The 144179-nt window shown below is 44.6% G+C and overlaps 1 protein-coding gene across 7 annotated transcripts; it reads left to right on the top strand.

Moving 5' to 3' along the window:
* The first annotated feature begins 35590 nt into the window (after nucleotides 1-35590).
* GATA6 (GATA binding protein 6) lies at nucleotides 35591-131458 on the top strand. 7 transcript variants are annotated; one of them, XM_069468183.1, is made up of 9 exons: nucleotides 35591-35676; nucleotides 83193-83237; nucleotides 94699-94867; nucleotides 103359-104520; nucleotides 108951-109117; nucleotides 112886-113011; nucleotides 113827-113914; nucleotides 114010-114113; nucleotides 129568-130872. In XM_069468183.1, the coding sequence occupies exons 2-9, from the start codon at nucleotides 83203-83205 to the stop codon at nucleotides 129733-129735; spliced, it is 2019 nt and encodes a 672-aa protein (XP_069324284.1). In that variant the 5' UTR covers nucleotides 35591-35676; nucleotides 83193-83202; the 3' UTR covers nucleotides 129736-130872. The 7 variants fall into 7 exon arrangements, with proteins under 7 accessions (XP_069324284.1, XP_069324287.1, XP_069324290.1 ...); XM_069468189.1 differs by lacking the exon at nucleotides 83193-83237 and adding an exon at nucleotides 75785-75887 and having other exon boundaries at nucleotides 35612-35676; XM_069468184.1 differs by lacking the exons at nucleotides 35591-35676; nucleotides 83193-83237 and adding an exon at nucleotides 37415-37464.
* The last annotated feature ends 12721 nt before the right edge of the window (nucleotides 131459-144179 follow it).

Below are 144179 nucleotides of genomic sequence, written 5' to 3'. Positions count from 1 at the left end.
TACCTAAGAAATTTATGCCTAATCCAAGATCACAAAGATTTTCTCCTAGGTTTTCTTTTAGACATTTGGTAGTTTTAGGTTTTAAGTTTAGGTTTGTGATCCTTTTCAAGTTAATTTTTGTATTTGGTGCAAGGTATGGGTCAAGGTTCATTTAAAAACTTTTTTTTTCATATGGTTATTCAATTGTTCAGCACTGTCAGTTGAAACACGATGGCATCCTAAAACTTCTACTACTTACTAAATCAGTAAAGAATGTGAATTATTTCTGTGGGAGTCTGGGAGGGGATGAGGCCTGGAGATGGCTGCTCAGAGCCTCTTGCTCCACAGAAGTTGTCCTGAGAGGCTGCCCCACGCCTCCTGCTAAATGGTGCCCACCGGAGGCTGCTGAGAGAAAGGACCCCGCCACGCACCTTTCAGGGACTCAAGGTTTAGCTCATTAAAGATGGCACCTGAAAGTGAAAGGATTCAGTGATGTCATCAGGGCTGATTGGGAACCAACCACTTTGGCATCCTTATTGACGAGTTATCTCAGTGCCACTTTGGGGACCTGGGAATGAGCATTTGCAGCTCTTTTTTGTGGAAGTTATGGTTGAAGGTTTCGATGGGACTGGGACCCTCTCGCATGTGATGGAGATCTCAGGTGTAAGCACTCACCAGTGCCCACCAGGTTCCATCATCTCTACATCAGACGCCAAACCACTCCTCCTTTTTTCAGATGAAGGCTCTGAGGCGGAGAGAGGCTGAGATGCTCGCTCAAGGTGGTGCAGCAAGTCACTCTCCCTGGCCCCAGTGTTGTTTCCTGCAGGCTTGAATGTCCACCTGCCTCCCTGGTTTTCCCTGAATATGACTCTCTGCTCTTCAAATTCATTATGTCCAAATCGGAATTCATTCTGCCTCCTGCCCTTCATCCCCCTCCCCACCTCGAACTACTTTTCCTCTTGGATCTCCTCTCTTGTAATATTTCACATGCAGCCCAGCTGCCCACGCCAGGAGCCAGGGGAGCATCTCAGCGTGCCCCTCTCCTGCACCTCCCAGGTCAGATCTGTCCCTGAGCTCTCCTGTGTCCTCCTTCCAAATACCTCTTCCATCTGTGCCTTGCCTTCTGTCCTCTCCTGGTGCTCTCTCAGTTCAGAAAGTGCACGTCTATTACCTGGACGTTTGAATTGTCCTCTCAGCTGGTCTACCTTCTCCCAAATTGTCTTTTACTAAGCTATTGCCTGCATGGCTGCCAAAGTGATCTTTCCAGAATACGGTCTTGGTAATGTCACTCCTCAGCTTGACACTCTTCAGAGGCTCCACGTTGCCTTCCAGATAAAAGTCAGACTCCGCGGCTTGGCACTCAGTGTCCGAGTTGGCTTGGGCCACATGCACCTTTGCCCTTTGTACTTTAGCAATAAAGAGCTCTTATTATGTGTCTGGCTTTTTCTCCTCTGTGGCAGGAACCTCACTGTTACAGTTTGTTTACACACCTGCCTTCCTCACTAGATGGGGAGGCACTTGAGGGCAGGGACCGTGTCTTGCACAGGGTCTGGCACGATAAAGTCAGGACAGTCATTCACTGGATAAACATTTCTTGAGTATCTGTCATCATGTGTCAGATATCTAGCATACATTAAAATGTCATGTTGTCCCTTTGCCAGCGTCTCTTAATAATTTTATTTTATTATTTATTATTTTTATTTTTATTTTAGAGACAGGATCTTGCTAGGTTGCCTGGGCTAGAGTGCAGTGGCATCATCATAGCTCGCTGCAACCTCAAACTCCTGGGCTCAAGCAGTCCTCCCACCTCAGCCTCCCAAGTAGCTGGGACTACAGGTGCGTGCCAACACGCCTGGCAAAGTTTTAAATTTTTGTAGAGACAGAGTCTTGCTATGTTGTTCAGGCTGGTCTAGAACTCCTGGCCTCAAGCGATCCTCCTGTCTTGGCCTCCCAAAGTGCTGGGATTATAGGCATGAGTCACCATGGCTGGCCTCTTAATAATTCTAGGGTGAAGATTAGGAGTGCCGCATTTTAGGACAGCACTGAATGCTGACCACTTCCCAAAGTGAAGAGTGGCTGTAAATGAAAATGCTGGCATCTCAAAGGCCCACGTGAGAATAATCCTATTTCACTTGTCCATTTTGCTCTTGGAACATGATAGATCAAGTGACAAGACTTTGGGGGTGGGGTCTTTTAGGTTCCTGTGGGCGAAGGATAAAGAGATTGGTGGTGAGAAGAAAAGAGTGTCCAAAACAGAACCCGTGGCTTTGCCACCATCTCCCCAACCCATCCCGCTGCTTCACCTGTGGACCCCTTGTCAGTTAATGGTGTCACAGGGCGGCCAGTCTCCTCTGGCTTTGTCCCTCACACCCCAAGGGCCAGTCTCACAACTTTTATGAATTCCTGAGAGTGTCCCCTTGACTTCGGGGGTTCTGCCTTTATCTTTGCTGTGTATGTGTGTATGTGTGTGTGTGCGTGTGTATGCTTGCATGTGTGTGTGAGAGGGTGTTTTTAGCCTCCTTGATCCTGCTCAAATGTTTTCTAATCCATGGAATTTTCCCACCTCCTCTAGGAAGAATTAGTCCCTTGTCACTGCACCTCGTTTAGACAATTCCCATCATTGAATTATTTGTCTTTGTGCTTCCTTGTGTGGACTGTGGGTTCCCACAGCGCAGGGGCTATGTGTTCGTCTTCTTGCTAGGTGCCCCCCATCCCAGCACAGCGCTTGGCACCGAATATGCCTTAATCGATATATAAATGTTAGTGTTAAAGCCACTCATTCCATTCATTCCTTCGGCCACTTCCAGGCTGGTATCCATTGTTCCTGCTGTCCCTCCCAACCAGGGCAAGAACTCTACAGACAGAAGCCACTCCCATCCTGTGCCAGGAAAAGTCTTATCCCTCCTTGCTTGCCATCAAGACCCCCACGTTCCTTCCTGAACAGGAAGGTTGTTTCTTCTTCCCCTTCCCTTCTTTAGAATACCCTTGTCTCTTTGTCTATTCAGATTTCCCCTGTGTAGAATCTGGTGCGCTCTGGAGGGGTGCTCATTTGGAGCATCATCGAAACTTTCCAAGATAAGTCTCCCAATAGCGTCCAAGGCTATGGTTTCCACATTAGGAAAAAATCTCATTGGCTACATCCTTTCTACAGCAATACCATCTGTTCCTCAAAAGTGGGTGAGCAGTCATTGGAAGAAGAGGTTGGAGAAAATCTGGGGGAGAATGAAGCTAAGTTGAGAAGCAGGAGAAAAGGAGATGCTAAGGCCACATGTAGGGAGAACTGGGCAGTGCTGGCCGCCCAGAGGACACCAGGGCTGAGATTCAGTAGCTTCTCCTGGAGGTCCCAGTCCTGCTTGTCATCATCAGTTCCCATCTACCCCAATTTTGTTAATCCTGCTGTCCCATTTCTCAGGATAGCACCTTCCCTTTGCCCCTTGCCACTGTCTCCTACATCCTGCCTGTCATCCATTCTGCATTTTTCTTCTTCAGAATATCTCCAAGACCCACCTTTCTTTTTCACTTCCATCGCTTTCCCTCCCAGAGGCTGATCTCTCTCCTCTGCAGTCGGTTCTGTGTACAGTCCTGCGTGGGCCGGTCTTCCCAACATGCCCCTTTAGTGATGCCCCTCCTTGGTTAGGGAGGTGGGAGCAACTTTAAGACCCTGCAGGGAATGCTTCGTCCTCATTCTGGGTTTTATTCCTCTTTCTACACTAAAATAAATCCTTCAATGCAATTTATGGAGCTGTCTCCAGCCTCAGGCGGCCTCTTCCTGACCCTGCATCCCCCCCATGGGCAGAGATCCCCTCTTCTCTCCGCTTCACCTGCGTGTGCCGTCCATGGAAGGAGCTGCTCCGACCCATGCTGATGTCTCTCCTTTGCTTGCATAGTGAACGTACCTGCCCTTGCTGAGAACATCACCATTCTCTCGCAGGTTAAAACACCAACCAAACACCTTTGCAAAATTCACAGAGCCATGTAATCTGTCACATGCATTGCAAAAAACAAAATACCACAAAGCTAAAGCAAATTTCTAAGTGCAGGGATAGTTTTGCATAGGGTTGTTTTCAAATGACCCCATGGACGTTAGTTTTGTCCCCCCCCCCGGTTTGCTGCTGCTGCGGGTGGGGGTGTCTTTGAGTCTTTCACAGAGTGTCACTTGGGGCTGGGCTCACTGGGGGTGGGGAGTGATGCTCACTAAACACATATTAGTTGGTTTATTGAGTTAGTAATTTGGTCTTTGACAAACATTTATTTACTGCCTACAGAGAAAACTCAAGTAGACTTTTACTTCTCTGCCCAATCTATACCGAAATTCGCTGAGAGCCACCTAACGCCTGAAAGAGGACTTTGACAAACGAAAGCAACCTGGGAACAGGTTTCGCTGCCTTCAGCTCACCTTGAGCGCTAGCCAAGCCCAGCGTGCTGGGAACGTGCACCGAAAGCACACTTGCTGCGTGCTGTTTGTTCAGCAAGAGCCTTCCTGAAGCAGGCCCTGTTGGTGAGAACTTGGCCTTACAAAGTCAACAGAAGGCTTCTGGCTGATTCTCCAGGACACTATGCTGCCGATGCCCTTAACGCAGACCCAGAACTTCCTGTCCCCTGGGTTAGCAATGTCCCAGCACAGGGAGTCCTGCTTGGCCTCTCCCTCTCGTAGGCCTATAGTCAGGGCTTGGTGTTAACCGTAGGGACTTCCTTAAGGGAAGGCGTTTGTGAACCCAGTGCTATGAGCAACCCCTTCCAGCTGCTGCATTGGGGCTGGGTCTCACCCCTCTGGGGCTGTGGCTCCCTGGGGTCAAACCCAGAGGCCACAGAGACAAGTGGACAAGTGGACTCTGAGGGTGAAAGGTGGCTACTGAGGCAAACTAAGGGACCAGTGGGAATATTTATTGGCAACAGAAATGCAAATGTACCTTCAGCTCAGGTGTTAAAGCCTAGTCAATGATTTACATATTTTTATTATTTACCTAGTAAAAATTCTCTAAAAAGAGAGAGAGGAGCTTGATTTCCCCCCGAAATTTTAGAGTCCGTTCGGTGTTTTTGTGGCCATGTGGGTACTTCCGGGACCTCTGGCTTCAGGGCTGAGCTCAGGGCAGGGCAATCCCGTGAGAGGCCTAAACCTTGCTGGCCTTGGCCGGGAGAGAGTCTGCTTAAAGCAGAAAGGACCAAGCCTCAGGGAGGTTGCAGCCCAACAAGGTAATTCTCCCAGCCTCCAGATGACAAAGGTTGCATTTACACCTGGCCAGGAGGTTTAATCATCTACCATTTCCAAACACAGCAGGCTAACAACCGGCTGGCTGAAAACCATAAATTAAAAAAAAATCACCAACAAGAGACAGCATGAGAAGGAGGGAAGAAGTGGGTCAGTGTCCTTGCTCTAGAGAGTAGGGGGCTCTCAGTGAGGACCTCGGGTGGGGGGGCCTTGGGTGGGGGCCATGGGTGAGGGAGCCGGGTGAGGGCCATTTAATGGGGGCCCTGGGTAAAGGACCATGGGTGAGAACCCAGGTGAGGGGACCTTTAATGGGGGCCCTGGGTTGGGGGCCCTGGACGAGGGACCCTTGCTGAGAGGCTGAGTTCGGTGTGCCCCAGGGAAGCATGGACAGCCCGGTTGCCACGAGCCTCATGAAAAAACGGCCCCCTGCGGACCTGGGCTGCCTTTCTCACGGTGGCTGTGAGGAAAGAAGCCTCTGCCATAAAGATCTTCCCTTGGGGACTTGCAGAGGGGACGGAGCCCTGTGACTGGTTCTTTTGTACCATTGCACTCTTGTTAGAGGAGGCCAAGCTGTCTTTTTGCCACCAAGTCAGACAGGCTGGCATAGGAGCATGTTCCCCACCTCGTGTCAAACTCCCTGGGTTCAAATCTCAGCTCTATCACTTACCTGTGGCTTTGGGCAAACAGCCTGAGCTCTCTATGCCTGCGGTTCCCAAACTCTGGTCCTCAGACCAGTCCCTGTCTGAGGCCTGTTAGGGATGGGGCTGCAGACCTCCACCGCCCGCCTCCCCAGAAAAACTGTCTTCTATGAAACTTAGGAAGCGGGGTGGGGGTGGGGAGGAGGGTCCTGCACAGCAGGAGGGGAGTGGCAGGTGAGCAAGGGAAGCTTCATCTGCATTTACAGCCGCTCCCCATCGCTCGCATCACCCCATAAGCTCCCCCTTCACCGCCTTGTCCATGGCAAAATTGTCTTCCATGTACTCAGTCCCTGGTGCCAAAAAGATTGGGGGCCACTGCCTATGCCTTGGTTTTCCCATCTATAAAATGGGGATGGTAATAATTCTTGCCTTATAGAATATTGTCAGGGTTAAATGAGATAATGTGTTGTTGTTACTTTACTGGAAAATGCAATTCAGAGGACCAATGGATAACTATGGCTGTAGGTTGATGGTGTCTGAGCTCGATGTATGTGACCCAAAATGGTGATGAAGTTATGTGTAGGAAGGGCTTGGAGGTGCTGGTGTCTGCAGGGCAGTGGCTGTGTGTTCATTTTTCACACATTGATCTGATGACACTGCAAAAGCCATAGAACCCCATCCACAAATAGGGTCTTCACAAGGAAGCTTTTATTGCAGAGGAAAAATCAACCTTTTAGGTGATTAGCAATAAATATTATCCAATGTCTGCTGTATGCAAGACACTGGTCAGTGCAAGAGACATAGCAGAATTGGATCCAGGCCCTCCTCCCTCAATAAATTTACCACCTTGATAGGGGGACGAGACATACATGTAAATAGATAACTAACAACTCAAGATAACGTATGTCAAATGCCAAATGAGTTGTATTAGAAAACAAATGTATTTGTGTCTTATCTCTTCTGCTCACCCCCCGAAGACAGAAACCACATCTGTCTTGCTCAGGATGAGCCTTCTGCTCACATCTGCATTCTTGCTAGACTCGCTACACTTACCATGGCCCAGGCACCATTCTTAGTTCTGTGCAGGCATTACCCTCTTTAAGCTTATAACGTAGGCTATAATGTACATACTGTTACCAATCCATTTTCAAGATGGGAAAAGTGGGGGACAGAGAAATGAAAAACCTGTCACCACTATGCAATGTTGGGCACATGCTGGGAACTCTTTCCCCTGCTGCCTTCTCCAGAGCCTAGTGCTATGCCTGGCACAGGGGGTGGGAAAATGCACTTATTGGGGGCCACCACCATTCCAGACTCTGTGAGGCACTGTACGTGGACTAGTTCACTTCATCATCACAAATGCCATTGAGGTAGGTGTCATGAGGTTCCTATGACAAGAGGAAGGGGGCTGAGAGAGACCCAGGACATACACAGGTTGCAGGCTGACAGGGACGCTGCTTGAATGAATTCACAAACCAATGGACTGACCTGGACTGGGACAGGTTTGGGGTTCGGAAGACTGTGGTGCTGAAGGTCTTTTCTAAGAAGCAGTGTGTCCACTGGATTCTGGAGGAATCAGATTTGGATAAGCAGGAAATGTGGGAGAGAGATGGAAATGGGTTGGGAAGCCTACACAGGAGCCTTGGCAGTGAGCTCACACCAGCAGGCTGGCTGGAGCAATGATCTGTGCAAACAGGCAGTGGCTGGAACAATGAGAAAAGTAGATTGGGGACAGATAATCAAAGGCCTTAAGTACCAGACAAAGGAGGGGAGACGCTGAAGGAATAGACTCCATGGAAACAAGCTGGCCCCATCTTGAGTGCTTAATGTTTCGGGCTCTTTAGCTGAGTCCAAACATTTGATAAGCCTGGTATGGCCTTTAATTTCTTCATGCTACAGTTATAATGAATTACATAACACCTTTAATCAATGCCGCTGGAAAATTACACAAAACATTTGTAACCATATGGCATGGGAAAGTTTAAAAGCCTTGCAGAAAAATGCCAACGTCTTCTCTCGCTCCCTCCCATCTTTTGTACTTCTGAGTTTAAGGAACACCCTGAAGGTGCACTGCCTTATCACTGAGGGAACAGAGCAGGCAGTGGACCAAGGCACGGCCTTGTTGTAATCCAACAGGGGAGCTTGATGCGGCTGAACCGCTCATGTCAGTGCCAGGTGCCCTGGTACGCCGGATCTACAGCTGCCTGTACCACCGCCGCTGGTTTGGGTTTCTGGCTGTGTGTGTGACCTCTGACCTACCTTCCTACCACTCTGCTTTTTGTTTTTCCACCTGTGGAAAGGAGGATCATAACGGTTCTACTTCCTTTGCTCACCTGGGTATGGTGATGAATACGGTGCTGTTTGCTGAGGGCCAGTGGGAACCTAGACATCACATGAGCACCTGTGTTCTGACTCTGGGTGGCACCCAGATGGTGGTGGTTTCTCTGTTTGCTCTCGTTACAAAGGCAGGAGCTCATTCAACACCCAGACCCCTCACTTGGTCCTATTGTAATGAAGCCAGGATTCGGGATGGAGGTGGGAGGACGACGGTGTGTGGCAGAGGAAATAAGGCCACCAAGACTGTTGCTTGTTTTTTGTTGGTGTTTCATATTTTGTTTGCTGTGCTTGCTGGACATTTGGAAATTTTTAAAAATTTTTGTAACTTCGGTATCTTGCAACCTATACTTCAATTAAAAGTATATAAATTTTGCCAAAGTTAAAAGTTGGAAGATAAAGGCACTGGTATTTAGTGCTCTAACTTGATGTCCAGCTCTTCTAGTAGGTAACTCTTTTTTTTGTTCATTCATTTTGGGAAAACACACACTGGCTTTTTTCTTTTAAGGAGAAAACACAAAAATAGGTCCTTAAACTACTAAAAAGTATTTGTTAAAAAGTTCTTTGTAGCTATTGTAAAATCTTCTCTCATTTGTTCTAAAGCTTCAAAAAAGCCAAATCTGGTGCATACACAGTGTTCATTGTGGGTTGTGGGGAACTTAGGAGGGAGGAGCGGACCCCTCAGGAAACATGTTTGGGATTTTCCTCAAAACTCCGTGCATTTTCCAAATGGATGTTTGAAAACCTTTGATTAGGCGAGCCAGCCCTCTTGTTTTCCTGTCCTCTATCAAGATTCAAAGTAAGCTGGCCACCCACTGATACGAATCTGTAAATAGACTAAATCCTCCCTTTGAACACGCTGGTCCCTAACTTGCTATCTTATGAAAATGTTTGGGAGATGACAACATCAGAGGGCTCAGCGGAGACTAGCGCGTCTGCCCTTTGCTAGGGGGACTTGGGAGGCTGCAGGTCTTTGGAGAGGAGAGGGATGGCCAGGGAGTTAGAGGACAGAAAAGCCGCCTGCAGGGAATCCAGCTGCCTGGCCCCCGCCTGTGGCTCTGTGTGAGTGCTGGGCTGGGAGCGCTGATTCCCCGGATCCGCACTGCTTCTCCATTTAGCCTCCTGCTTTGCGGTCGGCGGGGGAAATGTGGAGCACAGAGTTTTTAGAAATATGTGTTTTCATTGTCTCATTTCTAAAGCCTGATCTTTTCTTCTGCTTCCTTCTCTCACCTTCTAGTATTCTATTAATTCTAGTATTCTATTTTCTCTCGTTTCTTTATTTTGCTTTTTTCTTTAAATGAATCCTTTCTGCTTTTATCTTCTTTAATTTTTCTAATGTCATCTCCTTTTTGTCTATTTCCTAATTTTAAGTTTTTCCCTGTTTCTTTTCATTCTACTATTAACCTTCCTCCCTCCTGTGTCCATTTCTGTCTTGCTGCTCTCCCCAGGGGCTGTAAGAGAACTTGAACTTGAACCCCAGCTCAGCCAGAAGCATCAATTATACTCTATATCACATTTCTTTAAAATAAAGCTTGCCAGGGGCAGGCACGGTGGCTCATGCCTGTAATCCCAGAGCTTTGGGAGGCTGAGGTGGGAGGATCACTTGAGGCCAGGAGTTTGAGACCAGCCTGGGCAACATAGCAAGACCCTATCTCTACAAAAATTAAAAGACAGCCAAATACATTGATGCACGCCTGTAGTCCCAGCTACTCGGGAGGCTGAGGCAGGAGGATCTCTTGAGCCCAGAAGTTTGAGGTTGCAGTGAGCTATGATCACACCACTATACTAATTCACATTACACTGTGAATTTAATACCTGCTAATCCAATAGAGGAACTGTCTTTCCAGTCATGGGGAAGGGGGTAAGGAGCAAAAGAACCACATTGTGACAGGGAGTTGGTGAGGAGGTTGTATTGGGGAGATAAATGAGCAATCGCCTTCCCTTCCCCAGTTCAGGCTGATGTGCATTCTCTTTACTCTCCCCAAAGTCGCTAAGTGAGAAGTGAAGCTTTAGAAGCAGTTGCAAAGATGCCACAGTTGCAGAAAACTAGTGAAATAACCAGGTTGGGGGCATGAGAGTCTAGAGAAAAGAGGAGACCTAAGCTAAGAACTGTCTGCATGTTGTTTCGCATCCAACCTTCAGCACCTCTGAGGCCCACACCAATTCCCCGTCTGCCTCCGTCCTTGGATCAGTGTTTCCAGGACAGCAAGAGCTTCTGCAGAGTGGTGAAGGCCTCTGGAGTGAGACTGGGTTTGAATTCCAGCAAAATAACCTCTTTGGGGCTCAGTTACCTCAACTGAAAATAGTGGTACCCATTGCTAAACTGGATGATCCAAGTCAAATGCTTGGCACTGGGTCTGATGCTAATCAGTGCTCAAGCTGTTGTCATTGTCCTTACCCACTTTCCTTACTCATTAATTGTCCGGAGCCACAAAAAGAGTTAATGGAGAGCTACACGTGCACATATGCCTCCTTCCTCCACGGAGAGCCAAGAAACTCAAACCACTCACCAACACACGGCAAGTGCCCTGCTACCCAGACCCAAGCCCCACCTAACTTTACCCCTTCATAGTAAGCCAGAAAACATTTTTTAATTAATTAATTAATTAATTCATTTTTAGAGATGGGGTCTCACTCTGTCACTCAGGCTGGAGTTCATGGGTGTGATGGTAGCTCACTGTAACCTCAAACTTCTGGGCTCAAGTGATCCTCCTGCCTCAGCCTCCTGAGTAGCTGGGTCTATAGGTGTGAGCTACCACACCTGGATAATTTTTTTATTTTTCATTTTCATTTTTTGTAGAGATGGGGTGTCACTGTGCTGCCAAGGCTGGTTTCAAACTCCTGGCCTCAAGTGACCCTCCCACCGAGACCTCCCAGAGTGCTGGGATAATAGGTGTGAGCCATGCCTGGGCCCAGGAAATCACTTTAAAGGAAGGTGAGAAAAAGTCTTTTACTGTGATGATAAACGTTTTTCCCTTATATAATATCAGCTACCCACTGCTGTGTAATAAATCAACCCAAAATGTAGTGGCCTAAAAGAGCACCACTTTTATTTACTCTGTGGGTCAGCCATTTGGGTTGGGCTCAGCTGAACAGTTCTGCGGGTCTTGTCGGGGTCTGTTGGTAGGACTATTGACCACTCAAGCACATACCGGCTGGGACAAGGGGTCTTAGATGGCTTTACGCGCATGTCTGGTAATTGGGGCCGTAGGCACGGCCCTCTCGTCATGTGGTCTCTTATCCTCAAGGAGGCTTGCCTGGGCTTTTCACGAGGTGGCGGCATGCCAAGAAGGCAGGAGCAGACGCCAAGCTCTTGAAGCCTAGACTCAGATATCGCACAGACTCGCGTCTGCCACCACCTGTGAAAGGCCTCTCAGGCTCTCAGTGTGGGGAAGTAGGCTCTTCCTCTTGATGGGTAACATAGCGAAGTCAAACTGCAAATGGATATGCATCTAGGGAAATTATTGTGCCTCCCTTTTCAAATGATCTATGAAAGTCCACCTCTGGCCATAATAAGTCACATCCCTCCTTCGTAAGAAATACTTCTCCCCAGCCGGGTGCGGTCATTCATACCTGTCATTCTAGCACTCTGGGAGGCTGAGGCAGGAGGATCGCTTGAGCTCAGGAGTTCGAGACCAGCCTGAGCAAGAGCGAGACCCCGTCTCTACTAAAAATACTAAAAATAGAACAATTAGCCATAAAAATGGAAAAATTTGCCATGTGTCATGGCATGTGCCTGTAATCCCAGCTACTCGGAAGGCTGAGGCAGGAGGATCGCTTGAGCCCAGGAGTTTGAGGTTGCTGTGAGCTATGATGACACCACTGCACTCTACCCAGGGTGAAAAATTGAGACTCTTTCTCAAAAAAAAAAAAGAAAAAAAGAAAAAGAAAAGAAAAAGAAAAAAGAAAAGAAAAGAAAAATACCCCCAAAAGCTCATCCATTAGGGCACCAGGCTCAAAGTCCAGGATATGGTCATTAAAATTAGGTACAGACCTGGATGAGGTTCTTCTGGTAAATCATAAAAAGCTCCATAGTAGCTATAGGGGGCAGAATGGTGCAGATAACTTGTATGTTTAGTTTATAGGGATCGGTATCACTCTGCCCCTAACATACCACAGTGAGTGAGGCACCAGACGACCACTGCAGATATTCCCATGCTGAAAGGGGAGGAACCGAGACACATATCTGTCACCGGCCCATGACAATTCTGAAGCCCATCTGGGCACGTGTTTTCAGGTCCCTCTACTCTAAGGGCAGGGAATTCCTTGATCAGGGCCCAGTTTTGCTCCCTGGAAGTGGTTTGATATCCATTGTCCTCTGTGACTCTTGGTTCTGTCCTTTGGGCTCTTGGCTCCACCATCTGAGATGTTGTATCATTTTCTCTAGGAATTGCCCAGCTTGCAGCCGACTAGCTTTCACCGCCTGTTTCTTTGTCCCAGAAACCTCTTTTCATTTTGACTAAGTCTGTCCCTTTCAGTCCAATATAGCATAACTCCTTAAAAACTGTGCGGATTTCTAGTATATCAGAGTATACTCCACTCCAGTAGATAGACCCCTTCTTACTTCGGGCAGTGACCCCTCGCTGAGGGTCACTCATATGACTGCAGCAATAGCAAAATGCCTTTAAGATTTATAGAGCTCTTTTATCCTTCCGAGAAGCTCTACTAGGCTTTCTGAGCTATTGACAGATGGTTTTAAAAACCACACCTTTAGTTATATTTTCCCAAAGCCATTTCTTTTTCCAGAATATTTTACCAACTAGAGAGGCTTGGCTATGAAAAATGGCTGTGAACAATGGTTTTATTTTTCAATCAAGCACATGCTGGGTGTTCTATAGTCCCTCTAAATTCGGTTTGCAAACTGAGTAGTCCCTTCTTTAGCTTTTCTCTCTCTCTTCAAAACAGAAATCTCCTTACTGAGTTCCATAGTTCATTAGGTCCATCTTCTATTTTCCAAGTTACTGCAGGCAACGTTTTGCCAATTGTTCTGTGGCTACATAAAACAGATTGCCTTTTGCTATGCAGGTTTCTCACTGTATTTTGAGCTTCCACCAACAATTTACCTACCATTTCTCCAGGTTATGCCCTCCACCTGATCCTAAAGCCACTTGTTTTAGGTTATTTACAGCAACACTCTTCTTCTAGTGCCAATTTCTATGTCAGTTGTCTATTGCTGCATAGCAAACCTTCCTGAAATGTAGTGGCTTTAATTAATAACCATTAAGGCCGGGCGCGGTGGCTCACGCTTGTAATCCTAGCACTCTGGGTGGCTGAGGAGGGAGGTTCACTTGAGGTCAGGAGTTCGAGACCAGCCTAAGAAAGAGAGAGACTCCATCTCTACTAAACACAGAAAAAATTAGCGGGGCATGGTGGCACGAGCCTGTAGTCCCAGCTACCCGGAAGGCTGAGGCAGGAGGATTGCTGGAGCCCAGAAGTTTGAGATTGCTGTGAGAGCTAGGCTGACGCCACGGCACTCTACTCAGGACAACAGAGCAAGACTCTGTCTCAAAAAATAAAAAAAAATAACCATTTATCTGTGGCTCATGCCAGTAATCCTGGCTACTCAGGAGACTGACGCGGGAGGATCCCTTGAGCCCAGGAATTCAAGACCAACCTGAGCAACATAGTGAGACCGTGTCTCTAAAAATAGATAAACAAATAAAATGATAACCATTTAATTGCTCATAATTCTCTGGGTCAGCAATTGGGGCTGGTCTCAGTTGGCCAGTTCTGTTGGTTTCACTTGGGGTCACTCATGTGACTGCAGTCAGGTGGCAGGTAGGCTGGGACTGGCTGAGTTTATGGCCTCACTCATGTGCCTGGGATAGCGGTGGCTGTCAGTGGAATCCCTGTCTCCACGTACTCTCTCTAAGAGGCTATCCTGGGCTTCTTTATTTTTTTTTATTTTTTTATTTTTTTCCCCCGACCCCGCCCCGCCGCAGTCCCATAGAAGGGCAACATTGCAAGAGGGCAAGAGTGGCATCTGAAGGCAGCTTGAGACTTATGCTCAGAAGTCGTACAATGTCATTTTTGCTGTATTCTATTGATCAAAGTAAGTCCCAAGGCCGGCCCAGATTCAAGGATAGGGAAATACACATCACTTCTCAATGGGAGGAGTGGCAGAGTCACATTACAAAGGACGTATGAACAGGGATGGGAGGAGTTATCTCAGCATTTTTGCAAGCAGTCTACCACAATCATAGTCTTGAACGTAATGATCAAAGCCCACCTATCGCCCCACCATTCTATATATCACAGAAAATACTATTCCTCCTATTTTTTCCAATTTTTTATTGCAGTAAGGTAAACATAATATTTATCATACCGCCTCGTATTTATTAACCTGTTAATAGATCATTAGTGCAATTAGTATACGCCCTTGGTGTAATGGCTGGCAAGCCATTGTCAGAGCTTCTTCCCTGACACCTCCTTATTCAGTTAACCATTGCTTGCCTGAGCTGGAAGCATCAGGCACCGACTTAAAGCCAAAACGCCTCTAAATTTCTCCCTGTTCCACACCTTTCTCATGAAAAGCCAATAAAGTGAGGCCTTGCTGTAGTAAATTCTCTCATAGATACTCCTGTCTGTTTTTTCATAAAATTCTACACACACAAGTCACTGTTTAACTTCCCAGGAATTATATTTTACCGTCTGATGTCTTAGTCATTTCCAGCAGCTTGGGAATAAAGTTGAGAGTAGGTAAGAATTATTATCCCTGACATACCCCGGGGTCTGCGGCTTAGTTATAAAGAAAACCAGCCAGTCCTCTCTCCTGTTGTGTTTCCTAGTTGAGTTAGAATGTGAATAAAATGCTGTGTTCAAGAATTGCTTCAACATGTCCTGGGTATTCTGATAATTACAAAGTTGCTCCCCCAAGCGATTTTCAGTACAGCTGGTTTACCCTGCACAGCCACTTTCTTAAGGTGTAAAAATAATCATGATAATTGAAAAGATTTATACGAAAATCCTCTTTCATAAAGCTTAAATAACTTCAAACCTTAGAAGTGATCAGACAGACATCAGCTAGGACACTTGGAGCATGACAAGGGAACAATGAAAATGTTGTCTCCTTTGACTATACAGTATTTTGCAATTTTCCTCTAAAAAACAAAAACAAAAACAAACAACAACAAAAACCCCAAAATACTTTCCACCCAAAATAGCCTCAGTAATGCTGTTTTTCTGTGCACCCTGACTGTCCTTGGTCCACATTCCCAGCTGCTTTTTATGATCCAAATGTCTGTTTACTCCCAGAAGAAACAAGCAAAAGGAAACACTGAAGGGCACCTCTCTTGACGTTGACCTTCACGCACGTTTCAGCTCATTTACTTTGTCTTTCTTTTATTAAAAACCTACCAGATACCCAAACTCTAAAAGAGGCTCTGGAGGAGGCAACAGGAGTGAGAACAATCTGGAAATAGTCCTTGTGCCACTTTTTACAGGCAGTCTCATAACTGTACGAAGCAAAGCAACTTTATTCTCAGTAGGCATTGAGCTAGCGTGGAGCAGCCCGGCAGCAGTACCATGCATGCCTAAGAGGCAACCGGTGCATGGGTAAAGTCCGGACACAGGAGCTTGACTTCTTGGGTTTGAATCTGGCATCACCACTTCCTAGCTGGGCAAGTTGGCTAACTTCTCTGTGTCTCAGTTTCTTCATCTGTAAAATGGGACTACTAATAGTGCCTTCGTCTTTGGGTTATTGTGAGGATTAAATGATTAGAAGCATGCTTGGTACTCAACAATGTTATATGTGTTTAAGAAATTAAGAATAAGAAGAAATAAATGTCTTTGGTCCATCTGTGGATACAAAGGGAACATTAGCACATTAAAATATCCCATGGCCAGACGTAGTGGTGCGCGCCTGTAGTCCCAGCTACTCGGGAGGCTGAAGCAGGAGGATCTCTTTAGTCCAGGAGTTCTGGGCTGTAGTGTGCTATGTCGATCGGGTGTCCACACTAAGTTCGGCATCAATATAGTGACTTCCTGGGAGTTAGGGACCACCAGGTTGCCTAAGGAGGGGTGAACCGACCCAGGTCGGAAACGGAGCAGGTCAAAACTCCCATGCTGATCAGTAGTGGGATTGCACCTGTAAATAGCCACTGCACTCCAGCCTGGGCAACATAGTGAGACCTCGTCTCTAAAAAAAAAAAAATATCCCATGAACTTGAGGAGGTGTTGTGAAGAGGGGCTTTGTTTCCAGGTGGGTGGCCTTGCTGAGAAAAATCCCTCTGTTTTCTGAGGCTTAAGATGGGACTCTATAATTATCATGATATTATCTATAATATATGATATTTTAGGACCCTCATGGAGGAAAGAGCCCCTGCTACCTGTCTGCCTTGGGCAGTTCTCTGTTACCCCCACACCTGCACAGAGCTGGCTTCATTTTGTGTTTGAGCACATGGGCTTTGGAAGGAGGTAAAGCTCTGTGACCTTTGAGTGGGTTTCAGTTTCCTCATCTTTAAAATGGGTGTGGGGGGCTCAGAACAGACCAACAAGTAAAACACTTAGCACTTGTATCAATAAAAATTATCATTTCTATTCTTATTAATAAGAATATTTCCCCTGGCCGGGCGCGGTGGCTCACGCCTGTAATCCTAGCACTCTGGGAGGCCGAGGTGGGCGGATCGTTTGAGCTCAGGAGTTCGAGACCAGGCTGAGCAAGAGCGAGACCCCATCTCTACTAAAAATAGAAAGAAATTATATGGACAGCTAAAAATATATATAGAAAAAATTAGCCGGGCATGGTGGTGCATGCCTGTAGTCCCAGCTACTCGGGAGGCTGAGACAGGAGGATCCCTTGAGCTCAGGAGTCTGAGGTTGCTGTGAGCTAGGCTGATGCCACGGCACTCACTCTAGTCTGGGCAACAGAGTGAGACTCTGTCTCAAAAAAATGAAAAAAAAAAAAAAAAAAAAAAAAAAAAGAATATTTCCCCTAATCCCAGATTGTGTTATGAAGACGGAGGCTCTGTGAAAGTGGGGACTTTATCTGGCTCTCAGTTTCCTGGTCGTTTACGACAATGGCAAGTGATGGTTGTTGATATTATAATAGTTATTGACACTAGAATTTCTGGAAGTTTTTTGGAGGACCAAAGAAATAAGAAAAATCCTGTCCTGGAACATTCTGGAAGGTCCATTCTGAGGCTGCAAAAGAGAAGTAGAGGTAGCCTGAGCTTCCATATCCCAAAACTTCTTGGGTTAAGAGTCCCGTTTTTGGCTTTGCCACTGAATTGCTGGGAAAATCACCCGTCTTCTTTTGGGTCCTGGATTCCTCATTTTAAAATAGACAGGTTACCTTGAAGGTCATCTTTCCCTCTGAGATGCTCGGGGAAGACCCCCAGGTGTCAGATGGAACTGGTTCCAGCCAGAGCATCCATCCACTCACTACTAGAAAGGAAACCAAACAGCCAAGATAAGACATTCCCTTTCAACAAATATCGTATTATTTTGCTGATTTTCAGCCACTTAATCAGTCCGAAAGCAAATCCCATCTCAGTGGCATTTATAAAAGGATTAGGAAGTGGAGAAAACAGAGGCACGATAGCAAACCCATTTGATTTAATTTAAGCCCATTTCCCTTCATCCTTCACTATTTTCTAAACTAACCAAAGTTGGCGGAGAGGACACGCAATTCACTGGCCCTCAAGCCTGTATTTCGTTTTCTCTACTCCCGGCTGGCTGTAGAACTGACCTGCTTTTAAGGAACTTATTCTTCAGTCACGATATGGAAGGGACACAAAGAATCTTTGGGAGGGGCCCGGAGAGGAACAGCAACAAGAAAAGCCTACACTGGGACAGGACACGCGGACTCTTTCAGTTTCAATCCAGAAAAAGGACACGTGTCTCTTTGACTGGCAGTGGTAGATGCGGGCTTGGTACCTAAAGCCAGTTCTGCTTAGTCTCTTGTTTTATTGCTGTCGATGACGGCAAGTTCCAAACAGTTACGCTGTGTCGAATGCAATTCCACTCAATGTGATTAGCATTCAGCCCAGTTCATATGACTTCTGTCCTCATGGCTTGAGTAGATTAAACACATTAAACAGTGCTGCTGTCAATGTATCAAATGTCGGCCACGTCCAAATCTCCTGTACAAAAATAAAACACTTTGAAAGGAACGATGTGATGTCTAGGTTTTCCTCTTCAACGCTTTGTTTTAACCTCAGGGAATGCAAGAAGATAGGAGTTAATTCATTTTACGATGGACAGATATTCGTGTAGCCCGTCATGGTTGGAAGCACCTTCACATACACAAAATAAACGTATCCTTATGACATCTCTCTGCGGTACGTCCTGTCAGCATACTTCTTTTTCTGATAACTTATTTGTGTACGCTGTATAATTTTTAAACTATAACATTTTAATTCTCCCAACAAATTCGTAATTTTGGTGTTACCATCATTATTTTAAAATGGGTAAATGGAGGCCTGGTGCAGTGGCTCACGCCTGTAATCCTAGCACTCTGGGAGGCCGAGGTGGGTGGATTGTTTGAGCTCAGGAGTTCGAGACCAGCCTGAGCAAGAGCAAGACTCTGTCTCTACTAAAAATAGAAAGAAATTAGCTAGACAACTAAAAACTATATATAGAAAAAATTAGCCGGGCATGGTGGTGCATGCCTGTAGTCCCAGCTACTTGGGAGGCTGAGGCAGGAGGATCGCTTGAGCCCAGGAGTTTGAGGTTGCTGTGAGCTAGGCTGATCCCACAGCACTCTAGCCTGGGCAACTGAGCGAGACTCTGTCTCAAAAATAAATAAATAAATAAAATAAAATGAGTAAATGGAGTTTGGAAGTTTCAGCGGCTGCCCTGAGGTTTCCTGCTCCTCAGGGTCAGTCCACTGTGGCCTTGTCACTTGGTCTCAGCTCCCAAGATGACTCTAAGTCGTTCTGCTGCCACACGGTGTCACGTCTGCTGGGGATCTGCTCCTGAGCCTTAGAACTGCCACTCCCTGCTGAGAATCCCCTGACACCCTCATGAAAGAGCTCACCTTACAATATTTCAACTGCCTGCCCGCCTGCCAGTCTCGCCTCTAAGTTTGTGGGCTTGAGGGCGGGCACTGTGTCCATCTTTGTTTCTCTAATGCCCAGAATAGTGTCTGACCCACACGGACACTTGGTGAGTGTTTGTCGATGAACAAACAAGCAAATAAACTCATCTCGGTAGGTAGACTCAGAAACTTATAAAATATTTTACAGACACTGCAGTTTTTGCATTGAAGTATTTCCTTGTAAATTAGAATTTGGACTATTCCTGATAAGGAGAATGAAGGGGTTTTGTATAAAAAAACCATTCATTTTTCCTTAGATAAATGTTGTCCATTCACTCCCATCTAAGTCTGAAAATCTTATCAACCAACAAGTATTTGAGGATCTACTATATACAAGGCACTGTGCTAGGCTCTGTAGACAAATGAAAGAAATACAAGAGGTGAACCCTTCTCTCCAGGGATTTATAGCTTTGTGGCAGGCAGTGTGTCTACTCAAAGGTCTTTCCGTGGAGTTTATAGTACAAACAATAGTCGTCGGTGTGGGAAGAACCATGACGGAGTGGACATGAAGCTTTTCAGAAAGCCATCAAATTGCCCATTTGGAGTCTTATATTTCAAGACCCTCAGCTATGGCTGGTTAGGGAGACGAGCATATCCTTTAGAAGTTAATGCTCCCGATAAATAAAAGGGACACTGCAGAAGCCTTCATGTTACAAAATGCAGGAGACAGAGAAGTGTGGGGAATAGTAACCCTTTCATCTTCAAGGCGACAAAAAATATTGCATGGTCCAGGACAAACAAGCCATAAATTTCCAGCTTCAGCCCCACCAGAGCTGCCTCCTAAATGCAGCCCAAACCAAGGCTGTCACACAACATGAAAGAGGAGGAGATCTCTGCAGCCAGCGTCAGCCCTCGAGCTCCCAAGGGCTGGTCCTGTCTCTTGCGAATCCAGCTTAAACTCTCAAGGGCTCAGTGTCGGGACGTGACAGGGTAGAAAACCAGCGGCAGCAGCCAAGAAAGACCACCTTACAGCCCAGGGGCAGCGGCAGGGTCCTCCTGGAGCCAGAACTGTTAGTTGTAAAACTCTCAGAGCCAGACAGATGCAAGGGAGCAGATTTCTTTGGGGTTCTGTTGTTTATACTTACGTGTTTGGTCTTAGCAGACCGAAATGGGCCTGTAACAGCCTTGTCATTAGAGATTACAAAGAGAATTACTCTGGTGTAACCAGACACATCTTCTGTTTCTCTTTATTTTCTTTTTAATATCTTAACTTTTCTATTTGAACGGTATCAGAAATTACATATATGGTTCTGTAGGCTCTATATAGCCGCTATATGTATTTTAAACAGTGAGAGCCAATGTTCATTAAATGCTTACTGCTGCCACAAGAACTGTTCTAAATTCAGCAACCCTGTGAAGTGGGAACTATTATGATTTCCATTCCCATTTTACAGATGTCCCCATCTGTAAAATGAGGCACTGAGACGCTGCAAAATTGAGCGCAGCTGATAAATGGTAAAGCTGGGATTTGAATTCAGGCCCCGTGTCTCCAGAATCTGCCCACGTAACCACTAAGTGACAGGGGCCCTCCATAGATTGGATAAGGCAGATTTATATGCATAAAAAAGGGACAACCAAACCATGCCGTAGAAGATTCTTCCCGAAAGTGTACTTGGAGACTCAGATTCTGAGGGCACGAAGCTAAAAGGGAGTAGTGGTCCGGTTCTTACCCTGCCTGTCGCAGTCCAAGGTGTGGAGGGAAGAGGGCAGCCTGCTCTCCCGACCTCACCTCCCCAGCTGCAGCTTGCCTGACCTGCTCATTGCAAAAATGCAGCCTGCCCCAGAGGGATGGAGAGGACACCGGGGCGTGGGGTGTGGTGTGTGGCAGTGGGGAGCAGAGGCACCGGAGGTGTCAAACACTAACTAGGGGAAGAAATAACTCAATGTTGTTGAGTATAAACTATGGAGTTCTGTCCGGAATTTAGAAGCCAGGAATTTGATACTGATACACCAGCATTTATTCAAAGATCACAGTGTTGGTTTAAACAGTGAGAAATGGAACAAGGTCTCTTGTCGCTGTATCATTAAGGTAGATTAAAAATATGAAAGCAAAACAGCACAACATACTTTACAAGGATGCATCCGTATTCTTGGGGTGGGGGTACCTATGGAGCGAAAAGAAATGGGAACAGGGATCTGAAAAAAGTTAATAAAATAAGAGAGGTGAAAAACACAGTCTGGAAGTGACACAGTTCCCACCGGGAATGCCGATGGTATACTGTTAGATGTTACGTGCCATTGATTCATTCACTCGTTCACCTAACAAACGCAGTGTTACACTGCCAAGGGGCTGAGGCGGGAGGTACCCTGAAAAGCGCAAAGGCTCGGGGACCAGGCAGGGTGGCGCTCCTGTCTCGGGTCCACACATTGCCGGGCGGCCTTGGGCAACCTCTCTAAGACTGAAGTGGGAATAACGTCTAATTCATAGGGCTGCTGTGAATAACCTATGCAAAGCTCCTCACACACGGTGGTGGAGCACGCCCTTAGTAAACAGTAGCTGCTGTCTCTGCTATACTGATGATCAAAACCAAAAAAAGTCCCTGCCTTCTGGCGGAAGAGTAACCTTAAACAATTGCGTGTATAAAAAGTTTAATTATTGAAATTAGTGCTACAAAGGGAAAAGGGTGCTATGAGAACATTTAAAAAGTTTGAGCTTATTCTGGGGACTTTTGAGATGTTAAGATCCTGAAAAACTGAAGGTCAGTTTAAGGAGCCCAGCTAGGAACACTAATGTAGCAGTGGCGTCCTTAGCGCCGCTGAGAGCGAGGACCCAGGCAGCGCACGCACAGCACACCGAGGGCCTCGGGTCTGAGGTCTCGGAGAGCTGGTGGAGGTGGGTGGAGCTGGGGTCGCCTGTGGGCTGGTGGAAGTGGGGGAGGCTGGAGTGAGCCCGAGACAGGTCTGTGCTGCACCCAGCCCCTTTCAACCCATGCCCTCTTTGGATAACCGTGGGGGTCTCATGCCCTCCCCATGCACACACAATCCTGGGGCTTCCCGTCTACTGCCCCATGGGCTGGCCCTGGGTTATTTTGCGTGGATCTCCATTAGCCGAGATGTTATCAGGCTTTTCTTTCTGTAATTTATATTGGACCTCAGTAGGCACTTGTTTTCATTTCCCGCATAAGAAATGATCGCACTATGCTTTTCAAGCTACAGCCACTGCTCCCCGGAAATTCTGAACCTTCCCCTCCCCACTATTGTCTAACTCCAGCTGCAGGCCCTGATTTCCCCAAACCATTGGTTGCAAAATAAGTAGTGCCTGAGGGTGGGTGGGGGAGATAAGATCCTCTGCAAGTTAGGTTAGGGCGAGATAATAGAGGGCCTTAATGTTGCCATGCTAACCGCCCCCATCTGAGGCACACATTCTTCTCCAGTGAGGTGGGCCAAGGGGGCCCATTGGGGGCACACAGGAGCAAAGCCAGCACACCTCTGTGGGACCCTCTTCAGCTTGGTTCTCGTTGGATGGGGAGACGGTGGTGGCTGGATATATAGAAAATGATTTGGTCAACCTCAAATCAGAGATTGAAGAGCTGGGTTTTCCATGAGATCTGTCTCTGAGCCCACTAGCTTTCCTTATCACAGAAAACCAGGAGAAAAGGATTTTCCCATTCTGCAAGCTCCCTAAACCTCACTCATTTAGGAGGAGCTCAATATATTGTCTTTAGTTCTAACTTGGGATTTCTAGGTAATACTGGGGGGACAGGGGTGGGGGTGGTTCTCTAAGCCATTTTAATATTACAAATGGCAAAACAAAATTAATGCATTGACCTGAAATAAGGACGCACAAGTTAAAGAAACTCAGGTCCTTTGGGCTCAAATTGGATCTACCCAATGTAGTGACACTGGTCATCTCTACTGATTTCAAAGATGTATTACTGGAGGGCCGGGCGCGGTGGCTCACGCCTGTAATCCTAGCACTCTGGGAGGCCGAGGTGGGCGGATCGTTTGAGCTCAGGAGTTCGAGACCAGCCTGAGCAAGAGTGAGACCCCCATCTCTACTAAAAATAGAAAGAAATTATATGGACAGCTAAAAATATATATAGAAAAAATTAGCCGGGCATGGTGGCACATGCCTGTAGTCCCAGCTACTCGGGAGGCTGAGACAGGAGGATCGCTTGAGCTCAGGAGTTTGAGGTTGCTGTGAGCTAGGCTAACGCCACGGCACTCACTCTAGCCTGGGCAACAGAGTGAGACTCTGTCTCAAAAAAAATAAATAAATTAAAAAAAAAAAAAAAAAAGATGTATTACTTAATAAATGCAGTGTGTTTGGTAGACAGGATCTTTCAGTACATAAAGTCCGTGGAATAATAACAATGATAGGTAGTGTTAAGCAAAGATAGAGTCTGTGTTGTAAAATGTTTGTTGGAATAATGGAGAGAAGGATCAAGTTCCTCCAAGTTCTACCAAGTAAGAGGGAATAATGACGTGAGGGTGGCACAATCGTGGCAAAGCTTCCTTCTACCCGGGGAAGAAGAGTTCGTGGTCAAGACCAAAGTGCCAGGGAGAAAAGGAGGTGAGGCAGAGCTGCTCTGTCGCTCTTTGCTATTTGTCCTTGAGTGGCGGTCGTCAGTTGCAATCAACCTTCGGAGTCTCCCTCAGGCTTCCTGTCTAAATTTGACACTGGCTGGTACCTACTTGTTGATGCACTAGCGGCAGTGGCACCATGTTTGCAAGGAGCTTCAAACCCACCTCCCTACCCCTGCCCCGCCCGGCACTCCTTTCCCAACTCAGAGAAGCCATGTTCAGTTTAGCCCCAGGCAGGAGTTAGCCTTTCCATTAAATTTTAATGATAGGAAAGACTTTCTTCATCCACCCACTTTCCCATTCATTCATTCAATACATGTCCTTGGTCAAAGCCAGATATTGGGGATGTGTGGGCCTCGTCTCTGAGCCCAGGGTCTGTGAAGTGATGATGGCAATCTCAGCTCAACGAGAGTGCTGGCGATGGTGACTCTGACACTATTACCACTTCAGCGACAACGAACTCTGCTTAGCCAGCTTGGGGCCTGCTGTTAGAAGCCTCCTAAGCCTGCTGGCAGGGAGAGGAGCCAGGCAGGGGTGGGCAGGCAGCTGGGGTGCCCAGAGGAGGCGAAGCCCGAGCAGGGCTGTCACCAGGACTAGACTGAAGCAGCAATGTGGGCAAGATCAGCTGAGACGCCGGTCTCTCCAAGGGGTGTAGCTCCCTACACTTCTGCTTACACGTCTGGGTGTGGGCGTCCCCCCACCCCTGTTTCAAGAAGTGCATCAGGCATAGATGGGAGTGCACAGCATCCTTTACACGTGATGTTTTTCTGAGCTGTGGGTGCCATACTTAGGGGACCAGAGGTCCTTCAACGTTTAGCTTTCATCCCCTAAAACCCTCAAGCTTTGGGAAGTCAAGCTCCTGACAGGTGCTGGGGGCCAATGGAGCAGTTGCCAGGCTGCTGGGAGGGTCAGAGGCGGGCTTCCTGGTGTCGGCTAACCCCAGCGCCTTCCAAAAGGCGGTGAGCGAAAGTCGGTGCACTTGACTGAGCACAAGTCCCGGGATTCTCTCAGCCTTCGCCAACCGGAGGCCGATAGAAATGTCGCTTCTGGGCGAGGCGGCAGGAAACAGGAGCACCATTGAGCATCTACCAGGCTTGCTCCCACTTTGGCACCTAAAATGGTCAATTTTAGCTGATCGGGTTCATTTCGCAACTCGGTTATGTGATTCCCAAGCATTACCTCTTATCTCAAAACAGAGGTGTGAAAACAGAACCGCCTTGGCACAGGCTGGCTGCCTGAAGGAGGGTCTTTGTGTGAGGCTCAAGGTCCGTGGGGTGGAAAAGAACACACAGTGCCGCCCCACAGCCCCCTCCCCCCCCTTCATCTATTTTTGCTTCCTTTCGTTCAACGGAGACCACACCCTGGTCTACCTGCCTTAAAATATTCCTGGTCCCTGTAGAGAGGAGAGATAACACCCATGACATTAGGTGGGTTTTTGCCTCTGCCTGGGGTGAAGCTGCAGCCCCAAGTGAACTACTCAAATAGCTTGTGGACGTTTCCCAAATGTGTAGCGAGGCTTATGCACAAATATGCAGCCGGCACTGTTCCCTGCCCTCCTGGGAGGGAGAAGCAAGATGGCGCCATGCCAGGAGCCACACAAAGTGGCGTTGTTAACTCTCCTTTAGATGTTCCTGTGTGGCTTCATCAGAGCAGAGGAGGATCTGTTTACACCGACGGGCTCATATTGATCCTTTCGGGGGAGGGAAACGACAATGCTGGCCTCTGTTAGTCTCTGGAGTGCACTGAAGTGCTTGGCCCACGCTGGAGGGTGTCCTGTGATCCTTCTTGGTTGGTGTGATACTGAATTACACCCCTGGAGTGTGAGCTCATTCCCGGGCTCAGACAACTGTCTGACTAGGTTGGGGGCAGAGGAAAAACTTCAGGTGTGGGGTTCTTTGAGAAGCCCACTGTGTCCCTGAAGTGAGTTGTAGGCACTGTTTTTCAGAGTTGGGTCCCGGAAAAGTGGGCGTCCACAGGTTCCTTTAAAATATATGCGACAGTGAAATCTGTGGGGCTTAAACACATCTTTCACCCAAATCCCTTAAGTCATTGGTCCCCAACCTTTTTGGCACCAGGGATAGGTTTCATGGAAGACAATTTTTTCACAGACTCGGGGCAGAGGGGATGTCGAGTGACGGGAGCAGCTGTAAATACAGAAGAAGCTTCGCTCACCCACCGCTTACCTCCTGCCGTGTGGCCCCGTTCCTAACAGGCCACGGACCAGTACCTGTCCTCAGCCCGGGGGTTGGGGACCACAGCCTTAAGTCATAGTCATGGTCTCTTATTTTGGAAAACTTCAGCTGTCATTTTGCTGTAGTTTTTGTTTCCACAAAGGTGGTGGGCATTTCAGGCCCTCTGTCCTGCTAAAGGAATGACAGACTGAGTAAAGGGAGGCAGAGAGGGCCATCTGCTAGAGTGACACATAGGGCCCAGGTCAGAGAGGACCTCAGGAGCCCCAGGCCAGCGGCCCCCCCACCCCCACCCCCAGGGCCTGAATTGCCAAGTCAGACTTATGTCTCTCGCAGGGACCGTCCTTACCCCAAGGCGGTGCCCTATGATGTAGTCCCTGTCACATTCTCTTAAGACTTTCTTTTCTACTATACCTCCTTCCTGACCTGGCTTCACCAGTCCACAACATTAGTAAAAATCAGTCTATTCCTCAGTGACCTTCAAGAAACTCTTACCTCTCACATCTCTACCCCCTGAGCTCCAATCTCCTGGTGGAATAAGGCACAAAATCCATCCTGTACTTCTGCCTTGAAAGCTCTCCAATTAGGCTAAAAGGACCCTTGCCAGGTCTCTATATGCAAAACTCGGGGACATCTCAGCCCATTTTCTCATCTTTAGGCAGCCTCCTTTCAATCCATTCTCTACCCTGTAGCCAGAGGGAGTTTTCTAAAATGAAATCTGCATGTCATTCTCCAGCTTTTAAGAGTTTCCTATAGTTTATGGGAAAAGGTATAAAAAGCCCTTATATGGCATTTAGAGTCCTTGAGGATCTGCCACCTTTCTTCCCCCTCTCTTTCCTTGTCCCGCGCATCTAAATTTCTTCATGCCGGGCCTTCATGCTCCACATCGCTGGCCGTCTTTATCTGCCCCCAGCCCCTGCGCGAGTGTCCTACGGCGACTGGTTTCTGCCTTTTCTTCCAGTCTGTGAACAAGCAGGGACAGGGACGGTGTCTTCTTTGTTTTTCTATCCCCAGCACCTTACAGAGGTGGCAAAGTACAGGAGCTCAGTAATTGCTGCTGAGTCATTTTTCATAAAAATCTTTCCTAATATATGTTAGGTGCCTTCTTAAACAAAGTGATAGCAATGCAATGTGATCGTCTTTGGCTGGCTCAGATGTTTTCCTGAATAGGCTGCGCTAGATCACAGTCGTATCTGGGTACCGTGAAGTCCTCGTGTTCCAGACTGAGAAGGAAAGGAAAGCATGTCTGCAGGGCGATTTGTACTAACTAACAGCTTTTACAGAGTTGGACCAAATGATTCCATGTCTAGGCTCTTATCTCACAAAATGATATTATACAAAATGATATCCAGGAAATGTAGTTTTTGAGATCAAACTGTTGGAGCTGATAGTTAAAATACCCGGAGACACTGCTGCCACAGAAGACGATGCGGCTGTTAAAAAGAAGGGAGGACGTTTGTGTTTCTGACAAGGAGGACGTCCACGGTATCAAGTGAAGAAAGTGAACTGGAGAAAAATGTGAACAGTATCGTCCTCAAACATCTGCATGTAAATGTTTTGTATGTACAGAGAAAGGTCTGGAAAGATACACACCAAGTGGAAGACCATGTCCATTCCTCAGCATGCGATATAGAAAAGAGTGAGGAGAATTGTTGATTTTTATGTTGTATTTTCTAGAGTGGCTCGAGTGCTGAATTACACCGAGGTCCAACAGGGGGAGTATACTGTTAGAATCGGTTATCTCAAAGCTCTGCCATTATTAGCGCTGACATGGTTTATTTTTCTCTGTCTTCTGCCTGTTTTCTGTCTGCCGGAGTCAATGTCCTGCTTCAACAGATCCTTCTCAGGGCTGATTGTCTTGTACTTAAATAGAGGATTCTGGAAGATGGGAAAGGTTTTCCAAGAATCAAGGTCTTGATTTGCCATTGGAGAAGGTGATGGGGAAGGAGACCCTTCTAGTCAGGGGCCTTCCTGAAATCACCCATGGAGGTGGCCAGCAGGGTTTGAGTAAACAGCTCCTGGGTCAGGTGTGGTGGACCCTGCACTGCACTAAGTTCTTGCCAGTTGTGCTGTCGGAGAGGAAGTCTGGGTTCAGGTTCACGAGCAGGTGTGTGACGGGGTGGAGGTAGTGGACAATATAGATGCTAATAACCACCATTTCTTGAGTTTTTATTGTATCAGCATTGGGCAGAATGCTTTATAAACATTCTCCCATGTGACCCCATGATTAAATTATCTCTATGTAATCTATGGGTTTCTTTTATTCTCTTCATTTTTGCCCCTGATGTGAAAATAAAAACTCACAGGTAATAAGTGACAAGGGCAGGATTTGAACCTACGTCTGATCGAATCCCAGTTTCATGCATGTGACATGACGAGCCCTGTCCAGGCTGAGGCACCTGGCTTAATCTTGGCTCTGTGGCAACCTGGGCAAGTCGCTTCTCTGAGCTTCCATTCTATCCTCTATCAGGTGGAATAGTAACCCCTATCTCACAGAGGTGTGGTGAAGAATAAAGGAGCTGGTGTGTGTCAAGTACAAAGCCCTATTGGCACTTGGAGAGCCGCTGGCGGTGTGGATGTGGGTAGACTTCATGCTCTAATAACGATGAGCACTGTAGTTACCAAGCCCTCAGCGAGCATTATCTCCTCCGACCCAGCAGTTAACCACCAAGCTGTCTCTCCAATCCCTTTAATTGCCCCGCTTGGGGCAAGAGTTGTTTACATTCGGCTCTGCTTCCTCGCTTCCATTTACACCTCAAACCACTGGAATCTGGCCCGAATCCACCCATATAGTGGGCCAAGGTCTGGCCAAGGTCACCTCTCGTTTGCTCCAGGCAAAATCGAGAGGGAGCCCTTCAGTCCCTATCTTACCGGACTTCACATTTGAGCGCTCTGCCCTTGGCCTCTAGTGCTTACTTTCTCCTGGTTTTCTTCCTGCCTCTCCAGGTGCTGCTTCCCTGCCTCTTTCACCTGCTTCTCACCCTCTGCGGTGCCTTCCTGGTTGTTTCTTGGTGTCTATCCTAGACCCAAATCTGATCACGTCTAGTTCCTTAATATTTCTGAAACCCACTGAGTTCTCTTCGCTCAGCAGCTGGAGAAATCAGATGTGACCCCTGCTCCATGGCACCTGCCCTTTGCTCTCAGGATAAAAACCACATGGCTGAGGTCCTGCCCATCCGGCTCTGCCTCCTCTTCAGGCGGACTCTTGCCCACTCGCCCCTTTCATCCTGGGCTATGCTGCTGTGCTGGCCTCTGAAGCCAAAGCCCCTTCCCTAGTTCTTTTGTGCTTGTGCTTTGTTTTGTGGCAACACCCCTCCTGCGCCACCGTGCCCTTCTGCTCCTGGGGGCACAACACCCCAGCACCGTTGCCAGACCAACTTCTGGTCCCAGTCTGCGTATCGCTTTCTCAGTACCCCGCACCAGGCTAGGTCCCCTGGTTATCTGTTTCCTGGCACATTGTGCCTCTTCCTCCTGGCGTTAATCATGGTTATAATTAATTATTTGTATGACCATTTGTTTACTATTTTTGAATCATTTTTCCTTAACGTGGTCCCCGCTGGTCTTACCCACCCCTCAATCCCTGACGAACCCAGTGCCTGGAAATGCTTGATGACCAATTTCTGTTGGTCAAATGAATGGATCTGTGTGGATCTGCCGGATCTGCTGGGATCTGCCTGCTGTCTCCTCCCTGGCCGGCCGCTGCTCTCCTGCCTCCAGTCGGGATCCTCGGCCATCCGTCCCCCATGCCCTGGAGTTATCTTTCCACACACACACCTCAACCTCTGATGGCTTCCCACTGGCTAAGATGAAGTTGACACTCTGCTTCTTTCTCTAGTCTCATTTTTAAAAGAAGCTCATCCTTGGCATTCTAAGTTCTGTCACAAGTGACTGAACTGCTTCTCGTTCCTGGCATAGGTCACTCCTCAGTCCTCTGTCAGGTTTCCTACGCCTTGAGTCTTGTGGCCCCCTCTGCCTGGAATGAATGCCACCCCACCCCACCCCCTGCCATTTGTCTGGCTGCTTGGCCGTCCTGGTGTGGTGGGGTGTTCCTCCTCTGTGCCCCAACCACAGTCCTTGCACCATGAGAAGCTAAGTGTCTGTGTCCCCCACTGGATGTCCTTGAGGGCAGGGCCAAGACACTCAGCCCTGTGTGCTCAAGCCCCTAAAACAGTGCCTGGGCACATGGAACAGTCTGTGGCTTACAAGTGATTTGAATGGTTGGTCTTTAATATTAGAGAAAGGCATGGGTTCCTCTAGGTCATAAATTGAGGAACAGCCACTCCAAAGAGAGCACACACACTCTGTTATGCATTATTTATTTGGTTGTGGTGGTGGGGGGAGGTTGGGTAAGAGAGGAAAGAGTACTTTTTAATTTTTTTTTTTATTTTGATTTTGGAGACAGAGTCTCGCTCTTTTTTTTTTTTTGAGACAGAGTCTCACTCTGTCACCCGGGCTAAAGTGCACTGGCATCAACCTAGCTCACAGCAACCTCAAACTCTTGGGCTCAAGCAATCCTCTTGCCTCAGCCTTCCAAGTAGCTGGGACTACAGACATGCGCCACCATGCCCAGCTAATTTTTTCTATATATATTTTTAGCTGTCCATATAATTTCTTTCTATTTTTAGTAGAGACGAGGTCTCGCTCTTGCTCAGCCTGGTCTCGAACTCCTGACCTTGAGTGATCCTCCTGCCTCGGCCTCCCAGAGTGCTAGGATTACAGGCGTGAGCCACCTCGCCAGACCAAGAGTACTTTTTAAGATACCCATCTCAATGTGGATTCTTTATTTTTAATTTTTAAATATATTTTTCTTTTTTCTATTTAAAAACTTTTTTTTCCATTTTTTAAATTCTTTTTTTTTTTTTTTTGAGACAGACTAGAGTGAAGTAGTGTCATCATAGCTCACAGCAGCCTTGAACTTCTGGGCTCCAGTGATCCTCCTGCCTCAGTCTCCAAAGTAGCTGGGACTATAAGCACATGCCACAACGCCCGGCTAATTTTTCTATTTTTTGTAGACACAGGGCCTTACTCTTGCTTGGGCTGGTCTTGAACTTCTGACCTCAAGCAATCCTCCTGTCTTGGCCTCCCAGAGTGCTAGGATTACAAGCGTGAGCCACTGCGCCCGGCCCAGTGATGTGAGTTCTTAATAACTGAATTCAGCAGAAACCTTGGAGGCTTTTGGACTTCCATGGGTTGTTGGGGAGTTGAATCTTCCGTTTCCTTCTCCACACTGGGCCAAGAGGCTGCACTCTTTTCTCTTTTGCCTTGATAATTCACCCTTCATGAGGTGAGCCACGCTGATGGCAGTCAGTCCAGTTTGGCTCAAACATTAATCCCGAGGTTGTTTTGAGGGCCATGGGATGCACTTGGGGTGGTTCAGGCCAACACAGGTGAGGATACCAAAGCCACAAACTGAACACTGCTTTGCAAATAGGTTGATCAATTGGTGGACCTCATTGACTTTATCCTAAAAAATAAAAAAGTCCCCCCAAGTTCCAACTGCTTTTGCATCTGGAACTTCCTTTTTCAAACCCAAAGCTGCTTGTCATAGCCCCAACCAGTTCCTACTATTCCTCTTTAAATATTCTATCCCAACAGACCACCGGCTATTCTGCTATAAACTTGCACATTTTAAGTCCCTACTCTTTCCTTACATTCTTTGTGACCTAGAGTGGATTTCTTGGTATTACTGAAAAAAATCATAAATTCAAAAAATCAAATTCAAATGTCAACTCCTGGGTGTCCCCAGTTAGAAATGATCCCCTTCTCATTTGAGCTTCTAAGATACGTATTTTCTTACCATTTGATTATTCTTCATTCAGTAAGCATTTATTGAACATCAAATATGCGCCAGATTCACTTATCCACCATCTCACTCTATACACTGTTATAACTATTCGTGTCTTATATACAGGCCGTGGCTGAATCTCATTCCTCTTTTCTAAGAGCAGTGCTTTCCATATGGTCACGTGCAACAACATGGTTCCCTGAATTGGGTCTTGAAGATGGTCCTGGCAGTGTGAACTGCACATGGATTTTTTTCTGGATGTGGGCAAAGGTATTTATTTTGACCTATTGAGGCTCTGTAAGGCATGACATCTACAGAAGTTTGGGAAGCGACTTCAGAATGAAAGGAAGCCTGCAGCAAGGGCACGTCACATGGGGCCGCCCTCCAGATTCTTCCAACTGCCCTGGTAATGGATGAGTGGCTTCCTTAGACGCAAAGATCTGAGTTGTTTGACAACTGAGTTATGATGACTTCGCCATTATCCTGCCTCTGCTGTCTCCGCTCTCTGAGTGAACACGTGTCAGCTGACGTCTGGATCCAGATTGCTGGAGGGTTCCCCACTCGGCTCGGGTGAGTATGTGTGGAGCACAGGTTCAGAACTCCACAAATCTGTTCCTGGGACGGCCAAAATTCTCCTGAACCCTCTTGCCAGACGTCCCCCTTCGGTTTCCCCTGCTTGTCTTTCACTTGACCTTCTGCTGGTCCTCAAAGGCTTCTCTGGCAAGGAGTTTGCTTTCCCAGTGACAAAGTGAGAGCTGCTATTTGGTTTCTCAAGAACTAGATTAGGATTTTTTTAATTTTTAGAAAGGCCTACCAAACCCATTTTTCAGAAAAGCTAAAAATAAACACCATGCTTACATGGATTACAAATTCCAAGCACAGCAAACTCCCAAGCTCCGTATCCTTTACAAGGTCTGTCTCAGGTTTACAAGGACAGGTTCTGTCTTTCTCCTTCCCAACTCAGAGTGCTGTCAGCTCTAGCAAGGACTTGTCAAGGTGAAGAGATTGAAGGGTGGAGGGAGAGACGTAGCACAAACTATAACAAAAGCTGGGAGAAATGAAATGTCACTGAACGGAAGGTGGCTTTGTGCAAAATGTAATTTCTGTGGGAAACAGTTCTTACAAAGTCAAGATGAATTGGTGTGTTAGTACAGAGATTTTTTTCCTTCTACAAATGATCAAGGAAAATAGATTTTTAAAATGTAAACATTCTCTCGTAGTATTTACAGCTTCTCTAATATAGGAGGACAAAGGTCTCGGAGCTTAAAGTAAAAATGCAGGAACAGGGAGATAACAGTTCTTTTACAGTTTGATTGTAATCTAAATATAACAAGAAAATCACTCTATACATAAAGCACCATGATGAATAAATATCTGGGTGAGGTGATTATTGCATCTTTTTCCCTTTTTCCTTACTTTTTCTTTCCTAGTAAGTTTTCTTTCTTTGAAAAAGGCCTTTGGTGATGAAGATAAATAGTGATTAGATGAAAAGCCAATGTTGGGCTTTGCTGATAGAGGGCTTGGGGGAAATGATTTGTCAGGGCAGAGAGGATAACAGATTAAATGTGAAACCTCAGAGATCACCCGCTTCAATCCTTCATTCTGCACATGAGGGTACTGAGTCCAGGAGGTGTATGATGTGACGAGGCACAAAGCCTCATCTCATGACATTTCAGGACTCGCCTATGCTCCATAAGATACATAGGGAATACACTCATTTTTCTATCAAACTGGTGGTCTAATGAAAAGCTTCCTAAAAAAGAAATCCTTAAGATATCTCCGTTAATGACCTCTATTCTCTTTAACAGCAAAGTCACTCACCAATAAAAAGTTGTTATTTGGGAAAAGTCATGAATGCCCTGGGCATCAAGTTTAGTGTTCACTGAATTTTGGCTATGCTGGTTCTCACTCTATTCTTGGTCCTTGAGAAGTTTCTGTATCTATAGATTTTGCTCTCTGCCCCCTATTTGCCTGTCTTAGTCCATTTGGGCTGCTATGACAGAGTCGTACCATAGACTGGGTGGCTTATAAACAACAGAAATTTATTTCTCATGGTTCTGCAAGCTGGAAATCTGAGATCAAGGTGGCAGCAGATTCAGTGTCTGGTTCACATCTGGCCATCTTCTCGTTGTGTCCTCACGGGCAGAAAGTGCTCTCTGGGGACCCTTTATCAGGGCACTAGTCCTACTCATGAGGGCTCCACTCTTATGTCCTAATTACCTCCCAAAGTCCCCCCCTACTATGAGAAGGATGAGCCCCTGCAGGCCCAGGAGACTTGGTGGCAAATTGAGCTGAGTTCTCCTTCCAGAGAGGGGTGGCCCAGCCATTCTCTCCACTCCTTGCATGGACTTAATGTAGCTCCTCTTCCATAGCTGCTCACCAGTCTGCCTCCTCACACGGCTCTTTCGGGCAGTGACCACGTCTCATTTGTTTCTGCATCCCAGTATTTAACCCCCAGGGTGAGTGTTTCACTGTTATGTGAGTTGTATTTAACTCATGCGAGTTTTGAGCCCGGGGCCTCATGAAACATATGTGACTCTCACACATCTCTTTACCTTGGGAGCCGCATGGTGCGCAGGGAACTCATGCTGCCATGCTGTAGCATACACGTTACGTGCAGGGTGGCCCCCTGGGCAAAACCCTGCAGTTGGTTTGAAGTTCTTATTGTTACAATTAAAACTCAAACACAGAAAACAATAAAAAATGACAAATTTTTCATTAAATTAGAAAGAATTGTTTTGTTTTCAAAGTTTTTATTCTATTTTCATAATAAAACACCGTGGTCCCAAGGAAAAATTTTTTTCTAGTATGGCAGTCGATGTGTTAATAGACGTTTGTTACATGAAGTGATGCTAAAGGGTCCTTCAAGTGTGAAAAAACAAAACAGAACCGTGCTTTGCCTTTTCTTGCAATCACTTATTCGTGAAGCAGTCATTGAGGCCATGCTGTGGGTTGGTGCCAGAGTAGTACTGGAAATACAGTCCCTGCTTCCAAAGGACTTCCAGATAACTAATGTGACAAAAGGAATTGAATCACCCAATCAAAACGTGCTCACCAGCAGCTCCACGCTGGGGACTAGACCCTCATCTTCATCAGAGGGGCATTGGGAAAAAGCCAACGACATCAGAGTGATTTGTGACATTGTTGTGGCCACTGATAAAGTAGGGTCGGCATTAGGTGAGGTGTAGGAGAAAAGTAATGGTTGGTCTAGTCATTCACCACCCAATCGTGTGTACACGCTGCGTATCTCAAAGCATTTTTCACTGTTGGGGAGAAATAGACTCAGAGCCCTCAAATCCAATAGGTTGGTATCTCGGGCAATTTTCCAAGATCTTCTCTTGGTTACAAAGACAACTTCTTGTCTTCCGAGTCCTTTTCTATTAACAGTTTTTAAGAAATTGTCTGAATGAGTCACCTGGGACTTGGGAGTGAGTTTATGTGCTCCTGAACAGACAAGAGACACATTGTGTGACACCAGCAGCTGAACTTGTAAAACGTGTTCTAAGCCCCAAATATATCATGTTTTACCTGCATTTGAAAATAAGCAAATCATATGAAATATGTTTTGGAAAATGCACCCCACTGCCTCTGCAAAATATTACCGAGTGGACAGCAAATTCTGCCTGCGCCTTGCTCGGTTTCAGGGAGGGCGACGCAGGCGGGGGGAGCTTTGTTTGCTCAGCATCTCACGCCAGGCCACGCTTGTGACAGTCTGAAACGCGACTGTGAATAGCAAGTATATCACAAGGGTTCTCAAATATGAAAGTGCAGTTGGAACAAAGAGCAGGCACCAGTCAGACTTCCTCTGTTAAAGATTATCCAGTGTGTCACCTGGGTGCCAACATTCCCATAAATCCCAGCAGCTATAAGCAGCTCTATCTCACCTAGTGTAACTTAACGGCTTTGAAACCCTGCCTGGGACCTCATAGCATTCCATGAAACGACCTCATCACAGGGGAATGAACTTTATCTTGAAGACTGTAAGTGTGTTTGCTTTAAAGATGATTTACCATGCTCAACAATGACCAAATTTCCTAAATTAAACCTGATCTCTTGTTATAATTATGTCTCTCACAAGCTCATTGAGAGGAATATGTCAGCTAGGGAAGTGTAAATTTCTCTGGGTTGGCCTTTAAATGAATCCCAAGGCTGATTCCCAGTTGGGCGGAAGCAAAGGTAGTAAGGTTTCTCCCGTGGGGAAGGCAGAACCAGTTCCCGTTGGAGAGACGCTTGGGAGAAGCTCCTTCCCGAACTCTGCCCCATCTTCCTCCTTCTGGGTCCTAACTCTGTCTCCTGCTCTTTGGGGAAGTGAGGCTCTCAGGACTCACGGTCTGCGACAGAGGTCAGACAGGAGGAGAAGCCAGTTGCTGTGAGCAGTGACTGCTCCGGCCAGAGCCTGCCCCAGGCTTCAATATGCTCATTTGTTCTGTCCCCACTGGCTTCCAGACAGACAGCCTGGTTCTGAGAGAGGAATGGTCCATACCCCTTGCTGAAATTTGTTGCCTTTGCTCTAATTGTGACAGGGCACTTACAGTCCAGCTAAAGGATAAGGGCTAATCCGTGAAAACCATTTGGGAACAAACATAAGACAACAGAAATTCAAAGGAGAGAAGGTAGTCCATGGGAGCTAGCATGTTGAAAGACCTGTGGACAGGGCGATCCTTGAGCCCCCAAGAGTGAGTAGGGTTTGGGCAGGCAAGGAAAGGGCTTTCTAGGTGAGGGGCATGTCATGTCATAGGTAGATGGCAGATATAGGCTCATTTTATTTTATTTTGTTTTGTGACAGGGTCTTGCTCTTTCAGCCAGGCTGGAGTGCAGTGGTCCAATCATAGCTCACTGTAGCCTTGAACTTCTGGGTTCAGGAGGTCCTCCCACCTCAGCCTCCTGAATAGCTGTGCCTGAGGGACGACAGGCGCGTGACACCATGCCACATCTGACTAATTTTTAAAATTTTTGTAGAGACAGGATATTGCTATATTTCCCAGGCTTGTCTTGAACTCCTAGCCTCAAGCAATCCTCCTGCCTCAGCCTTCCAAGTAGCTGGGACTACATGCATGTGCCACCATGCCCGGCTAATTTTTCTCTCTATATATATTTTTAGCTGTCCATATAATTTCTTCCTATTTTTAGTAGAGATGGGTCTTTCTCTTGCTCAGGCTGGTCTCAAACTGCTGAGCTCAAACAGTCCTTCCATCTCGGGCTCCCAGAGTGCTAGGATTACAGGCATGAGCCACTGCACCTGGCTCAATGTTTAAATTTTTTGTAGAGACAGGGTCTTGCTATGTTTCCCAGGGTTTTCTTGAACTCCTACCCTCAGGCAGTCCTCCTGCCTCAGCTTCCCAAAGCACTGGGATCACAGGTGTGAACCACTGTACCTGGTCATCCTTTGTGCACTTTTGTAGAAACTTGTAGCAGAGCTGAGTGGTTTCAGAAGTAGAACCAAAGCCCTGTGCTTCGGGAATTGGGCAGCAGGTCTCAGGCAGGGGCTGGATCAGAGGAACACAGAGGTGCTTTCCAGCTCTGGGGCAGATGGTCCCTCGCACACACATACGCGTGAGTGGACGCCGAGTGTCCGATGGCCATTCTGCTGACCTGAGGTCACTTGCCTTTCTTAGAAGACGAAGCTGCTTGTTGCAGGGGGCAGCAAAGACATTCTGGCTTTACTCTTGCAAGCCTGTGCTATTTTGGGCACGTGACTGACCTCAGTGCTTTACAAAATGGGAGTAATGATGCCCTCTTTCCAGAGCTAATCTGCAGGAAAATATGAGGTAATATATTAATGCCAGGGGCTCGTAAATGCTGGTTTCCTTTTCTCTTCCTGTGTCGCTCTTCTGGACGGATTTTTCTCCTCCTCTTAACTTTTATTTTGCCCTGCTGGAACTTCCTTTCCCACTTACCCCACCCACCCCAAATCGTCCCTGGGCTCCATGTGAAGGACCCAAGTGTGTGTACGGAAAGATTAAGCTGTCTGTTTTATAAAGGAGCAATGTATTCAAAATGGGGCACATCAAAAGTAAATGTAGGTGACAAATGTTTATATTTGGAAAGTGTTTCTGCTTTGATCCTGGTTTCTATTTTTTGAGAGCTTGACAAATGTGCCCTCTGGGCCTTGGCTTCAAACCTCTTCAGTCAGCAGAGCACTTTACTTGCCGCGAAACTCATTTGATCATGCACTTGCTGTTCCTCCTAATCCGGGAGATTCGAAGTCACAGAATAGGCCTCCCCTTGTACCCTGTGTGCCGCCCAGAGCCGGCGTGGCCGGGGTCTCTGAAGTCTGGCTCTTAGGACTACAAATGCCACAGGCCAACGGAGCCCTTCCCCGGTTCCTTTCCCTGGCTCGGCCACCACGAACGGTTCCCTGACACCCTCCACCTTCCTTCCTTCTCCATGAGCTCACACGGAGCCTTTTCTGAACTACCTCTGACCCAGCTACTTGGGAAGGTGCCAAAGGTGATTTCCCCAGGGGGAATTTCTTCAGGGGTGGTTGTGTGGCATTGAACTCTGACGAAAGTCTCCATACGGTTGGCTACAGAATGGATTTTTCCAGGGTTTCTTAGACGTCTTGGAAGAAAAATCTTGACAGGCTTAAAAAAAAATGGTCAGCCACCACGTCTTGCCCCATCCTTGCAGGTAGGTTATAAAGAGTCCCCAGGTGTGCGGTGACTCAGCATGACAATGGTGTTCTGCAGCCTCGTGTGGGTTTGAACGCTCCAGTCATGAGAAAGCCTCAGCCAGCTGCCAGGCGGATTTTCACTGGAAGGCCTCCTTGTCCACAAAGTGGTTTCTTTCAGTCTGAACCAATTTCTTTCCACTTTTGGACCTTTGAGCTGAAAACAGGACGGAAGGTCACTGGGATGGTAGCCACTATTCCTGCCAGGGTCAGTGTCCAACCAGGGAAACAGGATCCGCTCTGAGCGTTCCCAGCAGAGGGACTGCAATGCCAGGAGTGAGTTCTGCAGGTGGAGGAACCAGACAGGGGACAGTGAGACAGCCGAGAGGTTAGCTCCAGCAGGAAGCCTCTGCCACCCCAGGCTGGAAGGACAGGAGGAGGTGGTATTACTTGAGTGTGGGGGCTGAGGTCACCTGGCAGAAATGGGGGCCACAGTGGGTCCATCTTGCAGGAGCTGGAGCCGTGGACAAGATGGATCCTCTACTAGCAGGGAGGAAGGGGGAGAAATGCTCTTCCTCCTCCACCCTTTCCCCCTCTCTAGCTGGACCCTTTCGTTGGCCATTGCTGAACCCAGAAAGAAGCCACTGACACATATCCTGGGCAGGTTCAGCCACCAGCTCCCCACCCTTGAGTTAGGGGATGGATCAGGGAACAGTGAGAAGGTTCTCTGGCCCCTGGAGTGTGGAAGCCTGCTCTGGGAATTCTCCCTTCTCAGAAAACTGGAAAGCATTAGGCGGAGGGGAGACAGCCAGCATTCTGGAAAGGGAAAGGCATGAAAGCCGCCAAGCCTGCGCTCAGTGCAGACAGAGCCACCTCCCGTGCGGGGAGAGGGGGTGGGGGATGCTCCGTAGGCCCCAAGATCTCACAGCCACGCGCATCCCTAAATAACTTTTGGGCCTCACTCACCAATGACTGTGACACACTGTTGGCTAAGAACTCAGAACCGCTGGCTTAGGCAGGTGGCATTTCCAAGAATGCTCTGCGCTGGGATTAGCAGGTTATGAACTCCCCCAGGGGTCAATGAGAAATGTGACTCTTACGCGTCTTGATAACCAAGAGGCACCATTGTTTGGCCCCTTTTCCTAAATTCTGGGTTGTGGAGATGTTCTAGGTGTGAGGACACGGGTGACTCTGGGAATCTGTAGCCCGGGTCCCATCTCTTACGCGATTACTCTCCTACAGCTTTACAGACACTGCCTGCTTATCTCCATGCGTCCTGTGTGTGGTGTGTGGGAATACAGTTTTTGAGAGTTGGGGGTTGCTAAGCAACTCTCTGGAAGTGCAGGGCTGCAGATTCCACCCTGCCGGGTCACCTTGGGAAGGACGCGCCACTGCCTGGGCCTTGGTTCTCTCTGGGAGTTATAGAAGCTTCAGAATGTAACGTATGCCCCAAATACACACTTTCTGGTGGTGTTTAACAATAGCACATTTTTTTTTTTGTATTTGCAAATATATGTTTGTTGTAGAAGATTTGGAAAACACAGAAGAAAATAAAAAGTGCCTATGATTTCATAATCCCAAAATAAACATTGCTAATAATTTTGTGAATTTACCTTCAGTTTTTTTTAAATTGAGTATATATCTTAAATTGAGGTTGTACTCTATATATAATTATATACTTTTCTATCTAATATTAGGTGGAAAGGCACATGAGTATTTTACTTTTATAAAAACATGTTTTTCATCAATAAGTAACATCCCAGTCAGATGGATACACTGCATTTTGTTTAGTTATTCTTTGTTATAGGATGTTTATAGTGTTTCCAATTATTTTCCTCTAAACATTCTTTCCCATAAATTTAGAACTTAGTACACCTAAAAAGATAAATACAATTAAGAGGTGTTACACTCTAAAGAAGAAAATATTTGCAGAAAAAAGACAGAGGCTCCATGTTCTTAATATATGAAGAGATCTTTTAAATCAATATAAAAATCATTGTTGCTCTAATGGAAAAATGCACAGAGAAACTGAAGAATTATCCAGTCTGATTAACGTTCAAAGTCACCGATAGGTAGTCAGGAAACACAAATTAAGACAACAATATGACCTTCCTTGTTTTTGCCTCTAAAATTATGGCAAAGATAAAAGCAAACCAAAAGCCAGAAAATGTGATGCTGGTGGTAGTGACGGTGCAGAAGACACAGAGATTATGTTCATATTATTACTAGTGGAAAGGAAAATTGGTAGACCTTCCTTGTTTTTAGAGACTTTTTTATTCATTTATTTAGTTAATAATTATCAAGTCCCTATTGTATACAAATATATTTTTAGGTGCTAGGAATAATATGAATATACATAGGATATAGCTCTCATTCATATGGAAGTTGTGATCAAGTAAGAGAGATCACAGATATCCGAATGAAGACAATGCAAGGTACAGTGGATTGACAGTGGGAACACTGGATTTGGAATAGGAAGACTTGGGTTCTGATCTTGGCTTTGGTCTCTTACTAGCTGTGCAACTTTGGAAAAATCACTTTACAATCTTCACCTGCAAAATGGATTTTAGGAGGATTAAATGAGACCACAGATTTAAAAATATTTTGTAAATTGCTCATGCTTTTCACATCTAAATCTAGTGTTTTTGTGATTGTGAAGGAAGAAATCATCACTTCCTATTGGCAGACTCAGAAGGCTGGTGGAGAAGAAGAAATTATATAAAGCTTTTAAGGGAGAGGATTGACAATACGAGATGAGAAAGGGCAGCCATCCAGGTGGCGGGAATTGGAGGCAGGAGAGGCTAAGGGAGGTTTAGGACCCTGTAAGTATAAGGTATTGGGGGGCATAACGGGGATTGAGGAGATACCCTGGGAAAGGTCGACTGGGAACAAACCGTAAGAGAATCCGATGTAAGGCCAAAGAATCTGGACTTTATTCTGTGAGCAATCAGAGCTATAGATATTTTTAAGCAGAGAAGGTACTGAAAGTTAAGGTTGATATCTAAAGGAGGAAGAAAATGATAGCTGAACTCAGCACTCAGATCTTGGTTTCTAATACAGGTTGAGTATCCTTTCTCTGAAATGCTTGGGACCAGAAGTGTTCTGGATCTCACATGTTTTCAGATTTTGGAATATTTGCATTCTACTTACTGCTAATTGAGTATCCCAGATCCAAAAATCTGAAATCTGAAATGCTCCAATAAGCATTTCTATTGAGCATCATGTTGGCACTCGAAAAGTTTTGGATTTTGTTTTATCAGATTTGGGATGCCCAACCTGTATCTTTCTCCAGTGAGAGGAACAAGAGCTCCTTGAAGGAATGGCAGATGCTGAGGCTGGGGCCTGGAAATGCAAAATCAGCAGGAAGATCTAGTAGTGCCTGAAAGTGAAGAAGGCTAAAACAAAACAAAAAACAAAACAAAGGGATAGGGTATATCAAAGGGACACAAAGAGCCAACCAGAAAGTTCCCAGTGACCAAAGCTGAAACGATTTGGGCAACAAAATAAGTAATGTAGTACTGGATTTTAACCAAAAGTATAAAATAAATATCTATGAATCCACACTGATATCAATAAATGAGGGGAGAACAGGTGAATCTTCCTTTTAGAAATCCACATAATGTACGCAGATACTCCTCCTGCCAAGAAGTAGAGCTAAGTTCCAGGCCAGCCCCTCCTCACTCCCCTCCACCCAGTGTGGGCTGTGGTTAGTGACTTGATTCCAAAGCATAGAGTGTGGAAAGGTGAGGGAGGGGAGTGACTTTATAGAGGAGAAACTCGGCAGATAGTACCCTGGCCTGGAGATCAACCCTAACATCATCAACAATAAATCATGTGGGTCGCACCCTTGATGTGTTGATGGTACCTTTGATGTACTGTGATATAAGGAGGAGGGCAATTCACCTCTATGATGTTCTTACCCATAACTGCAGTATAACCATAAGAAAAATATCAGATAGACTCAAATTGAAGGGCATTCTACAAAATAGCTCACCAGTATTTCTCAAAATAGTCAAGGTCATAGACAAACGAGACAAATCTGATGGACTGCCACAGACCAGAGGAGACTGAAGAGACATGATGACTAATGCGACATGATATCCTCGGTGGGGTCCTGGAACAGAAAAAGGGTATTAAAGGAAAAACAGATGAAATCAGAATAAAGTGCAGAGTTTAGTTAAAGAGTAATAAACCGACGTTAGTTTCTCTGTTGTAAAGAAGGTCCCATGGTGACAGGATAACAATAGGGGAAACTGGATGAGGAATATACAGGAACTCTCTGCACTACCTCTGCAACTTTATTATGGTCTAGAGCTATGTTAAAGTAAAAAGTGTTATTTACAAAAAATTTTAGAGTCAGGAGTGCGGTTTCTGAGAGTGCTGGGTGCTTGGCGGGTCAGGGCTTCCTCTCCCTGACTGGAGGAACATCCACTGCACCTAGTTCCGGTCACTCGTGAGGTTGGAGGTTTGCCAGGAAGAACAAGCCATAAATCAGGCTGTATTGTTCAAGGAGATGAACACTTTTTACCAGGGTAAAAAGTGTGGTCTGATCCATTTGGCAGGAAATGGGAAGGCTGTCGCCTACTCTGGGTATAAAAGATTCTGCATCTGGCCGGGCGCGGTGGCTCACGCCTGTAATCCTAGCACTCTGGGAGGCCGAGGCGGGTGGATCGCTCAAGGTCAGGAGTTCGAGACCAGCCTGAGCGAGACCCCGTCTCTACTAAAAATAGAAAGACATTATATGGACAACTAAAAATCTATATAGAAAAAATTAGCCGGGCATGGTGGCGCATGCCTGTAGTCCCAGCTACTCGGGAGGCTGAGGCAGTAGGATCGCTTAAGCCGAGGAGTCTGAGGTTGCTGTGAGCTAAGCTGACGCCACGGCACTCACTCTAGCCTGGGCAACAAAGTGAGACTCTGTCTCAACAAAAAAAAAAAAAAAAAAAAAAAAAAAACATAAAAAAAAAAAAAAGATTCTGCATCAAGGACATTGTCACCTCATGGTAGAATGATGGCTGGAGAAGAAAATTCTGTAATGCCCTAAATAAGAGTATTTACTTGAGATAAAAGACTATGCACACAGATTAATATTCCATTCCTTAAGTATCAAAAGAACGCTGGCACAAATTATAGCATTAGAGAGGTTTTCATGGTTTGGTTGACACCCAGCCATGTTGGGAGGAGACCTGCTTAGTACTCTGTCTTTACCACTTACTCGCCGAGTTGTGATATGAACACAAGCAACCTGCAGGCTTGAGAAGGCCCAGGTCTACTTGAGAAGGTGCATTTTGCCATCTTTCAAATAAGAGATTTCAGTGAAGCACCGCCACGCTGAGCTGCCTCACAGGGCTCTTTGAAAATGTTCAAGCTGATAAAGCTCTTTGAGGACAAGGTACTTTGTGCTGCTTAAGAATAAACAGTTCCGTTTAGACATCTCTTATTGAAGATTGCTCCGTGTTGGAAAGCAAATAAATAAGAAGCAAGCCAAATCAGATAGGTACAGGTGCATAGTAGAAATCAATGGTGAGTTAACAGAAGTGAACGTATATATTCAAATGATTTATTTTTATTTCATAGTGCAGTGTTAAAATTTTTGTAGATCTTTTTTTGTAAACTAATTAAGTTGTAGTACCAAGAAATACTATTTGGCTAGATTCTATCTGAAAAAAAATTTTTTTAAAGATAAATGAATGCTGCAAAATTCCCTGTAGACGGTGATGATAGATTCTATGGTGACTTTGATGGGAGGCACTCGATGGGGACAGGTGTAAGGAATGAGCTGTCTGGATAAAATTTACACTGTGCCACCCAACAATTGGACACCCATCTGCCTTATTGTTATTGAAGGCTGGGTTTTTCCTGTAGCTTAGAAAGTCAACCTGGAAACTCACAAAGACAGACACACACACACACACACACACAATGTCTTACAAAATTCCTTCAGACGTATCAGTTAATTTTTCCTTGTAACACTTGAAGACTTCTATGATAATCATTGAAGATATAATTAGCCTGATTTTCCTGGACCCTCATCTCTGTAACCATCTTTTCTATTTTTGGACCTGCAAAGATGAAATATGACAGAAAGTTTTCATAGGCTTAGATTAACTCCACAGTACATTTTAGATTACCTTGTTTTTATGTTCTCCTTGGAAGCTGTGATTCTCTCACTGAAATGTCTATTTGTCATTAAATTAAGAATTTTAAAAAAAAAATTAAGTTAAAAAAACTTTCCCCGTTATCCCACTCTTAGCACCACAATTTTTAAATGTCTTTCTGCCAATGAACCTCTAAGTCGAACCCAAGTGTCACAGGCATCCTGGAATGTGTTCTCTCCACACTCCCCCATTCCTCCAAAAAGAGAAGACTTGTTTTCCCCTAATGTGCATTTGCAAGTATCTCTAGCTTAGAAGTTGGTCGATGCTGGACATTAACTTGGGGCCGTTCTTCCTGTCGAAGTCATTATTTGGTAAGCACACTTTGGTTTTGTCCTTGCATTTTCTTGAGCCTGAGAGATAGGACTGATTACATGATTTGCAGGACCCAGTGCAAACTGAAAATGCCAGGGCCCTTGTTCAGAATTTATTAAGAATTTCAAGAGAGTGACAGCAGAGCATTGAACCAAGTATGGGGTCCCTCTAAGTACCAGGTTGGCACAGGTTGAATGCCTATGAAGGGGACTTCAGGTTATGGAGCTTCTCAGCATGCCCCGACCGCCTAACCCCAGAAGAAAGGAGGAGGAAGAACTTTAGACCCCACTGTCTACCATTCATTCAGAGAGGCCAGTAGGAGGCAGAGAATGGGGAACCTGATGCCCTCTGCTCAGCAGCTCAGCCTAGTCCTTGTGATGAGACAGTCGGGGGACTAGTTAGGAGAGGGGAACAGGATGGCCTGAAGTCAGATTTCTGTGGTCAGGTGACAGCACCTTCTTCATAACACCAGTGAGGGGAGGATGAACCTGACCTGGACACCAAGACCTCCTCCTGCTCCTCCAGAGCGAAGTGGAAGGGTCAGAAACCCCCTAAATGCCCCTAGGACCACCTGATGCTGGGCCTCCCAAGGTGTGGACCTCAGTTCAGTTGAACAGTTTTTGAGCAGTTACATAACATCTGGGACAGAGCTAGAAGCTAGAGGTAAATATAAATGAATAAATAAATGAATGAATGAATAAAGTACCTTCCCTCAAAGAGATAGTCTAGTGGGGGAGGCAAATATGTAAATAGATAATACCAGAATAAATATATCAGTTTTGTTTTGTTTTGTTTTTGAGACAGAGTCTTGCTCTGTTGCCCCTGGTAGAGTGCAGTGGCATCATCACAGCTCACTGCAACCTCAGACTCCTGGACTCAAGCAATCCTCCTGCCTCAGCCTCTCGAGTAGCTGGGACTGCAGGCATGAGACACTACTGGCTGGCTAATTTTTCTATTTTTTGTACAGTGGGGGGTCTCACTCTTGCTCAGGCTGGTCTCGAACTCCTGAACTCATGTGATCCTCCCACCTCAGCCTCCCAGAGTGCTAGAATTACAGGCATGAGCCACCTCACCCGGCCTATGTCAGATGTTTTTAAAGGCCTCCTTATCCTGCCTTGGTATTGGAGACTTGGGACTTCCTGGCCTGATGAAACTAAAGTGACCCAGGCTCTCTGCGTGTCCATGTCCAATCCTGGATGTGGCAGGTAAGAGGAGCTGTGTGTTCCAAACACCAGCACCAGAAGGCTTTTCGTCAGGGTGCACACAGCAGTGTCCGCCAGTGAAAAACCCCGGTGTGTGGATGTTTTATTTAAGTTCTGTCTAAATACATTTTCAAGGTTCTAGGTACATATATGCCTCATAACCAAACAAATGCCAAAGTTTTCAGTGGATTCGATTTATTTTTAACTTCACCAGTTGAGATGATTAAAGAGTTTATTGCTTTATTAGATAGCAATAAGAGTCCCATCATAACGTGAAAAGAATCTTCCATGAGTTTCTTTTGCACCTTTAAATGACCTTTTACAGTGTTTTCTCAAAATCAAATACTTTTCTGAAGCAAATAGCTTGACATTTCACATCATATGATAGGTTGGGGCTATAAAAAGGAGCTGGTAGATGATTCCACATCACTTGTTATAAATTCAGTTTGCACACGAAGGTGGCAATTGCTGTACATTCAGTTTGCTTACAGAGGGGCCTGAATCCCCAACAGATCAGATCAGCCCTCTGTCAGGCTGTAGTACCCATGTTTCCCCAACCCCAAATTGATAAAGATGATTTTTTATTTGCTAATCATTTGGCAATGACTAGCACTCTCCTAAAAACAGCAATTCAGAGGGTTTAAAGCTAGAATTGTTGCTCACAAACAGAACTTCTCCTGCCTTTGTAGCTGGGGTCACTTGAGATATTCACCTCTGTCCTTCCCTATAGCTGTCCCTGTGCATTTTTCTGATCTGATTACGACCCACTCAATGACACAGCAAGGCTCCAAGCCCCATCCCTATGCCAGCATAGGTGTGTACGTGTTAGGTCCACATGAAATGCTGATTGAATGAGTACATTAGTGATTTCCATTTCTTTCTTGCAAGCAGCTTTGCAAACACTATTCTATTAATCTTGCGGTGGCCCTGAGTTGTGGTAAGCAGAAGGAAAGTTCATTTTTGCATGAAGAAACAGAGCCCTTACTAAGCTAAATGAACTGCCCAAAGTGACACAGCAAGTTGAGACAGGAGCTAGGCTGCAGACTCAGTTTCCTCGCCTATTGAGCAGAGCCACTGTCTCTTGTTAAATAACCAAAGTAACAAATGTTGGCTATAAACCCGCCTGATACAATTGGTTAATGATGGAACTTGCTAACTAAGAGTAGTGTCAAAAGTATTTGACGATTTACTGTTAACCTTTCTTGGGCACTCATTTTTGGAAACCAGATGTCAAAACCTTCCATGAGCTAAAGAAGAGAAAAACCAGCTGACACCCAATCTGTGCTTAGGTATGAAAGCTTCTCTGATACTGGTCCCCTCTCCACATTTTTTTTTTTTTTTTGGTAAACACATAAATACCAGGAACAGTATGTCTAGGATTAGTAACTCAACTTTCTATGATTTAAGAAGCATTGAAAAAAACCTAGAAGATAGTTGGAGGGAATAAAAATGTTAATTTCATGATGACAGAGGTTGGCGGTAGCTCTTGGCCACTACAAAAGGGGAACTAACACATCCTTTTTGTACGGAAAAGTAAAAGGAGAACCGAGTTGAGCCTGTGCCACAGAGGGCAGCAGAAAGGCCAGAGCTTATAAAAAAAGAAGTGAGCCGAATAAACCACTCTTCTTGGAAAATCGTACTGGGGGAAAAGAGAGAGAAAAGAGAAAAGAATAAAAATCTGGTGCTGGAAATTTTTTTTTCTGAAATGAAATGTATAAATAGTGTTACTTAATATAGACCTGAAATTTTTTCTTTGTTTTGTGGTGGGAAAGTAAGCAGCAGTAGAAAGATCCACACGGAGGAATGACCCAGAATTTGGAAAGAATCGAGTGGCATCCCCACCTCTGGCTGACACTGGCTAACCAGTTGCCTAAGGTGATCGAGTTGTTCGTTTGCTCAACAGCCGTATCAGACTGTTCTGTCCAATCCTGGGAGTGGACAGTATGATTCCAAGGGGCAACCAGCGGCCATGTGGCCGTGGGGACACAATCACTGTTTACCTTTTTATTACTAGGTAACATTATGGTCCCCATATCACAGTTGGGTTTGGCTGTCAGATCTAATAATTGTGCATTTTTGGAAAAATATTTAACATCTTTTTATGAGTGGGCCTGTGACATGAACTTTCAACATACGGATCGAAATACAGAAAAGCCAGTAAGCTTTACTGCATGGTTTTGAAGGCAAACCTGTCACTTCTGCCCTTAAGTCTGCTCTTTTTCTGTTCTCTCAGAAGTTCTGCCTCCTGAGAAGATTCAAACCCCCTAGTCAGACAGGTCACTGCCTGGCCGTCTGGGCATAAGGGACAGCAGTACGCAGAGAGGGTCACTCATGGCTATCCAAGGAGAGGAGACCCGATGCTTCCCTCTCCCTTAGCAGCTTGGAGCTGCATCTGGGGTGGATGTGAACACTTTTCTCAGTGCGGTTGGGTTGGGGACAAATTTGCTCCTCCTCACCTTCCCGCCCCCTCCCACAGCAGGTTCGCTGGCAGGGACAGCCTCTACACACAATGTGGTTCTTGGGAAACAAAGCTCAGCTCCAAGCCCATGTTTTGCGACTAAGACCTATTTGCATCCTAACTGCATGTCCCTTCTCAGAGGGCCTGAGGCCTGTTGATGCCTCTCTGCGTGTTTGTGCCTTGGAATGTGAATGGAGGGCCAGATGGCACTGTGGGGGCCAGGGAAGCCTCTTTAGGCTTGAGTCACTCTTGGTTCAGGGGACTTCCTGTAGTGAGGACACCATTGCTCTACTTTCTGATACAAGCTGGAGAAGGCTGCAGAGGATGAGGCTTCCCTTGAGATTAAGAGTCTGGAAAATTTGATAGGTGCGACCCTGTACAATCTTTCTTTGATTCACATGAGCTGTTGTAAGAGTCCCTTTAAACAAAACCATGTGCAACACGGTAGGCTGATACACAGGTAGATGCCACTGATTTGACCCTGGGCAGCTTATGCTGGAATCTTACATTCCAGAATGAAAACTGAAAAATGAAGGTTCATCATATTCTTCCAACCCAATGGGGAGAACTGGCTTCTTTTCTTGAGCTATTTTTTAATTTTCTTTTTGCATTTGAAGGTACGAAGTATCTTGTGTGAAATTCCGTTCTGATGAGAGATGCTATCCAATTTTTAAAAAGCGCAGATGTCTTTTTTATAGAATGACTTTTGTTCTTTTGCAGAGATGCCCAACAATGGGATTGCTGGATCAAATGGTAGGTCTACTTGTATCTGTTTAAGGTATCTCCATATTGCTTTCCATAGAGGTTGCACTAGTTTGCAGTCCCACCAGCAGTGCGTGAGTGTTCTTGTCTCTCCGTATCCACGACAACATTTATTGTTTTGGGACTTTTTGATAAAGGCCATTCTCACTGGGGTTAAGTGGTATCTCATTGTGATTTTGATTTGCATTTCCCTGATGAACAGAGATGTTGAGCATTTCTAGAGATGTTGGCCATTCTTCTGTCTTCTTTTGAAAAATTTCTATTCATGTCCTTTGCCCACTTTTTGATAGGGTTCTTTGATTTTTTCTTGCTGATTTTCCTGAGTTCTAAATAGATTCTAGTTATCAGTCCTTTATCGGATGTGTAGTATGCGAAAATTTTTTCCCACTCCATAGGTTGTCAGTTTGCTCTTGTGATAGTGTCTTTGGCTGTGCAGAAGCTTTTTTAGCACCTCTTGTATTTTCCTGGATAGAACTGAACCCATTCTACTAAGTGAAGTATCCCAAGAACGGAAAAATAAGCACCACATGTACTCACCATCAAATTGGTTTCACTGATCATCACCAAAGAGCACATTTAGGAATAACATTAATCGGGTGTCGGGCAGATGTAGTGGGGAGGGGATGGGTGTATACATACATAATGAGTGCGATGCACACCGTCTGGGGGATGAACACTCTCGAAGCTTTGATTGGGGGGGAAGAGAGGGGGCAAGGGCAATATATGTAACCTAAACTTTTGTACCCCCATAATATGCTGAAATAAAAAAAAAAAGCGAGAGGTAATGTTAGGAATCCTCTCATTTCTATAGTTATTTTTGGCCAAGTCTTTTCGAACTTTCCAGACTTCCAAAAAACCAAATGCCACAAGAAAAAGACACCTATGAACCTCTTACTTCTTGACATTGAAACCTGCTATCTCCTTGGGGTAATTCGTGTTGGGATTGAACAGTCTGATTCAGAGCCTGGTTTCCTCTGGGTCTCACAGCACACCGTCAATGGGGCAGTTGAAACACATGTGCCAAAGCACAATGGTCAGGTTGGGTGGGAGAAGCTCTGGAGCAGAAAATCCTGAGAAGCGCCCCCCACCAAAAAACCCCCTAGAGAGTTCAATCCTCTTCTTGTCATGGGATGGGGAATGTGGGTGGGAGGGGAAGAGGTAAAATGGTGGGGAATCAACAGTGATCCCAGGTGTAAATTTAATTTAACTTTTTGGAATTGATTAACTTGTTATTAGGTTGAAGTTCTAACCTGAGATCTAAGAGTCTTCTTCATTAAGATGCATGATTTCAGGGTGGGTGGGCTGGGAGGTGCCTTAGTCATCAGATTCAGTTATCATGAAGGCTCGGGTTGGGCAGGGAACTGTATGTAAGTGTCTTCTGCTATCTGTCTGTTTGATGTTCGGACTTTCCATTGTTCTCCTTGTGAGATTACAACTTCTCACCCACCCCTGGGCACCTTTTAAGTTTCTCTGTTCTCAAATTCCTCTGAAATAAGGTTCCCAGAGGTGCAAGCAGGCGGCTACGGTGGACAGCTTGCCTCCAGGTCGCCCAGCCAGAAGGTGGGAGAGATAAGGGCAGTGGCCACCCGCCCAGCCCTGCCCTGTGGAGCCGACCAGACTTTGTTGGCTGAGGGGACAGCTGGCCAGTGTCAGGCAAGAACAATAAGGAAGCGGTAGATCGATTAGGTCATGCAAGCTCTGACCTGTGGGACTCTTTTGCTCAACTCTTCCCTTTCTCCCACTCCAAGGGACAAAACGTCAATGCTTTTCATTACAAAATTCTCCTCCAGTGGCTGGGTCCCATCCCCAGGTGTCCCTGACCCCCCAAACTGCAGCTGTGGGGTGTCAGTGAAGACCCAGAGGGGGAAAAGGAAGTTCCCTCTGGTTTGCAAATTCTCTGACTTTTCTAGGGACTGTAGAGGCTGTCTTCCTTTTTGGCCAGTCTAGAACCCATGCTGTGAGGAGGTGAGGGGCAAGGATAACAAACAGGGTCAGGGAGGGTCCCCCAGAGCCCCGGGAAACGGCAGCTCAGTGAAGGAGGCAGTTGCTGACGAAAGCAAGAACTGTTTCCTCCGGAGCCTTGTGAAGGGCCTGGGCATTTGCCAGAAGGGAGGTGCAATGTTTAAAAGGGATTTCACCTTTAAATAGAACGCATTTAGCAGCCGTCTGAGCGATCATTTGGAGGAGGGGGAGCTATTATGCCAGTTCAGTCAAGACAATGGCATCTTGTTCCCCTAGCAGTGAGCCCTGATAAAATTGCCTGTCCAGGGGAAGGAAAGTATTTCATTATTGTACTTTTGAAAAAGGATAATCCTTTCTGTATTTCCTTTCTGGGGGAGGGTAGCCTTTGTTCTTGTGCCTCTGACCCACAGCTACTTCTCACATTCGGTTTCAGGGGAAAGAACTTGGATTTTTTTTTTTTTTTTTTAATGTGTGTGATTAAATGACTGAGCTGTTAGACCGATCTCAGGGATTCTGTAATCGATGAACCAGTGGTGATACTATGGAGATCTCACAAAATTCTCATCCAGGCTGGCGTTGCTGACACTCTGGGAGCCCCCTCCATCCCTGAGGGATTCCGGGGTGGGCGCGTCCCACTGCCGCGTGCAGGGCAGGCCGACTGACCATGGGTGGATGTGCAACTCTGGAGACGACCTTTCAGACTCAGGAGGCCACCAGCTACCACTCTGGTGACCTCACTGCAGGACAGAAAGTATAACCAGGGAAGTAGGTGCTTTCACGAAATCACCAAACCTGGAAGTTGGAAAAGATCTTAAAGCTCATCAAGGCCGATGTTTAACGTGCTTTGTAGCACACCATGGTGCAGCCCGTACATTACAGGCCCCAGGAATGTTAGAAAACAAAAGAGAACATTAGAAACCCTGCCCGACAGAGTTCCTCAAGTCATTGTGTTCTTAGCACGCTCAGGAAGTTTCAAGCATCCTTTTTCAGTCTTCAAAGTTGTTTTAATCACGAAGTATCTCTCACTGAGGGACGAGAGCCTTCCGGTGTACTAGCGAGGGATGTCTGCTTCTCAGTGTCCTCCTTCTCTGGGGTGACCTTTTCTTTTTTCAGGCAAAGTGCAAAGACCTCACCTTTTCTTAGAAGGCTCCATGACTAAGAGTCTCTTTCCTGACTTTGGTCATCCCCTTGTTACGGTCTCACCTTCAAAGGAGTGGTGGCAATTGGGTCTCAGGATTCTCTGCTGGCCACAGGTTCTCCTCTCATCAAGTCTGGCTATTGGGGGCAGGAGAACAAGGGCCTGCTGCCACCTCTGGGACTTGCCTGCCAGGTTGTCAAGCGTGAGCAGGAGAAAGCCAGTCCTCATCCCACCAGAGGGGGGCCCTTTCTGGGAACATACTGGGTATCTTTTAGGATAGTCACTAATTGATATTTTGGTGGGAGCAGTGGCTCTCCTGGGGACCTGACTATAGGCATCGGTGCCAGCCCGCGCTGTCGTGTGAATGTCCAGAGAGGTTGTTTTCTGAATATGCAGTAGGTGGAGGGGGGTGGTATTAATACTAGCGAGGCTGCAGTGTGCATGCGTGTGTGTGTGTGTGTGTGTGTGTGTACTCTCGAGTGTGTGGGGTGGGGAGGGGGAAGGAGATACTACCCTGGTCCTAGACTAAGCCTTTTCGGCAGGACATATATTGGAAATAGTAATGGCACGAGGGTGGAGCTTACAGAATTACCTAACAGCAGAATTTCTTTGAGCCAGCAAGACTCAGAAATCAAATCCTCAGGGCTACGCCACTCGACCCTCAGTGCTTTAGTCATGGCATGCCTGCTGCCAGGGTTTGGAGAATAATTTAAACCCTCCTAGGGCACCTGTCTACTTTGTGTGAATCTGTCTGGCAGTACACACTCATGCATATCCTTGTCTCGGGTCCCTTTGCTCTGTTTCTGGGATGAAGGGGGATCAGAGAATTGTTAGGCAGGGAAGACTTTCCCACCTTTTGTTCGTTACTATCCTCTCTCATAAAAAAACAAAACCAGGCCTGGCGCGGTGGCTCACGCCTGTAATCCTAGCACTCTGGGAGGCCAAGGCGGGAGGATCATCTGAGCTCAGGAGTTCGAAACCAGCCTGAGCAAGAGTGAGACCCTGTCTTTACTAAAAATAGAAAGAAATTATCTGGACAGCTAAAAACAAATATATATATATAGAAAAAAAATTAGCCGGGCATGGTGGCACATACCTGTAGTCCCAGCTACTTGGGAGGCTGAGGCAGGAGGATTGCTTGAGCCCAAGAGTTTGAGGTTGCTGTGAGCTAGACTGATGCCACGGCACTCACTCTAGCCCGGGCAACAGAGTGAGACTCTGTCTCAAAAAAAAAAAAAAAAAACCAACAACAAAACAACCAAAAAAACAAAAACAAAAAGAAAAAGACCAAACCCAAAAAACAAAATAAAACCAAGAACCAAAAAACAAACAAACAACAAGGGTAAAATATCTGAGATCCTAGTTGTACTTTTACTTGGAATTAAAAATAATTTTGATACTTTTGACATTAAGCAAATAGTGAATCCGGGCGTGGTGACTCACACCTGTAATCCCAGGTGCTGGGGAGGCCGAGGTGGGAGGATCGCTTGAGCCCAGGAGTTCATGACCAGCCTGGGCAACATAGTGAGACCCTGTCTCTATAAAAAGATAGAAATGGAAAATGAAAAATAGAGCAGAGGGACCCCAGACAAGGCGATGCGTGAGTGTGCTCTGGCTCTGCCAGATGGAGTCACAGAAGGAACACGTGCGAGTCTGTCCACTCATTGTCCTAGCTTTGACCTCTTCGTTCCTTAGACTTGTCCAGAATGGAAAACAGCAGTACTGGGAGGGGCAGGGGCATCCGGGGGGAGCTGGGAAAGGGGTTATTAGGGTTATTTCTTGGCCACTTCCAGCACAGACAGGGGCAGGAACCCCAACCCGCTCTGAATTACGGACCTGCTGTTACCACTCAATAGAGGCCTGAGTAGGCTCCAAATCACCTAACTGGAGTGGATCACTTTTCCTGGCAGGTAGTTGATTGCTTTTCCCATTTGCTGAATCTTATTGAATTTCAGTTGCTTTAAACTGCTAGAAAAAGCTGCTTTAAAACCCCAGCACATCAGTGCAGGGCACCACCATCCTCACCATCGTAAACCCTCTGCCCTCCGGCACGTGACCAGCCTGCATTGCGAGAGGTGAAAGATCGGCCTTTTATTGTTTGTGAAAGCACTCAGCAACCCAGAAATAAACACGGACGCTGATGTTGATCCGAGAACTAAAGGATATCTTTCAAGCCTAATAAATGTGATAAAAATAAACAATATCCTTTCATAAATTGAATGGAGCATGGCTCTGTGTTTACCTTGTGTCATGTACTTAAGATTACCCCATTGGAAGAAGAAAACACTTGATTAATGCAGGGAGTCTATTTTGTAATCTGCAGTGGTTGGAAAATATTTTCCACTTACTACCATGCCCTTCTTTTTTTTTCCGCTTCTCTAAGGAAGTTATTGATGTTATACTTTACAGTCATGAGGATGCAGCAACTTCTAATGAGAAATCCAACAGATTCCCAAACTGTAGCCACCTCCTCTTTGGTAGTTGCTTAGAAAGGATTCCATGTTCTTCTTTATTCCATCCTGTGGCTGAGGAATTTTACTTCGGGTGTTATGACATCTGAGACTAATAACAACAGTAATAACAATCTCTAGCACTTATTCAAGCACTTGGCAAGCACTTTCTATAAATTATTTAGCCACGCAATCCTATGGGGTAGGAACTTTTTCATTCCCACTTTATTGATGACAACCTAAGATTCTGGGACTAAGTGTCTTGTTCAATGTCATACAGCCAATACATGGTGGAAGATGGGATTTAAGACCACCTCTGCCTGAGTCCTGTTCTCACTTGAATGGATACATCAGTCGTGACATTGAAGGAAGGGCATCCATCTTATTCATTCATTTACTGAGCTTCGTCTGGGCATCAGGCCTTGGTCTAAGCACTGGAGATACTGGACCAAAGGGACAAAATCCCTGCCCTGGTGGAGCTTACATTCTAGTGAGGTCTAGTGAGATGAGATCTAAAATCAATAAAATAAATGATCAAATATGTACTAGTTGAATGGTGACAGATGATACGAAGAAAAATAAATCAAGCAATGAATATAGGAGATATGGGCAGGGGTTGCACTTTTAAACAGGGCAGTCAGGGAAGGCTTCATTGAGAAGGTTGAGGTTCCAAGGAAAAGCTGAAGGAGGTGAGGGAGTGAACGGTATGCTCTGTGGGGGCAGCTGGAACATGCAAAGGCCCTGAGGCAGGGCTGTGCTTGGCATGTTTGAGGAACCACGAGACCAGGGTGGCTGCAGAAGTGCCAAGCAAGGGGGAGGACAATAGGGAGGCTGAGATAGGTGCAAGGAGCGGGGTTGGAGTAGAACCTCGCAGGCCACACGGCGATGGCTTCTTTTACTCACAGTAAGGTGGGGAGCCATTGGAGGGTTGTGAGCAGAGAAGTGACATGATCTGACTTAAGTTCTAAAAGGATCCCTCAGGCTGCCGTGTGGGGATAGACTCGAGAAGGACAGAATAGAAGCCAGGACCCCGGTCGGGAGACTCCTGCAGTCAACCAGGTGGGAGATGGCGGTGGCTCAGACCAGGGCAGGAGCCCTGGCAGGGATGAGCAGTGGGTGGGTTCTGAAAATAAATGGAAGCGAACCAGAATCTGCTGACGGACTGGGAGACGTGAGAAGGAAAGGAGTGAGGTTTTCATCTGGGGTGAATCCATGAGAGAAGTTAGGAGGAGTGACTTAAAATCATTTTACTGCAGAAGAGGGTTGAGAAGGGGAAAGGTGAGAGAGAGTGCCCACACTTCTATTTCTAACAGGTCTGAAAATGGGCTTTTAAAAAATTCCCAACACAAAGAAAAGACAAATGTTTGAGGTGATGCATATCCCACTTACCCTGATTTGATCATTACACATTGGATGCAAGTATCGAACAAAGAACAAAAAGAAATCTCAGGCTTTTGTGGCCGACTTTTACCCCATGCAATCAGCTCCCCGAAAAGCAGGAGCCACAGACAGGGGACATCCAAGTTGGTGGCTGCAAATTGACAAAAGCGTATCCTGCCTAAAAGAAAATTCTACAAAAACAAGGCCTTTCTCCTGTCTGTTTTCTTCCGGAGAAAATCTTTTCTAACCCAGCGTGAGGGACATTTGTCATAAACCATCATTGCACAGGAACCTATGATTGTGACTGAATGAGGACAGGCCAGTTAGTGGATTATAGAGGTGAATATTCTGAGGGTGAGGGTGGGTCCTGAGATATGCAAAGTCTGACTTCTGATGCAGATATGCTTATCAGACCGGAATCTTGCAGGTTCCCGGAGGAAGTAGGAATAAGGGATAAGGGAAGGTTTAGCATAGCCGAAGGGAGGCCTAATCTAGGGGCCACTGATCTGACACCAGAGAAGAAGTCTCTAAAAACCAAGGCAAGGGGTGAGGGGCAGCATCCCATGGACCAAGGTCATGGGGGATTAGGAAACTCAATCATGTTAGAATTTCCAGGAAATGTTCTTCTTCGACCCCCACCCCCACCCTCACCTACCAAAGTGCTCTAGACTGTGGTATCAATGTCATAATGAATTTATTTCTTTGAGGGCATTGGAAGAATTTCTTGGCACTTTGTTAGGATAATCGGAAAACTCCGGGGTTTGGAAAACTCTGGGAAGACCAGTGGTCTATGGTGTAGTGATGACAAGGACGCACCTTTACAGAATGCTTGTCACAGGCCGGGCTCTGTGGTAGGTAACGAAAGTGCATTTTCTAATTGAATCCTCAGACAGTCTTAGGATACAGGTACTATTACTATCATCCATATTTTGCAAATAAAGAAACAGAGACTTGGAGAATCAGGTAGTTTGCTCAATGCTTGAGACAGGTCTGAGAGGCTGACCTCTGCCCAGCTGACCCCACGGCTGTCCTCTCAGCCAGGGTGGACACCAGGCAGGGGACACAAAAGGGGAAACTGAAGGGCCTTTTTGGGAGGGGGAATTTCTGTGCCCTACGTTTTCAGAATTGAACCACAAAAGGCTGAAAGCCAGTTAGCCTTGATTTCAAATTAAGGAGTCAGTTTTCTCAACATCTGACTCAGAAAGAAACACCTACATTCTTCCTTCTTGAAGTAATTTAATTTTCACATTATACTTTAAGGGATATCCTCTATTTACCTAATGTTTTCCTGTTCAGTCTTTTCAGACTATGAATCTTGTATATTTTATACACAAAGGTGACTTTTCCTTCCTTTAATGACCAACGCTTATCAGCACAAGCAACTGATACTGAGCTCATAAATATGTCACTCCGGGTTCAGTCTCGGCCCTTCTCTAAGAGCAATTCTTGCATGACAGTTTTTCTCCCCCTTTCTTTTCCTAACCCTGTGAAGACCGCACTTGTGCCCCAGAAACACCCTTGAACTATGTTTTGGTTTCACTCCCCATTGGCAAATATAAATAAATGAGTGACTGGTGCTCACACACCAAGATCATTTCAGTGGGAGCCTGCAGACAATATATAACAAGGCCCATGGAGCCAGCGCCTTCCGATTCCAATTAAATATTTCCTGTAAGTCGGTGCCAATTGTGCATCTTGTAAGAACATTTGAAAGCAGAAGTTTGAACTCACAGGGCCCCTGTTGCCTTAAAAACCTGTTTCCTGTTTGACAAGACTTTACTAGTAGGAGCAAAGTAGCACATTCAGCAACAAAAGTCATTGTCAGTGGTTCAGATGTGCAAAGGTGGTCGTTTCCTCTTTGAGTGCCCACAGCCTCTTTCAGTTGTAGATTTCTCTATTCCAGATAGTCTCTCGGAACTTCAGAACTCTAATTCTAAGGGCCCTAATGACATTTCCAGGGTTACAGGAAATGTTTGCTTATCTTCCTATCAGTAGCTCCTACCTTATGCTATCTTGTAAAGTTGCAAAAGCTCTTTGGGACAACCCTGTAGATAGTATCTCCATCTTACGGCGGAGGAAACTGAGGCTCAGGGTTCATAGCGTGTTGAGTTTTGTCTAGAGCACGGTAGATCGTCAGGGACTAGGTGTTCAAGGGTCCACTCTGCCTCATGTCATGACTTTGCACAAGTTACTGAAATGACTACTTTTCTCAGTGTCTCAATCCATAAAACGGGGTAAATGCCAGCAGGAGATTGACATCGCAGATGTGAAATGCCTTTACTTTACATCGGTCATAAGAAAGGCACCGCGACAACACTGGTGAACCTGGGGGACATTATGCTAAGTGAAACAAGCCAAGCACAGAAAGACACATACTGTGTGCTCTCATTTCTATGCAGAATCTAAAAAAGTTGAACTCATGGAAGCAGACAGTAGATGGTGATTGCCAGGGGAGGGAAAATGGAGAGATGTTGGTCAAAGGGTATAAAGTTTCTGTTACGATGAATACGTTCTGGAGACCTAATGTACAGCATGGTGACTATAGTTAATAACACCGTATTGTATACTTGAAATTTGCTAAGACAGTGGATATATATATATATATATATATATTTTTGAGACGGAGTCTCACTCTGTTGCCCGGGCTAGAGTGCTGTGGTGTCAGCCTAGCTCACAGCAACCTCAAACTCCTGGGCTCAAGCAATCCTCCTGCCTCAGCCTCCCAAGTAGTTGGGACTACAGGTGTGTGCCACCATGCCCGGTTAATTTTTTCTATATATTTTTAGTTGTCCAGCTAATTTCTTTCTATTTTTAGTAGAGATGGGGTCTCGCTCTTGCTCAGGCTGGTCTCAAACTCCTGAGCTCAAACAATCCACCCACCTCGGCCTCCCAGAGTGCTAGGATTACAGGCGTGAGCCACCTCGCCCGGCCGACAGTGGATCTTAAATGTTATCACCACATGCATACAAAAAAATAAAATGAAAATTATGTGGTCATGGAATGTTAATTAGCTTGATTGTGGTGACCATGGTGACCAGTGTATACATATATCAAAACATCATGTTGTACACCTTAAATATATAGTTGTCCCTCAGTATCCACAGGGGACTGGTTCCAGGACCCCCCTCAGATACTAAAATCCATGGATGCTCAAGTCCCTGATATAAAATGATGTAGTATTTGCATATAACTATGCACATCCTCTCCTTTACTTGAGATCATCCGTAGATTACTTATAGCACCTAATATGACGTAAATGCTGTGTAAATAGTTGTTATGCTGTATTGTTTAGGGAATAATGACAAGAACAAAAGATTTATACATGTTCAGTACAGATACAATTTTTTCTGTAATATTTTTGATCTTCAGTTGGTTGAATCCGTGGATGCAGAGCCCACAGACACAGAAGGCTGACTGTATACAATTTTTATTTGCCAATTATACTGCATACGGCTGAAATAAATTAGTATTATAATTTAGTATTAGTAATGATCACAGATTAGTATCATTATTAGAGTATCATTATCGTTATTTAAAAAAAACACTTAGGGGGCCCAGAATTAAACTCTCACATGCATGGTCAAATGATTTGGGGTCAGGGTACCAAGAGCATTTAATGGGGAAAGAACAGTTTTTTCAACAAATGGTGCTGGGAAAAATTGATACTCATGTGCAAAAGAATAAAATTGGACCTTTACAAAAAAAATAAATAAATAAAAATAAAAAATTAAAAAAAAAACATTATCTTAGGAGTGAAACTCAACGTACTCCATGAGGCCGGGCAAGGTGGCTCACGCTGGTAATCCTAGCACTTTAGGAAGCCAAGGCAGGAGGATTGCTTGAGGCCAGGAGACCTGTCTGAGCAAGAGCAAGACCCGTCTCTACAAGAAACAGAAAAATTAGCTGGACATGATGGCACGTGCCTGTAGTCCCTGCTACTCAAGAGGCTGAGGCAGGGAGATCACTTGAGCCCAGGAGTTTGAGGTTGCTGTGAGCTATGATGACGCCACTGCACTCCAGCCTGGGCAAAAGAGTGAGATCCTGTCTAAAAAAAAAAAAAAGTACTCTGTGATCTGGTTCTAGTCTGCTAGTCATTTTTCCAGCTAGAACTTCCTCCTCCCACTCCATCACACACACACACACACACACACACACACACACTGTCTTTCTCTTTGAACTTTTTCCTCTGGATCTTTGTCCACATACTCTCCTCTCCCTGGGACACACAATCCTTCCTACTTGGCCTCACACCTCCATGAGACCCTGGCAGACTGGGGCAATAAAGGGCATTGGTATCAAAATCAGAAAGGGCTGGTGTGTACTCTCAGTGTGATTTAAAGTGACTTCACCGCCCTGAGCCTTAGTGTGCTCACCTCTAAGATGGGCTAACACTCTTTTTTGTTTTGGGGATTTTTTTTGGAGACAGGGTCTTGCTTCATTGCCAAGGTATGAGGACAGTGGCCCAATTATAGCTCACAGCAACCCCAAACCCCTGGGCTCAAATGATCCTCCTGCCTCAGCCTCCGGAGTAGCAAGGACTACAGGCATGCACCACCATGCCAGATAATTTTTCTATTTTTTTGTAGAGATGGGGTCTTGCTCTTGCTCAGGCTGGTCTTGAACTCCTGACCTTAATCAATCCCCCGCTTTGGCCTCCCAAAGTGCTAGGATTACAAGTGTGAGCCACCGCACTCAGCCAGGCTAACACTCTTTATCTCACGATATTATGGGGACAAAAAGAGACAACCCGTGTGAAATACATGGCCCAGGACGTGCACAGAACACACCTGAGTCTCTGCCTGCCATGCCCACAAATAAAAATCATCTCTCACTCCCTTGTGCTGTGAATGTCCTTTGCTTGCACCTCTATTATAACATTCACCAAATTCTAGCTTCTGTTATTGTCCCTTGTCTATGTCTCTGCTGCCCTCATGAAACTGTGAGCTCTCTGAGAGCCAAGAAATGCCTGATCTATTTTCATGTACACTATTGTCCTTGCCTCATAGTAAGTCCTCGGTGTGGGTGTTTTTGCTAGAACTCTAGGAATGTTATCAGCTGGCTCTCTAGTACCTGATTGCCTTGTGGGCTGGGCTGGTGATTAATACTCAGGCTAATTTGTAGAGCCTTGGAAGCTGAGCTATAGACTGGCTACATGAGTCAGCAGTGAGGCCCAGACATTCCAGAACCCACCCTGTAGCTCTGCCCCAAACTGCATTCTCTTACCTGGTTGGCTTTGCACAAATTTATTCGAGTGAACTTTTGCATGACCATGTGAGTATAATTTGATAAAGTGAGATTCAAGTATTCAATTAACAAACCAGTACCACTAATGCTACTAGTGAATAGGTACTACATTCTAGGCAGGGTGCTGAGCCCCTTACTCATAAGATATTAATCTCATAAAAATCCTGAGAGGCAGTATTGTTTTTTTTTCCATTTTACAGCAAAAACGATGCTTAAATAGTACTTGCAATATTCTGTGCTAGGTTCTAGAGGTATCCATTAGCAAACACCAACTCCTAGTTGTTAAGATCACAGTGTAGTAGCAGAAACAGATAGGCAAACAAATCATTAAATGCATCATGAGGCCCACATATTAAGTTAAAAAGTGGGGTCACAGAGGGGTAGAATAATTAATGTTATTGGGAGTGAGAAATTATTACCATGAAAAGAGGTAATATTTGAACAGAATCCTAAAGGATGAGGGATCAGAGAACACATAAAAGGAGAAAGGGCAACTCTAGCAATAGGGAAGAGTATGTTCAAGGTTATGGAGGAAAGAACAGGGCCTGTTTCAGTTGTGGTAGAAAAAGGAGGCAAAATTCAGGTTGGGGCAGGACTATGCACCAAGCCAAAGAGCTTGGTACTTTTTCTGTAGGCAGTGGGAAGCCATTGAGAGTTCTACACAGGGAAATTACTTTGGTGTGTTGGAACAATCACGTTGGTGGCCTTGGAGTGGCAAGAGACAATGAAGACGCCCCCAGCATGTTAGCTGTAAAGCTGTGTCAACACTGAAAGTCATTCCAATGGAAATATGAATGGGTTCTGTCGTCATCCCTGGGCATTAGCAAAATTAAACTGCTTCCCTTTCAAGGATTATTTTTTCTTTGGTTAAAATTAGGAGAAAATAGGCTGTGTTTTCAAAACACTTCTTTTCAGGAACTTTCAGAGAAAGTTTACTTTGTAAGATGTTTTGACCCGTAGTATGGTAATTTTAAATCTTTTGAGTGACTATTGCTTTCATTGACGGAAATACAGTTTGTTTGTGGTGCTACGACTCTGGCAACATCCCTCAGGACCCCCGACATTCTCTTCCCAGCACTGGCCACTCCCAGGGACGCTGAGGGCAGAGTGACTTTGTAGTGTCCAACCATGCTGGCCCAGCCCTGCTTGCCCTAAATAAATGAATCTTCAGACCCATACTACACACGCAGTGTGTATTCTGTGTGTCTGTATTTATGTATGTATACATATATATGCATATATACATATATATATGTTTTAGAGACAGGGTTAGAGTGTGGTGACACCATCATAGCTCACAGCAACCTCAAATTCCTGGGCTCAACTGATCCTCCTGCCTCAGCCTCCCCAGTAGCTGGGACTACAGATGTGTACCACCATGCCCAGTTTATTTTATATACATATATTTTTTTTTGGTAGAGACAGAGTCTCGCTATGTTGCTCAGGCTGGTCTCGAACTCCTGGCCTCAAGAAATGCTCCCACCCACCTTGGCCTCCCAAAGTGCTGGGATTACAGGTGTGAGCCATCGTGCCTGGCTTATTTATATATTTTTTAAATGGGGGTGGAGAAGAGTATGTAGAATACTGGAGAAAGAGAATTCAGGAACTTTAATTGAACCTAAAGTTTCCAAAGATCTCCCTGGTGCTGGCCGGCCCCACTCCTGCCAAGCAAGGCCTTGGGCTGCAGAAGACCCTGGTGTCCACAGCTCCTGCACCCCTCTGTTAGGCCTCGTGGGGGGACTGCTGGGTTCTTGCTCCTGCCATTGCCCTGTGGCTGTCTCACACAATGAACCCTGCACGGGCAATGTCCTTGAACAGTGTTTCTTTTCTTTTCAAACATCCGATTAATCCCTGGTGCAGTGGCCTTAGTGAAGTGAGCTCACCAACAGATGGTGCTGCTGGGACCCATCGCCACACAGGCTGCCTCCTTGCCCCAGGAGGGGCTGGCTCCTCCCGTGCTCCATGCCAGGCTTGTAACCTCCCTCCAGAGTGTAAGCTACTGAGCATCTGCGTCCTCCGCAGCCGGCCCAGCGAGGAAGCCGTCCATCATCTGCATGGTGTTAGGGCGGGAGCTCCCAGGGAGAAGGGGACTTTCCTGGAGTCACTTTGGTAGGTTCAATCGTCCCTGTGGCTCCTGTCCATACCCCAACTGTGGCCTGAACAAGCCATCATAAAGTTCTAGAGACTTCTTCCAAGGACACCAGACATTGGCTCTGGGTCAGAAGAGTTTCCAGAACCTCTAATTCTGCCTCCTGGCCTGGTGTCCAGAGCGTCGTAGGTGGGCTCTGAGGCAGGCCTGACAGTGTCTCCACGCGGTCGGGAAGGCCTCTGGGGCGGCTGAGCACTGGGCCGGCCATGGCCCTGGGTGCGGTTGCTGTGAGGTGGGAAGAGGGGTCCTGGGAAGTGGTGAGTAACCCTCGGGTTGCTGGCCTGCTGTTGTGCGTTTGCACCTTTGGAGGCAGCTTACTTCCTCCTGGAATGGAGACACAGAAACCCTGTGCCTTTCGTCAGCCACCACTACCATCAGGAGTTACTCAGAGAAGAGAGGAAGGAAAAGGAAAAGGACAAGTGTGCCATTGCATTGGGCTCTGGGGCCACTGAAGGAAGAACAGAGATGGGTGAAAGGAGCCCTAAGGAGAGAAGTCCAGGTTCCGTGCACTGGCTGGAGGGAGATGGCGTGGCAGCGAGCACGTCTGTGCCAGGCAGACCGAGGTTGGGATCCTGGCATTTCTAACAAGCCCTGTGGCCTCTGCAAGTTACTTGAGCTCTCTGAGCCTTAGTTTCCTTATCTGTACAGTGAGAGTTACAGTATCTTCCTCACTGATGTGCTGTGACGATGAAATGCAATGCTGGGCCGGGCGCGGTAGCTCATGCCTGTAATCCTAGCACTTTGGGAGAATTGCTTGAGCTCAGGAGTTTGAAACCAGCCTGAGCAAAACAGAGACCCCATCTCTACAAAAAATAGAAAAATTAGCCAGGAGTGGTGGCGTGTGCCTGTAGTCCCAGCTACCTGGGAGGCTGAGGCAGGAGGATTGCTTGAGCCCAGGAGTTTGAGGTTGCAGTGAGCTCTGATGACGCCACTGCCCTCTAGCCAGAGTGACAGAGTGAGACCCTGTCTCTAAAAATACCAAAAACAAACAAAAAAATTCTCATTGGATAAAAAATCTAGAGGATAATGAAAATAAAAGAGTAAACTAGAGAAAGTAAGACACTCCTATGTCTTAAGTACTTACTATTAGCACTTACTAGTTGTCAAGCACTTTAAATGATCTTATTTAAGGCTTGTAAAACCCTGAAATGTGGGCTCACTCATCTCCATTTTACAGACGTAAGATGGCCAGTCCAGGACTCAGAGAGTTTAAGTAATTTGCATGAAGACAGTGCGTCGAGGGGCAGGATTTGAATTCAGGTTGGCCCAACTCTGAGGACTGTGCTGCCAACTTTGCATGTCCGCTCACCAGGCAGGACGCAGACAAAAGCCACGGGCGAAGGGTGTATGTGGGGACACAGGCATTTCTTTGGCCCTTAATGTCCTCAAATGGGGTTGAACTGAATACCCCTTAAAATGTTTGCAAGACACAAAACTTTGCCTGTGTAGGTCCTCAATAGACGTTGACTGAACGACATTGTATGACATATACCCAAAATCATATAAGTGACATTAGTTGAGATGGATGTGGCCCATCAGGGAGAGGAAATAATATAATGTTGTGACTACACAGACTCGCATTTAAAGAGTCCATTCACGTGTATCTTAGCCATAAATTAAGTGTCAATCTTAATATATATTTGGTCCTTTTAAGAATAGCAAGTAGAATTTTGGCAAACTAGAGTTTGGCATATTTTAGAAAAGTAGAGTTTTGGTATATTTTTCTATAAACAAATATGGCTGGCTCCGTTGTTATACTTTTCAATATATGCTTGGGGTTGACATTATAAATCAAATTGATTTCTCCTCGGGTGTATATTTTCAATAGTTTCTGTTTCCACTGAGGATTTAAAGTTCCCTTGGCTAGTGTTAACCTGATGTTTAGCAGTCTGGATGTATAGACACCTGCTTTATGAATACACTGGGAACTTCCCGTGTGTCTGAGATCTGTGGCTGCTCTGTGGGGGCGTTTCCGACACTGTGCCATGGCTTACTTTGTATGAACTGCTGCCACCCGTGTTTTATCTAGAGTTATCTGGAACACTTGAGCCTCCTTGATTTATGTGAGTGAATGAAAGAAAACCATTAACATAGCTAAACAATAAAAAGATAGCAGGTGAGATTGCTGAGCCCAGCAGTGAGGAGACTAGATTCCTGCAGAGTTTCCTGCCTGTCATGTACACCCTGGAGGTGGCCCTGTGCCAGGGTGGCCTGTGTAAGCCTTGGGTCATCCGTCCAGAGTGCTCCGGGCGTGCAGCCTGAGGTTAGGGAAGCTGCTTCCAGCAGGGAAGCGCTGAGAGGCACGTGGCTTCGTGTGTCGTGGTAGTTTCACTCTCCCTGGCTTCCCTAGGATCTAAAGAAGATCTCATAAGTATCTGGATTTTGGCATTAAGCTCAAGGGGAAAAAAATATGCCAAAGAAAATGGGAGTGAAATTCTGAGGTTTCTCTTTCTGTATCTGAATTCCCACCCAGGAAGCAGCCCAGAGAGGGAAAATTATGTGGCTCCAACTAATAGGTTCTTTGTAAAAGACCCACGAACTGTACACACGGAGTCATCCTGCAGTGATCAGCCCCTTGGTCCAGGGGGTTGAGGGCAGGGGACAAATGCCCTTCCTTCCTTCAAACCTCTCTGCCATGGTGTTGTTTTCTGAGACATCTCTCCTCCCTTTTGGCCAGTGTTCACTCGCAGCATATTCAAGGGAAGGAGGGAGGTGGGTGCTCAGCCCTGCACCAGCGACAGCTGCTTCTCCAACACACTGGCTCCAAGCTTCAGAGTGAGTTTCCAGATAGAAGCTATTTGAATAAATAAAAGCATATGGACTTACTTAGTGCTCTTTCATCAAGTATCTATAAAAGCATTATTAATAAATAGATTTATTCCTATTTGGTAGATGTTGACCAATGGTTCTCAATTCTGCCTGTTAGAACCATCTGGAGAGCTCAAAATCGCAGAGATTTTATAGTTCCTTTGATAAATTGGAAACAGAGAAAAAGGTGATTCTAACAGAATATTACTTTCTGAAACCAAAGGGCAACCAGTGCCTTGCTTGCTCTTCATTAACTTTATTGGAATTGACCCAAATGAAAAAAAAGTGTATCTCATCTCATCCACTTTCCCTATCTGCCACCCACCCAGCAAAGAAACTGGAGGTGTTTGGCAGGAGAACTTGGCATCCTACATGCCTGGAGACACGTAAACCAATGTGGGATGCTCTGACACACCAGGGACAGCCCTTCCTTCAACACTGGGGGTTCTTACTGCAGGGTCCGTGGCATCGGCATTTCTAACCCAACCCTTCTCTCAATCTGCACACCTGCTTCCAGTCTCTTCTTTGGAAAGAGGTCAAGAGCAGGGAGACAGTCCCTTTCCTTTGCACAAGGCATCTTAGTGGTTGAAGTGTGATTGCCTAAATGCCATTCTGTTACTTAGCAATAAAGAAAGAACAGCCACAACAACAAAAAACGTTAGGTAAGAAGGAATCTCCAGGCATGGACCACTGGAGAATTAGAAATAAGGAGAGCTGGGGGCTTGTTCTTCCTGATGGCTAATTTTTAATGTTCTTCTTGGTTGATTTTAATGTTTAATGTTCCTGATGGTTTGTGTTTCTGTAGAGCAAGACATAAAAAAAAAAAAAGAAGAGGAGGGACAAATAGATCTTGAGAGAACTAAAGTCTCAAGGAATTACTTTTTTGATGCTACAGGTTGTATCTTTTATGATTGGTCCATAAAAGAAGACGAGAGAATTTACGTCCTTACACCTCTGGTTTTCTGAATGCACTAGTTTGAGTGGAGATTTAGCTGCCTGGGAAGGCCAAGCCCAGAGAGAATACATAGGAAAACTCTCTTTTGGGTGGCACTGTGACTCCTGTTTTCCTCACTCCAAAACTTACCTGTTGTCATCCCTCTAAGTAACTAGTCTGATAGCAGTTTTGGTGGTCGTGTTGTAAAGCAAAACCTGAGAGACAAACTGTTTGGCATGACTGCTGCCAAGCATTCATGTGACTTTGAATGTAGGACATTAAGGAAAATCTTAGTTTAAGCCACAGAGAGCAGAGTTTTACACTCTATCCTCTAGGGCTGGCTGAGCCGGATTATTGACAAGAATTGATTTCCAACCATTTGCAAAGATACTGTAACAAAACACAATAAAACAAATTTAAAACCAAAACAAAACAAATTTCAGAGTGGACTTCTGTTAGGAATGTAGAAGGGTGGCAGAGGCAACCAGAGTCACTGTGGTCAGGTGACTTTGCAGCTCCTGAAGTCTATGCTTTGTGAATAGAATATTTAGGTAGGAAGGAAGGGTTTGGTCAGGCTGGAGGAGAGAAGAGAGAAAGGAAAGGGGCAGGGGGGCTGCCCCTTGTCCTAGGAACAGGGGAGGGGAGTGTGGCCAACAGCCCCCAGGCTGGGACAGAGGAGCAGAGACAAGACCCAGGTGTAGGCGCAGGTGTTTGTATTCCTGAAACACCTGTACAGCACTCCTAGGTAGGGTGTTCTCCCTCTTAACTGTCAGGCAGATCAGAAGGTTTGCTAGAAGATGCGGGAGACCCTGGCCCCTTGGAGCTGCCCAGGTAACCTGGATCTTTCTCAAACATTTTCCAAGTTCAAAAATGAATACTTTCAAAGATGCATGAACACAACTTGAGGGACAAAATTGAACTTTGCTTTAATCTTTTAAACATGGAAACTTTAAGGAATGTATTACTGTGATCACAGATGCAGAGGGAAGGGAGCCTTAAGAATCTTCATGAATTGTCCAAACAAAATGGTCTCTTGCTCCCTGCTTTACGGTGGGAAACTCTGTAGATTTAGATGATTAGAAGATATTAAATAAGAACCCATGAGCTTCCTTAAGTGTTTAAGGAGGGAAAACAGAACAAAACAGAATTACTATGTTTCTTAGCAGTTAGCAGGGTAGTTTCCAAAAGTGTCATATCAAAAAAAAAAAAAAAAGATTTTCCAGGTCAAGGATATATTTCTAGAGTTATAAAGTAATGTAGGAAAATAATTGTGTCCCCACAAAATGACTCCATTCCAAAGGAGAAATAAAATACCCTTTAGGAATGGCACAGGAAGGAAGCTGTGCCTTGTGTCCCAGCATAAACGGGCAAGATTAACATTATTAAACATCACTCCTAGTGCAATAGTGTGGTGCATTTTCATATGTTTATACAATGTGTAATGATCAAGTCAGGGTAATTAGGATTCCAACTCTTCAAACATTTATCATTTCTTTGTGTTGGGAACATTTCAAATCTTTTCCTCTGCCTGTTTTGCTTTACTTTTTTATTTTTATTTATTTATTTTTTTTTGAGACAGAGTCTTGCTCTGTCACCTGGGCTAGAGTGCCATGGTGTCAGCCTAGCTCACAGAAACCTCAAACTCCTGGGCTCAAGCGATCCTCCTGCCTCAGCCTCCAAAGTAGCTGGGACTACAGGCACATGCAACCACGCCTGGCTAGTTTTTTCTATTTTTAGTTGCCCAGCTAATTTCTTTCTGTTTTCAGTAGAGATGGGATCTCACTCTTGCTGAGGCTGGTCTTGAACTCCTAACCTCAAGCAGTCTTCCCAGAGTGCTAGGATTACAGGTGTGAGCCCCCATGTCCGGTCATAGCTATTTTGAAGTATACAATAAATTATTAACAACTATAGTCACCCTACTATGCTATCGAACACTTACTGCTTCTAACTCTATGTTAGTACCCATTGACCAACTTCTCTTCATTCCCACCCCTACACCCGTCCCAGACTCTGATAACCATCATTCTATTCTCTACCTTTGTGAAATCGACTTTTTTAGTTCTCACATTCATATGAGACCATGTGATATCTGTTTTCCTATGCCTGGCTTATTTAACTTCACATAACAACCTCCAGTTCCATCCATGTTGCTGGCAAATGACAGGATTTCATTCTCATTTATAGCTGACTAGTTTTCCATTGTGTATATATACCACATTTTCTTTATCCATTCATCTGTTGATGGACACTTAGAATGATTCTATATCTTGGCTATTGTGAATAGTGCTGCAATAAACATGGGGGTGCAGATATCTCTTTTGATATACAAGTTTCCTTTCCTTTGGATAAATAGCCAATAGTAGATTGCTAGATTGTAAGGTATTCTAATTTTAGTTTTTTGAGAAACCTCCATACTATTTTCTGTAATGGCTGTACTAATTTACATTCCCACTAACAATATATAAGAGTTCCCTGTTCTCTGTACCCTTGCCAGCACTTGTTATTTTTTGTCTTTCTGATAACAAAAAGTTATTGGCTATTAGCTATTTTAACAGAGGAGAGATGATATCTCATTGTGGTTTTGGTTTGCATTTCCCCGATGATTAGGGATGTTGAGTATTTTTTCATATACCTCTTGGCCATTTGTATGTCTTCTTTTGAGAAATGTTTATTCAGACCTTTTGCCCACTTTTTATTCGAATTATTTGTGTTTTTAGTTTTGGGTTGTTTGAGTTCCTTGAATGTTCTAGATATTAGTCACTTGTCAGATGAATACTTTGCAAATATTTTCTGCCATGCTACAGATTATCTCTTCACTCTGTTGACTATTTCTTTGGCTGTGCAGGAGCTTTTTCATTTGGTATAGTCTCATTTGTGTACTTTCGTTTTCATTGCCTGTGATTTTGAAGTCTTAGCTCTAAAATCTTTGCCTAGACCAATGTCCTGAAGCATTTCCCCTATTTTTGTTCCTAGTAGTTTTATAACTTTGAGTCTTATGTTTAAGCTTTAATCCATTTTGGATTGATTTTTGTATATGATGAGAAATAAAGTTCTAGTTTATTTTTCGGCAGATTAATATCCAGTTTTCTAAGCACCATTTATTGAAGAAGGTGTTCTTTCACCAATGTATGTTCTTTATGCCTTTGTTGAAAATCAGTTGGCTGTAAATATATAAATTTATTTCTTAGTTCTCTATTCTGTCCTATTGGTCTATGTATCATCTGTTTTTGATACCAATACCATGACATTTTGGTTACTTTAGCATTGTATAGTGTATATATATATACGTGTGTGTGTATGTGTATATATGTGTGTGTATATATAAATATTTTTTGACAACATAGATGAAGCTGGATATATAGTGTATATTTTTTCTTTTTTCTTTCTTTTTTTTTTTTTCACCCAACCCCACCTATAGTATATTTTGAAGTGAGATTATGTGATGCCTCCAGCTTCATTCCTTATGCTCAGTATTGCTTTGGCTAATTGGGGTCTTTTGTGGTTCCATACGAATTTTAAGATTGCTCTTTTTATTTTAATGAAGAATGTTATTGGTATTTTGATAGAGGTTGTACTGAATCTGTAGATTACTTTGGGCAATGTGGTACTTTTGACAATATTAGTTCTTCTAATCCATGAGCATGAGATGTCTTTCCATTGGTTTGTGTCCTCTTCAATTTCTTTTGTTGGTGTTTTGTAGTTTTCACATAGAGGTATGTGATTTTGTATCCTGCAACTTTTCTGAATTTGTATATCAGTTCTGAGAGTCTTTTGGTGATCTTCAGGTTTTTCCATATATAAGATCATTTCATGCCAGGTGTGGTGGCTCACGCCTGTAATCCTAGCACTCTGGGAGGCCGAGGAGAGAGGATCATTTGAGCTCAGGAGTTCGAGACCAGCCTGAGCAAGATCAAGACCCCGTCTCTACTAAAAATAGAAAGAAACTAGCTGGACAACTAAAAATATATATAGAAAAAATTAGCCGGGCATGGTGGCACATGCCTGTAGTCCCAGCTACTTGGGAGGCTGAGGAAGGAGGATTTCTTGAGCCCAGGAATTTGAGGTTGCTGTGAGCTGGGCTGACGCCACGGCACTCTAGCCAGGGCAAAAGAGTGAGACTCTGTCTCAAAAAAAAAAAAAAAAAAAGGATATTTGAATGTCCAATAAATACACGAGAAAGTGCTCAACCTCATTAATCATAAGGAAAATGCAAATTAAAACCACAATAACATACCACTATCACACCTACCAGAATGAGAAAAATTAAAATGACTGACAACACCAAGTGTTGGTAGAAATGTGGAGCAACTGGAACTCTTATATACTTCTCATGAAAGTTTAAATTGGCACAGCTCTTTGGAAAACTTTTAGTCAGGATTTACTAAAAAGGAACAAATATACACCCGACATTCAATGATTTCTCTTATAGGTATATACCAAACAGAAATGTGTATATCTGTGGAAAAATAGATGCATAAAAGAATGCTCGCTAAAGCACCATTTTTACTAGTCAAAACTGGAAATGATAAAGTATCCATCAACAATAGAATACATAAATATGCTGTATTTATGTAATGGAATACTATACAGCAATAAGAAACCTGCTAACTGCAACAATGTTTATGACGCTCACAAACCTGACATTAAACAAACGACAAACACAAAGAAGTACATTTTGTATGGTTCCATATATACTTCAAAATTAAACAGATTTATTTATGGTGATGGAAGTTAGGATAATGGTTACTTTTTGTGGGCAGCAACTATGAGGGGACATGAGGGGGCTTTTGGGGTGGTAGCAATGTTTGATTTCCTTCTCTGAGTACTGCATATATGGCTGTATTCACTTAGTGAAGATTTATGGAGCAATAAACCCATGATTTTATACTCTTCTGCATGTATAAATATCAAGAAAAGTCCAGTCTAAAAATCGTCATTTAACTAGGAAGATGCTTGTGAAGAGTTTATTTTTTTTTCTTAAAATGAATGGGGAAAAAGTAACATTTCTAAATTGCCATATTCATTTATATGTGATTTTAAATGTAGAACAAAATTAAAATTAAATATTATAAGTAAAAGCATATAGTTGTAAACCTTATAAAAATATTGCATCCACTTTATTTTACTTAACATAAAAAGCACATTTTATGTTACTAAAAATTCATCATAAATATAGTTTCTGTTGTCTAACATAAAATCAAAATTTGTAAACCCTTCCTCTCCCGAGAGACTGAGTAATTTTAAATTTAACGATATTATTAAAAATGCTGCAGTGAATATCTTGGTGCATAATTTTTTTCTATAGTTCAAATTATTTCCAGATGTGGAATTACTGGGCTAGAGAGTATAGAGATTTTTAACTCTTAATATATATTATCAAATTGCGCTCCACCAGTATATGCTCCTACCAGCAATGTCTGGTTGCACTTCCTGAAATTTCACCAACACTGTTGTTTTTGTGTGTTTTTTTAATCTTTGATGATTTCACTTGTGAAAAAATGGTGTCTCACTGTGAGGATAACACTTCAAAAATACTGCATTTGCTGAAAATGTCTTGTTTGCATTTGTCTGCAGAAGAGTTTGCTTTGTTTTGCTTTGTTTGAGAGAATGTCTTGCTCTGTCACCCTGGCTAGAGTACAATGGTGTTATCATAGCTCACTGCAACCTCAAACTCCTGGGCTCAAGTGATCCTTCTGCCTCAGTCTCTTGAGTAGCTGGGAGTGCAGGCACGTGCCACTATGCCTGGCTAATTTTTGTATTTTTTGTAAAGATGGGGGTCTCACTGTGTTGTCCAGGCTGGTCTTGAACTCCTGGTCTCAAGTGATCCTCCTGTCTTGGCTTCCCTAAGTGCTGGGATTATAGGCTTGAGCCACTATGCACAACCAGAATAGATTTATTAGCCATATAAGAACGGTTTTTACTCAAATGATGTTTTTTTTTTTTTTTTTTTTTGAGACAGAGTCTCACTTTGTTGCCCAGGCTAGAGTGAGTGCCGTGGCGTCAGCTTAGCTCACAGCAACCTCAGACTCCTGGGCTTAAGCGATCCTACTGCCTCAGCCTCCCAAGTAGCTGGGACTACAGGCATGCGCCACCATGCCCGGCTAATTTTTTCTATATAGATTTTTAGTTGTCCATATAATGTCTTTCTATTTTTAGTAGAGATGGGGTCTCGCTCAGGCTGGTCTCGAACTCCGGACCTTGAGCGATCCACCCGCCTCGGCCTCCCAGAGTGCTAGGATTACAGGCGTGAGCCACCGCGCCCGGCCTACTCAAATGATGTTGACTAGCTTTAAAAATGCCTATGTTGACCAGACATTTGAAGAGTCATTTCAACCCTTTTTGTTTCCAGTTGTATCTTGGAAATAAAATTATTTGTAAATATTTCAGTACGTACCCTAAAAGAACTCTTTTTAAAAAACACCTTGATCACACCTTAAAAAGATAATTATTTAATTTCATTAAATACCTTGTCAACATTCATTTTTTTCCCCAATTTTCATTTAAATGTGAGTATTTTTTCCACTTGTTTTTTTTTTTTAATTTAGATCTAAATAAGTCTTGATTTATTGTTGTGGAAGATGCTGAAAGAAAAGTGATTGTTAATCCTGCAGGGTTCCTATAGCCTGGTGTACATGTTCATATATGCCCCTTTTTCCTATAACTTGACAGATTTTGAGAAAATTCAGATTTTTTAGAAGTCAAGACGGCTTCATAAGTAGTTGTGTGCACTGCCCTCGGGAGGTGCATAATGTCTGGCTGTCTCTGTTTTTATGTTTGTAGCTGTTGGTGCTCATTGCCTGGATAATGAATTCATTAGGGCTTGCAGAACAGTGATGAATGGTATCATTGATTCTTCCTTTGTTAATTGGAATACCTGGATGAAGAGATTCTTCCCCCTCAATTCTTACTCTGCGATAGTGTTACCATAGGAAAGGCAGATTAAATGCCATCTCTACCAGTTTTCAAAATAATAGCTCACTCCCCTTGTATTTCCACAAGTGAACATGAATTTTGTTTTTGAACATCATCATGACTTCAGAGATTTAAACATATTTGATGTGTTTCAATCCAATGCAGTTAGTTTTCTTTTTGATGTGGAAATCGTCACATTTTTGGTGATTGGCCACATTTTGGCAATTGGTCCCTTGTCCAGGGACCTGGAAAGTGGCTCTTATGTCTTTTTGAGATGAGCCCTAACATTCTTTGACAGCATTTTTACTTTCTGGTATGACAGGATGTTCCAGGCTCTTTATATTTTTTTAAATTGAATTTACCCTTAAAGGATGAATACAGTATTTGCAACCATTGAACATACTCAACCTTGTAACCTGAATATGATTCTCCAATTGGAATCCCCTAAAGTATTCTAGGCAATGGCAGCTTCCTTCAGGAGATAGAATAGGTGTGTATGTGAACGGTACAGCCCTCATCAATTCTTAAGTTCCAGCATACATGTTTTAAAAATTATTTACTTTTCTTTGTAATTACAGTCATGGACAACATATGTGTTGGCTTCCTGCTAGTCTGTATTCTGAGAGCAAAAATCTTCCTTTACTTATTCCTGGTACAGATCTTCCTAGTGCCGTGCTTGTCACTTAGTAAGTACTTTGGAAGTATACTTTTTCGTTGTTTACTTTAGAATTAATATAAATAAATTGAGAAGAGCTATATAGTATGGCTAAGCATAAGTGAGAGAAACAAACCCCTACATTCCCAGATGCTACACAATCTCTGTTACTGTGTCCCATGTCTATCTGAGTGACGTGCTATTGCACACATAAATATAAGTTTGGGTTTTGGATTAATATAACCTGTGGTTTAATAATGTCTATATTCATATTTAAAGAGCTATACAATTATTTTTAGTCTTAAAAATTGTTATATTTGTTATTGGTTTTTAGTCCTCCAAATGACTAGCCCAATGCATAACATGCGAAGAGAAGGCCATTTGTAAGCAGCGGGCTAAGGAGTAGAAAGATCAAATGATTTAGCTGAGGTCACAGAGGAAATGTCAGAACTTAGAGGAGACCTTGAATTATCTTGTTCTCAAATCTCCTAGTAGTTCTTTTGCCCAGAGCCTTGGGGGCAAAGAGGCTGGGACTACCCTTGACCCTTGCTGGAAGCATTTGATAGTCCTGAGGTGTAGGGGCAGCTTGAATGGCCTAACCCCTTTAGGGCAGTATTAACAAGAAAAGGAATACAATGTGGAGTTTTTGAAAGAACAGAAATGTCACCCTTTAGGAGTCTAAATCTTGCCCACTTTTCAACACTATTTTAGAGCTCAAATTAACTCATTCCACTTCAGGAGTGGAAAATCCGAGAATTCAGTGGGCTCTGAATCTGAGAAAATTGTCCCTGGAGACCTACGGAGACCCACGTATGGAGCCAGGTGCCATACTTTGATGTCACCAGCTGCCACTTCCCAGGGGTGGCATTTGAACACCTGCTAGCTGTGTATAGAGCTATTGAGTGGGAAGAGTCCTGGATCTCAGATTTTCGCCCTCCGTTGTGCTCATTTCAGGCTTCCTTGGGCAGACAGGCCAGCAGGCAAAGGTGCAGAGAGCAGACCCGAGGCTTGGGAAGGACCCCTTCCTCCATGATGGAAGCTGGGACATTGCGCTCCGGTAATCCTGCCCCGTCAACCCCCGCCCCCGCCATGCACACTCACACGTGTCAGGACCCCTTTCAACACATCAAAGGGCTTTAGATCCTGGTAGGACTGCTGCCCTTTGGGAAGGACTAAACTCACTAGACGCAACATCCTAGGCACTGTGACCCAGAAATCTAGGGACCTCCTTTCAATTAATCTTGATTCCTCAACCTTTCTCGAAAATTTCTAAGCCTTGATAAAAGTTGAAAGAACAGTACACTGGACACCATGATATCCTTCACCTAAAGTTACTAATTCTTTCAACTGAAATTTACTGAGCATCTAATATGTGCTAGGTGCTGTGATAGTCTTTGGGTACACAGAAAGGAGGGAGTCCCGGTTCCTGAGCTCAAGCTGCTTGGGGCTTATCAGAAGAAGGAGACCATAAAACAAAAAAATTGTAATATGGCCTGATAATGTTTTATTACTGACAGGCATAAAGTACTGTAGGAACAGACATCAGAGAATGCCCCTGGTGACAGTGGTAATCCTGGGAGGCAGCGTGGCTGAAGGCATGAGGATTTGACACGGCCTGGAGGATTTGGAGAATTGCAACTCAACGATGAAGTGATTCAGAAAGTCCCAGCTCTGGTCCCGGTGGGCTGCAGGGGCCTGGAGTTCAGCAGGAATAACACGGCTCGGAGTAGGGAGCAGTACGTGCCCGATATACTACTGCCCACTCTAGGAGATCCCGAAGCTGACCACCCTAAAAGTTTTAAGCCAAATGTGTTTTCTAAAATTAGTAAGGGAGTTGCATATGTTCCTTTGGGAAAGAAAAATAAAATGTTTGTCAGGGCTGGTGGCTGTCAGGGCCCCTGCCTGAAGATCAAGGGTTGCTGAGTTACTTAAGGTGACTCGAGCGTCTTGGGTTACTCAGAATGGGTGTGCCAGCCGGGGCACCTGGAATGCACATGCTGGGGACACCTGGCCTTAGTGAGCTCTAGCAGTAACTTGCTTCCCATTTCCTGGAATCCATCAGAAGTGAGGCTGGTATGTCATTACCCTGAATTGTTACAACTAAGTTCTGAATGAAAGGGAATGAACCACCTTTATTTATTTGAAAAGGGGCAAAGAAGACATTTGACATGCAAGGAAGACTTTTATTTATTTTTTTTATTTATTTTTTTTGGACACAGAGTCTCACTTTGTTGCTTCAACTGGAGTACAGTGGTGTCATCATAGCTCACTGCAACCTCAAACTCCCGGGTGGCCATCCTCCCGCCTCAGCCTCCCGAGTAGCTGTGACTACAGGCATGCCTCACCATGCCTGGCTAACTTTTTCTATTTTTAGTAGAGACCGGTCTTCCTCTTGCTCAGGCTGGTCTCAAACTCCTGAGCTCAAGTAATCCTCCTGCCTCGGCCTCCCAGAGTGCTAGGATTACAGGCGTGAGCCACCGCACCTGTCCTAAGGAAGACTTTTAAAAGGATACAAGACTAATTTTCCTTCCAAGGAAAATGGCATCTTAATTTTTCCAAATGCCCCTGCATCAGTGGTTGGTACTGGGTGGCCATGGGTGCAACTTCTCATCTCTGGGGAGGATTTCACCACCTTTCTTATATTGCAGTCAAGAGGACTAAGTCCTCCCATGCATAAACCATATTTGCTTTAACTTTTTCATTTAATATTTAAGAAAACAATTCATGAGGACTAAAAGCTATGACCTCTGGTGACCTCTACTCAGATATCTAAATTTTATCATCTTCCTGTAGAAAGGGCTTGTTTAGCTGCCCTAATGTGTTTAAATATACTCTAGCCTTTTCCTTGGGGTTCTTCAGGTAAGGTGGCGTGGTGGTCTCACTTTAGGAGGGCCTGTGGCTGAGAGGGGGCAGGGGTTGCTGGCAGAAGCCCTACACTTTCTGCTTCTGGGATCAGAAAGAAATTCACCTGCACTGGACTTGTTAGATATGATCCTTTCTCCACATTTGAATGTGGGCCTGCAAGACAAGTGGGGGTCTCACTTTGGCCATCAAGCTGTGTCACAGCGTCTTGCTGGGCACAGTGCAGTGGTTTCATTGGTCAGATGGCATGCTCCACACCCACAGGGATGGGCTGCTAAGCATTAGAGTGTTACCTTAGCAAGAGAATGCTTTCTGAGACCATGAAGTTTCTCTCCTATTCTGTGTGGCTCCAGGCGGCAGAATGGAAGAGGAAGAGAAGGAGGTTTTCCCTACCTAAAGACATGCTAACTGAGCAAAACATAGACTGGTCCCTTGTCTTTTATTCCTGACTGTGACACTGTAGTACCTTGAGAAAATTAGAGTTGTCCTTTATGTAAAAAATAAATTAAAAAACCCAAATGTTTTTATTATTTGTATACTTTTATGTTTAATGGTATATTCGGATGGCATTAAATGATTCCTGGAAGATTTGGGATAAAAGAATAGACCATTGACATTTTTGAGGGTCTCTTTTGTGGCAACTACTGGCATTTAAATATGAATGATATCTTTCTCCAAACAACTTACAATCTCTTAAAACTGAAGGCACCTAAAAGTTAGCAATGATGTAGTTGGTGCTGAAGAAGGTCAGAGGAAAGTGACAGAGTGTCACAATAGTGACAGCAGAAGCAGCCTGAGAAGGCCTCATGGATCAGAAACAATGAACCAGCAGGCTTTAAATTCAGCAGATAGGCCAGGCAAGGTGGCTCACGCCTGTAATCCCAGCACTCTGACTGGGAGGCTGAGCCTGGAGGATCGCTTGAGGTCAGAAGTTTGAGACCAGCCTGAACAAGAGTGGGACCCCATATCTATAAAAAATAGAAAAATTATCCAGGTGTGGTAGCATGTGCCTGTGGTCCCAGATACTTGGGAGTCTGAGAAAACAGGATCACTTAAGCCCTGGAGTTTGAGGCTGCAGTGAGCTATCATGACACCGCTGTACTCTAGCCCTGAGCAACAGAGTGAGACTCTAGTCTCAAAATAAATAAATAAATAAATAAAACATCAAATAGTATAATACATAAGGCCTGTGAAAATAGGTCTGGAATATATACATCAAACTGTTCAGTTCCAGGGAAGAGACCAGGAATGGGTGTGGGGGGATATAGAAGAGGGCAGTTGGCTTTGATCATGCTCATGTATTACTTGTACCCTCAGTGTTGTGTTTAAGAAGGAGCTCTCCTCACCCCAATCGGCCCTGCAAAAGTCACTACTGTAGGGTGTGTCAATTCCCATCATGTAAATACTTGCATTGTGGCTGATTTCCAGCAACCATTGGTAAGATCATTACAGTGGTAAAGACAAGTAGCTCAAAAATTCTTGGAAATTTAACAGTTTAAGCACTTACTATGTGCCAAGCTCCAAGTCAAGTTCTGGGGAAGATAAGAGAAAAGATTATGATTCAGTGCTCATCTACCTGACAACAGAAACATAGGGAAGCTAAAAGAGGAACTAGAGGAAAGAGAAGTTGACTTTGTGGAGGTGTGGGGATGGGGAGAATCAGGGAAGGTCCTCTGAAAGAAAGGATGATGGCTATGTAGATGGAGAATGGGGAAGGCCCCAAGGCAGGGAAGTGCATCATTCACTTGGGATTGGAAGTTGCTCTCTTTGCCCAAGATTATTGGCACAACGCAGAGCACGAGGCCAGAAAAGAGGGCTGGGACTATATTCTCAAAGGTGTTACATTTCACTGTGCAGCAACGAGAGCTACTGACAGGGCCTGAGAAGCATCAGGCAGTAACTCTGGTGGCAGTATGGAGGTAAACTGAGACAGAGACCTGTAAAGGAGACCAGGTAATGTTTCCAGAAGGACATAATAAGGGCTTCGATTGAGGCAATGCAGTAGAGACAGAACTGGACAGATCCAGGAAGCATTCGGGGAGGAAGAATGGATAGGGCAATGAATAGGCTGGGATGAGTGGGAGGGACACGATGCTCTCAGATAATACCTAAGACTTTGCAGAGTGATCACCCTGTCTCCTGTGGGGATGAACGGCTTCATCAGAAAATAAAGGAAGCATTTTTAGGGGCTACGAAGTTTAGGATTCGGGAGCTCACTTGGTTATTTTCCTTGCGTCTCACTACAGACATTCGTTGAGTTTGAAAGAGGGAAGGCCTGAGACAGGAGTGGCAGGCCATCAGGATGTCTTGTTTTACTGAATTTGGAATTATGGATTGAAATGATGGGCTTTTGGTTTGGGATGGAGGGCATCTCACAACACTGGGAAATAATAATTCACCTAGGAGTTTACTGGATAAATAACAATTTTTCATGGAGCTTGAAAAGAGAATAAGAGAAAGGGAGGAAAACAGCCAGGTAAACCTGTGACCCAGCTACTCTGAAGAGTAACAGGCATAATGTGGAAAGAAGAATAAGGTATTGAAGGTGCCTGGTGATTCACATGAGAAAACAGTTGGGAAGGAGGGCATAAACAATGCTCAGGGACTTAGGTGTCTATGTACAAACACACAGGGCACAGGTAACAAGTAAAGTCAACTTGGGATTATAACACCGGGTGGTAAACATGACTGGTCTCATTGAAACCTCGTGGGATAGGACCTGAGACTGACATTCAGTTAGGAAATCAAATATCTATGTCCTGCTTAAAAAAAGCTTACCTATGAGGTGGGGAAGGAAACTGGTGTGTGTTGTAGAGGAATAAGCGGAAGCCCATTGAAGAGCATAAAGATGAATGTTTAGAAGGAGATTTAACAACAGAACATTAAAGCAAGGCCGGGGGCGGTGGCTCACGCCTGTAATCCTAGCACTCTGGGAGGCAGGAGGATCGCTTGGGCTCAGGAGTTCGAGACCAGCCTGAGCAAGAGTGAGACCCTGTCTCTACTAAAAATAGTAAAAATTAGCCAGGTATAATGGCATGTGCCTGTAGTCCCAGCTACTCGGGAGGCTGAGGTAGGAGGATCGCTTGGGCTCAGGACTTCCAGACCAGCCTGAGCAAGAGTGAGACCCTGTCTCTACTATAAAGAGAAACAATTAGCTTGGGGTCATGGTGAGCACCTGCAGTCCCAGCTACTCACAAGGCAGAGGCAGGAGGATAGCTTTAGCCCAGAAGTTTGAGACTACAGTGAGCTATGATGATGCCACTGCACTCTAGCCAGGGCGACAGAGTGAGACCTTGTTTAAAACAAAACAAAATAAAAACAAACAAGTGAAACCTTGTTTAAAAAACAAAAACAAACAAACAAACAAACACCCAAAACAAAACACACACATACACACACACACACACACACACACACAACACATGGGGACCGCCAAAGGTGAGCTGCCCAGACAAATGCATGGAGATAAAAGAACATCTTCATGTAATCTGCATTAACACCTGATTTTCTGAGTCTTCCTCAGCTAATTATAGATCATTCTGCCAAAGAATTGGAGGAATTTTTAGATATATTATCCTTAAATCCTCACTGTAAAGGAATAAGGAGGTAGCATTTGCCACTTCCATTCTACAGATGAGAAAAATAAAACCCTGAGGTGTAGAAGCACCACACCAGACCAGTTAGGGGCACAGCTGAGACTAGTTTCCAGAACATGGAGAGTTTTAATTCCTATTTGAGACCTCTGTAAAAATTACATTACTTCTATTTGTATATGGATAACATAGCACATCTTTAAGAAAAGACATTTGCTTTTAAACAAAATCATTATCAATAGGACTACCATTCTTTTGGCTAATTATTAGGTACATTTCACTCATTATAATCCAATCTATTATTTGCAAACAACAGTAGGTATATAAATAGAGTCTTCTTGAAGATATAAATTACAGAAATTACTTTTACCTCAAGCCGAATTCTTAATGGCAATCTTAATTCTAAATACAATTTTGAAGCAATGGGTCTCACAAAAATTAGAAAATAAAAAATAAAAATACATACTGAATCTTCCATTTTTCCAGAACAGTGATGAGTTTCTGGTTAATTGAACATTATCATATATAAGAGGATTACCACTCTTCAAAGATCCCAACACGAAGCTGCAGGGAAAATATTTACTTCTTTAAAATTGGACAGTGTCTCACATCAGTATGAACAGCAACTCTCACTGTGTAGTCCCATTTTAAAAGGATGTAGAACAGCTGAATTTCTGTAAATCCATCCCTTATGTTACCTTGTTTTCTAGTAATTTATCTTCTTTTTTTCCTAACATGACATGAAGGAGAAAATTTTTAAATTATTTGGACTTTCTGGTGATTGGTATCTTGGATTTTAAAAAGTTACTAACATATATGTTGCTTAATTAGCTTCTTGTCCTTAGGACATCAGTCTAAAGGGGACAGAAAGGATGGACCAGAGAAACACTATCAAAACTCACTTTGAACTCTAAGTGCCTCAGTGAAGCAGCCCTTCCTGGTCGTGGCTGTTTTGTTTTAGTTTTAAGTCATTTGTGTTCCCAGTGTTTGTCCCCACGCCTGGCACAACGTAGGCACTGGATAAATATTTGCCGACTGACCTGCTGACCCACTGACAGCCAGACTGACTTCACACCCAGGGCGAGGGCCCCGCTTGGGCCTTCCTGAATGCCTGGAATTTTTTTTCCTTATTTTAAATAACAATACATGCTCATTATAGAAACTTGTAAAATACAGAAAAATTATATGTACAAAAAAGAGAAAATAAAGCTCTCCATATCTTACCAGCCATAGAGATGATTATGCCATAAAAATAAGCATTTTCCCATTCATTAAATATTCTGTAAAACCATGTTTTTAATGGCATTATAATGATCCATTGTGTGGACATGCCATATTTAACAATTATTATGTTGTGGAACATATAAATTCTTTGCAATTTGTCACCATTGGAAATAATGTCATAATGTTACACAAGAAACTCCCTGACTATTAAAGCTGATGATCAAGTTGCTTCACAAAAAGATTATATCCATTTAAATCCACTTGCTAGTGTCACATATATTTGAAATGTTGACAACTGAGACCAGGGATTAGAAACAACCTCTTTCTATTTAAGCAGCCTTCATCCAGTATAAGGAGAGTGAACTTGCCTTTTCCTCCAGACGTAACCCTGGGCCCCTGGGAAGGGTGGAGTAAATCATAGGTGAGTAGATAATTTGGAAAACATGCCTTGAAATCTTAACCTGAATTTAGGAGAGAGCATTAGCCAGAAAGCATTCATCCTTTTTAAAAAGCTTGTGAGATGAAGCCAGGGAGCATTATAAGGACATGCCAAACTAGAACTTCATGGTCCCAAGAGTCAATACCCAGAATTGAGCTATTAATAACACAAAACAACTAATATCTTTATGTTGATTGTTGTCACTTTATTTGTGACTCCAAATTAAAAACCATTTTTTTTCCAGGCTGGGCACCATGGAAAAAAAATCTCAGCACTTTGTGAAGCCAAGGTGAGGGGATAGCCAGAGGTGAGGAGTTCAAGACTAGCCTGGGCAACATAGTAAGACCCCATCTCTACAAAAAATTAAAAAAGAAAAGAACCACTTTTTCTTTACAGAAGGTAAAAATCACGTTAGTTAAAAGGAGCAAATGTTTGGGAGAGGAACCAGTTAAAAGGAGAGAGTACTTAAAAAAAAATTTCCATTCACTTATACTCTGAAGAACATATCTGTTTCATTGTGAAACCAAACTTCATTTTTTAAAATAATATATAATAAAAGCCAAAACGTTAAAAAATTACTTGCCATTATTATAAAGAAAATTCTATATTGGCAGTTGTCTTTTTCTACCAGTGTATTCCATCTCAGAGACTGGTAGATAGGATGTCAGAATGGAAGCTTTGTGCAGTACTATTTAGTGAGAATTTAAAATCACTGTAAGCCATTATAAGCATCTAAAATAGTAGTATTATAGCCATAGAATAGCTTAATTCTTTTAAATTTAACCCTTAATGGGACAATTTATTTCCAAGCTTCCAGTCAAGTAAAGGTGGTTCTACTTGAAACCCTGTGGAAAGTTCTAGAGATAGAGCCCTGGGCTCTGAGCCAGTCAGTCGGTGGGAAACCACCATTTTAGAAAGTGGGATTTTCAGAGTAGAGTGTGAGTGAGATTGAAAGCAGTCTTTACGTGGGATAATTTTACTGAGAAACCTGAATAATTGACCCTTTCTTTATTTTACTTTCGTGTTGTGATTGATTTTCATGCATCTAATTCCAGCTTAATTTCTAATCACAAGTCTATGTATTACCTTTTACAGCTTGGTGGCTCGTGAATGAACACTGTAACCATCCTTAGTTAAAAAGAGAAGGATACTCTGTAGAAAATGGGATAAATTTACTTTTGTTGATACGAGGGTACTTCAGATAGCAGGATTGATCCATCTCGGTTTCTCTGTACATTTCTTTAGATAACCTTATGGTTAACCTTGTAAATTCTTAGTGGATGATTGACTGAAGTCAGACCATCAAAAAGTGGCTTTGAAGCCATGATAGTTTCTTCCCAAAGCATGCTGGGAAGTCAATGAGCACCAGAGCTACTTTGTCAGGGGACGAAGAATGAGTTATGTTTCTAGCACCCTTATGTTTCTCTTGGACAAGAAAGTGGAGTTGAGAGGAAGATGGAAGACATGTAGACACATGATGATGCAGGAAAAGACATAAATTTCTATTGATATTTTCCTTTCGAGTGGTGGTGGCAGATCCTAAAGTCTTAACTGGAGTGAAGGTCTGTGTAGCTGTATTTGAGACAGAGAGTGGGTGTCTGTCTATGGTCTGGGAATTCGAGACATTGGGGGTAGAGTGTACTCTAGGGTAGGGTGAGCAGAAGTAGAATCCTTCCGTTTCCTTCCTCTGCTCCCCACACGTGTGCCTGCCCAGATAATCCAGCTCCCTTGGCTGTGCCACGTAACACTTTCCCACGGTGGATGAGTGAGGGCAATGGGAAGAGGTGGCTTAGGGGACATTGTTGGTTATCCATCCATTTCTCCCCTTCACTCATCTCACAATTTTATCTTAGTTTATGTCATCACCCAAGTACTTGGAGGGGAGAAGACCTCAACCTTGATACTTCATTGGCTAAACCAATCAGTTCCTTGCATTCCCCGCCTGAGGTCATTGGCTCAGGGGTGGGCATGTGACTTACCGGGTCCAATCGAGGTGAATCTCAGGACTCCTGCTCTGGATCCTGTGACAGCAGTTTTACCTCTCTCCTTTGGATGCCAGGATGTGCAGGAACCAGCACAGTCCCTTTGCCACCTGAAAAAAGCTACTTAAAGGTGAAGTCAAAAATGGGAGAGGCACATGCAAGGGAATGGCAGAGAAACAGGAGATCCTGGTTGAACTGACTCTAAAGCCCATTCTTTGAACTTCAGCTGCATGAACACATGAACGCCCTCATTATTCAACCAGTTAGAGAAGAGTTTCTGTGTCATAGACTGAAAAACACTCTAACCTTTTACAGAGGGTTGGAGGTGGCTCCACTCACCCATCTCTGGGGTTTGTGTCTTCCCTCTGGCACGATGTTACGGATGGTAGTCGATTGCTTATGTTCATCTCAAGTGTAGATTAAATGCGCACACTTGCAGTGAGCAATGGTAGGAAACAGTACTGTTCAAGTACACAGCACTGTTTAGCGAGGGGGAGAAGGGCAGCATTTGGGGCTCTAAACATCGTTTCTCACATTGTTTCTATGGGGAAATCTGTTCCAAGTTCCACATAAGCAACTTACAAATAAAAACACGGGGACTCTCTGGGTCTCAGGTTTCTCATGAGGGTGTCATATTAGAGGAAGTTTAAGGTATCTTCTAGCTGTCGCAGTCTATGATTCTTTGTTACTGGTTCATTTTAAGTAAGTTTTCAGGGAATTCCTGACATAGGGCAGCACTCTTGAGTAATATGGCATTTGAGGAGTGTTCATTCCCCATTCAGCAAGCTGTATCTTGTTTGTTTTCACAGCAGTTGGGGATTTACCATCTTTATTTTGACCATTTTTGAAATTCTACCGTAGTGCTCACATCTTGCCACTGAATATTTATACACAGAATTCCTTATTTGTTACAGCAAACTCATCATTTTGATTTGTCAGCTTTATGGAAACCTGAGAGATCCAAACACGCTCACATTTCTAAGCAAAAGCAAATAGCAATTTCCTCCTTTCCCACCCAGGGGTTAGTCAAAGCAGGGACTTTTTCTAAGAGTAGAGATAGTGGCCGTCTTTAGATGGCCTCAACACAAAAATGTAAAGGTTTATAATACTTTTAGTTCAATATTTAAGTTATAGATTGAAAAACAAGTGATCCAGTAAGCACGAAGAGTGCCTTGAAATAAGAAGATTCATGTTTGGAGTCAGAATTAGGCAAAACCTACTTTACCTGTAGGTGTGGCAGGTGATTGCTTACCTGGTAGGAATTATACTAAATATTTCTAAGAAACTCCCTCCAAAAACTCTCTCCCACTAGACTGCCAAGGAATCTGAAATTCTACCAATCACTCCTTTAAAAAACTGTATCAAGCAACAGCAGTATGTCACCTCTGGCGGGCTGTTTTTTAACCCTGTCACTCCAAGTAGCACACTAGCTGAGACCAGCCCAATGGCCACCTGTTTGGGAGTGAGTGCTGGGAGAGAGAACAAGGGAAGGACAGAATCTGAGGAAGCCTAATGAGAGTCCCTGTTGGGGACACAGCACTGGGTGTGCGGGCAGGGGACCAAAGACAATTTGACCCGTTTTGCAGCTTTACCTTTCCCTGTACATCGCAACTCAAATGAAGTCAACGGGTCTCATTCTCCTTTTTGAGTCTCAGAGGGTTCAGATTGGAATATTTCTTCTTTCTACTTCATTCCCATTCTTTGCCCTGTTGTCGCTCATTGTCTGGTCACCTACAAATAAGTCTTACTGGGACCCCAGTGCCTGGAAGTTGTTCTCTAGGCAGAAGAACAGCTGTTTGGATGCTGCTTCTGCCTGGATTGACTTACTGAGGGTTATGTCCAGAAATAATGCCTCTTCAGTGAGCCCTCAATTTGGTACATGGAGGGAGGAAGTGAGAGACAATTCTTTTGCTTCTTCCTCATTTCCAGCCCACACTCCCAGTATCAGTGTTAGCGATGAAGCAAGCAAGAGAAAATATGATGCTGACGTTTGCTCTTGACATTGTGGAAGAGAAGTACAGGGGAACTGTTGTGGGTCTGTCTGTGCTATGTATCTAGTTGGGGTGCATCTGATTAGGTAGGATATTATATGGTGACAGTTTTTAAAAAGGGATACTGTAGGGCAGGAACCTTGTCTACGGTGTGCTTGTAAGGGCTCCACCTTTAGTTTCGTCAGAAGGTCTTTCCCTGTGTCCCCTGTATTTGGGGACGAGGAGAGATGGCACAGTGAAGGGATCAGCCTCTTGGGCTGGTCAGGCAGGGACCTGGGCTGGACACTTGGTGTGACCAGCTCTGTGATTAAGCTTCTGAACTCTTCAGGCCTCAGTTTCCTCATCTGACCCTCAGGATAATAAGAGTACCTGCCCCACAGTGCTGTTATGAGCATTACATTGAGATAATCCAAGTGAAGAGCTTGGCTCATAGAATGAGCTGGAGAAATGTTATCTGCAGTTCTCACTACTGTTAGTGCTATCCCTAGGTGTTGGAAAAACATTTCCATATTTGAACATTTGTCATGGTGAAGACAGCCCATTGGAAGGAAGATAAAATGTTTTCACTTTCAAATCAGAAGTTTTGACATCGTGGAGTTCCTGTCTAATACTGAGCCAACGTTTTGGTTCGCATCTATGATTGAAAGATGGCAAAGAGTGTGGTCCTCATTATTTAAAGATTCCATTACTGCAAATTCGCCTACTCACTGAAATGTGTCAGTAACCCCCAAATCAATACTTGGATGCTTTCTTGATCATTCTCAGACACGTGCAGAGCAGCAAACAATTTGAGTTGTATGATATGCTTGTTCCCAGCTGAGGTTGAACAGGGCGACTCTCTGCCTTGTTTCAGCTCTCAGACTATAAACGAGCGTCCTTTCAGAGTCGCTGTAGTGCCATTTGTGTGCCTTTTGTTAGCGAGTTTGCTGTTTGATATGGCCTCCAAATATAGTACGGAAGTGCTGTTAGTGTTCCTAAGGGCAAGGAGGCTGTGATGTGCCTTACAGAGAAAATATACATGTGAGAGAAGCTTCCTGCAGGTATGAGTTATGGTGCTGTTGACTGTGAGTTCAGTGTTAATTAATCAACACTATATAAGAAATAAGGTGTCTTTAAACAGAAACACACATAAAACAGGGCTGTGATTAGAGGTTCAAAGAAACTTAACCCTGTATTTCCCCTAGGAGCAATGGTTCAGTGGTGACTATTCAGTGTTTGTGGCAACTTTATAGAACACAGCTACCATGAATAATGATTAACCATATGTATATATGTATGTGTATATGTGTGTATAAAGGTCTATGTGTATAGATATATGCATGTATACATATGTATATATTTTTGTTTTTACAAAATCACTGATAAATTTGTCAGAGAATGAATGAGTGGGGCTCCTTTGAACTGAGGGCCAACTGTGTGAGTTGGACCAGCTTATTGGAACAAAGCCAGGATGCTGGGGTGGGGGGTGGAATCATATTTATAAAGAGATTGTTTTGAATTGTACATTAAGAATTTTAAAGCTAGCTCGTCTTTGAGTGGTTGCAGGAAGAGGATATTGATCTTGTCCTAGTCCCTATTTGGAGAGATTGGTTTTTGAAGCCTCCCACTACTGTAAGGAAAATTCCAGATGCAACAGATGGATTGGCTGAAGTGTCCGAATTGGTTTCAGCTGCTGACGGGAAAGAAGACTCCGCAGCGTGACTGTGAAAGATGTGACAGTGCCTGGACTCTGGAGCCAGGTTGCTTGTATTTGAAGTTAATCTCTGCCACTTCACTAGCTGAGTGACCTTAGGCAATTTTCTTAACCTCTCTGTGCCTCCCCTGTAAGACAAGTACCTGCCTCATAGTCATGCAGACAAGTTGTAAAAGCTCTTAGAACGATGTCTGGCTCTCGGCATGTGCTCATCAAACATTATCTCTTATTAGCATTGCTACTCTCCAGGCTTCCCTCGAGCTCAGTCACAGCACCACTCATGCTCTCACCAGACACTGAGCATGTTCTACGTGTCAGCAACGTGATAAGCTAACAGCTGACTAGAGACGTGAGGTTATAGATACATAGATATTTTAAATTCTCCTTTGCAGTGACTCCAAGCAAGATACTGTCAACAACAGAATACAGTTTCTCATTTTTCTCTTTGTCAGGGGGCCAGAGTGGAATGGCATTGGTGAAGGCAATCATGCCACCCGCCCGCTGTGCGAGTGAAGGAAACCCTGGGCAGCATGGAGCCAGTGGGAGGCACCCAGCCGGGAGTGCAGGGCCCCAGTGACTCCCTGCGGGAGCAGGAAGGGCGCTCTCTCGGGGGTTCTGAGTCCTGGACTGAAGGGCAGACCGAGACCTTGAGAGCCTACGGTAATATTACCATCCCATCAGCAAAAACACTAAATGCTGATGTGCCCCCTGCCACATGCTGCCCACCAGACTTCTGAGCTGTCTATCTGGGAAAAAAAAAAACAAAAAAACCAAACCAAAAATACTTCATGGTCTTGATTGCCGCCGGCTGTGGGGATCACAAGGGGGAAATGACCAGAGAGGAGCACACAGGGACTTCAAAAATGTTGGTAATATCTTACTGCTTAACCTGGATGATGACTAAATTGGTTTTTGTTTCAGTATTGTCTTACAGACCAGACACGTATGTTAGATATACTCTTATATGTATATATTTATTAGTATATAATTTTGCAGCTTCTGTCTCATCATCCAATACGACTGCTATAGTGCCTGCTGTCACGTCTAAGTTCCAGCCAACAGTTTGGAAAAAACATATGGGAAAAGCGTATTTCTTTCCTTGTAAGGGCATGATCCAGAAGTTGTGCTTCTCTATTAATACCTTATAACCCACTGTCTAGAACCTAATTTCTCAGTGCACCCCCCCTTAGTTGCAAGGAAATCTGGGAAATGTAGTCTTTTGCTGGGCACCAAATTATATAGCTAAAGCATCTTTTGCTATATAAGAAAGGAGAGCAAACTTGGAGGGCAAGTTTGCCACAAATATATATAAATACCTAGGTGATTGATTTAAAGAGCTGCAGGTAAAAACTACACTTCCCAATGTATTAACTATGAAGTTATTTATTTAAAAATTATTAGGGCCTTGAAAGAGAGTCAATATAGGACAGGGAAACTTAAACCTTAAACGTTGGATAACTGATAACCAGTTTGAAACGAGGAGTTAAAAACTGTAGTGTAGATCAACCGGAAAGTGATTTGAATTTGTTTCTTCACCCAAACGTGGCCTTGAATGATTGAAATTTAAAAAATGCTATGTGCCCACAAGTCTTGAGAAACATAACTAGCACTTAAAGCAAGGGAGACCTCTTGTATGTTGGAGCATTAATTGAGTATTGGTGCCGTGGAAGTGAAGTGATTATGTAGGAACCAAGGCAGGAGCCCACCGACCCTCTTCTAATTTGCCAGGTGAGATGTCCCGAAGGAGGTAGACTATGAGGGACCTGCGGAATAGCAAAGCAGGGAGCTTGGGGAGTAATTCTGCCCTAGGGCTCAGCTTGACAGAAGGCTTGGGGAGGATGAGCAGCCATAGGTGGGACAGTGAGGAGGGTGGGGTGAGGTGCAGGTGCAGGGGAGATCCAGGGAAGGACTTTGGAAGCAGAGGACGAAGACAAGTGGGTAGAGAGTCCGCAGGCCGGGTAGGGAATTCGCTTAAAGCTCCCATGCCAGGGGCCAGCCCTCGAGCACCTGTTTTCCAAGAGGCCTGCAACAGTCTGTGTTAGAGGTGGACAGGCCTGGAGGGAGTGTGCCACAGGCCCGAAGACAGAGGAGGTATTGTCAGTGACAGTGAACAACCATGTCCTGGCGTTTGGCACTGGTTTGGGTGTGCACAGCTAGTGCTGCCGGTGAGTGGGAGTTATTACTCAGTGGCATATCTAGGAGGCTGGCGCTATCACATCTCTGTGTCAGAGAAGTGAGTGCGAGCTTCTGCGGAGCGCACTGTTTTCACATCGTGCACACGTGTCTTCATTCAGTGGGTATGTTTTGCATTTCTGCTACGTGCCAGGCCCCACTCTGCACCCTGGGGAAACAGTGGTGAACAGAACAGACAAAAATTCTAGCTTCGTTGAGCTTACTTACACTCTAGTGTTCCACCTTAATTTTATCATTTTAGATTCCACTTTAATGCCCCAAATCTCACTATAGTTTACTTTCAGAGATTCAGTCATGACTTGGCCTTCATAACACGCAACAGTGATCTCTCTGTCTGAAGAGGTTTTCGTTCTTGAGGCCAATTTTCCAATGAATACACTTAGGGATTTGATCATTTCTTCCTCATTGACACTTCTTATCTTTTGTTCTAAAGGGCCCGTTTTTGCACTACAGTTGTAGTATAATAAAATTTATAGTTAAATGACCTTCCGATGCTTCAGAATCCTGCCAACCTCTCCACTTTCTTGCTGGCACTTCACACTAGGGCCTGGGTTAGTTCTCTTTGCTTTCTGCCACTTCCTAAGCCTTGTCTGGGTAACTCATTCCTCAAAAATTCAGTCAGGTGACACCTCCTTCAGGAAGCCTTCCCTGGCTGCACTCCAACAGTCCCTGACTTCTCTCTGCCAGGGCACTTGCCACCTGGTGTGGTGGTTTTCTGTAACCTTGTCTGTTTCTCTTGCTCGAAGGCAGAGTTGTGTCTTTCATCTCTGCACCTCGAATGCCAACCATGGCGTTTATCTCGCAGCAGACATTTGATCAAGGATTCTGAATGAGCAAATAAAAAACAACACAAACTTCCTTGCACCATCAGCTATGTTCAGACAGGATGAGTTTACGATCTCAAATAATTCCCAGTAGGAAGTGTCTGATATTCTTAAAGGTTTTTCCCCATGTCTTTCCTTTATGGTTTCTTTTTCTTTTCTTTTCTTTTTTTTTTTTTTTGAGAAAGAGTCTTGTTCTGCTGCTGAGGCTAGAGTGCAGTGATGTCATCACAGCTCACAGCAATCTCAAACTCCTGGGCTCAAGAGATCCTCCTGCCTCAGCCTCTTGAGTAGCTGAGACAACAGGCACACACCACCAACTGCCTAATTTTTCTATTTTTTTTAGAGACAGGGTCTTGCTCTTGCTCAGGCTGGTCTCAAAGTCCTGACCTCAAGTGATCCTCCTGCCTTGGCCTTCCAGAGTGCTAGGATTACAGGCATGAGTCACCGTACCGGCCTCTTTCATGTTTTTGATCACCTTCCTGCCTCACATCTTTGAGTCCTTGGTACCTCTTCCCTTTCCTTCACCTCCCTTCCCCATAAGAAGTGACCTGAAATAGATATTTGTGTTTCTGCTTATTTGTCAAACATTTCAAATAGCCTGCATGTTGATCCAGACACTCTTCTAATCATTTTATAGATATTAACTCATTTAGTCTTCATGACAATCATACCAGGTGGCTACTGTTGTTACCACCCCCTTTTTACAGAAGAGGAAAAGGAGAAGTAGAGATATTATGGAATTTGCACAAGGACACACAGCTAGAGAGAGTCAGTGAGCTGCATAGTTGAGATTTGAACCTATATCTCTATGCCTTCAACCTCCATCATGGGTGCTTAACCCAGTGCCAAGTGCAGCGGTGCAGCTGGCTTCTGCTTCTGGTCCAAAGAGCTGGTAGGCTCTTTCCTGTTCACCTGACTTTTACCCAAAGCAGGCTGAGCTCTTGACAGAAAGATGCCTTTGAAATGCAAAGGTTGACAGCTTTATTTCGTGGATCCACACTGTGGTTTTTGGCTAGAATTTGCTAGGTACTGGCTATGTAGTAGTCAATCTTTAAAAATGGTGTAATATGCACACACTGTTTTTGCTGGATTATTGCATACCTTTAATTTGTGGTATTGCAAACAGAGCAGTAATCTGGCTCAGGAGTAGCCAGAAAAAGTTATTTGATATACGTTAGGTCAAGGTTCTGTCTTTATTCACCTCTGCAGATGTGAATATGTGGCAAGGAAAAAGCAACATTGTAATATACTCTACTGGTGTCTTTTGACTAGACAGGTAAAACACAAAATAAAATAAAAAATAAAGTCTTCTGAAGAAGGTAGGCAACAACTCTGCTTTCTTCTCTAATAGGTTAACACAATTTCCCCTTTAGGCATTATGACAATTTAGCACTCTTTACGATATGAATGTTAAAGGGGGGAAAATTACATCTTTTTAGTTCGTAGACTTGGAACAGTAATTTTTTTTAAAAAAAGACCTACTTAAAACTGCTGCTACCTAAGATGTTTACCCTAATCAGAAAATTCTGATGGTTCAAGATAAATGAAAATATTAACTCATGCAAAAGAATTATCTATTTGGTAAATACGAAGTCCCCATACAGTAACCATGTTGAGAATAACAGTGTCTGTCCTCAGTGATGGCTTTTGTTCAGTGTTCTGTGGTTTAGTGGAGATTTACAGACACAGAAGAGATTATTTAGATAGCATCTTCCATCAGAAGACATTTCAGTGGTTTGAAAACTTGAGTCTAAGTTAACTGTTCAGCTTTTGGAGATGAATTGTCCCTTTTGTTTAGCCCATTGGTGTAGTATTTAGATTAACAGGTAAGTTTGTGCTTAACCTGACGGAAAACAAAGAGCCAGATGAGACACATGCTAGCAGTCTTCTTGGAACTTTGGCAGAGGTACATGCAGAAAGGAGGACCCAAGTCATTCGTTTGTGATTAATGTTTGTAGAATGTAATATTTCTACCATTTTATGCATGGAGCAACTGAGGCCCCAAGAGGTTAAGGGTCTTGCCCTTGATCACAAGGCTACTTAGGAAAATTCAGCACTCACACGCATGAACCATGATTTTGCACCCAATTTGCACCGATTCTAAGTTTTGCAGCAAGTTACAGTTCCTACATGTACCCACAGGCAGGTTACAGACTGGAAGTTAGAAGTAAAACAAGAGGATGTTGATAATCACTTTCTAGGGGCAGGAAGCTACCAGGGATTGCTGCGGATAACTGAGCTGACGTGGGGTTGAGGTTCCCTGTGGGCCCGACCCTCTTGGACCCGCTGGCTCTGTGCTGATCCCCGATGGCTTCTGTCCATGAGGATTCAATCAGCCTCGGGCCGGCTGGCCGGGGTGGGGGGCAGGAGGACTGTAAATCTGGGAGACCTGCAAGTATTCAGGGTCTTGAACTTTATCAGGTTTGAATGTGTGATTGTGAAAGTAAAGAGCAGAGAAATGACAGCACTCAGTAAATCAAATGTAGAGAAGATCAGAACTGTCAAAGACAAGAGAAAAACAGGCTCTGGGCACAAACCTGGCTGAAAAACCTCAGGGAGGGGAAGACTTTTATGTTCCCTCCAGACTTTGCCTTCTGAAAAACAAATCTCTTTCCCTGTCATTTTATCTAGAGAACAGTGTTCTTTGTTATGTCCCATGGATTTCTTTTTTTAAGTTTTTATTATTGGGGTTTAGATCTTGTTCTAGAAGACAGAATACTATAAGAAAAAAACAAAACAAAACAAAACAAAACAAAAAACCCCCAGAAAATCTGTTGAAAAATATCTGGAGTGGTTTATCAATAATGATGTTGCTAATTTTCTAATCAATAATGTATTCCATAGCTTCTCAGAAAGTTTTTTTCTTCCTTCAAAAAAGTGTTGTTAAAGTAGAATAAGTCTCCTGCATATACAGCAATACCAAACTGAAAGGTAAAATGCACAAGTATAAAGTTAGATGATCAGGTCGATTTAATTAGTTCTGTTTTTCCCCGTAATATCTAATGCCAGTCCTCCAGGTTGCCCTCCTTAATGGCCTGTCTATTAATTCACTCCTGTCTACTGCCAGAAAGAAGTTCCCAGGGAGAGGTGCCCCTGTGGACTGGGATTCTTTTGTTGGAGCAGAGGAGGAGCCTCAAGATTACTATCTTTGTCCTATAGAAGACATTGGAGTCGGCTGCTGGCATTTGCAAGGGGAGCAACAAGGAATGTTTCCTCTTCAAAGGAACCAAAAGCAAGTAAAGGACCTATGTTTGTCTCACCCCTCACCTCCTTTCCTACCATAATGCAATAAATAAAGTCCTCACTCCTGGCACGCAGAAAAGCCTTGAGATCTCTGGTGAGTGGCGGGTCCCAAAGTTGAATGGCGGCTGCTCAAAGAAGTTCTCTCCTAGGAATTAAGTTTGTCCCGGGGGACAGTTGGGTCACACAAGAATTTGAAATTTGGTGTAGTATATGCAAGTCTATTACAGCATGGATATTAGTAATACCAGGTCACACATATAGTGCTTACTATGTGCCAGGTACTATTAGCTAGCAGTTTACACATAAGAAATCTTTTAATCCTCTCAGCAATCCTGTAAGGGAGGTACTTTTATTATCCCCATTTTACAGATGAGGAAACTGTGGCCCAGAGAGGGTTGAACTGCTTGCCCGGTCACACAGCAAGTAAGTGTTTGTGGCATCAAGATTCAAACCCAGGCAGGCTGGCTCAGAGTTCTGTGTTCTGTGCAGGCCCAGCGGCTCCTAGAAATTTCCTCAGTGTGAGAGCTAGAGTGACTCCTTTCCTTTTCTTTTCTTATTTATTTATTTATTTATTTAACTTATTTATTTAGACAGGGTCTCGCTCTGTTTCCAGGGCTAGAGTGCAGTGCAGTGGTGACATCATAGCTCATTGCAACCTCCAACTGCTGGGCTCAAGTGATCCTCCTGCCTCAGCTTCCCAAGTAGCTGGGACTATAGGAGTGTGCCACCACGCCTAGATAATTTTTCTATTTTCTGTAGAGATGAAGTCTTGCTCTTGCTCAGGCTGCTTTAGAAGTCCTGGCCTCAAGCGATCCTCCCACTTCAGCCTTCCAGAGTGCTAGGAACTCCTTTCTTTTCAAGCCCACTGGAAAGCCTAGAGGACAAACTGAACTTGAGTACTTTTCTAGAGAAAGGAAAAAGACTTAGTCATCTCCTTCCATCTTGAAAGTTGTTGGAGGGACTTTTCCTAACTGCCTTTACAGAGGTGCCAACTTTCTAGACTGCAAACACTTCAAAACTAGGAGCTAACTCTTCTATTTCTTCTTCATGCAGTGCATACTCGGTATGTGTTGGGCAAGTGGCAAGAAACACTACATATTGGTAGACAATCCTTTGGTTCTAATTCTCTGCATATTTGCAACATAGCTGAATGGAAAGGTCATATTTCTGGGTGGTGAATGTATTACTTTTGGGGCTTCCCCCCCTTTAATTGACTCAAGAGGGGAGTTCATAATTTAGCAAATGTCTGAAAGCTTCCCTTTAGCAATCCCGCCCATCTCTTCAAACAAACAAACAAACAAACAAACAAACCACCCAACAGTCAGAAAGGTCTCTGAGCTGAGAGACAGTTCTGGAGCAGCGGTATCTGGGCCCCAGCCCTACAACTGGCATGGCCTGCATACCTAGTGAGAAATCTAGGAAGAGCCCAGGTCCTGCCTGTCTAGTGGGTTGGAAATTTCTGCATCCGTCTCATCTCTCACCTACTTTGAAGCAGAAATGATCCCTTTTCCTCTATTGCTTTGATCTTTCCCATCCCCAGAGACTGGGTTAGGGGCAAAAATTAGATAAGTAGATGATTGTGGAGTTTACCTTATTTAGAGGGGGACAACAAGAAAAGAGAAACCTCTTTAACTTCTGGGTCCAGTGTGAGGTGACAGACAGGAGACCCTGGATTGCCTTTTGGCATTGAGAGTCCTGTCTGCAACATCTGCCAGAGAACACATTGTGGAAGACTTGGGAAAAAGCCCTACTGCTGGCAAGCCAAGGAGGTCTCATCTCCCTGCCCTCCTCCCCCACCCGCCAGCTTCTAGTCCTGTCCTATCTCAAAGTGGTAGAAAACGCTTGTGCTGGGCTGGAATATGGGGGAATGCTCCATCTGCTTAAGCGGAGGAGAAAACTTCAGAAACATCAGCATCCGACTCTCCAAGCCACTTTGGAGTCCTGGATCAGGAAACTGGATGTTCCCTGCTTCACCCTTTAGTGAAAGGCAAGGGATCACTCCAGGGGCAGGGCCTCCGCCCAGCTGGCAGCCCTACGCTTTGTGTAGTGATGCCAGTAGCAATTAATAATGATAATAAATACCGCACTTCACAACCAAACCCTACCTGAGGATGACTGAATGACTGGACCTCTGCCTCCCACCTGCGGGCTGTTAGTCTGCGAGTCCACACCCGCCCAGCTAGCCTCAGTCTAGCCCAGCTGCCCGGTCGTACCAACCACCTTCCTCTGCCTGGGGTTCAAAGGAAGGGCCGACCACAGGTGTGGAGCATTACGTTGTCCCTTAGAAAGAGCGAGTGGGGTCGCGTAGGTGGGGGGTTGGCTTTGTCTTTATTATATTTAGTACCGTAAAATAATCAAAATGAGATAGTCATTTAGGCCCTCTGAGTTCGGTTTTTCTGCGACGTGCAGGGGGGCCGTTTTAGGACCCCAAAATCCGACCTGGAGTTCCACAGTTCCCGGGAACCCAAGTGTCTGCCTCGGCCCCCAGGACCTGGCACTCCCAGGCCCCGCAGCCCCGGGACACTCACGTTCCCCGGGCAGCGGCCACACATCCGAGATCTGCGGCCGCTGAAGGCGGGATCTCAGGGTGTCAGGGCGCAACCAGGCCGCGAGGAGGGAGGCCGGCGCCGGTGTGGAATTTCTTTATCGGGATTTGTGAGCCGCAAGCTTCTCCTTCGCTTCTTTAAGCGGTCACCGAAAGACACCTTTCGATCTTTTGTCAGACATCTTGGCCCTTAATAGCTCAATTTATTTGGTTTAAAGCGGCCATGGGAGAAGCAGGGAGGGAAAATCTTTCGTCGGTCATTGGGTGGCCTAGATAACAAGCTTTAAGAGAGAGAGGGAAGAAGAAAGTAAAAAGGTTAATGGATGAGGGGAGGGCTAGGGGCGCCCAGCGTGGGGCTTTTACAGCGACCCTCCCCCGGCCGCCCCCTTATCGCGGCCCTAACTTACCCGCGGCGCATGAAGTACATTAAGTCACGTAAACAGCGCGCGGAGAGGAATGCCACTGCGGTGACCTTTCGTGCGCCGCCGCCGCGAGCCCACCTCCGCGCCGTGCTGGCGGCCGCCGGCGGCGCGCGGGGGTCGGCCCGGGGCTGCGCCGGGCGAGGGGCCGCGCTGGGCAGGGCCTGCAGCCGCCGCGCCGCGCTCGGCCGGGCCCGGCGCTCCCGGGCCTCCCCTGCGAGCGCCCTGGGGACCCCGGCGCCGGCTCCGCGAGTGCCTTACCCAAGGTGGCTGGCGGCGGGGAGCCGGGACAGGGGGGTTGGGAGACCTTCGCGCTTCCGCCCCAATCACCTGACATTGCTAAAGAGTACTCTTTTTTTTTGAGAATTACATGTAACAGAAAGAAAGTCATCATCAGGCCTCTGGTCAATGGCCTGCGTTGGACTGACGGCCGCTGACTGTGGGGGGACACGCCACCCAGACCCGGCTACTGGGCCTGGAGGCTGGCGGCGATGGGGGACGCTGAAGTGACCCCGTGTCCTTGGGTAATAGCGTCGCCGCGGCAGGAAGAAATACGGTATAAGCGAGAAGGCCTCATAAATCTGGTTTTAAAAAACCTAACATTAAAACTATATTTTAAGTCAGAAATCGCGTTCTTTTTCTTTCTGAAACGTCGCTGGAGCAGCCAGGAGCCTTGTGAACTAAGTTAATGAGCTTGAGTTTGCAGGGCTAGAGGGGTATGGTGGGTGACGCGGGGTCCTCGCCGCTCCTCCGGAAGCAGCGCACGGCTGGGTCCCTGAACACCCGGCCCGTTTGGCAGCAAAGCCCCCGCCCCCTGCCCAATTGGCTGCTGTGTTCTGGCTGGATTCGAATCGCGAATAGTGGTGTGGCGCGGCCCAAATAAATCAACCCTGGGGACAGGCCGCGCCCCGGAGCCAGCCCTCTCTGAGGGCGAGGAGGACGGCTCGCTCCGGAGTGGCCGCTCTTTGGGTCTAAATAGTCCGGAGAAACAGTTTCGTTCAAGATAGCAAATCCCGAAAGAGGAGACAGGCGGGGGTGAAAAAAAGAAGAAAAGGAAGGAAAACAGGAACATCTAAGAGCCTGTCTACCTGGGGCACTGTGGGGCTCTTCTGTCCAGTTCTTGGGTTTATCCCTAGTTTGGGGTGCACCTTACCCCCTATTCTGCCGGCCTTAAAGACCAGCTGGGGCGCGCCAAGGAAGCTCAGCTCACGGGGCCTGGGGCTCATGAAGGTGGCTTTGAAAACATTCCTCTCCCCCACGGTGTTGTTCCCAGCGCCAAGGCCAACGCATTGGGAAAAAGGCAGACTAGGGGGTCAGGCAGCCTGGGTTTCTGTCTGAATCAACACTACGAGTTAAACAGTTTTTTTTAAGTTTTAAATTAACTGACATTTATAAAAAAAAACCACACCATTTCACTACCCATTCCCCCGTTTGGTTGGAAAACCAGTCTGAAAAATAAATACAATGCGTGACCCTGAAAAAAAAAGCAGTTACCTATTTTTCTCCTTTGTTTTGGGCACTATTAAAAAAGAGATAGAGAATCCGGAGGGTAAAATGCCAGGTCCCTTTTCGAGCCCTTAGAGCCCGAACGTTGTCGAATCGGTCAGTGTCCCAGCGGCGCCAGGGCTAGCACGCCCTCCCAGCGCGGCTGTGGAGCTAAGGGAGAAGCAGGTCCCTGGGGGTTAGCTATTGTCCCGGGAAATCCACACGGGCAGCCTCCTACTTGCAAATATAAAGAAACACACCGGACAGGAATCAGGCTCGCGCCGGGGCTCGATCTATTTGGGGCTCGGCTTGGAGGCCGTTCACAGCCTAGACGCAAATTTAGCCAAATAGTTTATTTTTAGCAAATAAGATATGAACTTTTTCTTCTTTAAATCGCTTTTAATAGCAAACCTGAGAAACATTATTTCAAAACAGTGGACTCAAAATAAATCAAACGTCTACAACATTTCCGTAACTGCTTACAAATGAACTTCTGCAAAAACCCAATCCACTTAAAAATTTGGCCAGAACTCACGAAAGAACCGAAAACAAGGCATTCGAAGTCCTGGTGGAAGTTGAGCGGCTGCCGGACGCCGGGCTACCTCTTCTGGTCGTCGCATTCGATCGAACTCAGGTTAAAATTTAAAGCCCCTGGATCCTGTTCCAGTCGCCAGTCTCTCCATTCCAGAGTTTTCTACCTTCAGCCTTTTAGAAATTCGGCCACGCTGAAACTGGGAGCCGCCGCAGTGATTGGGGGAGGCAAAGAGGAATGTAATAAAAGTGACTAAATAGTACGAAAACGGTTTATGGACCTTCTCGGTAGCAATTTAAAATTCAGAAGTGTTTAGCAGCAATTTACAACGAAGAATGAAAAAAGAAGAATTCTTGCCAACTTCCTGGATACCGCGCCCCCTCCCTCGCACAGCCAAGCCCTGTCTCTTCTGGCCCCTCAGGACCCACAGGTTCACAACTCACAATTATATCGAATGGAAACATACACTTAGCGACGAGGTCTCACAATCTCTCGAAACCGTATTTTACAGTGCACCCACCTACCCTGGCTCAACTCTACTTACGCACCTTCTCCCTTCCCTAACTGGAAAAAAGCAAAAAACAAAACAAAACAACAAAACAAAAACACAGAGCCCAAACGCTTTCAGAGACACTGATCTTTAGAAAATCATTTACTTCGATTTACCTGGGAAAAAAGTGTAAAAATTCCATTCTCACAAAACAACTCCTCTGCCCTAGTTAAATTCTCTCAGCAGCCTTCTGGGGTCACGTCTGTCGGAAGAAATCCTTTTTGTGAGCGAAAGGGAGCGAGACATATATCACGGCTCCTGCCGCGGACCAGCCTGCAGCCGCGCGACTCACTGCTGACAGATCGGCGCTGATAACCCCGCGATGTTCATTTCCAGTCCTTTTGCCCGCTGAGGACGGTATCAGTTTGTACACAGATGTGATAACCGTTTGGAGGGAGCGGAGAAGGGGTGTGTATATGAGGGTGGGGGTGGGGAAGCGCTGGGTAAGGGAAGGTGACCCCCCCGCGCCCCGCTTCGCTACCACTCATCTACAACTAACCCGAAGTTGTCTAGGGGAAGCTCAGAGCAAACGGGACATCAGAACTCGGAGAGCGTCCCCGGACGTGACTGACGTGGAAGTCCTTTTCCATCCTGCACATCCCATAGACTAACCTTTCTGTATACGACGACCCGAGTTAAAAGTTCCCAAAGGTTAGCTGGGGAATGTCGTTGTGAAGTTCCCGAAACTTCCCAGGAATTTAGTATATGTTTTAAGAGCAGGTGAGAGATAGGAGCTGGGCACCTGGGTTCCTTGTTTCCCAGACTGGAGGAACCCCAATCCCTGACGGCCACCAAGACCTGAGCCCTAGCATCCCGAGACAGGGTCGGGGAAAGTTTAAGGTCACACACAACTGCAGAGCAAAAAGCTCATGGGGGGAGGGCGACAAGGCACTTTCCCCCCTCATCCTGGGGGCGCGCTGACCCAGGAGCTGGCGTGCTCCTCCCGCCGCGACGGCCGCGCACGGCTGTGCAGCCAACTCCTCCCGCGCCAAGGTTCCCTCCTTTTTCTGAGTGTGAGTGTGTGTGTGCAACTGGGGGCGCCGGAGGGTGCTCCGCGGCTGGATGGGTGTGGGTCGCCGGCCAGGTCAGTCGTTCTGTCTCCTCCACCCCTCCCTCGGTGTCCCTGGGCTCGGCGCCCCCAGGGTGGACTCGCCCCCACTCCGGGGACAGTACTCGCCGCTCAGCCCACGCCCGCAGGCTGCGCAGCGCTTATTGTCTGTCAGGGCGGCGCGCTCCCCTCCCCCTCGCCGTCCCCTCCCCACCCTTTTTTCTCCCCTCCCCTCGATCCCTCCTCCTTCTCTTCACCTCCAGCGCCCAGCAGCTCGCAGAGCGCAGTTCCGACCCACAGCCTGGCACCCTTCGGCGAGCGCTGTTTGTTTAGGGCTCGGTGAGTCCAATCAGGAGAGCAGGCTGCAGTTTTCCGGCAGAGCAGTAAGAGGCGCCTCCTCTCTCCTTTTTATTCACCAGCAGCGCCGCGCAGACCCCGAACTCGCGCTCGCCCGCTGGCGCCCTCGGCCTCTCTCGAGCACCGGAGCACCCTCCGCCGCCGCCGTTCTCCATGCGCAGCGCCCGCTCCAGGTTCGGCCGCTTCCTCCCTAGCTCGCTCCCGGCTTTCCTCCCCTCCACCCCTGCTCGTCTCGGGCCTCTAGGCCTCCGGCTCTCTGGCCCGATCGGCTCCGAAGTGTCTGCCTCCTTCCCTCCGGGAGGGCTGTAGCGGCTCCCAGGTTCCCGGGACACCGCGGACAAACTTCTGGTGTCTTTCTCTCTCCGTGGCGCTTATCTGCGCGCAGCTTATCTCCGAATTATCTCGGCGCAAAGGGGCGGGAGCCGGTAGTCAGGCGGGCAGAGAAACTTCTTGCTATCTAGCCCAGGTCTGTGTATGTGTGGGCATTAATTTTAGTGTGGTAATCTCCGATGAGCCAAAGCGATTTGGAAAAGCAGCCCGAGGAGACCAGCCCTGCTGCATTTCGCCTCCCTCCCCCACTCCCTCCGCGTCTCCCTGTCATTCTTCCTGCTCTCCCCTTTGGGGTGGCCTTGGCTCCGGGGCGGTCTCACTACCCCCCCACCCCGCCCTGCGTTTTCCCCTCCTTTTCTCCGCGCTCCGCTCCACCCCGCTACGTCCGATTCCGGAACCGTCTGGCTTTTCCGCGGCTGAGGATGACCGCGGGTTGGACCAGGGTAGCCCGGCCGGCGTGAGCGCGCGCGCCGGTGCCTGCAGGAGCGGGCCCTGCGTAAGGTGTGTGGCGCCGCGGGCTCCCCGCACTGCCAAGGCCAGGAAGGTCCCGGGCTGCGGTCTCCTTCCCGGAGCCCCGCTTTCCCTGGGTTGAGTGGCATTTCTCTCTGGGGCTTGCGTTCGGTCTGGTCAGCGCAGCCGGGGAAACTCTGGGAGAGCCAGTAGGGGAGAAAGCGGCGGTTTCGTTTTCGTAGACAGGTTGCCTTCCTTGCGCTAATGATTTTCCCGCGGGGAACCCTCGCACCGAGGACTTACGAGAGAGGGCATCCACAGGGAGGCGGGAGGCGGCAGAGGCGACACGCACAGTTATTTAAACTCTTTTGTGTGTCATCAGCCCGGAGGGACACTTTGGGGCGGAAGAAAAACCTAGGCCAGCTTCGCCGAGATCACTCCTGGGATCTGCCGCACGCAAGGAGGAAGGATGCTGCCGAGGGGGTGGGCGGGGAGGGCGAGGGGACCCTAGCCGTGCGAGTGACGGAGGGCGGGTCTCCCAGTCCTTTGAGGACCTTGTGGCGGCTGCGCAGGCTCCATTCCTCGTTCCCTCCCCAATCCCTACGCCCAGGGCAGAAATGGGATCTTTGAGGAGTCTTAAAGGTCCCATTTGACTTAGATCCCATTTGATCTAGGAAAGGGAGTGGAGGTTAGGTGGTGTACAGCCTACGCTTTTGGTAACCCCGCTTTATTTTTTGTCCCGTCTCCGTTTCCTCCACCCCGCCTCAGGAGTTAGAAGTCAGCTTGGAGCGGCGCGGACCGTGGATGGCCTTGACTGACGGCGGCTGGTGCCTGCCGAAGCGCTTCGAGGCCGCGGCTACAGACGCCGGCAACTCCGGGGCCTTGCCAGCGCCGGAGCCCTCCACGCCACCTTCCCCCATCTCTTCTTCGTCCTCCTCCTGCTGCTCTCGGGGCGGGGAGCGCGGCCCCGGCGGCGCCAGCAACTGCAGGACGCCGCAGCTCGACTCCGAGGCGGCTGCCGGACCCCCGGCCCGCTCGCTGCTGCTCAGCCCCTACGCTTCGCATCCCTTCGGGGCTCCCCACGGACCTTCGGCGCCCGGGGTCGCTGGCCCCGGGAGCGCCCTGCCGAGCTGGGAGGACCTGCTGCTCTTCACTGACCTCGACCAGGCCGCGACCGCCAGCAAGCTGCTGTGGTCCAGCCGCGGCGCCAAGCTGAGCCCCTTCTCACCTGAGCAGCCGGAGGAGATGTACCAGACCCTCGCCGCCCTCTCCAGCCAGGGGCCAGCCGCTTACGACGGCGCGCCCGGCGGTTTCGTGCATTCTGCGGCCGCAGCAGCAGCGGCCGCGGCGGCGGCCAGCTCCCCAGTCTACGTGCCCACCACCCGCGTGGGTTCCATGCTGCCCGGCCTGCCCTACCTTCAGGGGGCGGGCAGCGGGCCCGCCAACCACGTGGGCGGCGCGGGCGCGCACCCCGGCTGGCCCCAGGCCTCGGCCGACAGTCCTCCGTACGGCAGCGGAGGTGGCGCGGCGGGCAGCGGGGCCGCTGGGCCTGGCAGTTCTAGCTCGGCCGCGGCGCACGTCTCGGCGCGCTTTCCCTACTCTCCCAGCTCTCCCATGGCCAACGGCGCGGCGCGAGAGCCGGGGGGCTACGCGGCTGCGGGCAGCGGGGCCGCGGGCGGCGTGAGCAGCGGCGGCGGCAGCCTGGCGGCCATGGGCGGCCGCGAGCACCAGTACAGCTCGCTGTCGGCGGCCCGGCCACTGAACGGGACGTACCACCATCACCACCATCACCACCCAAACCCTTACTCTCCCTACGTGGGTGCGCCACTGACGCCCGCCTGGCCCGCCGGACCCTTCGAGACCCCGGTGCTACACAGCCTGCAGAGTCGCGCCGGAGCCCCGCTCCCCGTGCCGCGGGGCCCCAGCGCAGGTAAGGGTAGCGCCACAGTGTCGGGGTGCGGGGGCCGAGGCGCTGTGGCACAGGGGTGTGGAGCAGTTACTTGATTTGGGCCAGGATTTCAGGACTTTCCTGTCCCCTCTGCACAGAGGTCGGCCTGGCTCCGGAAAGGATTCGCAGGCCTGTGTCAGGATGACCAGAGTCTGGTAGCGCTGATGGGATTCTGTTTTGCGGACTGTCTCAGTTCCTTTACGTGGAAGAGACTAAGTGCACATCTCCACCTCAGTGCCAGAGAGAAACTCGGGGGGTGTGATGAATAACTAACTGGGTCGGCAATTGCGGAAAAAGTGAGGTTGGGAGAGAATTGACAGGGCCTGAGCCTACTTTGGGTGAATGGAACAGTGAGATTCCATGGTGGGGGGTAAGTTTGAGGGTGTGTTGGGCACTTGATCCACCCTCTCCCGCAAACACACACATGCACTTGCAGTCTCACCCAATCTAACTCTCCAAAGGTGAGGAGTTGTGTGTGTTTTCCTGGAGGAAGGTATTTTTTAAAAGAGCACAACAGAAGGACCTAAGAGCTTAGGGAAGCTAGTTGGCATCTCCCTCTCCCCAGGGGAGAGAGGGAAAGAAAAGGTGAAAGGACACCTGGACTGGGCAGCCTTGTAACTGTCCTGAAGGAAAGCTCATGGACAGGCCCTTAGGCTTGGCATCAGCTGGGCCTGGCTCTGTGGCCAGGCTGTGACCCTCAGATCCTGGAGCTGGGACACCTATGCTTCCTTCAGAGTTTAGCCTACCAATTTTTCAGCTTCCAGTTCTACTCATACTCTAACTCTTGTGTCTGGGGGCCACTTGGAGGTAAACTGGGAAAACACAATTGTCAAAAATACCTCATTTTGAAAAATGTTCTGTTCTGGTCCAGCAGGGAGGGTGTGAGCCCTAGTGTTTGGGTTCTTTCTCAGCCACATCAGCCGCAGCACTCTGCGTCCTTGTTGCTTTCACTGGTCTCTCTTGCTTTATATTTCACCTGTTCAATAACCTTTTGTTTACGGAGAGACAAAACCTTTTTTATTGTTGCTGTTTGTTTGAGGGGAGCTGTGGGGAGGCCTTTAAGTTACTTGGGTGGCAAGGAGAAGGGAGATCCCCAGTCCAAACTGTCCCACTCCAGTGTCTTGGGTACCCCAGGTCTGGGCTTCTTGTGGGAGCCTCGGTGCCACCTTTAGGGACAGCAAGCCCTTTTAGGAACCCTGATTCGTTAAGATAAAGTGGAGCATTGCCTATCTTGTGTTCAAAAGACATACTGGAAATGCTAGTGGCCTGAAAGTGAAGGAACTGATTTGAATAGGTCCCCACTAGGAAAATTGAGAAGGGCAACAAACTTCTTGGTAACAAGCCCTTCTTTTCTCCCAAGGGCTCCAAGACTTTGGTCACAAAATTCCCTCTTCTTCCTTCTCCTGGAAAGCTGGTTCTAGAGACCATCTTTACCATCTGTGTGTGGAATGGGGTTGGGGGACCCTGTTGAAATTTTCCCTGTTAGGTTGGGATTTAAGAGAGCAGAGGGCTGTCACCATTCCAGCTGCATAGGGACCCGTATTTGGCTCCCAGGAGCAAAGAGAATGGGAGACCGGGAGATGAGGAATCTTCAAAGGACGGGAAGAGGGTGGTGGGTGGGTGTGAAGTTTCTTTTGCCAGTCATGGAGTCTCATAGGGAATCTGAAAGGGTATGTGAGTTGGGTGCAGTTTGAGCACAATCCTGGAGCTCTGTTTCTTGACACACCTTAACTTGGTCTCTAGATTCCTTTCCCCTCGTTTTCCAGCATTTCACACGACTGAGAGCGAGCTAGTCCAAAGGCTGATAATCAGAGTTTTCAGATGTTTACAGTAACTGGTTCTGTATGAGAAACCCTTTTAGGGGCCATATGGCACAGTTACAGGCGAGTAGTAAGTTTCTTTTTGTTTTAAACTGAGCCTATCCTTTCCCTGATTTTTTTTCACCTCCTGGGCATGACATCACAGTTAGAAAAATCTTCTGTAGACCCAGAGTATGTTTAAAAAAATGGGAAGAGATTTGGAAACATTTAATTTTGCATGAAAAGTTTGTTAAGAAAGCAGGAAGCCACTGGGACCAAGCCAGTATTTGGGGTGAGTGACCCTAACTTTGTCTGTCCTCTCAGGTGTTCTGATGCCAGCTTCCTAGCTAGATTTCCTGTTTCTTCACTTCGATTTTTTTTTTAAAAAAAAAAAAACAAACCATTTTTTTGAGGCAGACTCTTTAATTGATTTGAGCAAACACCAGGGCTAAAACCTAAGTGCTAAGCGTTATCAACCTGCACAGTTTGGTGGTTTCTGGAAACCCACTTCTTATACCTCTCCCTGACTGGGGGTGGATGGGGTGTGCTCATCCTGGGGTGAGCTCAGGATCCTCACAGCTCTTTATTCCCTGGGTCCTGCACCCTCCTAGCTGCCGCCCAAACTGTCACTCTGCAGGAGCACCCCAGCAGCCATGTTAGGAGAGGGATGATGAGTTGAATCAGGGGAACTTGGTGAACAAGCTTTCAGCACAGATTTTATAATTTCTATAAAACGTTTTTTTTTTTTCCATTTTAGTCAGTTATAGAATTGTAGCTGCCTAGTGGGTGTGGGAGCGAGGTAGGGAAGGAATGAGACAGATTATCTTTAATTAGAAATAAGCAAAATTCCTAGATTTTGTTTATCCAAAGCGGACTTTAAATGAAATTTTGTCTTTGGGTTTTCAGATGAATAAAGAGTTCTACCTGGGGGTTCATACCGTCTTCTCTTGGGCGTCTGTCTTTATTGTTCCCAGAAGAGAGGAAGGAGACCAGGCTTAGGGCTGGGTTTTCCAGGGAACGCCCCACTCCTCTGTCCAGAGGGGCTCTGATAGGTAACATTTTAAAGTCAACAACAAAGACGAATACCTTGTTTAACTTCAGCGTCCTTGAAGTCCTGAGCATTTTACTGATTACCGTAGTCAATAGTGGCTTTTAGGGCGGAGAAGAATAAATCTTTGTGATGTGTTGTAAGTTGCAATATCCCCATGACAACTTTGAACTCGGTTGTGTAGGATGCTAGTTTCTTTTAAACTTAAGACATAACTCAAGAAATCAGGAGAAAGGAGACTTGTTTTGTAGGCTAAATAGTATTGATGGAGTTCAAGAGTTTTTATGCTAAAGTCATATTTAAATATCTTTACCACACAGTTGATGGTAGACCCAAGCTATAAATTGCAGGGGAATGTGAGGGAATAGAAAGGTTTGCTAGAACACATAATCTTTAAATAAAAACTCTAAAGTACAATGTTTATTTACTTTAAAAAGTAGTTCAGAAATGCTTCTTCAAGAATGCTAAACTAGAACATTTACACCCTCTAAACAGTAGGAAACCCTAAACAGTAGGAAACATTTTTTTAAAAAAAGTCAACATAAGGACCTATCTCATTTTAGAGAATAGATATTTATTCTTATTTAACCTTTTTGAGGAGAAGTAATAAATGTTAGAACCATGTACTCTTAATTAAAATTGGTTTTTATTAGCAGGTTTACGTTAGTTGTGAATTCTAAAAACTAACCAAATAATAAAAATGATGTAAAATAGACACATTTTAAATAGATTGCATAAATTGAAATTTTAGTGTAGGAAACTGGAAGACAGTTTTATTTATCATTGGGAAGGTCTCGGTAATGTTCTCAATCAGTAATTATCAACCTTTTGTAAAACCTTTGCAGTTAGAAGCAATTAGACCCACTTCTAAATCAGAATATTTAGTATTTGATCCTGTGGCAAGAAAGCAAAACTTAAACTCTGTGCTTAACAATGTTAGTGTTTTTTTTTTTTTCCCTGAGAAGACCTGAGTAATTTTCCCATTTATAATTTCTAATTATCCTAAGTGCCCAAGAACAGTACTTTTAATTTCATTTGACTATTTTAAATAGGAGAAAAGGTGAGTAAGGAAGGGGGTGGCAGATACAGAAAATACCTTTTAAAAATTACTTGAGATGAAAGTAAATAAGGCAACCTCACTGTGTCCCCAGGATATTTGTGGGTTGCAGCGGGGGTCAGTGATCAGCGTTAATAGTGTGTGGCTCAGAGTTGGCAAGTGGCATATTGTAATTATGACGGATTTCAGTTTTAAAAAGCTCTGGGGAAGCCTGAGTGTAGGGGTCAGGGGACCCAAGCCGTCCTCTGAGGTCCTCTGCTTCCAGCACGGACTCCGATCTTCCCAAGGTCTCTCCTGGGGCGCCCAGGGGGTGCAGAAGTATCGGACAAATGGTCAGCAGGTCAGTAGCGACGAAATCAAAACCCCGGCTCCGGGCGTCGCGGCCAGGGCGCGGGCGGGGAAGCCGGGCAGGCGCCTCCGGCCCCGGGATTCTTCGCCTGGGGTGTTGGGGTGCCATGGGGAGGGGCGGCCCCGCGCGGCCTCACCGGGTCCCCTGCTCTCGCCGCAGATCTGCTGGAGGACCTGCCGGAGAGTCGCGAGTGCGTGAACTGCGGCTCCATCCAGACGCCGCTGTGGCGGCGGGACGGCACCGGCCACTACCTGTGCAACGCCTGCGGCCTCTACAGCAAGATGAACGGCCTCAGCCGGCCCCTCATCAAGCCGCAGAAGCGCGTGGTGAGTGTGACCGCCGCCCTGCCCCGCGGCCAGCCCCGGGCGCCCCCGCGGGGACAGGTGCGTCCGCCGCTGTCCACTCGGTCCCCGGCCGGCCGTCTCCAGCGCTCACCCGCTGGCGCCCGAGCAGAGGTCACCCTGAAACCCCAGTCTGGGAAGCCAAGACAGCCTTGCCCCATATTTACACACAGGGAAGGACGTCCCTAAATGACAAAAAAGGAAAGGAAAGCGTGCTACCATTTTTTTTTTTTTTAAATTTCAAAACTCTGTATTTACACATCTCTAGATGTACTTGCCAGTGCAAGTGATTCTGGAAGAACACACAAGAAATTGGTAATGGTGGTAACCTCTGGGGTTCAGAAAAGCTGAGTAGACCGACCGAGGCCAGGTGAAGGAAGAGTTTTTTCACTGTGTACTCTTTGGTCTGGTTTGGATTTTATCCTTGAAAAACCACGCTCACTTACAACATCCCCCTCAAATAGAATATGGCAGAAACGCACCCACCCGCCCTGCCCTCCTCACAGCCTCATTCTGGGCCCCTTTCACTTTGTCCCTTCTATTTCTTAGTCCCTTCTACCTTTTTCTTACCCCCTGCAAAGAGGGACAGGTTTAGCCCCAAATTCCATATGTCGTTTGGATTGCCCTTGGGTCTGAAAATTTACTCTAGTGTTTGTTATTTTGAAATCTGGCTGTTGAGAGGACTACATAGAACTTGAGAAATTGTAATCTCTATGCTCTCGAGTTGAGAATTTTCACCAATTTGGACACATTTTACCATGTTTGCTCGTATGGGAATTCTGATTTTCTTCTAGAATGTCATTGTTAAGTGTGCTTATTAGCAGGAGAGGGTATTTACCACTGTGGTGATTAGAGAAAATAAAGTTTTCACAAACCCCATTGTAAGGCTAACATTTGTTTAGCCAAGTACTCATAATCTAATAACCTTTTAAAGCTAAATATTTTACAGTTAGATGCCACACGTCTTAAGTATCCAAGTAATTTATTTAATTGTTATACTCTAATTAGCAGGAACAAATGCTACACACGTTGTTTGTGTTAAATAGATTAGAGCGAAATTGCATCACAATGTAAGTCTGACACCTTGAAGAGAAGCAATTAGTTTTATGGTTGTTTTGTTTTTAATGCATTTAAAATAAAGTGGCCGAGGTTAATTTAATGAGTGTATGTGCCTTAAGCTTGTTACAACCTCCCACAGCTTAAAATTTCCTTTAAAGGGCACCCTTAACTTCATTGTGTGACTCTGTATGGTTTTCATTTTTCTTAAATGCATCATATTAAGGAAGAAAAAGTAGTTACTGGAAAATATTCCACAGAGCTTCCTTGTTTCCATGTATTAGAGAACGCATGAACAATGAAGCTGATTATTACTATTTTGGGGGAAAAGCAACATTGAGCTGGGTACTAGCTGAGCTCTAAAAGGTAACATTTTTCTTGAGATGAGCAAAATCTGGTATTTGGAATAATGGCCGTTTAGGTTCTAGTTGCATTATAAATTTGACCTAATAACACCCATATTTAGATAGTGCCATTTGTTTTGTACACTTACCCGTAAAAATAACTTCCCAGAAAGAAAACGGTTTTTAACATTTCTGAAGCCATTAGTTTTCTCTCTGTGGGGCAGGTGTCTTGGCAGTAACCAAGGTCAGCCAATATGCTTTGTAAATGGGTTATAAATGATACCAATTGAAGGGTGTGTCACTATCAATTAGTTCTCCTTGTGGGCTTTCTTATTTATGGTTTTGATGGATCTAGCTTAGTTCTCAGAAACAGAATGTTGAACTCAAGTTTGTTTAGCTAGCAGTACAGAACCAATCACTGTGAATCTGAACTTGTAATACATTGCAAAATAAGAGATTTATGGTGTAACTTGAATTCCTTGTCAGTGAGGAATATAACTGAGATCACTTGTTACAAGGAACTTTTATAACCCATTCACCTGCATTTCACATGTTTATGAGGACTAGCTTCACTTATGATCTGCAGTTGACAGTCATAAAGTTCTTTGTTATAATGGCAAATTCTGATAACAAGTTTGCTTCACATTGGCTCTAAATTCCACTGGAAACTGTCATAAATGGCCTGTTTATAAAATGAACCTTCCTGTCCATTACCTAGAAAATTATTTTATTTTAACCAGAAGCAGAAAAAAGAAAAGCCTTGATGTGTAAGGTTTTGTTAATGTTTTCATCATTTAGCAAAGCAATTTCCCAAGTAGTTCTTCTGTCAGCCAAGCATATTCATTTCAACCAAAAGTCCAATTGATTCTTAGCACTGACTTCTTAGAAATGTTGTAGTGCTAAAATGTTACCAGTGTCTCTTTGTTTTTTAATTTGTCTATAAAGAGTGATGCTAAAGTAATGCAACAGGAAATGAACTGTAAATGCAAAATTCAATTTCATCTTTTAAATTTGCTAGCAAAGATTTTGGAAGTCTCTGTCCTATAATCTGAATGTTCAGTACATGCTCAGTTTACATTTTTGTTCTCTATTCTTTACAATTTCTTTTCTTAACTTCCTAAGTTTTGTGATTTTCAACTTGCTTCAGTCCCTGAGTTTTCCCCATAACATTTTTTACTGAGGTTGCAGCACAATTTTTATAGTGATTTAAAACAAATTTTAAAAAAGAAATTTTTTAGATTTGGTGATTTTAAAACAAATTTTGTATTTTGCCATTTGGGGTAGGAAATTATACACTAGCTTAAATTTTCACCCTTTATAATTCACATATAGTAATGTAGAGAAAACAAATTCCTTTTAAGGGTGTTATGGACATAAAGAAAACATAGAAATGGGAGTGATAGTGCCGGGCAGGTGGCTTTTCCTGGTAATGACAATTAACCCTTAGTAAGAACAAAAGTTGAGTATAACAGATGGAGCACATAAAATATATTAGTGTCACTGTATATAAGACAATGCCAGCGTTAAAGCAATGCTGTGAAATTTGCTTGTACCTTTTGTGAAATGTATAAAACAAAAATTCAAGAAGCAGGCAATCACAATAATTATGGAATGTATTAAAATATTTCCTTCTTTACAAAAATGTTATACCTTTTCTTAGGTCCATTTCCGTTAATGTATATAGACCTTGTAACATTTCTGGTTTATTCCTCTACATCTATCTAAGAAATCTGATTATCTCCAGTTTTCAGGGGAATTGTAGACTGCCCAAAGCCATTTAGTACATTGGCAGGTGGCTTGTGATTGCATTGCATGACATACATCTCAGAGGTGTGACAATGGTGCACTGCCAACTGCTGCGCGTGGATGGGCTGGGGGGCTCTAACGTGAGAGCCTGGTTGTAGTATTTCTGGTATGTTTCAGAATGTAACTATTCGGGCAACTTTTAGAAAGTCTTTTAATTCTCCTTAAAAAGTAACAGTAGTAACTGGGAAACAATTCTTAGAGAAGAAATCATGGGTGAGGCTCTCCATGTTACAGTGCTGGTAAAAGCTTTGCATGGAGTATGGGCCAACTGTGTGACTGCTTTCCAGTTATTCTAGAATGTATGGTGATGTTCTGGAAGAGCAAATCAAATGTATGGTATCAAGCACACTTTGCAAACCTCGAGTTTCTTGGTCCAGGAAGGTCAGCCTAATTGCACTTGACATTTTTTTTCTCAAGAAACATTTCATTTATAATAAAGCAGGTACATGCTTGTTGATGACAGGGACATGATACATCAATGTATGAATGTAGAGTATATATAAAAATCATTTATGTTTTTCTACTTACATTCTTGTGCTGTTTCTAGCCTTCGTCAAGGCGGCTTGGATTGTCCTGCGCCAACTGTCACACCACAACCACTACCTTATGGCGCAGAAACGCCGAGGGTGAACCTGTGTGCAATGCTTGTGGACTCTACATGAAGCTGCATGGGGTGCGCCAATTATTCTGCTCACTGTGTATACATTTAGTATCTGGTTTGTTCATGGTTTCAGCTTAAAAAATTTGACAAATGAAAGGGTGTGAAATTGAAAAATTTGAATGTATATTTTATTGAATATACTCAATACATTCAATATATATATGCACCAGTAAGAAACAAAAAATGCTGCCAATTAGACTATGAGAAACATCCATGGTAAGACACATTCCAATTTTAGAAATGTGAAAATGTGCATTTTAGAATTGATAACACGGTAGTAACCAATTTTTAAAACCTGAACAGTTAAAGAAATCAACTAGGTGGGCAATAACTAGAAGTAATCAAAGACATTTGTGCAAAGGAGTAATACATTTGATAGAGTTTGGAAGATTTCATTTCTGTTTTTCAAAGACTCTGTTTCCAAATAATCATACTTCATTTTAAAAGGTTGCACAAAATATTATAAACACCTGAATCTTAAAAAGAAAAATAACCTTCAGCTGTCAGAGGAACAGAATGTATGATCTCTTTAAAAATACTTATGCAATAAATATTTATAATTGAAGTCATTTTAAACAATAAACGTTAAGTTGAGGAAATTAAATTCTCCTTGGCAAATCACCCCATTTTCTCTGAAGGAATCTCTGCATTTGATGGGAAAAATAGTCTTTGTGCACTTGGAATCTATTGAGTGTGTATAAAAATTGGATTGAAACATATGCCAAGTTCTTTTAAATGGAGGCTTTTAGTACCAGTGTTAAATCTTGAGTTTGGTTTTTCTTCAATATAATATTGATTAAGCTTATAGCCTATGTGAAATTTTTTAGGTGCCTCGACCTCTTGCTATGAAAAAAGAGGGAATTCAAACCAGGAAACGAAAACCTAAGAACATAAATAAGTCAAAGACTTGCTCTGGTAAATATAATAAAATGCCATTTGATTGTAAAGTATTTGCCTATCTTAACAGTAGAGTATATGTATATTTATAAAGTTACTTTTGACTGTTGCAGGTAATAGCAATAATTCCATTCCTATGACTCCAACTTCCACCTCTTCTAACTCAGATGATTGCAGCAAAAATACTTCCCCTACAACACAACCTACAGCCTCAGGGGTAAGTGTTGAAACAATATGGACTCCTCAGTTAGTGGGTTGCTCTCTAGTAAATTATCTCAAATTTTATCTTATCTGGTAGTACAATAATCTAAACCAACAGTTCAGTTTAGTTAGTTGATACCTAAGAATAGTTTTTAGAGGAAATTACATTTAAATGTCAACAAAATGACAAACTGAAGTACTTTACAAACCTCTTAATTAAGATCTATATCATTTTTTATGGTTAAATTAACCCATGTAAAAGCAAGAAGTTTTGGTTTTAAAGAGCTTTAAATCGTTTCATTTCCAGGTTTTTATTAGAGTTGCTATACCTGCGTGTATATGTGTATTTCTAATATAGATCAGAAAAGCTGCGAGGCCAGTGGTTTCACAGATTCCAGTGCCCACGATATTAAGTTGTTTTTGCTTATAACGTCAACTCCAGCTTTCTTTTTTCTTTTTCTTTTTCTTTTTTTTTCCATCTATCCAAAGCAAAACTCACAAAGTGTTGTGTGCTGCAGTATTCAGTGATTTTTCTTCTCCCAATCGTGCTCTTGCTGAGAGACCTTCTCATCTTCCGATGCACCTTAATTGTCCTGGGGTTTATTTTCAGCCACATGACAAACCTGGGAGCGATTTGTGCCGCTGAAGATAAGAGATGCCAGGGTCTTGTGAAGACCACAGTTTTTGTAAAGCTGTGATTGAAACTCGGTTTGCCTCACCTAAAGAGCATTTTCCCACCCTAATGTTTCCCAAATTTACCTGGAATGCTCTTGAAAAAAACTGCAGGGCCCCACCTTAGACCTCGGTGAGCCTAGGGCAGGGCCCCGGGAAGCAGGACTTTAAAAATGTGCCCTGGTGATTTTTAGGTTTATGTTGAGACAAGCCTAGGACTAAACACCATCATTTAAATCCTATTTACTTAGTAATTGTTTTCTACGTTTAGTTTTGCATTGGAATCATTTGGGGTACTTTAAAATACTACAGATTCCTGGGCCCCACCCTGGGTTTTCTGAGTCAGAGTCTCTGAGGGTGGGGCTTGCAAATTAGTATTTTTGAACAAGCGCCCCAGGTGAAATTGAAACTGCTGCCCTGGAGGTGTTTGGGAACCACAGACCTGATTTCTTTGCATTGTGTTTTCACTGGCTTTAACAAACAAAAATTAAATATTTAAAACAAAATATTTGAATTGTGCTTCAAATTATATTTGCTACATCTCTTTGTCCTCCGACCAAATTCTTTTCCACTTTTTCTGTAATGAAACGAGAAGTCTGTTCAGAGTTTCACAAAGGAAAAAGCCATTTGGTTGTTTTTGTTTGTTACAGATACACGTTAAAGAATGTTTCTAGTCTTTCTAAAGTTGGACTCTGGTATAAGATTTTTTTCTTACAGGTGGGTGGGATGTAACTTTAAGGATCTAAAGCGGTAAATAGAATGTGTTGCTTGTGGGGACATGAAAAGATCAAAATTATTTTAAGATATTCTTTATTATGCCCTAGTCCTTCGAAGCAATTGTGTAGCTAAATGAGCCAGAACAGTGTCTTGGTTTTCCAGAGCATTAGGGAGCAGCCAGGTTTTTGTTCTCAGAGCCCACATCTCTCCTAGCTGAAATGAGGATTGCTGCCCACTGCACGTCGCTTTTTTTAGTGAAACGTCCAGCTTAAGTGTGGCAAAAACCTAATTTGAATGATAAATGGCACTGAAGTAGAGATACTTGCCCAATAATGGGCTTTGTGACTTGGAAATTTTGTGGGTGGAGTTAGTTTTGCTCTAGTGGTTTTGTTATGTAAAATTCCAAAATTGGCTATTAGCAAGCCCTATCAGTTGCCCTCCAGGTAAAGAAGAGTAAAAAGGCAGTGGTAAGGGCCCAGGTCTGGCTGGAGGGGGCGCCTGGGGAGTTCTACCGATGGTCCTAGGCTTGCCGGTTGGTGTCCGGGAGCCAGTTGTGGCTGGTGTGTGTGCTGCAGCCGGGAGCAGCTCTTGGTGACGAGTCTGGGCTCCCTTTTCCAGGGTAGGGGTGGGGTTGCTGGTCTACTTGCCGTCCTCCCCTCCATCCCAGGGACCCACTCCTCCTGGCCTCTCTCCGAGGGCACACGGCTGGCACCTGGCCTTGCAGGTTTCTGCCCCCCACCGTTGGTAGCCCTGTCATGGATGTGTCCATACCATCATGGATGTCCCATAAGGCCCTACCTGATGTGTGTGTTGGGGAATCAGGCCTTCTTGGCAGAAGCCCATCTGCTGGCTTCCTTTGGAAACTCTCACACTCTAAGAATGATTGTAGTAGACTTGAGTGGTTTCCACAGGTTGTTACCAGGGAGTACCTGTGTATGCCCCTGGGTCCTTTTAGCACTTTCCAGTGTCTTCTCTGGGTGGGCTGAGCCTTCATGCATGTGGCGTGGCCAAAGTGGCAGCTGAGTAGCTGTGAAGAGTCTGCTGGAGGAGCCATCTGTGAGCAGCTGGCAGAAGCATTTTTAAAAGGTAGCTGTGTTGACAAAGGTGTGTCATTTTCCCATTTTGGTCACAGTGCATGATGTTGGTGGGCAGCTGGCTTTGTAACTGATTGCCTACAGGATTTTGTGAAATGCTGTAGGTGAAGAAAATATCAGATCCACATAGCAAAGTTGTGTCTGGTGTTTAGAAAGTGTATGTATTACACAACACCTTCCTTAGCGTGGAGTTTAAGCCTCCTAAGATAATGTATCCACCCCAGTGATCTCCAGTGCTCCCCGTTGCTGACTGGTAGAAATTAGCAGTGCAAGGCTACCCTCATTTAACGGTGCAACTGAGCTACAAAACAAAGGACAATCTCAGGCACGCTCCGAGTTGAAGAGTGAGACCACGCATTCCTCCAGTTAGAAATGTAAGTAGCCTTGCTTTAATGATTGTGAGTTACAGCAGGGAAGTTCAAAACTGTTTCAGAGGTTCATATCAAACTTGATCTTTCTTTTAATTCCCCGTAGAAAAGTCAGTTGTAGGTCACCAACCACCAGTAGGCATTCCCAGCAGGCTTTTTAAAAGTCCTACCGCATGACAGGAGCAGTGTTTCTACTTGGTGGCACCAGGACCCCAGCATGGCTGGCACCAGGTTCCTGAGCTCTGTTGGTTGGTGAGGGTTCAGGGGGCCACAGGAGATGAATGTTCTGGAAGGAGCTGTCCTAGTGTGCTGCGGGGCTAGGGGTGGGGTTTCCTGGGCTCCCCTCCCCAGCAGGAATGGAGGTGTGGGCAGGATTCCTGGTACACGGCATTCTTCCAGGATAAGTGTCAGAGTGCCACGAAAACCATCCCTGCCCTACCATGAAGCCTCATTTCTTTGACTTTTTGCGTGTCTTAGCTTTGTATACTTGTTGCTAATTTGTGCTTTCATAAGACCTGTCTGGTTAAAAAGGGGACCTTCCTTCTGGTGAGAGTCATCATGTGGATGACCTGGCCTCCCCAGGACTCCGTCTCGGTCGTGGGCTGTGCGCGTGTGGAAGGTGGCGGGAGGGCAGTGAGTTTCTGTCTGAGATCAGCAAGATTCCCGGCCATGCGGCATGCAGCCCGGAGTAAAAAACATCGCCTATTTTGTTCCTTTGGAATTCTTTGTGTTTATTAAAAAATACGTTGAACTTAATTTTTGATAGGCAGTTGGTTAATTTCTGTGACAAAAATAGCCTTTCATTCTGGCTAAAAATTTTCTTATACGTGTAGATTTACTGACCTAAATTTTCTTTGGCATTTATTCTCTATGGATTGTAAGAATATTAAAATATTTTTCTTAAATTCCATTTATTGACTGAGCTACTTTTTTTAATAATTTTTATTTCAAAATATTAGAGAAGATTGAATTATATTTTCTAGGGTTTTTTTGTTATTGTTACTTTGGGGAGAAACATGGTAACATGTTCTATCTCAGCAGCTCCCAAGTAAGATTTAATAAGTCCATAAATGGTCCTATTCCTCCTGTAACTCCTATAACTCAGAAATCACAAAACTGGAGGATACTTTATATAGCTCAAGTCCCAAATTTTATAGATAAAAAGATTTTTTAAAACAATTTTCTTTTGGATAGGAAAGATTAATCTGGGGATGAAATTAGGACTAAGACAATGTCTGAGAATAAGGAATCATTGAACATATTTTGCCTGTCTTAAAGTAGTTTCTGTAAATAATTTTACTTAAAAATTAATACTGTTGGTTTTTTTTTTTTTTTTTTTTTTTTTTGGAGACAAGAGTCTCACTGTTGCCCCAGCTAGAATGCAGAGTGTAGTGGCATCATCATAGCTCACTGCAACCTCAAACTCCTGGGCTCATGCAAACCTCTGCCTCAGCCTCGCACGACGCCTGGCTAATTTTTCTATTTTTTATAGAGACAGTGTCTTGCTCTTGCTCAGCCTGGTCTCGAAGTCCTGACCTCAAGCAATCCTCGTGCGTTGGCCTCCCAGAGTGCTAGGATTGCAGGCTTGAGCCACCTCGCCTGGCCCCAAAATTAATGCTATTAATTATTAATTAATTAATACTTAAGTCAATATTAAAACTGCCAATATAATGTTGAAGTTATCATTAACCATAAACTATGGAAGTAAATGGAGATGAACTGTACCTGACTAGCCCTTGCTTTGCTGGTCGCTGTTGCATTTAAGCAGCATTGCTCCATGGCAGGAGCTGTTGTTTATAGTTGAGCAAAACAAGGTCCCAGACCTGAAATTGTTCCAAATGTGGTAGTGGTGGGGCAGGTATCGACATGGATGTTACATTATCAGATTTCAGAATGTTTTAAATGAATGATAAGTAGAGTTGGAAACGGCTTCATCGAGTGGAGGATATTTGAATTGGTGGGTAGGATTTTTGCAGGGGAAAAATTGGGAAACAAAAGGGGAATCTCTGGTACTGAAGCGAAACTGGGAGTTCAGTGTGGCCAGAGTGTAGGTGCATAAGAAGCCAACGGCAGTAAATGAGGCTGGTAAAATGGGTGGAAAGTAGATGTTCACAAATATTTCAAGTCAATATTGAGTCAGCCTTAAGCAGGGCACAGACGACAGGATGGACTTTATCTAACTCCTCCTTCAGTGACAACGGTGTTTTCTGTCTGTGTGCTGGAGTCCAACAATTAAAACATTGTTAATTGGGAGTGTTGCATTTTGGTAATTGATGTAAACAAATGCTAGCATGCTCCTGCCTGTCCATTTTACAAGCAAGGTTTCCTCCTTACAATTAGTAAGGGAAAAAATATCTCCTTGGAGCTGATTATATGCGCTGACCATAGGCCCTTACGGCCTGCACTGTGGTTTCTCTGTCTCCAGGGCTTCTTGGGGCAGGCTGGTTGGGGTGGCTGCCGGGTGACTTCTATGTGGTGTGTTAGTGATAGGAAATAAGTTTCCTCACCTTCATGGGTTCATTGTTGGTGATAAACAACTTCCACAAAGAGGGAGGCGGACGTTCTTAGTCCGAGATAGACTTAATCTCAGAGTCAACACTGGCTGGTCTGTGCCTTTGTGGGTGGTGGGCCTTAACCACTCTTCGGTCAGTTTCTCGCTATTAAATTGGTGTGACCCTTCTTGTTCCGTGTGTGCTTCTGTGACACTACATGCCTAGCAAGACATTTCCCTACTACAAGCACTCCTGAGCTTCGTGGTGGTTTGAAAGAGTCACTTCACACCCCTAAGCACTTACAGCCAACAGCAGTGATCTAGGGACCGACACTTGTTAGGATCAACAATGTGCCTTATAAAGCTTTCTGGATCACTGGCGGTACCGGCGTGTAGTCCCAGCTCGGGAGGCTGAAGTGGATGGAGTGCGAATCTATCCTGGGCAACATATCGAGAACTTGTCTCTAAAAAAAATTATTAAACAACTTATAAGGCTTTCAGAAGAAAGCTTAGGCAGGTCAATATTTAAAATTCTTTTTATGGATTTTATTTTTTGTGTACGATTTACATCCTATCGTGAAAATTGAAAAACACCACTTTAGTCCTGCAAGCTCGCTATGCATTTTTCAGTCAAGGGGACTTCTTTATTAGCAGATATATATTCCACCGTGTTTTCCTCCTATTAAAAAGCTGAGGTACATTCATGAAGGACTTCTGTTGTGCTTACAGTGTAAGTTGCTTTCACTCAGAGAAACTTGACTATGCAGGGACGCTGTCATGCAAGAGGCTGCCGGAACGGGGGCAGAAAATTCCTGCTTCACTGTTACCTTGAATATTCCATGAGAGCCTTTAGAGTACTGAGAGCCAAGCAATGCCGCATGGGTCTTGAGTTTTATTGTCGGGCTCTTGCATTTGGGACGTTTCCTCCCTTTCCCGTTCTTTCTTTCTTATAAGATAGTAGACATAGGAAGGCAGGAAACTAGTAGTTTCTATCAAGTACATTTTATGTGCCAGGTGCTTCAGGCACATTTTCTTTTTTCATCCTCCGGAGTGGGACAAACAAGGAACATGCCCAGTGTCATGTGTCAAATTAAGAGGCAGGGCTTCGAGTTGGCCCCAGTTCCGGCTGACGCAGAGTCAGTGTTGTGACCACCACAGCATGCTAGATTAGTGTGTGATATCAGTTCATCTCTTTGAAACCTTTAGAGAGGAAATAATGCTTTCTTATCTTGATTAGTGATTTCAGCATCAAATATCCTCCCACTGAAACAGGTGGGAAAACAGTACTGGAGAAGTGACTTGTTCACGATAAAGTATGTATGTAAGGCACTTAATGCAAATTTTCTTATCAATATTATACTTAGAAAAAATGTATTATAGTACTAAGAGTATGGCAGTTGGGTAATATTAGGTAGGAAAAATAACAGTAAAAAATTACCGTTGATGTATCTAATGTGTTTATAATGTTGTAGATGCTGCATTTAAAAACCCATTCATATTTGCAGGGTCTTTAAAAAATATCAAATACAAGATCACAGTACTAAAATCCCCCTAATGGTGTGATTTGAACCCATACCCAAGTGAGTGCTAAGTTTTGGAACTTTTCAGAATGTTTGAATTGCTTTCTATTCATTTTTATGAAATCATTAAAAAAGCATTTCTTAATAGGCAAAGGCCCATTTTTTTTTTCCCAGAGTCTATCGTCCAAAACGTTCTTTTCTAAATGAGTAAAAAAAGAGTTAAAAAAATCATTAATCTCCCACAAGGGCCTGTGAGAGAGTTGCGGTTAGGTATTATTATTGCCTCATTTATAAACCGGGGTCCGGAGTGACTCCGTAAGGTCACAGAACAAGCCAGCGTTGAAGCCGAGACTGGAACCGACGTCTCCTGCCTCCCAGTCCAGGCTGTTACCACTCCCAGGGAGTGGACCAATCATCACAGTTATTAATATCCCACTTGCCACATGCTACAAGCCACGAACATAAATATTTTGTTGGCATTTTATCTTCACGCTCCCTGTGTGCCAGGCTCCCTTTCTTTCTTTGTTCACAGCCCCTTCTAATAACTCACGTTCCTGTCTGACCACATTGGCCTTCGAGTGAAAGTCACACGTCACCCGGCACACAACGTTCAAGCATGCGGAGTTTGCATACTTTCATTTTGATTTCAAGGCTTTTTCAAGACTTCCCTTTTTTTTTCATGTGTGTGTGTGAGAGAGAGAGAGAGAGAGAGAGAGATTGGAGGATGGTAAAGAGTAGTTAGAAAATACATTATGCTACATTAATATCTAATGGTTTTGTATATTAGGAAACAGTAAAACTGTATTGCTCTTGAAATAGTTTGTAACATATACATCCACCCCATTTATCACAGAACTGTGGTTTATTAATAAGTGACTCATTAGTGCAATCTGATGGCCCTGTGGCTCTTAGAGTACTGGGTAAAGAATAAGTGTAAGCAGAAGCTTGTTGGCCTCCAAACACCATTTCATACAGCCTCATCCCACAATACAACTTCTCTTTGCAAATTACAGATTGTTTTTGCAGTTTTTTTCCCCCTCTGCCTCTATAAGAATATACAAAAATTGTCAAAGAACATGAAATAATGTTACGGGAAAACAAGGCCAAATTTAAGAAATCTGGCTTACAATGCTCTGAAAGGTTATTGCTAAATGAATCTTCGAAGAAAACGAATTCCTTTACTGGAACAAAAGTAATTTATTATGCATTTCATGGGCGGCTGCCAAAAGAGTTACTAGCAATATGAAGATTCAATGGATATGGATTAAATACAATTTGTTAGCTCTGTTCATGTTTAGAACTACCTGTTAATTTTCTCTGAAATTTTAAGAATTTATTAGAGCAGCTCCAAAGACAGGTGTTGGCAACGTGACAGTTTGTAGTTTAGCTGTCCGTCAACATCAGGTTTGATGAAGGCCAAGTACTCAGAATTGGTGAGGATGAGCAAAAAAGAGATTATTTTATTGACCTCAGATTTTAAGAATGATTTGAACAAATACACAACGAGGCATTGATTTGAATGTCCTGCTGGGGCCTTGTGAGTAAATAGAATTCCAAGTCAGTATCTGTTTAAGTGCTGATTGACTTGACCGTACGCTGCCGTTCTGCTTGCTGGCCTGGCACGGTTTCAGCAGAGCTGGGGCACATGCTCCAGAAACATATTTTTATTTTATTAAACACAAACATTTTACATTTAAAGCTCTCATTAAATTTAGTGGCTTGATTCGTGGTGAAGTCTGAATATGGTCAAAAGTTTATTCTGGGGGTTCGCAGATTAGCAGCTGGAAGGAAACAGATTCAGGCATCCAGGCGCTAGCACGGCTCTGTCTGTGTGAGTATTGTGAGCTGCCAAGGTTTGTAAAGCCTCTGTTTACCTCCTTCTGCTAAGGGGAAAAAGTAATTCCCTACCATCTGGTCCTTAGAAGTATTGTGTAGCATTAAGTGGGAGATGCCTGGAGACCTCTTTGAAGTTCAAGAAGAATAGCACTACTTAAATATAATCTTGGAAGGTAATAGTGATGCGCTTTATTTGCGTGGCATTTTTTTTTTTTTTCTTCCTGAGACATTAGAAATAGATCCTTAATTTCCTAATGCGGAAATTTAGAGATGTAGAGTCATTGTGTTAAGAAAGTAACCATAGTTTAAAGATTTTAATTTCTCGGATAGCAACAGTTTTTTATTCCTTCTGATGCACAGTACTTTAATAATACTTTCTGCGGTTTTTAAGGGCGTTATAAATGCTGTTTGGTTCTTTGACCATGGGATGCCTTCTCTAATTGAGGTAGAGATGCTCTATCCAACTCCTAAAAGAGCCAATTTTGTTATAAAAATTAAGATCATTATTCACCAGGTTTTAAATCTTGCCTCAGGATCCTTTACCACTTAATTTGAAGATTAGAATAGAGCAATCCATTGTGATTCATTTCAGAAGATAAGCTTTTTCTTTAGTGTGCTCATTGACTTCAAGTTGTAGGACAAACCCTCCCCCTTGCAATTTATATTTGTACATCGGTATTTTACTGATAATCCCAGAGTACTTAGAGACTTCGAGGGATGCCTTTCTTCACCATAACATGCTTGCTGTTTGAGTGTGCACAGATGCATAAAACAATTTGCTCCTTTGCCCAGAATAGATTGTGTATATAGAGTTGTTTTCCTCTCTTTGAAAAGAGCAGCATCTCTTGGTGTGGGTATAACTGGCCTCAGGTCCTCAAGAAGCCAGAGGGGCAGGGGATGCTGCAGGGGTCGCTGCAGCCAGTGAAATTCCCAGTAAGAAATATGTTTGCTAAATTAAAAAAAATAACAAAGCTATTCTACTAAAAACTGAGTTAGGGCATCATTTGAAGGGACGATGACTCTCCCATGGGAGAGAAGGTGCTTGTGTTCTCTTGTTTTGTGAAGGCGTTATGGGAGTATTCCTGGGTTTCGTTGCGGTTGATTTTCACCTGCCCTGGTGGAGACAGAATCTATGGGTGGTCATTTATCATCTTTCATGTGTCACTTTCTTAACTATTATTGAGTCACTTCTGTGTCTGGTCCCGTGTTACCTCCGTCTAAACTGAAGTGAGCACAGTTTTTATAGTGGAAGTTAAGATTTGCGTGAAAGTGGTTCCCCTTTGTTAGAATTTATGCATGGTTTTAAATTTTTCTTCGAAGGAAGGCAGCTATAAAGCACCGCAGGAGTCTAACCTAGAGGTTACAAAAGCAGAGAGGAGCTTTGGCAGTGGGGGCCGGCTGGCTTCCCCTCACGTGAGAAAAAACCGTAACCACAGACTCGCTGAGATGTGTAGGAAGGACAGATCAGAGGCCGTGGAAGCCGACAGTCTGACTTGGAGTTAAGGAGACATTATGATCACCATCAAAGTCTTACGCTCTCGGAATGATCACACACTCACCCTTCAACCTGCCCGGGGTGCAGTGTTTTCTTTCTTCAAATCAGGACTGCATGAAGGGAGACTATAGCACAGAGGATTGAGGGCTGTAAGACCAAACTCTTTTTTTCTTTTTTGGTTTTCTTACTCAAAAATGAAATTTATGCACATCATTCACAAGCCAGAGAACCCGTGTTGTTCTCCTGAAAAGGCTGTGCCCTTTCCTCTGTCACCTTTCTGGAGCTGTCTTCGTGGGCATCCCCCATCAGAGGCTGTCTCTTGCCCTCCCCATTGTGGGACATGTGAAATGAAGGAAAAGAAAGAGAAAGAAGCATGTTGTTGGGTAGCCCACTCTGAGCCGGACGCTCTGCTGGGCGTTTGTCTACATGAGTTTGTCCAATCAGAAATCTTTGACTTTCCGGATATGTGCCCCAAAATAAGCAAAGGCTTCTTCTCACAGGAAAAAAAAATCTGGGTGATGTAAGGATGGACTGGGCCCACTTCACATCCTGGTGGATGTTTTCCATGTCCCAATCTGCAGCAGCCCCAGTTTTCCCTGCAGTCATCTATTCCTTTAGGGGGGAGCTTTCCAGCCCGGCTCCCCTGCCCGTCTCCCACCTAGCCTGGCCTGCTTTCAGTGCTAAGCCGGGGCTGGGTCTGGCGCTGATAACACATTCTTTCAACAGGAAGTGCCTCCATTTTCAGTTGTCTGTGGGAGGGTGGAGGGCAGATAAGCCGTGAATGGAAACACAGAGCAGATTTCTGCTCCACCCTCATATTGCACTTTGATCCCAGAGAGAGCAAGGACCTCCGCCTGGCCCCAGCTGCCTGCCGAAAGGAGGAAGGATGGTTAAGCTGTGGGCATTCCGCAGCTCTCTCCTCCACTTTTGTTCAGGAACATTTGTTTAGGTTGGTTTAGCTTCGTGAAGTGCCTGCTTTTGCTGTGTTGAGATACCTGCTATCCGAACTGAAGTCTTTTGAAGGATTGAGTTAGATGTGGGAGAACATATGAACCGATTGAAATTTATTCTTATGTTTTTTGTGTGTCCGTTGGGTCCAGGGTCATCATAAATTTTCTCTGATATTTTTCCCCCAAATTATACTGATTCTCAATAGGTAGCTCTTGCATATCACCAGTAGGGAAAAGGGACTTAAGGTGAACCATGGTATGACAAGCAAGGTTTCTTAAGGAGGGGGCTGGTGCCAATTCTAAACTCCTCTATGGTTAGAATACTAGTTTTGAGAGCTTAAGTTACCCTGATGCATTGAGGTAATGTGTTCAGCGTTTAAATTTGTATAGAGCAGCGTGTTTCACATGTGCGTGGCTGGCCAGGCCCCAGCCTATACCAGGTGGCAGGGAGATGATTTCAGGAGTGCCTGGGGGCTTCTCTCACCCTCCCCCCTGATTCCTCCCTATTCTTTCAAGCTACTCTTTGATCCCATCCAGGCTGGCTCCTCTCTCAAGTTCTTGTGCCCTGTGTGTGTTTCTGTTACTAACGTTTTCTGTTCATCCCCAAAGTTAGATTTTATTGTGCCATTCAATTAAAGTATTCACAGAAAAATATCCAAAGAAAGGTATAGTTGGCTAATAGGCTTGCCCTGTTGGTTGGTCCTCTGTCTCCCACCCTCTCCTGGGGGCTTTTTCAACGTACATGGTGTAATTATGACATAGAATTTATGTCTCGGTGTTTTTCACTTAACATTGTATTGCAGGATTTTTTCCATTTTGCTACATAATCTTGTTATTTTTAATAATTGCATAATAATTCATTGAGCGGATGTGCCCTCCTTTTCCAAGCCATTCCCGTATTATTAGACATGAGATTGTTTCCATGGTTTCCACTATTATCAAGGAACCCTGCAATAGATGGCTTCCTTTGTGGAGCCTTTCCCTTCTTTTGAATTATTTCCTTATAATACATTTCCAAAAGTGAAATTATAGGGCTAAGCAGGGTCTAAACTTCTAGATGGCTCTAGACACAATGGCTGACTGCCTTTTGGAAGGCATGTGTACCAGAATGTAGCTACACCAGTCGTGGGTGAAGGGACCGGTGTTACCACTTAAGGACAGCCTTTTGTCGTATCACACATTTTTTTCTTTGCAGTATTTCATGTTTAAATATTATTCTATCCCCATGTAAAACTCAGGCTGTCAAGGCCGTCTCATTTTATTCTGACAGACTCGACCAGTTTGAATTGCAAATGAGCTGGTATTTTTCAGGAGCCCATCACTCCTGTCATTTGGGGTTTGTCTGCCCTTTGACAGTGGGACTCTTGGCCTGCCATACAGCTGAACATTTTGAATGAAAAAAGAAGACAGGAGTTATTTCAACCAATGGCTCTTGGGATTATTGCTCAGGTGTAAGAATAGTATTCAAGGTATCAAGATTTCTTTAATGTGGCTTGTTTGGAAAAGGGCCAGTGAGCCTTTTGAATGGCTGTGGAAGTGTCTTGGTTTCTCTCTATAAAGAGCTGTCAGTGACAGCTTCAAGGGGTCATCCTGGAGGCAACTGTCACTTAGCTTAGTCTGAAGAATGGGCTGAAGAATTAATGGAGGAGAATAAAATGGGTCCTGGCATTTAAACCTTAACAGTAATAATAAAATAACAAGAGTAGCTCAGACTTACGAAGTCTTTATTCTCAAACACTGTTACAAGGGCTTTACATATATTAGCTACTTTGGTTCTTGCAACAACCTTATGACATAGGTGCCTCTTTTTATTTCCATTTTATAGGTGAGGAAACTGAGGCACACAAAGTGTTATGCCAGGCCTTCTAGTTTACCTTTCCCACACGGTCTGTCTTCACTCCTTTGCTTAATAATCTTCGGTTTCGGCCAGCGTTTCTTCTGAACAGGCCAGGTCCCCGCCTCTCCACGTCCTGCGTGCCTGCCTCTCATTTTGAACACCCTTTTCTCGCCAATAACAATAGCTTCCCTTTCTGGAATGTTTCACATGGCAAGGCATCATGCTGACGCTTCTGCAAACATTAGCTCATTTATGTCACAACCATACCTGAGGTAGGTAACGTGATGAGCAGTGCACAGAGGAGGAGACTCAGGTGACTGAGCCGGGATAGGACTTCAGAGCCCAAGCTCGTCCCCACCATGCAGGCTGCCTTGCACTCGTGCCCAGGAATCCTTGCCCTTCTTTCACTCCTTTTCTGACTCTTGCTCATTGACCCGGTCTCATTGGCAATGGGCAGCTGAACATCCTACTTCCCAGCAGGTGTGTGTCCTGGCTGCCCACCTACCCGGGAGCTCCTCAGGGGCAGTGACGAGCTCAGGCTCCCAGCTCTGGTCTCCGGCTCTCAGTTGCTGCTTTGCTAATGTTTCTTGGTGGTGGTGGTTGTGACAGATCCTTTTGCTGTCTCAGCACCTCCTGGCCATTTGAGGTGGCTGCTTCCTGAGCCAGCCCGGGCACCCTCTGCATTTCAGAAAATGACATTTGCCTGTGGCGAAGTCGCATTTTGTCAGATACATGCCGATGTGCCTTTTTTTGGAGCAGGCAGATCCGTGCAAAGTTGGCTGACATAAATCGTTATAAGGGAACTCACTCTTCCAATTATATAATAGTTCCTTTCTAAACCAAACAATTCACCCTTTCGTTTATTTCTTTGAGGGTTAAATCTGGATCCACACTGGATTTGCTTATAGTGGAGGTTCTGGCATTAAGGGCTAAAGTTAATCACCATGTTTATAAGTATGACCAAATCTATAGCATTCTGTTGGCTTGACAGAATTATTTCAGCTATTTCAAGATTTTCACAAGAATCCATTTTCAACTTCAGACATCTCAATGCCTTTGTGAAATTTGCTTTTTTGTGCACCGAAAAGCCTCAGTTTCAGCCTTTATGCTTGTGTTATTTAGACCAAAGTTTGGGGCTGCTCTTGTGGCTGGATTTTCAGAAACCCTCATTTTTGCCAGGAAAGGGAAGGACTGGCTGCCTGCGGAGGGGTGAGGCTTGGGCTGCCCAGTTAGGGAGAAGTTTGGATGGGTGATCAGATCTGCTGGGTTTGCCCCCCTGAAGCTCTGCCTCCCAGCTTCACGCCATTGTCGTGCGGGTTAAGAGCACAGCAGATCTCGTTGGGAAAAGGAGACAGGTAGGACCACTTTTACCCCAGACCACATTGGGTGCCTCGTGCCATGGACATGGCCAGATAAATGGCTGCTTTAAGGATTTAATGAGATTGTGAAGTAGAAAAGAAATTCCTTGAAAAATACAAAATGTTCTCTCTCTGTCAAATAACAGGAATTCAGTAACTTATGGAATGGAACCCTGAAAGCCTGGGAGAAATAAGGGGGATTCCGAGCTTTCAGAAGGAAAAAGGGGATGAAAAAGTACACGATTATGGCTAGACTTTTCAGAACGTCTTTCAAAAGTAAACGTTTTTCCAAACTGTAGTCTAAACAGATTTTAGTTATTTTGGTTTGATTCTACTAAATTATGTAATGTTTTGTATTTGGCCTTTTTTGTTTGGATGGAAGGAATGAATGAAACAGGGGAAAGGTGAACTTGTGCTTCCAGAAATATTAATGATTGCCACAATCCTGACAGATAGAGGATGTTAGCATTTTCTTTATAATGTGATCTGTTTTCAAACACGGCCCGTTTTTGTAAAGAATTAAGGTAAATGAGGTAGATATTAAAACTGGTATACGCATGGGTTTATTTTCCATGAAGTCAGTGCTCAAAAATTTCATTTATCAGGGAACGTTGGACCGTGTAGCTTTCCTTTTTAGACTTTAACATCATCGCTAAGCCTGATGGCTGTGTTGTGTGTGTGAGTGAGCGTGTGTGTACGCAGTGCTCTGCATTTTCTCTTTCGAAATGATTAGATTGTGGGTGTGTTATTAAGCCCCGTTTACCTATGAGGTGTGGTTTGTTTCACTGTTAGAGATCTTAGAGTTTGGGCACTTTTTTCCAAAGAGGATTCCTCCGGTTCCCCTTTCCTTTGACCAGTTCTGCATCTGCCGGTGGTTACTGCCATGAGTTCTACAGTTTCTAAGAGTCTACGTGGCCAGGTCAGGTCAGTGGCACCGCGCAAGACAGGGAACAGCTCCTGGTTGCTGGGGCCGGGGAGCGGTCACGCTGACTTCGTTTCTTTTTCACTGGGGACTCCCGGGAGCAGCTTGGTCCTTGCTGCACTGACCTGACCGTTTGTTCCCTTGTGTTTGCCTAGCAGGAGTGTAACCATCTCTCCCCTTCTCTTCTCTCTGCCCCTATTTTTCTGCCAGGCGGGTGCCCCGGTGATGCCTGGTGCGGGAGAGAGCACCAATCCCGAGAACAGTGAGCTCAAGTATTCAGGTCAAGACGGGCTCTACATAGGCGTCAGTCTGGCCTCGCCGGCCGAAGTCACATCATCTGTGCGACAGGATTCCTGGTGCGCCCTGGCCCTGGCCTGAGCCCACGCTGCCAGGAGGCGGGGAGGGCTCCGCCGAGGGCCTCGCTGCCCTTGGGTCTGATTTTGTCCAGCGGTCCAGACAGTGGCGACTGTGCTGACAGAACGTGATTTTTGTGCCTTTATTTTGAAAGAGATGTATTTCCCAAGTGGCTTGCTGAACAACAAGAGAAGATGGAGCTGTTCCCCGGAAGGGCCAGAGAAACAGCATGTCACCTCCTCCCTCCAGCCAGGGCCACCTCCAGCCAGCCTGCCTCTGGGCCACCCTGGGGCCACTTCCAGAAACCTGGACAAGGACCAGGGCCTTGCCTGCTAAGGACTATTGAGAGAGATTTTTTTAAAAAAGGTTTTATGTGTATTGCCCCAAATCATGTGCTTCTTCTGATCGATGTTGGTTATTCCAGAATTTCTTCGTACCTTTTCCACATCCAAATTTCACATGCGTTTATGGAGAAGATCGTTTGAGGCCATTTGGTACACATCTCTGGAGGCTACGTCTGTGGATGAGGTCTCTTGTCAAGAATATCACTCAGTTTGTGAGACTGCATCGTAACTGAAACGTACACTGTGCCTGAGGTTTCTCGAAGTTCGTGTCGGGTGACTGATCTGAAGCCAGTCGGGATTTGTAAACAGGGTAGCAAGCGAGATATTTTTCTTCCATGTATACAATAATTTTTTTAAAAAGTGCAATTTGCGTTGCAGCAATCAGTGTTAAATCATTTGCATAAGATTTAACAGCATTTTTTATAATGAATGTAAACATTTAACTTAATGGTACTTAAAATAATTTAAAAGAAAAATGTTAACTTAGACATTCTTATTGCTTCTTTTACAACTACATCCCATTTCTATATTTCCAATTGTTAAAGAAAAATATTTCAAGAACAAATCTTCTCTCAGGAAAATTGCCTTTCTCCATTTGTTAAGAATTTTTATACAAGAACACCAATATACCCCCTTTATTTTACTGTGGAATACATGCTGGAAAAATTGCAACAAAACTTTACTACCTATCGGATAGCATTTGTAAATACTCTAGGCATCTGTAAACACTCTGATGAAGTCTGTACAGTATGACTAACCCACAGGCAGGTTGGTTTACATTAATTTTTTTTTAAATGGGATGTCATATGGAAACCTATTTCACCAGAGTTTTAAAAATAAAAAGGGTATTGTTTTGTCTTCTGTACAGTGAGTTCCTTCCCTTTTAGCCTCATTTTGATTCTGTATGTGGCCATAGATATTCACTTAAGACAAGTGCATGTGAGTTTACAAATTGCTTCCGTCCAAAGCATTGCCCTTTGGGAGCTGTTTTATACCTTTTATATCTTGGTTTATTTGAAGTTGGTACAAGGAGTTAGTTATCACTTTCCATTTGCATTGGGGACAATTTTTATAAGTGAAAAGGAACCAGTGTTAATGACATTATCGGAGATTATAAGCATTCTGTTTAGGATCAAAACATTTTAGAAAATCCAGATCTTATTTTCTTGTGAATGAAATACACTCTGCGGCCCAAGAACAGAACGGTTTCCTTTCTAGTTCCTTCCTTTTGCAAAGGGCCATGAAGTCTCAAAACTCATCTGAGGTTGCAGACCTAACATTGCCCAGAAGATATGTAGAAATGATTTGAACAGCCCAGCCTCTTTGCGTTCTCTTCCGTGTTGGGTGGATTTCAGGAAATCAGGAGGCTGTTTCACAACACGAAATGGTGGCGTTTAACTCTGGCTCCCTGAGCGTGCAGCATAATTGTTTCTTTTCATGTACGCATTAGCCCCATTCTATGGGGGTTCAGTCTGAGTCTTTCAGGAGGAGAGACGTCTTCCTCAGTAGTGCCGGATGCCTCTCTGTGAATGGGCGGTGTCGGTTGCCATGGATGGTGCGTGTCTGTGTCTGGGGAATTTGGTGACGCCCACACACACCTGATACCGAACGCTGGGCTAGAACAGTGGTTAAGAGTGCTGGGTGTGCAGTGGGACCACTGGGCTGGGAGTCCCTACTTGGCCATGGATGAGCTCTGTGACTTTGGCAAGTTATCCAACGCTCATTCTCCTAATCTGTGAAATGAGGCAAATAGCATAAAACGCATAGGTTTAAATGAGACAATCTGTACAAAGTGCTTGGCACAGAGTAAGCGTTAAGTGTTAACTTGACTTTAAAAGAGTGTGTCCTAAGCTCTAACAACATGGGTGCTTTGAATAACGTCTTTGTCCCCTCACTGTCAGAAGATTGTGGTCTGTAAGAGTCTGGTGTCCCTTGGTCACCTGTGCTTCCTGAACAAGGCTTAGGAGGGTCAAATGGGTGACTCTCTCCACCCCAGAGTGTGGCAGAGCTGGAGGGAGGATGCGTGAAAGGTACCAGTCTGACTTGGGCTAATCGTTTTATAGAACAGGGCTGCTCTGACAGCAGAAGAAAATTATGATCCCCTTAATTTTACAGTTCTCATTAATTTGAGTGCTTTCTGGTTGGTTGGGAGTTGTTAAAGTTAATATGCTTTGATTGAAAAGTGAATTTTTCTTATTGGGGCTTCCAAATGATCTTTTTTCTGGGGATGGTCTCAGATACTGATCCTTCCAATCCTAAAATGTCACTGGGTTGCTAAAGCTCCCCATCTGTTTTTTAGATCACACAGTGGAAAGGTTTCTAGTTTTCATGAAATAAATAAGGGGGAAGGGGCTTCTTGTAGCCTGTCCTAATACAACAAACTCCACTAATCTGGGCCTTTTAACACACTAACTGCCATGTGAGTTGTATTTAACTCACGCTAGTTTTGAGCCCACGGCCTTGTGAAGCATATGTAACTCACACGTCTCTTCACCTTGGGAGGCGCGAGAACTATTTTTCAAGTTGTATATAACTCACACAGAAAACAGTGAGAAATAACCAATTTTTCATTAAATTAGAAAGGATCATTTTGTTTTCAAAGTTTTTATTCCATTTTTGTAGAATAAAAATTTTTTTCTAGTGTGGCGGTCAGTGTGCTAAATGATTACTTTCTTACCTATGATTCTTAAAGCAGAAATTTGACAATTTGTTCCAAATACACAATCTCAGCACCCTTCCCCCAAAGTATGACATACAAAACCAAAAAACAATGAAGTCATTTCTTATTTATTTATTTTTAGCTAGTCAAATTTAGCAGTGGGGGTTGTATACCAAATTTAGTAACACTAATGTTAATGAGTTCTGATGACCCACTACCATAGGACCAGCCCAAGTCATTTCTTAATAGGGAATGGATTTAAATAGATGCTGCACTTCACCTTAAAGAATCCGCAGACCTGTTACCGTGGGTTGCAGAATTTATGTCCTCTGTCACCCATGGCTGATTTTAGGTGATCTTATGTAAGTGAAGGCTCTGTCTGGGTCTCTCTTCAGGGTCACTTACTGTTGTTTCCTGGTGCCTGTGGGAGGGTCAGGAAAGCAAAGGGAACCATTCATTTCCCTGTGCAAATAAATTAACTTTTTGCTCATGGGAAATGTTTTCTCCAGTCCTTGGAAATTTGATGTAATTTCAGATCATAGATAAATTAGCTGCTGGGAGGGCAGCACAGCAAGTCTTTACTGCCAAATTCCAGACCGGTTTCAATTTGTAGTGTGGTAGCTTCGTTGTCCATGGAATCTGTGGATTCCTGTGACTCTGAGATGGAAATAACCGGTGTGTGGAGAGCAAGGCGGGAGGCAGAGAGCAAACATTTATTCAGAATCAGGCAGCTTTGGCTAATTAAAATGCATTTTGTTTCTGGGTTGGAATAATAGCAAGTCAGTTTGGCAATACTAGTTATCTTCTGTTGCTTGGGAGCTCTAATTGGCAGTCAGATATTTTTTGATTATTTTAAATGGGAAACAAATAATACATTTGCTAGGCCAAATCTTTCGAGGGTGGGTCTGCCTTGGGGTGGCTTCTGTGTGGCTGGATTCTGAGCAAGCTGCTTCCCCGGTGATCGTTGGTTTGGGAGGATCAGGCACAAGAAGGTGATGGGCGTTTGTAGGACGTGCAGGGGAGAAGAACGTAGGGTGTTCTCGGTCGATGCAAATGCAAGATGTAGGTAGGCTGAAAGCCTACGCAAGTTCATTGCAACTTTAGATAAATAAATTACGGTTGATAGTTCTAACAGGAAAGTTAGGATATTGCAGGTGTGTGTCAAACCCCTAAGACTCATGTCAGGCTGAGCATTGACGCTTCCCCAAATCTGCACCAGGCACCTGGAGTGACGACAACTGGGGCTTCACTGTTCTTCCTGCTCAGTAGCTGTCACAGGGAAGTGACTGTTATATAGTTGAGGTCACTATTTTCGTTCCAGAGATACTTATTTTGCTTGGTGGCCTTCTTTTAAAGTAATGGACATTTTTAAAATGGCTACAATAGAGTGATTAAGGCATGTTTGTCTATTAGAAGTGCTTATATTTCAGTTTTTAGTGGTCCCGTCTGTCAAGATAATCATCTAGATACCCTACGGCTTTTGGATTCACTCTCCCTGGATCCTGGGCTCAGGTGATGTGGGCTAGGAGGTCCCTTCCGTCTGCATGTGCGTCCCACAGTCCTAAGGGCAGGCTCTATGCAGGGTGATGGATGGTGAGTGAGTCTGTGGCCTGTTTCCCGACTTTGAGGAGCCTCCTAGGGCCCCTCTACGACGAGGGAGGCTGGTGGAATTGGAATCTCCTCTATCCGCTTCCGGTCTCATCTGTGTGGAGGCCAAATCCTCACGTAGCCTCAGGTCACAAAGAGTGAGCGTCCTGGTCATAGTCAAGAATGCAGGGGCTTAGTAAGAGCTGCCACCACCCCCAACACTGAACCCCCTTGCTCTGGGGCCCCCATATAAAACGTATACGATAGAGACCCAGACCGGAAAATGGAAAAGTCTGGCAGCTGAGCAGTCCGCAGAACAAGGAAAAAACAGCTTTGCTTTGCTTGGCCCATCGCTTCAATATCTTGTAGTTGGTTTTTTATTTCTTGGAAACAACCAACTTTTCATTGTTATTTGCCTTCTGTGTCTTCTCTTTAGCTATTACAGAGTTTTCCTCCCTGTCTCTCCGCTCCTTCCATGGTTTTTACCCTTATTTTTGTGAATTCGGTTCCTTTAACACTCCAAGACTGGTCTGAGTTAACAATAGCAAATATTTATATAGCACCATGTGTCAGTTTCTCTACCAAGTCCTTCACATATATTTGTCTAATCCTCATACCAAGTAAACAAGGTGGTACTATCCTTATTTTACAGATGTTTCAGTAGACATGGAGGCAACGGAGAGGTTAAGTAACTTGCCCAAGGTTGCACAGTAGCAGAGCTAGGCTTTGAGCCCCGGTAGTATGGTTCTGGAGTACAAGCTCTTCAGTACATCATGTTGTCTTTTCGTCTTGATTTAAAGGCGAAGAAACGGAAGAATGTGGAAGGGAAGCCAACACTGTCTGAGATTTGAGGCTTTTTTTCTCCCCTAGCTCTCAGAAATACGCAATTATGATTTGCAACACAAATATGCCTAGATTGCAGAAACCTAGTAAGTGTGTATGTTTCTTCCAGTTAGGTATTTCTTTAGAATGTACGAGGTGGTGCGTGATGGTTAGCTGGAAAGTGGTGAGTTTGGAGGCATCGTGCTGTCTTTGGAACGAGTCCCTTTCCCTTTTCATGTAACTTCAAGTACGGCTTGTTATGCTCTTACCTAGCTGAAAAGATTAGGGGAAAGCATTTCGCAAAGTATAAAAAGCTGGTGAAATTATTAATAGTGATTAAACTGAACACCAGAGAGCATAACGAATACCTCCTTGTGTAAGATCTTTCCAGGCTTAGTTGTGTCAAAGACTTTTTTTTTTTTTTCAGGAAAACTTGCACAAGATTTTGGCAGTGGTATCCTGGGCTTTATCTTTTTCAGTAAGTGCTCATTACTGCTGACATCATTGTTGCTATTATTGTTTTGATAAGTGAGCATTACCAGTGATGCTCTGTGTCAGGGGTTCTCCAGCTCCCATGTGCCCGAGAATCACGTGTCACAGGGCTTGTTAAAACTGCACAGTCCTTAACTCTTTCCCCAGAGAATCTGATTCTGTGGGTCCCATGAAGGCTGAGGAAGCTGCAGTTTTTGGCCTTTGCATTAATTGAAATTTATTGACTAGTACAAAACTCAGAAGTTATAAGTTAGAATACAGTGGAAAATAATTGTCCTTCTCACCTGTCTTCTTCAGTCACTCTGTTTCTCTCCCAGATGTAATTTCTTATTTCTTGCATAGATTAAATGCATCGACTGGAGATACACACATAAAGATATAAAAGTATCTCTATTCCAGTTTTTTACACATGGAATAGCATACTTATATACATTGCTTTGCATTTTGCTTTTTTAAGTTAGTGTATCTGGGTAGTTCATTATTTAATTAGCGCTCTATTGACATTTGTTTCCAGTCTTTTGCTAGTCAAGCAATACAATTAATATCCTATACCTGTCATTTCACACATGTGCAGCTACACCTAGAAGATGAATTTCTAGAAGTGGCAATACTGAGTCAAGGGTATCTACTTTTTATTTTGATAGATTTTGCCTCTCACCGAGGTTGTACCAATTTGTACTCCCACCAGCAAAGTACAAGAGTGTTTGTTTTTTCTTAGTCATGTGAGTCTGGTATCAAACATCCTGATTGTTGTCAATCTTGATTCTCCGAGTTTTGTTTTACATTTTTCTTATTTTGAATGAGGTTGAACATCTTTTCCTATAATTAAGAGCCATTTGTAGTTCCTTTTATGTGACCTCTTTGCACATCTCTGTACATATTCTTTACCTATTTTTTCAACTGGGTTATTGGTCTCACTGATTTGAGAGCTTTTTGCATATTAAGGAAAATAGCCCTTTGTCTGAAATATACTTTACATGTATATACTCCTACATTTTTGTTTGACTTTGTTTATACTTAAAAAAAAATCATGATGATTTTTTCTTTTATAAGGTAATTCAATTTGTTGATAATTTCTCTTATGGCTTTGGAGTTTTGTATAATATTTAGGAAGGCTTTCCCCACAGTTAAGATTCTTTTTTCTTTTTAATAGAACATAAGGCAATGTTTCTTTTCTTTTTATTTTTAACTCCAGAGTTAAGATTATTTTTAAAAAATCCCATGTTTTCTTCTAGTATTTTTATGATTTTACTTTTGAGGTTTTCATTTTTTCCCCATCGGAATTTTTATTGTTGGATGTTGTGACATGTAGAGTATATATTTAACCTTATGTTTTTCCAAATGGCAACCTAATTGTCCCAGCATCATTTCCTAAATAATCCATTTCTCTCCCACTGATTCAAAATGGGAATTAAAAAATATATAAATTCTCATATGTATATGTATTCTTGTATAAATTCTTGTGTGGATATATGTTTAATACACATTTTTGTATATATTTTGGTCTATTTCTGGATTTTTCTATTCTGCACCAATGGTATGTTTATCTGTGCTTCAATCTCATACGTATTAGTTTTATTATTGTACAAGCATGCCTTGCTTAATGACAGGAATACTTTGTGAGAAATATATCAGGCAATTTTGTTCTTGTGCAAACATCACAGAGTGTACTTACCCAGACCTACGTGGTATAGCCTACCACATACCTAGGCTATATGGTACAGTCTATTGCTCCTAGGCTAAAAATCTGTACAACATGTTAACTATACTAAGTACTATAGGCAATTGTAACACAATGGTATTTGTGTATCTAAACATCTAAACATAGAAAAGGTACAGTGAAAAATACAGTATTATAATCTTATGGGGCCACCAGTCTGTCATTGACCAAAATGTTGTGTGGTACATGACTATACTTTGCAATGTATTTTAATATTTAGAAGGTTAGCTTCTTCTCATTAAGAGAATTTGATCACTATTTTTTAAAACAATTTGATCACTATTCTTGCATATTTATTTTCCCATACAAACTTTAGGAACAGCTTTCTTAGTTAAAAAAAATCCTGTTGGTATTTTTATTGGAATAATATTAAAATTTTAGATTAGCTTAGGGAGAATTAGTATCTTCATTTTGTTAAGTCTTTCTATCCAAGATGAAGTACATCTTTTCATTTGTTTAAATCTTTTTCCTGTGTCTCTTAGCATTTTAAACTTTTCTTCATATAGATTTTGTGTATGTTTCTGCTTAAGTATATTCCTAAGTGTTCAATACTTTTTGATGTTAGTATTGGTTAACTCTTCTAATTGGTTTTTACGTTAAGAGTATAATAAGCTTCTTTCCCAGAATCATTCTGAATTCTCCTATCTTTTTTTTTTTTTTTTTTCAGTTGATTCTCTTGTGTTTTCTGAGGGAATACGCAGTTTTTGTTTGCACTGCTGGTGGTTCAGGTGCTGGTCGAAACCCTGTTCTTGGTGTTGTCTGATTAAGGAAATATACGTACCTCATAATGCATGTATTCACTTAAATCATGGATTCATGTAACTGTAGAGATGGAAGAGACCTTGCTGAGGTCCATCTGAGAAAACTGAGTCTCAGATAAGTAAGTCCTAGCTAGTCAGTACAGAACCCGCGTTAGCAGACTTGTGGCTCAATGACCTTGGCTCTCGGCTAAGCTAAGTCACTGAATGAAACTCAAGAACCAGACACTGTGAACAAAAGCTTGGACTTTGGCAGAGGCTGGTAACGTCTTACTGTTCTGAGTAATAATTCATTAATCAGTGTAGGAATTAACAAGATACTGACACTTGTGCTAATATGGGTTTTCAAAGATCATGTATGTCTCTGAACACCAGCTATGCGTTACCTCCAGGGAGTAGCACAAATGACTATTGGTCTCCAATGAGTCATCAGCCTGCATTTTCTGGAATAAATGAAAGCATTGTGAGAGCAGGAAATCGGGACAAAAACCTACACTGCTAACCCAAACAGCTTCCCTTTCTGAACCCCTGGAGATCAGTTATCACCAAATGGACAGATAGGCTCAGCAAAGTTTTTGCAGGCTTCACAGCTTGTAAATAAGAGGCTGCATTCTTCATGCTCTCCTCTCATTGAATCTGGCAGAGGAAAGACCTCTGACTACAATCAGCTGGGCGATGACTGGGAGTTGGGCTGGCTGGGAGAGAGTGATGACTCCATTTGAATAAACTTTGTAAACCCCACTATTCTTAATTCAGAGGACCCTATCTATTGAGAACACAAGGCATCTTATTCATGGAAAATCATGTTGAGAACAACTGATGCATATTACTTATAATTTATAAAGCCATACCAAATGCAAATTGGTCTGTGTTGAATACATTGGTGTAGATTACACAATGTTTAACATTTCTGTAACTCATCATTCCCTTAATTCTTTCTATACTCATTATTCTTTGTACTTTTACCAGGACTTCCTTTTTGTAGCTTTGTTTATTCTATTCTTTCATTTACATTTTCTCAATTATTTGAGTCTCCAACAAAAATTTCTGACTCTTTGATACCGCTAGATTCAGTGCTGTAATTTCCAGTTGGGTCCTTCCAGGACAAATTCCAGAAGATGCCCCCTCTTTTTTTTTTTTTTTTTTTTTTTTTACGAGTGGATTAGAGATACTTTTATTTTGGAACTGACCACGAGAAGCCTTTGATTGGTGTTTATACCTTGAATCAGGGCAGCAGATAGAGCTTGCCTCCGCCTCACGTTCTACCTTTATTCCTTGGCCTCTTTGAAGCAATCGCCATTGTGGCCCACTCCATCTTTCCTGAAACTCTCCACCTTTGACTCTCAGGATGTTACAGATAAATCAGGGTGTGGTAAGGTCACAACAGCGGGACTTTGGAACCATGCAAATATGGGTTTGAATCTTGGCTCCACGTATCAACTCTGAGGCTGAACTTCAAGTTCAAGTTCTTACACCTCTCCAGGCTTCAGTGTTCTCACCTCAGAAAGGAAAGCCACATTACCCTCCTCATATGCCAGTCATCAGCCTTGAAGCCTTACTCAACTGTAGTTTTGTTGGGGTAGGGGAAGCATTTGTGACCCTGGGCATGATGCTAACACATGGCCTTCCACAAGACAGTCAGATAGGCACTCACTGATTTAGCTGCTTTCTACTTCCCATGGCAGCCTAGAGTGACATTGTTCATCTGTGCTCTGTGTGTTAGGGTTCTCCAAAGAAACAGAGCCAATAGGAGATACATATACACCACACATATACATACACGTGTGCATGTGTGTGTGTGTGTGTATATATATAGAGAGAGATAGACATACAGATAAAGAGGAGAGAGTGAGAGAAACTTATTTTAAGGAATTGGTTTATGCGACCGTGGGGGCTGTCAAATCTAAAATCTGCAGGGCAGTCTGGCAGGCTGGCGACTTGGGTAAGATATGATACTGGAATTCGGATTCCGCAGGATGGTAGGCTGGAAACTCAGGCAGGATTTCTATGTTGCAGTCTTGAAAAGAATTTTTTCTTTGGGAAACCTCAGTCTTTTGCTCTTAAAGCCTCCCACTGGTTGGAGGAGCCCACCCACATTATGTTAATAGTCTGCTTTACTCAAAGTTTACTGTTTTCAATGTTAATCTCATCTAAAAAATACCTTCACAGCAACATCTAGGCTGATGTTTGACCAAACAACTGGGCATCGTGGCTTTGCCAAGTTGACACATAACATTAACTATCACCCTCCGGAACCTTGGCCACCAACCCTTAGCAACTAGGCCTCCGTCCGAAGTCAGAGGGCTTAATCGAAGAGGACTCGGAAGGGGACATTCAGACCTGATATGCCTTCAGGTCCCGTCTCACTTTCTAACACTGTGTGTCTCTGCTCCTCTTGTTTTAGTATTAGATTTGTAGAGACTTGTTAGGAATTTACAGCTTGGGATTGGTTCACTTTTTTTTGAAATGGCTGTATATTTTCAAATAGCATTCACTTTAAGAATGGACATCATATGTTTATTGACCAGAAAAGTGATGCCTTTTTATCACTGTGATGTGATGATGTCATTTAGCTAGTGAGTGCTTGATAAATTTTTTGGATTAAAGAATATTGAAAAAAAAATTATATATCATTAAAAAAGACATTCACAACAGGAGCTCCTGGGTGAGGATAGGTAGACCCACCCTCTGCACTTGCTATCATGTATTAATAGTTTAGGGAACCTCGAAGTGTATTGGAAGGAACCAAGGCTTTGTGATAAGACAGATCTGGACTTCAATCCTGGCTTTCCCACTTACCAGTTGTGTGATCTTTTTCCACTTATCAGTTGTGTGATCGTAGTCAGAATTTTTAAAATTTCTCAGAGCTTCAGTTTATTCGTCTATAAAATGGGAGCAGTGGGGTATCTTACAGGGTTGTTGTGAAATTAAAAGAAATGCTATATGTGAACTGCCAGGCATAATGCTTGGCACAGAGTAAACTCAAAATAAAAAGGAATTCCCTTCTCTTCCCTGGATTGTTTGTGGAGCTCTGGAGCACTGGAATGCCACATAAGCCCGAGGTGAGAGGCTCACTTGCAGAGGTGTCAAGGAACTTATCTGCCTTTTTTCTTTTAAACCGCATCAGGGTGTGGTCCCCATCTGAGTGTGTCCCATCTGAATGGGGAGGGTTAAGCCGTGAAGTGCTTTGCTTTCTTTTTAAAACAGTCAGTCCGTACTCTAGGAATCTGCAGTTCTTCCCGTCCAGGAAGAGTGATGAATCATTACAGGAAATATTGTTTTTTTTCTTTTTTTTCCCCTCAAATATCTTACCAGTGAAAGTCATTAAAAATAGAACCTCCAGTTGAGAACAATTTTGGGAGGAGTCAGAGCGGAGACAAGGTTACCAGGGTTGAAGTCCACATCTTAGAGCACGTTAATCCGGGTTTTCATCCCCATCCCCGTCTCTCCAAGGTCTCGAGAGACTTGGATATTGAAAAAAAATTAATTAAAATGCTACTTGATAGCAAAAGACATAGAATACCATCAGTGATGGACATAATTGTAAATAATTTCTAAATAAGTAATTAAAAACAGGTCTCTTGGTGCTGGAGAAAGCTCCTCTAGCTGCAGAAGAGAGCACTGTGCAGCGTGGGTGCTGATCTGATGTGTGTTGACTCATTTGATTGTGGTTATCATTACACAGTGTACACGTACACCAAATTGGCACATTGTACATCTTGAATATATTCAATTTTTATTTGTCAATTAAATATTTTTAACTTAAAAAAAAAAGGTGACAGCACGGGAGGAGGCTGTGTTGCTGGGAAGTGAGGTGGCCCGTGCTGCCCTCAAGCAGGGGGAGCCCGAGGGTCTGACCATGCTTTTTACAGCGTCATTTGTGCTGGAGCAGGATGGGCTCACCTTTCTCTCGCCCAGGTTTCATCTAAACCCCAAGTGGGGCCGGGCGCGGTGGCTCACTCCTATAATCCTAGCACTCTGGGAGGCCGAGGTGGGCGGATCGTTTGAGCTCAGGAGTTCGAGACCAGCCTGAGCAAGAGCGAGACCCCACCTCTACTAAAAATAGAAAGAAATTATATGGACAGCTAAAAATATATATAGAAAAAATTAGCCGGGCATGGTGGCGCATGCCTGTAGTCCCAGCTACTCGGGAGGCTGAGACAGGAGGATCGCTTGAGCTCAGGAGTTTGAGGTTGCTGTGAGCTAGGCTGACGCCACGGCACTCACTCTAGCCTGGGCAACAGAGTGAGACTCTGTCTCAAAAAAAAAAAAAAAAAAAAAAAAGACCAGCCTGAGCAAGAGTGAGACCCCGTCTCTACTAAAAAAATAGAAAGAAATTATATGTACAACTAAAAATATATATAGAACAAATTAGCCGGGCATGGTGGCGCATGCCTGTAGTCCCAGCTACTCGGGAGGCTGAGGCAGGAGGATTGTTTGAGCCCAGGAGTTTGAGGTTGCTGTGAGCTAGGCTGACACCACAGCACTCTAGCCTGGGCAACAGAGTGAGACTCTGTCTCAAAAAATAAAAATAAAATAAAAAAAACAAATAAACCCTAAGTGGCAGTTAATTACCATTAACCAGTTTCTTTCGGCTATTTGGCTCTTCAGAGACAATGGGATCTACCTTATTCTTTCCTTCAACTGTGGCTGGCTGGAGGTCACTTTACTACATTCTGAATGCTCTTTTCATTGACACCCCCCAAATGCCTGCAGCTGGGGCTTGGTGGCATGCATGCCCTAGACTTGCCTCCTCTGGGTTGGTTCTCAGCTTAGCCATGGCATCGTCTACAAAGCTGTTCCGACAGGGCTCATTTTAACCAAGGGCCCAGGGCCTTGGGCTCCTGCTGTTTCCCAGAGAGGGAAGCAAGCACCTTTCCCGCCTTGCTCTGGGCCTTTCCCTGCACTGAACGCCTACTTCCCTGCCTCTCAAGCCCAAGCAGCTCTTTCAGAGCGGATCGCTGACATTTATGGGGTGAGAGAAAGAGAGAATGAGAGAGAGAGAGAGAGGGAGAGAGAGAAATCGCCCAGGAGAGCTTGAGCAGGCTATTTCTGGAGAGGCTGCCCCTCGCCACACCTTGTACTGCTGTGTGGGGCTGGAAGAGACTGAGCTCTTTTACACGGAGTCAAACAGCTTCTTGTCCTGGCTCTCTCCGACCCAGGCCTGGGGGTACGTGGCCCTCAGGAGGGATGTCCCCTCTCTGCTCACTGGACCTGTCTCTCCCTTCGGGCAGTGGAAGGAAGGGGGTGTCTGTGGCCAGCCTCCCTCCTGAGCACCAGGCCCGGGTCCTGTGGGCAGACCAGAGCTGCTCACACATTCTGTTCTTGGAGGTTTGCTGCTCACATTCCAGCAGGGGCAGGAAACAGGAAGCCAAACAAAGGAAAGAAGCACAGAGGAAGAGACCTAGAAAGACAGACGAGAAAAGATACACTTTCAAATCCGATCCAGTAGGCTCAGCATTTAAGTAGAGTTGGCAATAGGAATAGAGAATTTTTTGATTCAATATTTTTGTTTTAATGAGATATACAAACAAAACAGAAGACATATCTTACATATTACAGTTTAAAGAATAATAATAATGCAAATACTCAGGTCCCTACCACCCAGTTTAAGAAATAGAGCACCACTGGAATCTTTGAACCCCTGTGGGGTTTTCAGGTACCTAAGGCTATTTAATCTGCTGCCAAAAGTCTGAATCTACCACACATTTACATTTAAATATGTCAAATTATCACCTCTTGTGGTGTTCTCGAGATAAGAATTGGTTTTAATTACTTGAAGGAGTCCTGACCTCCCCAAAGCCTTGTCAGCAGCTTCCCCCTCAGCCCCAGACACCTCTAAGAATTTTCCTCAGCTTTTGTCTGCAAATGAAGGGTTAGTAGCACCATGGGGAGACCTATTCCTGTTAATATCTCTGTTTAGCAACCCCTTTCTTTCTAAATTCTGTGGATATCAGAGCCAGGAATCTTTAACAGACTTAAGGAAGCAGCAGCTGCCTCCATTTGCAGCACAGATAAGGTAGTCTACACTGCATGTCAAGGGATGTGGGTGGGGAAGGAGTAGGTAGGTTACAAGTCTGATTTTC

Source organism: Eulemur rufifrons, chromosome 5 (assembly GCF_041146395.1).
Source record: "Eulemur rufifrons isolate Redbay chromosome 5, OSU_ERuf_1, whole genome shotgun sequence".
In the NCBI taxonomy this organism is placed as follows: domain Eukaryota; kingdom Metazoa; phylum Chordata; class Mammalia; order Primates; family Lemuridae; genus Eulemur; species Eulemur rufifrons.
The sequence above is the reverse complement of the archived record's forward strand: the minus strand, read 5'-3'. Positions and strand labels throughout refer to the sequence as shown.

Coding starts and splice junctions, on each gene's coding strand:
- GATA6 (XM_069468183.1), top strand. CDS start 83,203: ATGGAAAAAAAATCTCAGCACTTTGTGAAGCCAAG. Junction 104,521..108,950: donor GCCGCGGGGCCCCAGCGCAG/GTAAGGGTAGCG, acceptor CTCTCGCCGCAG/ATCTGCTGGAGGACCTGCCG. Junction 113,915..114,009: donor TAAGTCAAAGACTTGCTCTG/GTAAATATAATA, acceptor TGACTGTTGCAG/GTAATAGCAATAATTCCATT.